The 144,179-nt window shown below is 39.6% G+C and overlaps 1 protein-coding gene across 1 annotated transcript; it reads right to left on the bottom strand.

Moving 5' to 3' along the window:
• Positions 1–9,736: 9,736 nt before the first annotated feature.
• Positions 9,737–98,016, bottom strand: SPTLC3 (serine palmitoyltransferase long chain base subunit 3). The gene is made up of 13 exons (XM_085311078.1): positions 97,837–98,016; positions 95,743–95,811; positions 63,711–63,902; positions 62,010–62,164; positions 60,896–61,044; positions 52,643–52,767; positions 50,443–50,536; positions 38,973–39,078; positions 31,351–31,570; positions 28,312–28,438; positions 13,707–13,842; positions 12,603–12,732; positions 9,737–10,265 (listed from the first exon to the last, which is right to left on the bottom strand). The coding sequence occupies exons 1-13, from the start codon at positions 97,945–97,947 to the stop codon at positions 10,152–10,154; spliced, it is 1,728 nt and encodes a 575-aa protein (XP_085167204.1). The 5' UTR covers positions 97,948–98,016; the 3' UTR covers positions 9,737–10,151.
• Positions 98,017–144,179: the final 46,163 nt, after the last annotated feature.

Consider the following 144,179-nt stretch of genomic DNA (forward strand, 5'->3'; position numbering starts at 1 on the left):
TCATGCGAAGAAAGTGACTAACTCTGCACACATGCACATGGGCAAATACATCAATTTCTGCCTGCAGCTTGTGTCTCGGGCCGCAGCAAACAAGCACTGCAATTTATACCAGACACTGGAGAATATGAATATTTTCTTTACTACTCAGCTCTAGGAAAGGATAATTAATCTAAGCAAAACCAGATGAAAATCTGAGAATATTTTACAATCCCCTTTCATTAAAAAAATCTCCATTAGCCTTAGAACAATGGGGCCAAATTTACACTTGGGGTAACATCACTGACATCAGTAAAATACAAGAATTAATTTGGCCCATGGGATCTACTTGAAGATATAACATACTGTCACAAAGACGACAGCCAGATTCTGTGGAGAAAATCTTTCTATATCGACTGATTTGGCTTTGATCAGACAGCACAGCTGTACAAGCAGTTATTCAGTGGRCTGGATCTTCAAGTGAAACTCTGCTTACATCTCTACTATAAAGCTCATTTATAACTACCTGAGAATCTGGCCAAGTGCCCTTTCCAGACCAAATAGGAGATCACAGTGTAAATGTTATTCAGCCTCAACATGATGCTTATGTGACATTTAGACAAACAAAGAGAAAGATACTGGGAGGTAGAATTTAAAAGGAACCAGGTAGCCAAAAAYCTAAATGAAATGGTGATATCCATTGCTAATCCTCTATTATCCTGTCTCCTCTTCCCACCAAGCAGTCTCCTGAACCATATTAAGCTGCRGGGAGAATCAAGAAGAAAAGCAGAAGGCTTCTCTGCTGTTTCAGTCGTCATTTATTTATTTTTAAACAGAAAATTCTTGTGTGTTTTAGTGACGACATTTTAATGAATCCATCAATCACTGCGAACTCCAAACTAGAATCCTACATAAGAGAGGCCTATTTGCAGTACGTGACCTAAGCCCATACCTAATGAAATTTGTTCTCAGGGCACAATGCAAGTCTTTCATTGCTGTCTCCGTGGAATCGTAGATGATTAAGCTGGACAGGGCCTCATGGATCCTCAAATCCAATCCTCTGCACCTAGCATCAGTTTATCCCTGCGTTGTTCCCCCGGGTGTGTTATCTAATCCTTTGCTGACTGATCGYGACCCACCTTACAACTTCTCTTCCACTGGTGAGTTTTTCATTGTGTGTTGCCTATGCAAGCTCTTGATCACCTTTACCGGTCTTCAGTTCCCCTGCAGCATCCTTTTTAGGGTGTTCGGATCCGTGCTGTCTCCTCTTCCCTTAACTATTTCAAGCCTTTTAAACATTGCCTTCTGCTGTTTTTGCTTCCTCTGTCKTTTGCTCTGTACTTGTCAGTGCTGCATGCTGTATTTGAAGGGTGGCACAGCCAACGCCACATTGCCCCTCTGCCACCAAGTATGGCTCCTCAGGGCATGTGCCATAGGCTGCTCCCGGACTTTTTTTGGCTGCTGCCATACACGATCAATTCCCCAGCCTCGCTAGGTCAGAACTCARTTCCTTGCTTCCCTTTTCGTGGCTAACAGACCTGTTACTATTTGCTTTYGTTACCTTTGCACCATTTCTCTCAGGCTGATATTTGGCAATTCTACTTTATCCTTTTGCTTTCTGACCGCTATAGCTTTGCTTTCTCTGCTGATCCTTCAGGCTCTGTGCTTGCTTCGTTTACCCTTGTTGAGAGGACTACTTAGTCAGGTCAGGAACATTTTCCTTACCAATTCCTCCTCMGGACTCTCGCCAGCTATACCACTGAGATGTGAATCCCAAAAAGGATTTTTAAAAACAAAATTTKACCTAAGAGAAGATCCAAATTGACTCCATGTCCACAGCTTCTGAGCTCTCACTCTTCATTATTTGGGCTAGTGGTGATTCAAACCAATGTAGATGACTCTACCAATGCAGGCACTCAGAGTGCTGCAGTCGTGGACAAACCCATGGACTAAAGCCCCTGCCGGCTTCAGAAGCATCAGAGAAAGCAGTTGCTGTTCCCATGTGGTTGTCAGCATCAGCCCTGTCCTGAAAGTTGCCAGATCCTGAACTCTGCTTCTGCCTTTAAGCTACTAGTTATCCACAGAGGGACTTTTATCTGTGCTCTTGGTTCAAAGTGAACCAATGTAATGAAGACTTACCACAGAAACTACTTAAATCAACCCGTGTCCACAGCCTTACGTGGTCCCTTGACCAGACTCGAATGGGAAAACTATTACAAACAGCAGGTGTTCGGTGAGGAAGCTGCAACAGTTTCTGAAGAAGCTGGGTGATCCAGAACCAAGTGATTTCTCTCCAAACCTTCCTACTTCCTTTTTTTTTTTTTATTTTTTTTACCACTTGGTAAAGTGTTTTCAGTGTTTGAATCAGAATTTTGAATCTTAAATGGCTCCCTGATCTTCAAAGAACCGACAGAGACCATAACATTTGCACTTTATACGATACATCAGATCAAACCCTGGATCAGCCCGTGGCTGACCTGCTGTGTTCACCACAGACCACATTAGTCCGCTCAACAGCCCCACATCCAACCACCTTTTGCACTTAGSCTGAGAAGCCCATCTCCTCCCACAGCCATGCCAAATTTCATCATTTTCTGGCCCTCCCTATAGGGAAGTTCACTCTCCCCTGCACTGCGGAGTCCAGCAGTGGCCCATCTCTGCTGCCTGAGCTGGAGGAATGGAAACCCTAGGACCTCTCCTGCTGCCAGTTCGCAGCTGTTTGTGGCTTGGTCTCTCCTTGTGGCTGGCATGGCAATGCTGGTCCCAGCAAGTTCTGCCTCCGCTTGTCACAGCTGGGCACTGGAGTTTGTCTGCYGGTCAGCTGTGGCAACCCATGGACATGCACAGTAAACCTGTAATTACAGAGTGAATGGCAATTTCAGACCTTTTAAAACAAAACATCTTATTGTATTGGGRCTAAAACAGAATCAGCACTTTCACTGTGTCTTTACTCTTTGGAACTCCACTGTCCCTTCTTACATTCATTAATCTAGATTTTTCTCATCTGTTAAAACCCAGCGTGAAAATCAGACAATGCACTTTTGCCCATTTCTCTCTATTTTACACTTGAAAACTCATTTTGCTCACTCATGCCAATTTTGATCCTATTTGTCTCCTAGTGGTCAGAAATGTCCAAGTCTCCTTCACAGAGCTAGTTCCAAGGAARTCTATTGCTTTTCATGATTTTATCATTTTCCATTGGGACTGGAAGAATTCATTGGAAAAGCTACCTGACCATCCAYATCTTAAAGCATTTTCCTCTCTCTTTTGGAGTTGTCCTTGACCTGTTTCCACAGTATCATTTATTCTGAGTGACAGACGATCATTGTTACCATCAGCTTTTTTTATTTTCTTTGCTGTCAGTTTGTATCTAACATGCCTAGTGATGGAATACAATCACCTCTCCGCTTTCTCCTCCACACTGTTCCTCCCTCGTTCTAAACGACCCAGGGTTTTATCCCTGGTCACAGAGACCCATGTTGTACTGGTGCCATGGGACCTCATGGTCTATCGTGCTTGGCTCAAAATCGGTCTTTCTCTTTCTATTTTTTAATTTTTCTTTTTTCCCATCCTTCACCTGTGTGGAGCCTCATCCTGGCTGTCTCCACAGTCTTGTCCTTTTGCCTTTGGGAGATAGTTTCCCTTCCTTTCTCTTTTTGCCACTGAAGTGTTTTCCTTCTCCAGGGAAATGAATTTGTTGCTCAGCTTCATCTTTCCTGCACTAGTAAACTTCATCCTGCCTCTTGCACTTGGTTAGTGTTGTTCCATGGATTATCATTTTCATCTTTGTATCCTCCAGGCCTTCTTTTACAGAAGGTGATGTGCTCTACAGCTATTTCTTCAATCTCCTGGGGACATTCCTCAATTATGTCCTCAAATTCCTATCTAAATTTCAGGTTACCTCCATCTGCCTCTTTAGTGCATGCATTCCTTCCTCCATGACCATGATCAAATTTCTTTTCATACACATGTAGTTTCCCTCATATGCCATACTGCACTGATGTGTGACTGGGAGCTTCTGCAACCACCAGGATCTGTAGTGAACTCTTTGCTCTTTAGACCATTTTAAAAGCTTCTTCAAAAGAGTCTAACAGAGTTAGGTACCAAAATTCCACGGATATTTACCTGGTGCTAGGTGCACAGATTTCAAACACATAGTAGAGAAACAGGAGACTACCACAAGCTGTTAAGCAATATATATCCTTGCAAACATCATCTGTTGTGGCTGGACACGTTATTGAAATCCTGGATAGTCATTTGCAAAAAAGCTGACATGCAAGGTTTGGATTTAATCTTCACATTTTCACTCAAACTGTGGCATTGTTTGAACACAACAGTTTTGAGATCCTGGCAAAAGAGTAAAACCATCCAAGCTGTTCCACTCTGTTTTGAATTATCTCTCTTCTTATTTATTTATTTTTAGCTTTGAAGTCTGTGTATTTTAAAAATCAATGAACATCCCATTAACAAGCAGACACTAATTACATTTTAACAAACTGGAAAAGCTTGGCTACAAACCTTTGAAAAGATAAATTCAGATTTTAAAAAGCTTCCTAATCCAACTGGCATAACTGTAGTAAGACATTGACAAAGCCTGTGCAGCATGGAAACCTTAAAAGAATCTGTTTTCCAGAAAGTTTTCTATAAACTAAAATTAGTCCTCATCATTGTACTGTCTAGTACATTAAGTGTAGTAAACAGGGTACTCATAACTTCTACAGGATTAATGGAGAAATTCTGAAATGTAGAAATGAAAAGATTGCTCACATGATAGCAACAACAATTAGTGCTTCTATCGCTCTTCTCATCAGTTCAGCTTAGTGTTTAACAAATTAATAAATTAATCAGGATCACCATTACAGCTTTTACAGAGGARAAAAAGTGAGGCCAAGAACGCCAATGTGTTTCATCTACAATTACTGCGAAGGGCAGAGACAGAAGGGAACTGAGTCTCTTGCATCCAGTGCAAACCTTGGTCCATAGGTTACGCTGGGCTGCTGAGAAAAGGAACTTTTTGGATATGGTTATTGGAGTGGGCACCAGGAATCAGAGAGTTCAGATCAGGATGTTCTGCCAAAACTGGAAAATGCCAAAAGTGTGAACAGATGGTCTGGGAGCTATGAGGAATATCATGCCTGCTCTGGCTGGGAGTAGCTGCATCCTTGGTGTTAGACATTTTTGAAAAGCAGTCCCACATGAAAGTATGATCCCCARCAACATGCAAAATAGTTTCTGCACAGCACAGAGAGCCAAGTCATCACGAGGTTTGTGTGGTAAGAAGAGAYGCACAGGATACTTGAGTCAGAGCAAGCTCCAGAAAGCACGTGGGGAACCTCTGCCTTTGAAACATCCCCACTGATTTTGTCACTTTTGTGCTATTTCAGAATAGCTGCTGGAGAGGTCAACAGAGAAGGAACCCTCTCCAGACAACAGGCTGCCTGCAGCACAGCAAATGCCCATCTCCACCAGGAAACGTTTACTCGCTGCAGTCCCTGCTGGACCCCAATAGGCTTGCTTGCCAACATTAAGATGGGCTCTGAACTGGAAAGACAGGCCTGCTGCTCGCCGTGCTAGGAGGTGAAATGGAGCTAGAGCAGACAAGGGCCACAGATGTGATGACACTTAATCCTTTGCCATGGCATGAGATATCAGTTCTGTGCTCTGCAAAGGACGGGAGAACATATGTATCTCGGCCCGCAACAAGAGACTAGAGTTAGCTTATGTTCACGTGAACTTCTCTGAGACATAATTTCAAGGTGGTTGACAGAAAAGCAGGCTTCACCCATCAGATCACCACTTCTCACTGTTACACACATTTAATTTCCTTTGTCTGTTACTGTATGTAATTGATTTACTTGTTAGAATCAATTTTCTAGCCTTCCTGCAACATCTTGCTTTCACAGCTGCATCTTCTGGTTGAACYGGTTTGCCAGAAAGAAATTCTTCTGCTGCAGCATCCTACAGGCAAYGCCTTTCTGCATCTGCAAAGAGGGCAGGCTGTCCTACCTGTACTGGATCCATATTGCAGTAGTGCCCTGCAGAGCAGCACAGGCTCTAATGAGTTTGAGGTCTCTGCACTTGCTGGAAGTGTGAACTTACGGGGCAGAAGGCGGTAAGAMAACAAGGTGGTAGCCCACTAATGGACAGAGTAGGATTCTCCTTGTCCTGTGTCTGGCCTGCRGTAAGCATGAGCTGCTCTGGGTGTGTGAGTAAATTAGGGAAACACCTAGATACCTTATTTCGCAAATGTAAAAGTGATTTTTTTTCTCCTGAAAAAGCATCTGGAGGCTCAAATGTTCAGATGCCAGTATTGGAATGACAGTTTGAGCTGGTGTTGGGATTTCTTTAAAATTTGCTCATAATCTGTATTTTAATTTGAAGAATAATTAAGCAATGCACAAATAAAAAGCAGAACATATACTAGAAAATCTCTATTGGATTTCTAAGCAGACTAGAAAGTGCAAAGTTACTTTAACAAATCAACAAGGAGTAGATTGTTTTTCCCTTGTTTCAGCAGGACTGCAAAACACATGATACACCTTCTCCTAAACACTTTTAGGGGGTTAGTAGAAAATCCCARTCCTACCTTAATCTTTAAATCCACTCCTGTATCTTGGTCCTCCTGTGATGRGGAGCAGCTGTGAAATAATCTGGAGACATCAACATTCAAATCCCTCTGAAATAGATGCAGTCAGCTCACCCCACACTCTGACTCTCATAGTTGCACCAGTTTTAAACCAATGGTATTGACTTCAAAGCAAGATTTAACTTGATCTACACTTGTATGAGTGATGGATGAAACCCACTCTTGGTTCAACAGCTTGGACAGTTCAGATGTGGTTCAGCACAGAAACTTAGCACCATCAATAAGAAACTTTTATTTGAAAAGGAAAGATTAAAGTCTGCAGAAGCTGATGAGGATACCAGGAAAAGCAGGCACAGTGAGTCAATGCCTAGAAAGCCAAATGATACTCACACTTCAGATCCTCAGAGTCTGCAGCTGCCAGTGCACTGCACCCGTAGACCCAGAGGACAGAAAATAACAGAATAGAAGGAATGATGCAAAAAGGCAGGAGAAGTGGATGAGGGAAACACCTTGGCGAGTAAGATAAGCACAGGAAACGAAGGCTCTCTAARAGATGAGGTGGGATAAAGGCACAAGAAAGGGCAAACAGTTTAGTTACTCTGTCAAACAGACCTCTGGAGTCTTCTCAGGGCATGAAGGTCAATCTAGATTCTGCCAGGATAGCAGAGTGTTGGAATTACAGCCTACCAGCAAAAAGTTAGTGTACCCATACTTACATCTCCACTGGATTACCAATGTAACATCTCAAGCAATTTTTATTTAKGGAAGGCAGTTCCTCTTCAAAATCACATAAACCAATTACAGAGAACTACGTGTCCAAAGAATACAAATGCCTGAGGATGGAGTATGTTCTATGAAATATGCAGTCCTTAGGTTAAATATGCTAATTCCCTAATACATATTCTGTCATTTTTTCCCCTAAAATGAACTCTCCAAAATCCATTTAACTCTTAGATGTATTTACATTGATATAAAGCTGGAAGAACTCCACTGAAATTAGGGAAGAGGAAAAGCCAGTGCCAGATCATAATTAAACTCCATGGGGAAAATCCAGGAGTCTGTAGTTCCTGGGAGTTTTACCATTACATCACTGGAGCAAGGATTTCTCCCCAAATGTTCTCCAAGCCCATAGATATTCCCCAAGCCTATATTCTCTCTAATGTGTAAGGGATGGAAGAAATCAGAAGAGAGCATATAATAAATCAACTGACAGTCTCTGAAAAATAGCTGTCCTGTCTCCTTAATACGAGAGAGAGTAATGTTCTGAGGGCAGGAGGAATTTGGCTTTAGACAGACAGAAAACATTCCCCTATAGGGGGAGAAAAAGCGATCGTTCTGCAGCTTAATCAATCTCAGGCCTCTCTCCGAGGGAAACAGCGCGTTGCCTGCAACAGCATGTGCAATAATGTTTGCTGAAATACAAACTATGGCCATATACCCCGCGATGGAAGGTCAGAAGTCAGCTAAGGATCTGGCCACAGATGTTCGGCAACAGAGATCAAAACGCAATACATCAAATTCAGTACTTGAATTCCTCGAGGAACAGGTTGTAGAAGCTTCTCAGTCCTTCTCCTCGGCAGTCAGTGCGCTCACCGTTCACGTAACAAAGCTGTACATCACAGATTGCCGGGCAAYTCAAACACAAAGTTCACATTTCCTATTTTCTCCCTTTCCTGTGCCGGAGAATAGTATTTTAATATTTATATAGTGAGTTTGCTCTAACACACTAACACAGCTCCCTCGAACCTCTGCAATGTTTTCCAAGTCTGTCTACCAAAGTGAAGAATCATATGACACCATTTAGTCCTCCTCCAGCCCCCCAGCTCTTGATATATGTTTCCTAAAGCCGACATCTGATATTATGGAATTTTTTGCAATCAATTCTTAAAGTTATAGCACCACTAGATTTTTATTAACTTGCACAACAACAACAACAAAAATCCAACAAAAAAAATGGGCCCTCATAACCAATCAGCCTTGTTACATCCTGAAAGCTGCTTTAACAAGCAGGGAGTAATATAGTGTAATTGGTATGCCACAATTTAATTGTTCTGTTCTTAAATCTAATATTGCAGCTGTGGGTTAGGTTTACACCACAGCTTTAAAGAGAACATGAAAGTGTGGTACATCTGTGCAACAGAAAGCTAAACATCTCTCATCTGATGTGTTTACAATGACATTTGATAGCGTGGAATGGTTTGGAGTTCATTCTTAAAGCTGCAGAACAGCCTTTAAACACTGCAAAAAAAAAGGGGGAAAACCCTCCAGTCTTCTCCTGACGACGCAGTCCACAGAAGCCTGACGACAACGCCGTGGCAGGCGTTGCAGGGAAGCTGCAGGCTGCGACATCTCTTTCAAGTGTCTTTGTGCATTTGTCATTTGAACAGTGAAAAAGGGGACAAGGACACCTCCCCCCTCAGGCGACACAGTCAATTATTTGGAAAATGAACCACTTTAAGAAGTCTGCAAGGAGACAAGTAACACAATCCTGACGCGCACAAAGCGAGCAGGCGTATTTTGAGGAATTTTRTGAAATGGACAACCTTAGTTTGGAGATGGCAGAGTTTTCAATTCAACAGGTGGCAGAACTGCTTATGGTATCGTGAACTTTACATTCTGTATAACTAACAGCTTCAGCATTATGTACTTGTTAGCGAATTTATTAAGCCCATAAGTAGTTCAAGGAACTTAGAAATGGGCCCATAAATGTCATCTGCAGTTTGTGAACTGCAAGTATCTGACTGTTTTGATCAAGGTTTTTAYGGGAAAGTTAAATGGTTATTAAAATTATTTACTACTGCTACATGAAAAGGGAGCAARCTTGCTGAAGAACTTGCACTGTGATAAGATGCGGAAGGCTGTAAGTCAAATGCGCTAGCAGAAAAGCATTTCCAAGCATTTATTTCCAAGCCCAAATCTGTGCATTGTGAAGCTTATTTTGTATTTAAGTGGCTGAGAAAGGGTCTGTGGAAGGGAGCAAGCATTTTCCCTTTCCTATAATCTTCTGTTAGAAATATTTAATCTGAGGAGGCTACAACTTTTCTTGTTCTCAGCATTAGTCACCTTCTAACTTTTTCTGTCCTCGGAGAAACGCATGATAAGGCAATTAAGGAGGTCACTTACTGCTCTTTCCGCTGTAGCAATCCACACTGGTGTCTTGGTTATGCTCTTCAATAGACCAAAGTCTTTAACTGACAAAATTTAGTAATACTAGCATACTACACTGGAATCCATTCAGCTTTTAAACTTTTTTATTTCAGTCACCATTAAGACTACCTGAAGCCTCTTCATAAAAAGGGGCCATAACATAAGCTGTACGTTAGCAACTCCACCAATGGGATGCTTTCTTTCTGCATTAAAAATACCACAAGAAGGATCGATCTCCTGGGGAGGCAAATCTGTATCAATATTTCAGTCTGTTGAATACAGAAATCTGATACAATAAAATGCAACAACAAAGCTTCCCCTCCTTTCAATTAACTGTGAACCAAAAACTGTCCTTAGAAGGGAAGAAATGCATTCGTATTGTTTAGTTTTTGAGTTTTTCCCCTTTCATAGCATCGTAATATTCTCTTCATGGGTGGAAAACTTAATCTTCAAGTTCAAACCTGGTTTCTTCATACAGTTCAGAATGAGCTGACTTGGAATACCGGGAATACTTCAGATATAGAAAATCACCCAATTCATCCAGAGCATTCAAAACCTGTAAGAACATTATGCTGTATCAATTATCTTGGAAAAGAATTGAACTTCCTTACAGCAGAACARTAAGATCATAAAAGTATCAGTTAAGGAAAGTGCAAGTTTTGCTTTCATTCTCCTGTAGCGAGAATGTCAATGCAGTCACAGATGTACAAGAGCATGCACGARAACAGAATTTACCCCTTCAGTATATTATGGTTTATTAGTTAGTTCATTAATTGAACACAGATGAAAAAGACAGATCTTTTCCTAGAAGCACAGGGAGATAACACTCCAAATAAAGTGTTATCTTTATTTGTAAAAAAGTSATATGTAAGGCAATATTTCAACATTTCCCTACAGATCCCAAAGACTGGGACTGTCGCTGCATTTTCTTAGATGYAACTCAGCCCGCAGTGTTGACCAGAGTTATCATAAATACTTGGAATAGGTTCAGTTATTTTTTACTTCATTCCATTCTCTGCTTGAATTAATGTCACASACATAATTAATGTTGTATTAACACTGTACTGCAGTTTGCTGAACTGTGCCCTTKACTCTCAGTAGATTCAAAAAGTAGCCAGGAAACTCTGTACTACAGAGAAGTAGCTCAATGTCTTGCAGCATTTGATCCACATTTAAGAGCAGCTAACCTTTTGGTACCAAAGAATAGTATAGCAATTTTGATTTTKAGCTTGTTTCTGTTTAGCCACTGAAATAAGCTTACGAACAAAAAACTACAGTATTTTAGTAATGATCTATGCAGAGAGATAGCTTCAAGGTCATTAAAGAAATTATTTTTGGGAGCTCGCCCATCCCATGGATCTTTCCTTCTCTTAGTTCCAGGCCAGAATTCAAAATGAATTTTGCTGAACGGAAAAACTTTCATGGTACTTGTTACCTGTTGTTACACTGGATTTAGGCGTATTCACAAAGTGTTTGCCCTACAAATCTTTCCATCTGCTTGTAATTAAACTCTGGGCATTTCCACTCCCCCATATTGTACGGACATTTAAAGAGAATGCTACAAACACTGTGGCAACGATCTCAATTTCAAAGCAAAAATAAAGTGTGTTCAAAAACGATGGGCCAGAGAGCGTATCAGACCTCCACTGGTACCGGGAAGCAGCATGTGCAGGCACCAGGAAGTGCACTTGCAGTGATGGCTCAAAAAATGTAATGGGCATGATGCTACATTTTGGGGGGAAGAAGAGGAAGCAAAGCAAAGTAGCAAGCTTAAGCGATTAATCTTCAGATCAACTTCATTGCCTGTTATTGGTTACATAATCCAAAGTCCATATAATGAAACAGCAAAAGATGACAAYGACACGTGGCTACGCGCTGCTCTGTGCCATTTTATCTGTGTGMTAGCACGCCCTGCTAGTGACTGCTGTGTCTTTAAGAGCAGCAGGAATTTTATACTGCACATGTGCAAGGCAGATTTTTCAATGTTGTTTGAGAGTGCTGCAGACTGGCACGAGAGCTGGTCAGCCAGGCAGGGCTCTGGCCTCTGTCTACGTATGAATATCAGGATTCAAGTGCAGAGCCAAGGACCCTCTGCAAGCACACGTGCATCTTCTATTCAAATACCTCTTGCGTTCACAAGTTTTCTGCTCTGAGTACCATACTTGTGCAAAGAGAAGAAAAAAAAAAGYCTTAAGTTTACTGTTACGTCTCAGTGTTGCCTGCCTCTAAGTTGGCATACTTTGAAAATGAAAGAGCATATATCAAACCAGGCCAAAACCAGCTTTGGCAAGAGAGGGAGATGGAAAACTTCAAATAGTTTATTTTAAACATATTTATGATTATGTTGAAACGGAAGTTTATGATCTCAACAAACTCTTAATAGTGTCAGGGAAAGATACTGAGCTTAGGCTAGACAGCACCAATTAACCCTCATAAGATTCAAACTGTTCCAAATACTGTTTGCAATTTCCACCTGCATCCTCAAGGCTGCCCATATACTACTTCTGCAATTCAGCCAACACRTGGAAATACGTAATGAAAGTAAGGGTATGGGAAACCTGATTTGCAAGTATTTCCATAACATTTCACATTTCCTACTCTGATAGTTTTGACCTAATAGTTAACTTTTGTACTGCTGTGCTCTTCATGTGGGTCTTTATCACTATCAGATTTGGTCACTATTAAAGAGAGAAGTACATAGCAAGTCAAGTCTCCCATCATTTATTTTTAAAAATAAAATATRTAAGTCTAAATGCCTTTAAAGAACAAGTGACAAGGCCAGAAAAACAAATGTAAAAATGAATTATTGAGTTTCAAAGTAATAGACACACTGCTTCTCCCAACCCCCCTTTGCATCTGAAGCTAATTTCAGCAGGACATCTGCTGTACTTACTGTGTCTAACATCTCCCGTGTATGTGCAGCTGACACACAAAACCGAGCCCTGCATTCTGTGATAGAAGTAGCTGGAAATCCAACCACAACCACCCCGATATTTTTTTCTAACATGAGTCTTGAAAAAACCCTAGGGGGAGAAGAAGAAATAAAAAAGTAAAAGTAAATTATCTCCAATAAGCTGACCACAAAGAGAAAACATTCAAGKATAATAAAACAATGGGTAAAACCCTCTCTTCAGTTGAAGTGGATGGTAATATTCCCATTGACTTCAGTAACAGCCAGAGTTTTACCAGCAGGACTGAGATTCTTTGCTGCTTAACAGCTCATGACGCAAAGAGGGTGTCAAATACTAGTGYGATGGTAGAGAGAGGCGGCATCATCATAAAATTGGATTGATTTGTTTATGTCAATCAAAGGGCAAATCAAAGTGTGAGGGTGTTCACAGTCCCTAAAAGCTGACGAAGTCAGGCCCCTGSAAGGTGTGTGAGCTGCGTTCCTTCATATCAACAAGAATCAAACAGTCCGTGTGCCGGGCTTCTTGTTCCCACAACTGCTCCGGCAGTTTGGGAACCTAGAGCAGCTCTCCAGCCTAAGTTACACGCAGAGGTTCCCTACAGTTTGACCCTCTTGTTATGCTGCTACTGACTTCTGATCCGCATGTCCAATTCAATACGCAAGTGCTGCTTGATAGGAACTAAATGGTAAAACAATTTTTCTGTGCAAAGACAGTTCGAATATTGGATGGGGGGAAAGAAAATACATCYAAAACCATTCATACATCAAGGGCAATACATCCTTTTTAACCATTAAAAGAAAATAAAAGCAAATCCACAATGCTATCAAGAGTGTTATTCCAGACCAAGTTAAAAACGTTATGCATATCTGGAAAATTACTTAAATTCTGAATACTGGAGCAGCTCAAAACTAAATCCAGGGCTCAATTTAAGATAAAATATATTTAAATGATGCAGTCACCTAACAGAGCAAGTTTCTCTTGTGAAGCATCTACCAAACATAATTACATTTTTCATGGTTTATACCAAATAACTCATACTATTTGAATGGTGTTTATTTTTCCAACAGGTTTTTTTCAGTACTTACCCCATCTTACCAGGCATGAAAAGGAGCAAGGGGACAACAGGAGAATCATAATTGCCATAAATGATGAAGCCCAGTTCATGCAGTCTTCGCCTGAAGTATCTTGTGTTTTTCCCTAGCTGGTGTACTCGTTGGAGCCCTAGAATAAGTCAGTTGAGAGAACAGTCAGTGCAAAGTTCATAACCAGAGTCCAGTAAAAGGGACTAGAAGTAGGGCTGTCCATAACAGTTCTGAAAAGTTTGGATGAGAGGTGTATGTTGCTATTCGATTCAGAAGAAAAAACATGGAACGACGTAAATGCAATTATGTTGATCAGCTCTGTGGATATAGATTGGTGACCAGTTCCCTTTACTGTATGCATGGAATAAAGTCTACTGAATGACAGGTGCCCACAGAGAAGAAGTTGTGTGTCTCTGTGGGTACACGACATTCAACAGAGTATGTTCCTTTCTGACATAATCCACTATAAAGGGAAAAAACTTACATCCACAGAAAGAAATCTCGATGCAAATACCATTATATCCATTTTTTTTCTGATTAATAATGCTCCACAGTGCTCCTCTTAGGTTTCAGCTAGTTCTGTGTGCATTCATGGGTTATTTTTTGGCTCTGTGGCTGCAATGAAGCTTAAGGTAGAAAATGCTGCATTTTGGGCCAGCCCCAAATGATGCTTTTGTTGCAATTTTTCAGATAAAGAAGCATATAATAAACTTTGCTCATATATTAAGTTTGATGATCTGTATTTCGTTGCAAATAATAAGCATAACTCCAGTTATTCTAATACGCACACTTAATATCCTAATCCCTTCTTGAATTTCCCTAAGTTTTTGTTCTGAATGACTTCCCCTGGTAAGGTCAAGGTCTGTTCCCTCCTCGTCKTCTTCTGCGAAGTAAACGAGCCATGCTCAAAGTGGGCATGTGCCAATCCAATGGTATGCTTCCTCTTTCTTCTGCATGCTGTGGAAGAATCCACCTACTCCAAGCATCCGTTCTAYACATTTTGCCATTTGCTTGAGATAACTCACGCACTCACATTCATAGGACTCCCTTCAGGTACATGCAGTCWTTGACAAAGTAGGTAAATTGTGGAATTACGTACCATTGTTACYGTACATGTTGCTACAGCAAGGAGAGTCCCTAGCTGATGAGAAGCTTTAGCTCTGGGGCAAGAAGCCTGATTTTTAAGGGTGTCCAGCTGATCCAAGAGAAGCTGTTTTAACTTATGTATTGCCTAATCTTTGATACCTCATTGAACCACCGTGTTTACACTTGTCGTGCAGCATGGACTGCAGGCTGCTGTCGACACGACACAGACTTGCCCTCGTTCCTGAGGATCTGAACCATCGCTGTGACATGATTATCTCAAGTGCACAGCAGTGGGGTGATCTGCAGTGGCTGGGCAGGCAGAGGCAGCATGCTCCTTCCCTGTGATGTGCTTCCAGGTGTGTGCTCCAACCCAAACTTCCTCCTTGTCACAATCCTACCTTTCATTGTATGAAAGTCACCAGGAACACCTTGTTGTTTGCCTTAGCAACTGCCTACCAAATGATGATTACTTACACGGTCCCCATTCATTCCTCATTTCCAGAAGGTGCATTCAAGTCTCCGTTTTTCTTACAGCTGATGCCCTGATAGTCCAGTAGCTACAAGGATGGAAAACTTCCTTCTCAGCCCTTATTGTTTAATTAACCTAACCACCCTCTCCATCCACCAATCTTTGGTGTCTACTGTTTCTTAAAAGGTAGCATCAGTGTAGTCCCCTCTGCACGGACCCCAGCTCACAGAACAGCAGATGGCATTATTCTGCAGTCTCTGAGTGAAATTATACTGTTAGAAAAAAGATAGGAAAGAGCGAAAAAGAGTATTATAAAGATGACTTGAAAAAGAAACACATTGTMCTTTGGTCCTTATTGCATAATCATGCATTAGAAAGACATCTGAGAGATTTTTGGTTTCTAAGGTACGTTTTTACACTTGTTTGTTTATGTATTTTTAAACAGAGCAYCAAGCTTTACCTTTCTAATTTAAGCAGCTGGCACAATGGTAGGCTGGAAAACTGAGAATGAAAAATAGGGAGAACAAGGGAATTTACTCAGACACAAAGCTGAGATGTATCTTAATATTTAAGAGTTTTTTTGTAAGTCTTTGAGAGGACTCAGAATCAAAAAATTAGCTACTTAGTTTCTCTTTTCTCTGTCCTCTTATTTTGTTGTTATTACCTCAGTATCATGGCCTGACAAAACKCAGTCATTTTGGATTTCAGACACAAGTTCTTTTCCCTGCATCGTCCCTAGTATCGCAGACCTCGTTCAGTCACTAATTCGCTGACGTGCCCCCAAGCAATACTGACTGAAGGGCTGAAAATAATTATTTTTAATGAATAAAAAAAGACAAAAGCACTAGAGAAAAAGGTGCTTGGAAAGTCAGCTCAGCCCTTCGTTTCGCAGTGTCTCTAAGCGGGTGATTTCCAGCAAGTGCGGTTGCTTCCCTAACTGTTGGCAGTACGGCTGCGCTCGCACGCGGAACGGAAGAGCCSCGCTCCTCCTTACTTCACCTCCGTCTGTACGTAGGGGCGAGCGTATGTCCTCACCCTAGCCGTAAWTGTCATATTTCATGAGCTGGTCAATATATGTACCACACCAGCACTGCAAGGTGCTGACCGGACTGGTGCCACCTCCCACCTCATACCCCCACTGCCTCCCCAACACCAGTACAGATGTTCGTACAATCATGCAACGAATCSAGCCAATTCCTTGATCCGCCTGAAGACTGGCCTGGCCGGAAAGAAAACCACTGAAACAGCATTAGTCAGGTCAGTTCTCTTAATCTAACCACCAGGCAGCTGCACAAATGCTAGTGTCTGCACAGCAGAGCTGGCGAGCACACATGGCAAGAGTGGAGCTCGGTGGGACACATCGCTCATCTACACACTTACGAAATGAAGCATTTTCCTCCGGTTCATCAGCCCATGCTTTCAATATCACTTAGATTATGTCATCGGACATGAGTACTGAGGCCTCYCAGTACAACTCATTTCCTCTTTTTTTCTTTATAGTTGCCTTTGTACATGTGTATCTTGTTTTCACTCTTAATTTGCCTTTTCATTTTACTTTTCATCCGGTTCATTCACTACTTTCTTTTGTGACCATGCTCTGACTAGATGCCTGCCCSCTGATTTCCCGTCTTCCTCCTTGTGACCACAACAGCCAGTTCAGCACTTCCAGCTGTCACATACTACCTTTGGCAGACCTGTCTTCAGACCACAATCTGCTGCAGCACTGGCTGTTCTTCCTGCTCCCTCTTGGCTAAGGTGGGAATCACCACACCTACATAACCCTCTTTTCCACTGATCATTGCTGAGCACATGTAGGTTTAAAGAAGACCTGCTGCTTCATCCGTTGTGTATCTTCTCCAGACACGGTTCTGTCAATGTTCTGGCTGGGAAATTTACAGGGAAACTGCGACTTGCTTCACAGTGATCAGTGTTTTGCTGAACAAATTAAAAGTTCTCATAAAACCAGTGCATTTGTAACTTTATGCACAAAACTGCCCACACAAACAACCTGTTMGTTACAGTTTCAGTCATTCAGTTTAAAAAATTCAGTGGAAGAGATCTGCYGGGTTAGAAAAGGCCACAAATAGTTTAACCATCTCTCTAAAGCTGCTAAAACAAAAACAGCTGTGCCAGAGCAAGGAAAACAAATGAAACACAAAAGCATCCTACTACAAAGCTTTCCAGTCACTAATAAAAACAATAGTCTGTGGTATTTCCAAAAATATTTTTGGTGTAGTAGATCTCAAAGAACCAGGAGGAAATATTGAGGAGGAGGAGAAATGGGGGCAGGGGAGATGGCAAGGAAAGGAGATTAGAGTAGAACTGCAGAGTAACATGTCTGAAATATAAGAGAAATTTTCCCCCGCTAGAGTTTGTAAAGATGTTACTTGCACTGCTGAATGCCCAAATTAAAAGGAAGGAAGGTGTGTTTGGGGGGGGGGGGTGACCTGAAATAGGGGCTCAAAACCACTGCTGCTTCTTGCTATTTTAGCAGCCCTGAACTAGYTTCCAAACTCTCAGTCTACAGCATTTGAAACTACTAGACTTTCAATTAGGGAAAGTTTTCATAAATGCAGATGTTCTTGGCGGATGCAGTTTAATACTTGCTGCTTTCTCCTTTCTATTCAGCTGTTTACCACAAAGCTGGAAACAAACTGTCAGCCATTCAAAATTCCAGGCCCTCCAGTATTTATCAAACCATATGTGCTGGGCCTAGACTTGATCATTTTGTGTCTACTTCTTATTTTAGGTGCTGGAAATGTAGACTGCAAAGCAAGAGAGGGAACCCAGCAAAGGAACCGCTGTAGCTCAAAGAGGAGTTTTGGGCAACCTCTCAACTCTAGCAGAGTTGAACACCTCCTTCCTGCTCCAGTGCTCCCCTACTAAATCTATATCCTCAATGACTCCGYGATGGGACAGATCCCCTTCAAGGGCACCCATGGAATTCATTTCCAGAAAGCTAGTGCTGATGCAAAAGTCACTTCAATGTTTTAGCAACATCCCAAAATAGTAAYGTCATTTGCAGGGGTACGTTAAAGAGGCAAACGAAAGATCAGAGCATTCACATATATCTGGAGGGAAAAAAAGCACATTAGGAGATGATTGCTACACACGCTGTATTTGTGAGTGAGTAGCTGAGAGGTACCTGCTTCTTTACCAAGTGTCAACTCTTTCCTTTCTGATGCTAAGCTTTGTGGTCAAAGAACACATCACATGCATCATATACACACAGCCATCTTATATGCTGTCCTGATAAGAGTAATAAAGACCTTAACGTTTGTAACTGTGTTTCAATGCTCTTTTTCTTTCATTTATGTGACCCTCCAAAGTCAGATAAGGAGGCAAATCTGAGCAAAATGTTTATTTTGGTCTTACTGGCCCAATTCTTCCCCAACCCTGCAGATTAGATCAGCATAAGAGTTACAGAATTCAGTTCAGAATCAGATCTGAGTCCAAATTTCACCAGGGTATGTTTAACCAAAGATGTTGCATTTAACAAGCATTTTCTTTAATTCTTGCGGCTATGCTCTTGCATCCCTTAGTCCTGACAACCTCCTCCTCTTTTGAATGAAGATCTGCAGACTCAGGCCTAGCAGCTAAAATGTCATAGTTGCATCTTTTTGAATACAAGTGCTACCTCTGCAGCACTAATTACAGTATCAGGGCTTTAGAYAGTAAAAATATCTGTTCAAAAATTCTTAGCTATGGAAAATTCTCGAGGAATTATGGTCTTCACCATCTATGCAAATAGCATATAGCACAGCGTGCAGGTTATGCCAGATAGTTACATTCCATAAAACACAAGTGAGCCACAACGCAACATATGTTCAAAGAAAATCAGGACTGGGAGAAYTGACCTCTAGCTAGCTAATTAAAAGGAAGCCGACTTCTGCTCCAGAGTTTGCAGCTAAGGTTGAACATGTCATTATGAAGAGCTCTACATCTTTTTATTAGCTGAATACAAAGGGAAGGAAAAGAAAGGAAGCTGAAGGATAAAGCATTCTTAAATTTCACAAGTTATCTTCACAGAGCTTGGAACATACAGTGATACCTAACCAGTTTACTGCGATTTTACTGAAATAGAGGGTTAACTACTTGTGTTGTCCAATGAAAACTGGTATTTATTGCAATCTACCTACTGCAGACAAATTTCGAGTTTACATTTGCTACACTGCTTTAAAATATTTATTTTATTGCAAAGTTCTAAAGTTCTGGTAATTCTGGGAAAAGTGCTGATTTTATTTTTACTTGACACGCACTACTGCATATTGCCAGTTTTAGCTCATTAACTTCTGCAGGCTTTTAAGAGGCTTCATGGCTCACAATCAGTGTGGTTTAGTCTAAGAACAAAACACAGTGAAGGCAAGAGAGAAAGAAATGATAAAAGATAGATAGTGTGCCTCACAGTTTGTTAGAAACAGCAGGCTCTTGGGAGCAGCGCGGCTACGACKAAGAGACTCAGCGGTGCTTTGCCACGTGCGGGGCCGGGAGCGCCACGTGGTCCCAGGAGCAGAGCAGCAGCCAGGCTGCTCCCGCTCGCCCGCGAGCTGCGGGACCCGCCTGCCCCCTAACCATACCCCTCCCTGGCAGGGGAGAGCCCCACGACAGGGCAGGCAGGGAAAGGAAAAAAGCACCGCCGCAATGCCACGGCTACAAACCTGCTTTTGCTGAGGATTTGGGGAGCTGCTCTGGAGCTCCGCAGAGGAACACGTTGTGGCTGCGAGCCTGAAGGCTGATCTCTAGCAGGCGTTGACTGGCACGGCTCCACGCACTTCAGCAGAGCTCTGCTGCTCATGCCAGCGGAGGGCCTTACACGGGTAGCCAAAGAGGTAGTAAAACCATCAACTCTGTGCAACAAAAGCTTATCTTCCTCTTCCAGAGACGTCTGCTTTTCACTCCTGAAAGCTTTAATAAGCAGAGAAGCTGGCTGCGTTCAATTATTGCACAAACACTTTACCTTTGAACTCTTCCTGGAGGCTTCCAACCTTGGAAATTCTGACTCAGTATATTGAAAACAGGAATAAGCAACCTGTAGCCTTTCATATCAAGATCTCAGGTGTATTTTAATTGCTGGAGAGCTATTTTTCCTGAACCTCTTCCAGAGATGATAATCCTACATGTACTTTCCTTTGGCACACAGTGGACTTTTCAGGACACAAATCCACCTGCTTTAATCTTCTCCAGCTGGTGTTTCATTGGGCCTTTTTAGATAATTAGTTWCACAATCAAACTTTCACATACCCGTGTCAGTGCCTTTCTTCAGTCTGTGTTCCTTGGATGCAGAACTCTGCTCCCTGCTCTCCCTTACTAACAACTAGATAGTAAAAAGCAAACTTCACAGGCTGAAAAAAAATTTGGAAAACAACAGCTCTTCCCCACTAAACTGTTGCAGATGGACAGATTTTCTTTTTTTTTCCTCTGGTTCCATTATAAGAGTAACACACATGTACCTCCATGTGCATTAAATCACAAATAGAATGCTATAAAACTGGGGTGCCTAAAGGAAATATGTTCTCAGATAAAAAATCTTCATAAAACCCAACTTTGCTATAAATTGGGGAGAAGTGAAGACATTTTCTTCTGCAATCTAATGCCAATTATAAACCTAGTAATTTCAGCTTAATTCAACTGCTAAATAAGCCCTTAAGGACTAATTTAGTCAGTTCATTTTTTAACTGTGAACTGCTGCAAAACACTTTCCAGAGCTGACTACAGGAAGAAAAGTGGCAATTTCAGCTGAAGTAGAGAGGGCAGAAATTRTACAGCTAGTGTCTTTTTTACTTTATGTCTCAAATGAGCCAAATATACCTACTCAGTCCCTTACCTATGCTCAAATACATAACGTTGCATTCAGTGTCCTGCACAAACGCAGGGACAGGGCAGCCAGCCTTGGCTGAGCCTTATTTGCTCCCAGCACAGGTGATTAATCACAAAGCACGTCAGTCCCTCTGCTGAAAGCTGGCCAGCACGCAACACGCTCCATCTGTATCACATTAGGTGTTTCTGCAATGCCAGTGATCTAAACGCAGTTAGAAAAGGCAGTTTTCTCCTTTGTGCTCCTCAGGCTGATAACAGTCCTGGATTCCTTGCACAGTGGCAGCAGCATCTGGAGCTGAGAAGAGATCCTCAAGCTCTGCTATCTCGGCGGTGAAGATATCTTTTAAAGATGACAACTGCGCCGTGGAGCTGCGCGTTACTGCCTCTAGGGAAAGCRTGTCTTCTTTTCGGGGAGATGGGCTTCTCCCCACCGAGCAGCCCGCACGCCAGGACGYGTGGAGAAGCTCACAGTCTGGTCACATCCCTCCTCTCCCTGCGCTTAGTGCTTATCTGAAAACACTGGGAGACCTATCCGTGGGTAGGGTCTGCTAAGGGACTCTGCATGTTAACTTTGATTACGGAAAAACTGACTTCAAACAAGGCAGAATTTGGCCAATGCTGAGAGCTCATGCAAATCCCGCCGAAAAAATTATTCCTCCAATGCCCCTGCTTGCAAGGATTGAGAGCCTCTATGTATACAATCCGGCTTCCTCCAGAAGGCAGATCGCATGGCAGGTATCTCCACTGGAATAGGATGTCTCCCTCATTTTCAGTGAGGATGGCAGAATTTAGCTCTGTTTCATTATCCACTGCTGGGGGAACATCTGTGACGCCAGGCTCTGGCAGATTGCGATAAAGATAGCGTAGCACCAGCACCTTCACCTCCACTATCACAGCGACTTGGAGCCCTAGTCGTAGAGTCAATGCGAGGCAAACAGGGAATAAATTCACTTAAGACCTTTAAATGGARGCATATATCTAGTGGGAATATTAACTTACTTAAAATTAAGCCAGYGCTCAAGCATTCTGCTTGATGAGGGCCCGAGAGAAGCAATCATCTCAGAATGAAGCAACAGGAAGAGAATTTGAGAGGGAATAGCGAAAAGACGTACTGACTGTCTTCGCAAGCTGTTTTGAGCAAGTTCAAGGGGTCTATCACTACGTAGCTTGCAGTATTAAAGCTTAAAGGTTCAGAATTAAAGTAGCATGATCAGTCCAGGCTGGCACAGATTTCTGTTGTTGCAAAAGGGATTGCTCCCCTGGCTGCTCAAGTCCTGGTACTGGGATTCACGCAGCCATATGGTAAACTGGCTGTGGGAACCAGTTTGGCCATAAGCTAACCATTTTTGGAGGGGTTTGGTTATTTTTCAGTTATATCAGTTCCCTGTTTCAGTTCATTGCATGGCTGCACAGACACTAATGTTGGCATGAGGGAAGGGGGCAGGAATACGGGTGGAAATCGGGGAACAGGGCAGGGTGGAAAGGCCAAAAGGAGGGCAAGACTGCCCTTCTCAGCAGCAGTGCTGATTTATGCCAGATAACTATGAGCCTTAACTACTGTCTTCATAGCCGCAGAAGACCCTGACTGCCAAAGGTAAAAATTTCAAAAGACTGCAGGTTCTGCAGAGCATTGATAGCAGTAGAAAATGGAAATTRAGCACTTTAAGAAGCTTTTCCTACAATTATATCAAAATCTAAGRCAGATGGAAATGCTTCAAAAAGGAACCTTTTAAAAATAGGTTCTTTTTAAAGCCAAGGCCAAACAGAGAACACAGCATCCTGAAACTCCTTGTAATCTGAATGTGCTCAAATGCAAGAACTCAAAATCTGCTAAAAGGAAAATGAAAACCAGTAGTAGCAAAATGATACACCAATCAGCACAAGTGACAAAATACATATATATTTTGCAGAAATATTTTCTATCTAAACAACCTGAGGAATTATCTTTAACACCTTTTGTCATTCTGAGGTGAGTGAGAACAGTAGATGCCTCAGAATACATTTTTTAATTTTTCAGTGTCCCTTAAAAAGCATATGAAAAATGCCTATTGCTATTGGTGAATTATTGTTTGCCATGCATTAAATAGAAAAAATGATGGCTTTGGAAATGCTCTCATTTGATTTTTACATCACTATAATTTATTCTTAGTCATCAAGAAAATTACTTTAGATTTTCTAGCAGTTTTAACTTTGTCTGCCCACTGGTTCTATTCTTTTCCTATCAAATGTAAATGTAAAAATATACTTTTGGTATTCTCAGGAAGAAGGGAAAAGAAAAGGTCCAAGGTCACAGCTGGAGGGGCTGTGTTAGTGCTTTGCATGTAAGTAAGCATACATGAAAATCTGCACAGGGTCCAAGTGCTTCAAGGCAACTACAATGTCATCATATGGATAAAACTGCTAAAGGCAGCTGCTAAGTTTCCTGAGGTATCTCCAGCGGCGTAATGAGAACCTACAAGGAGAATGTGTAAAGAATATCTATATAATGAATTATAAAGAGTAAATACCATGTGAACTTCTGCTTCCCATATTTCATAATGAAAGAAGAGAGAGATATTTAAGATGAAAAGGCCACAAAGGTGTAAGATGGCTAAAATGATTTTTTGTAGACTAAATGAACTGAACTGTGGAACTCACTGCCTTATGGCATTACTAAAGGAAATATAGCTACCAAAATCCATACATTTGTGAAGAATTCAATTATACAAGCTATGGTAATCATCTATAAAATTATGTTACCAAGAATAAAAATTACTCTAGCTGTCTTTCCCAGACAGAAATAACTATACCTGTTAATTTGGACAGTATTAATGCCTGGTACTCCTTCAACATTTCTTGTGCTTCATTTTCTCAACTCACAGCAGAAAACATGGCAAAAGAAGGAATTTGTGATAAGTGACTATGGGCTCTGCAGTACCATCACAATCTATTTACTGAACTTAAGATAACCAAATTGCAGGAGATATAGATCATTCCATTAAGATGTTAAGGTTTCATGCATTTCATGAATATTGATGTGGGACCTACTGACACATTTATAGACTTTTCTTTGGAAAACACCACACCTTCTCTTTATCATTTTACTTTTATCGGTGCAAGGTTTTATAAATAAGAGCCTCTCCAGCCAAATTGGAGTCTCCTGCTGCAAAGGAAGGTAAGCAGRCATTTTGCTAGTGCACTTTCACAGCTGTTTGCTGACCAGAGAAGAATAAGGAAACCAGAGCCGCTAACAGGACTGGTTTGACGGGCTGCGTGTCTGCCGCAGTTGCTTTTACACCTATGTGTCCTCTCTTCCCCGTGCCAGGCCCTGTTTGCCCCGAGCCTCTCCAGCCTGTTTTCTCAGCATCTTATTTTGGCCCTAACGTCCACCCTCACCACCCGTTTGCTAGCTGGTCCGTGTTGCGTCTCCTTTACTTGCCAGCATCTCTTCTCCCTTGGTGCTTCCACGCTCATCTCCCCGCGGGCCAGCCCGCGCAGCAAGGAGGCAGGTCCCGGGGCGCAGAGCTCTCCCCGGCGGGGCTGTGCTCCTCAGGCGCGCCGGCCCCGAGCTCCAAGAGGCTCTTCCGCTCTGTGGATCTGGCCTCGTGCAGCTGTCGTGCATGGGACAGTACGCGCTCAGATCGGGTCACGTCCTGAGAGTGCTAAAAACTCGTCACTGCTCATTCCAAGTAGAGATTTCTGAGAGGCTCACAGGACGCGGGTGGTATTTCATAGACATGGCACAAATGATAACCTTGGCTATCAGAATTCAAATCATCATCTCAAAGCCTGGAGAAATTGAAGCTTTTCAGGGAAGAGGACTTCTTTTCCTAGGCTGTCAAAATTCCATATGCACACCTATGAGTTTAAGGAAAGACTGAACCTTTTCTGTTAATATGAATAATATAGAGTCTGAACCAGACACCTGTTATTTTCAGCCAAACAGTTTAGGTTTGGTAGAGTTATCTTTAAAATGTTAGCAAGTTGAGCATAGATAGCACTACCTATTCCTTCCTTCTAATTACACTGTACCCTCTATGCACATATACACCCATTCATGTCCAGTCATACATCCAATAAACTGATCCTGCCTTGGAAATGCAAGCTCTGATTCCTTTTCCAACCAGGCATAATCTTGCTAACTGGAGATAAATGAAGAAAAAAATARGAGATCAACCATTCTGATACACGTCAGAGCAAACACAAACAGTATCTTCGCATTTCTAGCCTCTGATGTCCACTATGTAATTCGCCTGCCCTACTCTTTTAAGAGCTCAGCTCTTAACAGATCAATGGCGAACAACTACCAGCAAATGGAAGGGAATGTAAAAGCATGATATCTGGGGAAATATAAGAGAAGACTGTGTAAAGTGCTAGAAAATATAGTTTTCAGAGCAGCAATTAAATGACCAAATCAATTCGCCTTCCCTTGGCTTTCTATGAATCTGTCTAGGAGTCAGTCATGAAGCTCAGACGTAAGAATAAGACAGGATAGCACATCTGTTGTCCCATTGTCTCACAGTTTTCAAGAAGCACCCTGTAGTTAGCTTGGAACTTTTTACCAAACTGGAATTTTRATACTTGCATCTTTTGTAAGGACCCCTTCCCTACAGGAATGCGCTCTAGAGGACAAGCCATCGTCCATTAATGGAAATCTCCTTAAAAAGGATTCCCCCAGTCATTCAGTGGGAAGGGAAGGCCATCTGAACCAACTGCAAAATAAACTCCCTTTAATGATCCAACAGGTTTCCAGGAAAAAAAATAAAGAAAAGATCACATTTTCAGAGGGTCCATTATCACTCTGTGGTAATATAGTAACAATAAACTCTGATTCACTTGCAACCTCTCTGCTAGGTGTCACTGCCACACATGTCACTACCTCACAGGGACAGCTCACATGCAGGATTCACCATTTTCAGTGAAAACAAAGCAAAAGAACTCAGCCAAGATTGCTGTTGTCCTTGGAAATAAAACCATCTAAGAAGAGATAGGGCTCTCTTCCCTTCTGTTCCTCTCCTTGCTGAGCCACCACCTTCCTYGCTCTGATGCCAAAGTAGCATTGTAGCATGTTCTAGCATAACATTTTTTCCTGTGTGTTATTTTTTGTAGTCTACAAGACAGTCTAATGAAGGAAGGCCCACATGAAAGAAAAACCAATAGACTAAAATAATGAGTTTGGCTCAGAAATATTTTTACACATCATAGCCAGTTTGCTAGCCTTTGTGCAATACTCAGAGTTGTGCTATATGATTTATTAATTTGTTTTTCTATTTGTTTGTATTTCATGTTACATAAAAATTTTAAAGACCTTGCAGAACAGTAATTTACTTCCTAAAACATTTTCAGGAGACTTAATAAACACTCAGTTTGTGCAGAAACACAGTGTCATTAAGCTAACTACTTCTGAAAGAGAAAATGCTGCAATCTCTTAGCCCTGAAACAGGCAGGCACGCACACCTTAAAAAACTGCACCTTGAACCAAGYCTGCTGCTAGCCTGCACTGAGCTGCACGCAGAATTACGCTAGCCAAAGGTCATTTGTAAGGGGCTTTGAAGGTTTGGAAATGCATACGTAATATTTTTCTGTGAGACCCTGAATACGTAACTCTGGGGAAGGCTCGGTGTAAGGTCGCCCTCTGATGGCAAATATTTCCTATAACTAGCTCAGAGAAGAGCACTGCAGGACAGGCTGCGCACACATTGCTGAGACAGAAGCAACATGTCAGAGCGGGTCTCTCATATCAAACAAGCTGTAGATATCAGCAAATGCAAATTTGACCTTTCAGATTTCAGAGTGTAGCAACAGTTCCAACTTAAAATCTCTGCCAAAATGACAAAAGCATCATTTTCTTGTTGACTACATATTGCACTGGAGTTTTGCAGCACTTTGTTATTACATTGAGCAGAGTTTGGCACTGGGACTAGATTCTCCATCCCTCCTTTCATACGCTGGGGTCTTGTAAAGTCTGCCTCACTGAGGGGCTGTGAGATACGTCTCAATACTCTCGTGTCTATCAAGGTTTGAAACAACCCCCGGGGCCTCTGAAACAGAGTAGTGCAGCGCACTGCGGTATGATCTTACCCCTTCTCATGCCCTTTCTCTTTTCCATTCCTGCCTTGCTCCCACTCAGATCTGTCAGGGATGGACAACACAGAATTAACGCTATTCGCCCTCCAGCAGGCAGGAGAAGGGAGTACAGCACAGCACTGCTGAATCAGCAGAAAAGAGACCGCAATTCCGAGCAGAACCCGCATCTTCCACTACCTGTGGCACAGACSGTGACGCTGTCCTCAAGCATTCCCCAAACAACCTACACACGTTCAAAAACCATCAGATTTTATCTCTGAGTCAGGATTTAAGCCCTCAGACAACGAACACATCTCAGTATCACACAGAAATACTAGCAGACAGATAAATCTCACAGTTGTTTTCGTTGCTTGCTGCGTACAGAGCATGTTACACAGAGGACTGAACTGTAGCTGCACCTGTAACTTCAGGGAAGACATATAAATAAATCTATTTTTTCATAAAAGATATCAAATACTGAATTGTTTGAGGACAAAATGTATTTCAAAATTAGCTTTCATGACACTGCAATTAATAATTGAGGCGGGAATTACTACAATCATTTCATATCATCATTTAACATTCAATAGCTGTGTTGAAAATCTGAGCTGTGCTTGAGATGCTTGCCAGATTGAAGGCTTACACTTAAAAGAAGTTAAACTTGTCATTACATTCATTGCACAAGCACCTCTGAGAAGCTATTTTTTGACAGAATTYAGTCCATTAATGAAGGCATAAGGGATTTCCTCCCGAACTCATCTGACAAAGTCAAACAGTCTACTCAAGGGACAATTTGTACTTTTCCTATTTGTTGTGCTGTGGGTCGGCGACTACAGCAGGCAACTTGGAGCAAAACTTTCAGAGTACTTCCATCTCCGCTGCTACACTGTGTCTTTAGGATCATCATCTAATCACTTTGCCTGCGTTCCCCCACCTGCAAAACAACCACAGCGACATCCCTGTCCTGCAGAAGACTTGCAAGAATCGTTGTTCAGTAAGGGCTAAACAATGTCTGAATGCTGTGGAAACAGGTGGATAACGGTAAAGGAAGGAGTTGGCTAAGGAAACTAAGGCTAAGGAAAAAGAAGTAGAGTTGATAGCACTCAGACATACAATGATCTGGATATTAGCTCTACTGGGTAGGTGCTGWGGTTATAAACAGAGCATACGCAGTCAGTGAGCGTGGCTTACCTTGCGTTGTCCCGTCTAGTCCCATGAGACACTTTATCACCCTGATGATTTGCTCTGCTACAGGTGGACACATGGATGTGGCRTACGCAGCACTGTGAGAATGAGTTCGTAAAAAGTCCACAAGGTCCTTACAAAAGCAAAAACAAAGTATGAGTGAGCTTTGATGTGGTCAGAAGGCAGATCTCTCTTTTAACTACTGCTGGAGTGAGAACATGCAAAAGGAAAAAGATGTTTCACCATTTATTGGTTTACTTTCTTGGTTACTACTGTTAATACATGGCTTGAAGAAACATCAGGCAGGCGTAAATACTTACAAGATAAGTGGGGCAATTACAGCTGAAACAAAGCTCTCAAACAGAGTATTTGCTTACATGATAAGACTTACTACAAAGGATCCAAAATCATTTAAAGACCAATAAACAGCTGCATTTAAATTACTTCTTAGTTCCTCTTTTAGTGGGAATGAAACGTATGCACTAAAACAGTACAGTTTCTCTGGCAGAAGACTGTACTTCAGGAAAAGCAACCTGATTGATAGCTATCTTTGGATATTAGCCAAATCTGACTATTAGCTTCTTAAAACTGTAGCTTCCCCTCAGAGGACAGTCATGTTAGAGTTAGTAGAGATACTTGAACAATTCCTTGTATAACTAAGAGCAAAATTCATAGAATCATAGAATCAGTAAGGATGGAATGGACCTCTGGAGATCATCTAGTCCAACCTCCCTGCTCAGCAGGGTCACCTASAGCATGTTAGACAGGGTTGCAACCAGGCAGGCCTTGAAGATCTCCAGAGAAGGAGACTCCACAACCTCTCTGGGCAACCTGTGCCAGTGCTCCGTCACTCTCACAGGGAAGAAATTCCCCCTCACGGTCAGGCAGAACTTCCTGTGCTTCAGTTTCTGCCCATTGCCTCTTGTCCTGTCACATGGGGCAAATGAAAAGAGTTTGTCCCCATCCCCTTGACACCCTCCCTTCAGGGACTCATACAGGTTGGTAAGATCCCCCCTCAGTCTTCTCTTCCCCAGGCTGAAGAGGCCCAGCTCTCGCAGCCGTTCCTCGTAGGGCAGATGCTCCAGCCCTCTGATCATCTTTGTAGCCCTATGCTGGACTCTCTCCAGTAGCTCCAGGTCTCTCTTGTCCTGGGGAGCCCAGAACTGGACACAGTACTTGAGATGAGGCCTCCCCAGGGCTGAGCAGAGGGGCAGGATCACCTCCCTCCACCTGCTGGCAACAGTCTTTCCAATGCAGCCCAGGAGACCACTGGCCTTCCTGACCACAAGGGCACATTGCTTGCTCATGGTCAATTTGTCATCCACCAGCACTCCCAGGTCCTTCTCTGCAGAGCTGCCCTCTAGAAGGTCGGCCCCCAGCTAGTACTGGTGCCTAGGGTTATTTTTCCCTAAGTGCAGGACTCTGYGCTTACCCTAACAAAAGCACTGCTGTACTGTAGGCATATCCAAAGTACTWGTTACTTTTCTCAACCCAATGATACTGTAGGAAATTAGAGATTGATTGAGTCTGTCAGTGTTATGAGAGGTTATACCTCCTAATGCAAAATGTCAGTGAATAAAAGCTACCACACTAAAAGTTGAATGCAAGTTAAAGTAATAAGGCCTGCTTGAAAATTGCCTTTGATAAAAAATATCRCTAGAAGAAAAACAAAGACATTGGCAAAAATTATTGCCAAAAGAAGCTGTATAAGTTTATGCTGTAATTCCAAAGCTAAGGATAAAGAATTATGAAACCCTATATAGCCTATGCACTGTTATGATGCAATTGTAATTCTTAGGGTTTAACCAAATAGCCCAGAAGGTTTCTGTGCTCTTACTGACACAGAATAAATGGTTCTACGGTGAGCTTTTGGTTGCATCAACTAATGTAGGTGTATTAAATGTGTTGAGTGAGCTGTCAGTAAGGGTAGAAAGCCTGATGAATAGCTTTGTGATATTCGCACGTACAGAAAGGGTGACCCACTTTCATTTATGAAAATTTCCAGAATTAGATGAAGAGTCACTTTAGATACCTTTACAGGTCTAGACTTCCCATAATTTCTAGCTCCACTACCCATGTTGTCCTCTGGTAAAAGTTAAACTTTCAGATAWAGATTTAGAAAGTAAAGGAAACAAAGAAAATTGATTCTTGATGCATTATGGCAGTTTGTTTTGAGATCTCCAGAGCGAAAAAATGAAAAGACACTCAGTGAGAAAGATAAACTTCGTACTTTCTTATATCCCTCTTATTCTACTCAAGTGCTAACTCATTAATGTTATCCTAGCAATATCCATATGGGCTAGCTAAACAGGCTTCCTACTTATTTAAGAAACTACTTAAAAAAGAAATACATTTGGTAGGGTATGAATTGGGTAATTCATCACAGTTACTTGATATTTCTGTCAAACAACAAAAACTATGACATTTCACAATGGTGCTGATTATTCTTTCTCTTTTCCTATACACTCAGTTAAATCAAGCTCAGCTCCACTTTTTGTTGACATCTACGGTTGACAAGCAGTCACTTTCCTAATGCATGCAGAGCAATTGAGGACACGGATTTTGCTGTTGCAAAAGGCCCTCAGTAAATCCTCTTTCTCCATCTTCTTAAAAAATGCAACTATGACAATTCACAACTGTTTAGGCATTTTATTATCAGTGGATGAAACTGTGGCTTAAACCTCTCCATATTGCTCCACTCACTGTTTACAAATGTGAAATAAAGTAACAAGTAATTTGCATGCAAATTAATGTAGCGAAGTATATTTAGCCAACCACAAAGTGGCTAAACATTTCCAGGACAAACAACAGTCATCAGGGTGGCACAGAWATATCCAACCCAAGCAAATTACATAATACAAACATGAGACAAAAATAAGAAATTCAGACTGTTTTATGTGCATTTGGGATCCAGACAAAAATGGTACTGTATTTAGAATAGTTCTCCTATGAAGCAATCTATAAAAAGAGATCAAAATATCTCACAGAAGATGAGAAGGTACTTTTTCTCCCTTTGACGTTAAAATGTTTGAGTTTGCCTTTTACCTTTTTGCCAGCTATGTACCCTCCAGCTGCACCGAAGCTCTTTGTGAATGTTCCCATTAACACATCGACATCATCAGGATTCATCCCAAAGTACTCCACAACTCCCCTGCCTGTTGCTCCCACTGCACCAATGCTGTGAGCTTCATCCAAGTAGAGGTAGGCTTTGTATTTCTTTTTCAAGGAGATGATCTCAGGCAGGCGCACGATGGAGCCTTCCATGCTGGGAGCAAAAAGAGCCGTGGTCAAAAACAAGCAGTTCAAACAAAAATTGCAAACCCTTCCCTTCACAAGCAAATAAAAACCAGTGAAATAGTCTTAGAAGCTGAACAGTCAAAGGGTCTTTGAACATTCATGAATTTTCAACAACCCCAAAAAGACAAGAAATGTACCAAGCAAGGGGGTGACCAGATTACCCAGACTAGCATATCCCAATTTGCTATAAAACAAATATTGTAATGAATTACAAAGAGCTGCTATAATTTACAGCCTGGGCTCCTTGCTTATCTCGTGCACGCAACCACAACAATATTTGGGGTAACAACTCTAGAGCAAATTACCCTGGTGTARAAGCATTGTAGTACAACACATGTAGGAGGTAGGTCATGATGAAATGCACAGAAGGTGCCATAACGTAAAGTAGCACCAGTCCTCAGTGTGGACAAAATCAGTGATGTGAAAAGGCGTAGTCTCGCTCGTTGTTGCTCTCTTTACTCACTTTTCAGGAAACGCAGTCTGCTACTTAGCGCACCAAAGTAAAAAAAAGTCTCCATTTTTTTTCTTTTTATCTTAGAGTCACACAAGAGAAAGAAATATTCTGAATTTATATTAAAGGTGTATTGAGATTCCTAGAAATAAGACAAGATGATAAACCTTTTATATTATTGGTGATCACTTCAGTGAGTTAGGTGGCACAGAGGACCTGTTTAGCACAATGAAAGCCTTGGAGACAAATAAGAAATGTACTCTAATTCCATTTAGATCATAACATTAAGTATCAATAGTATTGCTGTGAAGACTATCATGTCTTGAAAATCTTTGTGAAATGACTAAGGCTATACTTGGATATGCTCTGATGCACTTAGCATTCATTTCATAATGAGTTAAACATATTATTTTCMACTAGTTGTAGTGAGCAGGTCTTTAAATGCTAAACACTTCCTATCAAACACAAAGTGAGCTTGCTCTGTGCCAGGAAAGCCAAGGTTTTGTGGCTTAGGTCTGAAGCGAAGGTGTAGCCAATTGCAAATGCTACAGGAGTTTCAGGTAAACAAAAATGTCAAGTCTGTTCCCCAATGGCATATACAGAAGAACAGTGCAATCAGTATGGTACCCTGGCAACATTTAGGCTCTGGACCAGTGGCTTTCAGAGACGGTGTGCTACGCACTGTAGCTGCACTGTGCAGCTGATATTTGGTTTACAAAAAAAGTAGGAGGTGCTTTTGCCACTTGGGAAATTTCTGACAATTTTAGTCCTCATTCATCCTTTGGCCTCCTGGGCAAGCTTGGAAACAAGTGGAAATTCCGTGAAAGGTATTTGCTACCTGTCCACGGGCAAGTCTCCACGGTTTTGAAGCAGCAACAGGGGGATCTGCCTGTGCTGTTTGTACTGGGAAGGCCAGCAGGCCTGGCTGCACGTGCCTGGAGGCACGTTTTTGGCTGTCAGGTGAATCTGGTTACACCAGCCAGTTGAAGGGAGCATACGCCGGCACCAGAGCCGCTCGCAGCGAAGTCCCCTGCCTCAGCTGAAGTTGCTGCCGAGGTGGGCTTGTGCTGTAAGCCCCCGAGGAGGGCCGGGCTCTGCCTCCTCCAGCTCCCTCTGCACTGGGGACAGACCCCTGCATCAGGCAAGGGCATTCAGCAGCTGGGGAGAAGCAACCAGAACCGCTGCAGCTGTTTTCTTAAGGAACACAAAGGCAGAGCCTGTAGCCCTCACGTAACCCAGAGTTCAAGCATTCGTCAGTGAAAAATCATACGAAGCCACYGGGTGTGCTCTGGCCTGCAGGATCCTGCACGCTTTGGAGGGCAGCTTTAGGCTGCGTCTGACCAGCTGGCAGGTCAGCAAGGAGAGGTCAGTGAGCAGGAGCTGAGCGTGGTGTCAAGGAGCACCTCCGCAGCTGACAGTAGCTCTGCCTGCGAGCAGGCGTCCCACTGTACAATTTCCAGCAATGCTGGGGCAGATCAGCCAGGCAGAGGAGGAGAATAATAGTTTTTCTGCGTTTATATGGACATCATTAAGTTCAATGGCTTATGGAGACAAGCAGGAGACACAGTATTTATCTTCAGGAAGATGAGTGAAAATTGCAAATAGAGCTTGATTTCCTATGTGTGTGTGGAATGGAAGTTAAGTCATTGCTGAATCCCAGAATACATAGAGTTGCTACAGGACTACTATGAAGTTAAAATATGAAGAAGATTTAATGAAAACCTCTTCTTACTCCTAAGGGCAGGAGATTTCTTCCTGAACTCTAAGCTGTTCGGTGAAATAAGGCACGTGCATTCAATTTCAATGTTGATTTAGTGCTCTTGAAAGATGCTGCTCAAAACAAGTCTTACAATCATAGACAGCGATCCTAACACGACTGTGAAGTGTCCGTGAAATGGATGTCGTGCTGCTGGTTTAGTGTTACACTTCGTGCTGCCACCTGAGGCAGAGCACAGTGCCGTTTCTGTGCCTCATCTCTTTTTAGTCTCTCTTCTGACCCTGGAAGAGGGTTGGTGACACAAACACCTCCCTGTCTAGAGTCACTCCAAAACAAAGCTCACTTCACATATTGCCTGGGAKAGCCCAAATGAAAAGTTTGCTGAATCCTTCAGTAAATATTGATATGGACTGAGTTTAAACCAGAGAACTAGAAATGAACTCTAATCTCTCTGCCTCGGTCTGGTTGTGTCACCCTTTAGTGACAACAATAAAGCTACTGCTCTGTTTCCCAAGCTGCTCAAGCACATAGAGCATGTCCAAAGAGCTGGATGCAGACGAACTTAAGCTGGCTTTGCCCAGGCCAGACATTCTTGTTACATGTTATTATATCCTGTCTCTTAGCAGAAGTTAYTAGTTTGGTTGTAGGCACGTGAAGCTTCTAGGTCACAGCTGACCCTCATCTACCTTGTGCAGAGGGCTGACAGAAGAGCTCGTATCAGTCAGCACTCAGTTTAATCCRCTCTCTGATGTGGGCAGATACACTCAGTATTTTGAGGTCTGGTTCAATTCCTGCAAAACTGCTGMGACTCTTCCCAATATAGATGATGAATTCTGGAGCCAGGTGCTGTAGACAGCAGACTACACTTGTGCTGGTCACCTTGCTTCAAACACAGACTTGGTCTTGACAGGATACTGACAGTGTTCATCCAGTTTATTTTGAAATTTTGCAAGAAAGCAGTTTTCCACAACCTACTATGGTACCACATAATATTTCCCACAATTTCAATCTTTGTTCTTTCAGGAGAACTAATTTACTAATATTCAAACTATTGCCTTCCTCACAATTGCATCACTCAGCTTCTAAATATGCCCTAGAGTACCACAATCCTTTCAACATTTGAAAATCTATCTATCTGTTCTCCTTTCAGGCTACTTTGTACTTAGGAAAATACCTTCCCTCCCTCCTGACCTCTTGCTACACAAATATACACATTATATTTTAATATTTACTTTGGGTATTATTTTCTTACACAAACCTTGCACATTCACACAATGCTTTCYATTTTGTGGTATAGAGCAATAGTTTTAAAAAATCCTCCAACCTTGCCTTAAATAAAACTCCATACATTGAAATGGTAGAAGTGTTAATCTTTCATGCTGGCCCCTGGCCAAAGACATTAAATATTGTCCARTTCTTTTTCTGAAGTCCAGGCACCTAACCGCAGGAAATAAAAAATAGCCACAATAAATTTCCTATGATACTGGCACTGAATCCCGAGGAACTTCTAGTGTACACAAAAAGCCACTGGACAATATCCAACTGATCAAAGAGCTATTTTCTGAGTTGGAAGGAAATATACCCAAATCGAATTAAAAGCAGGGAAAAGTCGGATTAAAAAAATACATGTTTTGATCAGTTTCTGCTTCCTTTTAACTCCTGCCCTGGGCCTTGGCCTATCTGACTCCTGGTAAAAATGTGTGCAAGAAGCAGAAATCCACCAGTAASCACGTAGGAGCACACTAACTGATTGATTCTGAACTGGAAATGGTAGAAGCCAAAGAAAACATTAGCTAGAACTTAAATAACAGAAATATGATTTAGCAAGTCAGTTTAATTTGTGCCCTGGACACTGCCAAAACTTGTTCATGCTTTTTGTACTGAAGACTGATGGCTGGATGGCCTCTCTTAGTTTGGAATGAATATGAAATATATTTGCTTCTAGGCTAGTTCAAGTTGAGAGCCAGCTTTCAATAATGGTTACATTTACTTCTAATTTTTTCTTTTTCAGATGTTAGATACATTAAAAAGCAAACAAACATACAGTTCTTGCTAGGTTGGGCCCTTCCCAAGGCAAGAGGCCAATTCTGTCTTCAGTTATAACCAAGTGAGATCTGTGGCTTATGTTTTTAAAACACAAGTCTGATTTTTTGAAACACTTGTGTTGACTAATAATGGCCCTTTTCAAGTTTTGCTGGCTGGTAAGTCCAGGCTTATGTGCAGTGTAAGCACTGTAACATACCTCTAATGGAAAGAATAGGCAAAATACTTTCCGAACCATCAACCTTACCATGCTAAGACTATGTTGTTGCATACAATCTTTTTCTTTTCTTCTTTATTTTTCCAAAAAGAAAAGCTTAGCATGTCTTTTGCATCCCTGGTAAAAAAGTATTTCTGAAAAAAATTTGCCAAGCTAAACTTACAAATCAGGACATTTTAACTTGGAGAGTGGCTTTGACCAAGTTATTTAAATTCTATATTAGCTGACCCCAAAGCATAATGTTTCCCTAAGTCCTTAAAAAAAAGCATTAAATGTTGTAAGAAGAAGACATTAACAGCAATCTATCTGCTCTTAAACCTTCTAGATGAATGTTAATTTAGCATCCAGCAAATCTTCAAAAGAATGAACATTAGCCAATATGGGTGTTGGAAAATCTTAGTCGATTTCAAAATTCACGGGCCAAGAAAGGAAAACATTAGGATAAGAGGAAAGAACACACACACRCGCAGGAAAGTAAGAGTATTTCTAAGAAGATTTCTAATATGGCTTCTGCAGTTTTTCTTTTGCATATGAAACATTATTAGGTACTTATCAAAGTACCCAGTCTGTGAATCTGTTCCCAGGAGCGGTGACTGGCTGTGAGCACAGATCAGTTCTGTGCACCTCAGGCTGGTGGTGTCGGCGGAGCTGCAACCCATGGGGTGTGGTAGTGTTCTCCCTCAAGTCAGGGCAGACTTGCTTTGCAATCAAACCACAATCTTCAATTTCTGATCTGCCTAGGCTATGAAAGCAATCAACGAACCAACCAACCTAGCTACTGCTACGGCTCGTCTCCAGTGAGATACTATTGCAGAGCTGAGCTTTGCTTTTCTTCTACTTCGGGCCTTTCACAAGCACAGACACTCAGGATATTAGTGGTCTTAATCTTATTCATCTCTTATTGGGTGAGAATGATATGAATGAGGTGGAAGCAAAGAAATTCAGTACCTGGTTTCCTGCCTCTTTGATGTTTCCTAGTAATCAACAAGAGGTGATATACTAAGGCTGAGGTTTTTTAGGAAATATAATTAATTTGTTAAATCCCATTGGAAAGCACTGACTTATGGCACTTTTGGTACCATTAATAATTCTTATCAGAAATAAAAAAATCCTTTTACTGAGGTCCTCTGAGGTTTGGCATGTTTTTAATTTTCATTCCAACAGAAGGACCTGCGATTGTAACTTTTGAGAACAAAGTCTTCCTTGCAAACCAAATGCAAACCAAAAGGAAAACAACCCTCCTTGCCATTTATACATCTGTAGATAAAGTTGCAAATGTCACAACCATCTGGCAATAGGTTTGTCTCACTGCTTCATCTGATCTATGCCTCTGTCACCAGTTTCCCTCCTCTCTTTCTAGTGGTCAATATCCAGACCAAAGTATTTAAAACTGAACAAAGCAGCCACAGCATTTTCTACATGCCATGTGACCGACAGAAGTATTTGTCAATAAATGTTGGCGGTCCACTTCATTTCTACGTGATCAAAGTCCTTAAATCTGAGTTTTCTTTTAGTTGTGCCAAACTATGTTTATTTGCAGGGCTTTTTTTCCCTGTTTACTCTGGTTGAAAGGAGAAGTTCAAACTTTGGGTCTGCTGCAGAACTGTTTCACCTCTGAGTGACAGGTGGTTAGATAAGGACTGATTTGTCCTCTTTGCACCAGATGGCAAACATTAGTAAAAAGAGAGTACTAATGACCATGAAGTTGTGACAACATGAGATTGTGAAAGATTAATTGTGAAAAAAGCTRATCAGCTCAACTGCACTAGCAATCCTCAGGAAAATGGCGTAAAATACTGCCTGCATTTCAGCAACCCATGAAATCATGCCTGTGTGTAGCGTTTAATACTACTTTCATACACCACACCACATTCTGTGAAGGAGTGGTTCCTTTCTGTCTGGTGCAAGTGTTACTACTGCTAAACTTACCCTTCTCCCACTCCCCCTCTCCTCGTCACTCCATTGTAGCCTTGCCTAGGTCTGTACAATAGTTCCTCCTACTTTCTGGTTYTCTGCTTCTTCAGTCCTTGCTTCCCCTTCATAATCACTAACCTCCCCTGCTCCATGAGCTCCTAGGATTAACTCCTTGCCACCTACTCCGGTTCCCTGTGGCTCCCCACTCATGCCATGTGCCAGCCCCACAGCTGCCCCAACAGCAACCTGTGCCCTACTTGAGCAGTTGCCAGGACACAACCTGCTTGGGGCTTCTGCTTTGCCACTAAGCTCTAGTGATGGCCTGTCCCTCTGGTTGGACGTAGGATGTCCTGCTCTAGTGAACTGGAGTCAGATTATTAGAATACTTTGTAATTACATTATATTATTAGTATCAATAATATTTGACAGATCCTTGAAGATGTCTGTCATTTACATTCCTCTAGGGATGGGGGCTACAAAAATAGCTGTTAGACAGTGAGGCCATTAGATCCAGTACTAATTATTGGAAAGATTCTGGTGTCACTTGGTCTGAGTTTAGCTTGAGTTTTTAGTTTCCACCAACTGGGTAAGAATTGGACCTGCAGAACTTACCTGTTAGGAACAGCATAGCTGTCTTTTGATCTACCAGCGCATAACTGACTTCTCAACGTATTCACTTTGTGAAACTCCTCAATCCTTCTTGCTCCACAAATTTCATCACATCTCTGGCGACATACATGAGCTGATGATCTGTCTTGCTTTCATAGTACATTCCCCATTCCAAAGGAAAGTGATTAGCTAATGAACATTCAGAACAACAAACAGGATCTAACTGGAGCAAGTTATGCCAGCGCTCAGACTGACCTAATGAAAATCAGTGTATTTACAAGATCACTCAGGATGCTCTTTTACCTCTATTGTCATTATGATTTCCAATTGATTCTTAAGTTATTGATAGCTTCATTCAGTACATCATTCTGTCCTCAGAAATGATAAAGAGTACTCACATTTCTAAAGCACAAACATACCTGTAAATGCCCTCCACAAGGATGATAATTTTTCTCCAAGCTCTGTGGCTTCGAGGTTGCCCATATATTATTGCATCCTTCAGTAGACTCTCAAGACTCTGTATGTCTTTATGTAAAAATAAGGAAAAGGRGAAAGTAAAAGATTAACATGAAGACTTTCCCAAGGAACTTTCAATTTTCTTTTGGGTGCTATTTTTCTGTATACAGAAAAAGACAAGATTAAAAAAATATATCACAAAGACAAACTTTTTTAGCAGGTGAGACCCAACAACCGATTCAATTTACTTGAATGCAATCTAATGACAAGAAGAGTTAAAAAAAATAGCTTTCAGTTATGCACCTTATCCAGGAAAGAAAGTTTGATTTCTAGAAATTCTTGGCTTACATTTTTATTTAAAGGCAAAATGGAATTCCTTCTATTAACAATAAAGGTTAACTATCAGCTGTATGATACGCACAGTGTCTCAAGGCTTTTGGAACAGTGAGCTTTTAATCACTTTTCAGCTCATGAATAAAATGGACTGTTTCAGTAAAGGTTTGGATTAGGATGCAGAAGCATGTCTGGATAGCAGTAAGAGAAATCTTGTCCTTCTCAAGAAGGAAAGAGAGTGAAAGAACACTAATGAGACAGGGAGACACAGGTGAGYACAAGTACATGCAATGGATACCCTAATTCAATGCCAAAATGCTTGGCACTGGCATGACTTCAATATAAGGAGGCCTAGAGCAATGTTAGAGATGCAGATGCTTTCTCAAGAGCCGTGTGTGGATAATCTCATAAGACACTTCAAGGAAAGCCACTGATTTCTGAAAAATATGAAAGAAGGGAAAAAGCCCCAGAGAAATATAGAAATAAGGGTCATCTCAAAATGCAACTCTCACGGTGGAGTTGAAATCTAACCAGTGTGAATGTGAATGAACACTTTCCAAAATGAACTATTCTGGTACTTCTCAGGAATCTGAACAGACATTTCAAAATGTTTTTAAAGGAAGTCTTACAGAGACTACCAATACTCCCAGTATTATTAGAGATCAGATTTAATTGTGGGCTGGGAAAAATTAGTGGCATTTTTTCATTATATAACCCCACCTTTTCAGCAAGGCATCTTAATGCAGTTATTGTACCCTTCCAAAATAGTACAATGCTTGTCTTTAAACAGAACTCTTCCAATTGAAGAAAATATATCTTACCTGTATTAATGTTGACCTATACTTCACCTGGTTCCACCTGACTGGAATCAGGCCATTTGCACCTTAACTGTCCACCATGCATAACCTGTGACCTCACTTCTCACTACTGGCATTTACTAATCTCATGAAAGATAAATTTCTCAGAAACGCCTATGCCATTCTGTGCCTTACAGTGTAATCTCCTGACCTAGTAAAACCCCACCATAACTTACAAAACACAACATATGCACTGTAAGTTGCAGCTTAATTCAACTGCGCAATCATTGGTGCAGCTGGATGTGGTCAGAGATAGAAATATTATGAATAATGCGATGCACACAGCACATCTTCCACTAGATGGCAATCAAAGAAATAAAAGTTTCCCAGTGCTTTAAAAGGAATTTATACATCAGCTGACAGTTTGCAGCACTTGCATGTGGAGCTGCTTCCCTTTCGTTTCCCATAGATAATACTCAGAAATTATTTACAGTTCTGAGAATTAAAGGACTCCATAAGATGACAGAAATCTCACGTGTTACAAAAACGAGGGAAGATTTTCAGTCATTCAAATGGAATTTAGGCTTTCTCTTTTCTCCACTGAATTCAACTGAGTCGTGGTCACCTATATCCTGTTGGGACTTTTGAAACTCTCCTCTGAAGCACATAGGGTCTTTCGAGTCAGTGCTCTGCCCAAACATCAGTGCAGATTGATGCCAGACTTCAGGAAAGTCAGTTTGCCCAAACCTCAGAGCTGACATCACAGCTTGAACATTCAATTGTTCTAACATATATCCACATGGAAAGAAAGGAAGGAAAGAGGGGAGGACAAAGAGGAGGATGAGACATATGTAACTTTGTTTTAAAGAACTAATTTGGAAAATATGTGAATGTGAGTGAATAGCTCCTATGTTCAAACTAGTGTGGAATGAGAGATTGCAGATATGGTTTTATATATTTATTTATATTTATAAAATACATAATAAATAAATAATAATAAATTAATAATATAAAAAAAATATATATATTTTAAAAAATATATATATAAATAAAAGATTACGTAAAAAAAAAAAAAAAAAATTTTTTTTAAAAATATTAATAAAATTTTAAAAAAATTAATAATATAAAAAAAATATATATATTTTAAAAAATATATATATAAATAAAAGATTACGTTTTTGAGGCATGGACATGCCCGACTTTACACATCATGTAGTCCTGCTGGAGTTCTGGCTAAGTACATGTGTTTGCAGGACCAGGGCTATATCACTTTGCTTTTGGTATCTCATTCTGAAAAATATGTATATCTGTCCCTTTCTTAATCGCTTAACAGCCAACACATACTTTGTTAAGGTGCAGAGAAATTTTACTGCCCCTTTTACTCTGTGCTTGTAGTGTCTCATTTGGAAAGGGGAAATTGGAAGGTGAAGAAAACCTATTACCTTTAATCTTCTTAAAGAAGACTTCTCCTGTTACTCAAGCAAAATAAAGATGCTCTCTATATGCATATACTTGGACTTCCCAAACAACAGGCTATATTGAGTGCTAAGAAATAAAGAAAACAGTACATCCCAGCTGACTTTCTAATATCAAATTTTTTGCCTATTAAATGTAGTTAGCCTGTAAAATACTGTGGCAGGGATGGGTTGCACAAGACCACCTTGAATAACCAGTTATGGAGAAAACAACTGTGCTCTCTCGTTCGACCACGCACAGCCTGGGATCCTCAGCAGTACAGGCGAACAACCATTCACCGGGCCCAGGAGGTGGCTGGGATTTCATGTGGTTAATTAGTCAAAGCACAACCAGATCTAACTTTGCCGGAGTTTCCACCTGCTACCTGTGGCATATTGTCTACATATGAAGGATGAGGTTTCTCAAGCAGGAACTGTGGTTTGCTTAGGTTTTCTTTTTTTTTTTTTTAGATTTCAATACAGCGAGGATATGCTGTTGGTTTTTGAGGCGAGCCTGGACCGGGACAGGCGGCAGSGCGTTGTGCTGCCTCCAGCGCAAGCGAAGCCCCGGCGCCGGCCGGTGCCTCCACCAGCAGGCTCCGTGCCTCCYCCGGGACACACCGTCTCCACCCCTCATCCGCTCACCCCTACACTGCAGTGCTGCCCATGTCATCGCCGCTCCTCTGCGCGGGCTGAAAACCTCCCGCCTGATGTCAGCTGAATCCTTTGTAATTAAAATAAAAAGGCCCTGCTATCCTTAGCGTGTTTTCCCTTCCTTCCCCTGGCGTTTGCCACTCCCGCTTTCAGTTTTGGCCACTTCGCACTCTCATGCGAGCTCACACGCAGTCTGTGGCTATTTTTAAACACATCTGGAAAATCCTGCCCTACTTCCTCCATCTTTTCCTGGCATTTCAAGAACTGGGTCACTACAGTCATTTTGTAGTATTAGWCTGGCAAGCGAATGTCTGACAACCACTACGTCTCCCTAATTAGCTCTGACTACAGCAAAGGGAAAGGGGAGAAATGTTGGACCTCCCTGTGGGCCTGCTGTCTGCCTCTTCTCAGCCTCTCGTGCACGAGCTCCCGCACGCTGCCGCGCATCTTCTGCGGTGTCCAGCCCCTGCTCTCTCACTGTACCTTTCCCAGGCTCTGTCCTTGCTGGGGTGACTTGAGTGCCCCCCTTCCACGCCGTCCTCCTTCCTTGCAGATCGCTAAAAGAGAAACCACCGCGAGGCTTTTTTGTTGGACTAGAMAGTACCTACAGGATTTTAAATAGTAGCTTTCATTCTAGCCTTTGAAAAGTCCCTGACTGATGGCGCAGCTCTGAGCAGCAAGAGTCGCTTCTCTGAAATCGCGGCGTTGATCATCTGTCTCTGGAACGGGGCAGGGGATGCCTTCTGCAGCCGCAGTAACAGGCTCAGGCTCCCCCCTCTGCCCGCCGGTAAATACTGAGCTCTGTGAAAGTTCCCTCAACTCAGGACATCCTCCTACTCACAATTAGCAAGTCAAACATAGCTTTTTCAAATCGGAGAGGGCAAATGCAGACGCAGCACGCTAGGAGCAGGATATACCAGTCTTCTCTCTGCAGCAGCGTCTGTATGCGTCACAGGGAAATACGTGCCAAATTGGATGAGACTGTGGTCCATCTATCTGGTGCAATGACCTTGTCTCCAATAGTGGCCAGAGGCTTCAAAGAAGAAAAAACCTTAGTGGGTAACGTGCCTTTCATCRTGCTCTATAATAGCTAGAACAGTGCCCTCTCTTCTTAAATTCAAGGGCCACTTAAGCCTCTGAGGGGGGAAAAACAAACAAACAAACAAAAAGAACAACCTTGTACTAAGTTACTGCAAAAGCTCATTTGCAACCAAAGAAAAGAAAWGTTTGGCTAATCTTTAGTCATTCCTTTACTCATTTTGTTTTTTCCCCATTTTATCTGTTTGCTTGCTTATAGCCATGCAACTGTAGTTTTCCACTTCTTTTCTTTCTTTTCTTTCCTTTTCTTTTTTTTCTCCTGGAATATATATTTGCACTGAAACCTGCTGGCCTTCTCCTGGCCTAAATTTTCTTTCGGAGTTAACTACAACAGATCCAGATAGCTGTGTTTTCTCTTTCTATATGTGTGTCCTCATGGCACATGCATATGAACTCCAAAGCAATAATTTGACTGAGCAGACTGAGAAATGCCAGAGTTTGATTAACATAAATTCCCATCGGTTGTCCATGCAGGAGACTACATTTTGTTGGGCTCCTGAACAGCTCACACCTGTCTGACACAGATCTGTCATCAACCACCTGATTTGTGAGACCCCACAAAAACCCCTTACTATCTTCGCAACACTCTGACAAGGAGGAGGTAGGAATGTGCTGCTCTGACCCCYGTTTTTTAGATGTGGTTTCAAGCTCCAGATTAGAGACCAAATTTCCATCTAACCTAGGTGCTTGGTTGTGCTTCGCAATTGACTGCCTTCTTCATACTGTCATCTCCTCTGAGTGTATGTTGAAATGCCCTTGCAATGAAGAGAACTGTTTTTTTTTTTTTTTTTTTTTTAACCACACAGCCTGATTTCTGTCAATGGCCATGACATTCTCACAGACCGCTTATGAAATTACAAATCTAAACCTGAAAATGTGACTACCGTTTACTTGTTTGATGTTATGTGGGAAAAATGCAGTAGAACTAGGACGAATAAACAGATCTCAAGCCTTGACAGCATCCTCTTATACAGACTAAWATGAACAGCATTCACCTGGATGTAGTTAATCAGAAGCACATCCATCTGTCCACAGGCTCTCACCCAACACTAGTACAATACCCAGAACAGCTGTGCCAGAAAATCCTTGATAAAATCACAGGCTGATTAATGGATAGCTATTTGGTTTTACTTTTCATGTTTTATTAGAAGCGTAAAGGGATTTTGGCTAATATTTAACCAAGAAGAAGGTCAGAGGTTCTGAAAAAGTGCTTTAAAATATGTGACATTAGTAAAAGATTGTCTTAAACATAAAACAGGATGGGTGATAAGTCAGTCTCTTCCTGGGCTACAATATTCATTGTTTAAATTACCACTGCTGCAGGAAATGAAGGCACTGGAGAGTGTATCCCCAATGCATCTGAAAGGGTCAAGACCCCTTGTGGGTCACCTGAAGAGGGTGGGATGCTCTCTGGAGCCCAAACCTGGTCAGGGTAACACCTGACCGCCGGCACAACCTAGCAAAGGCCGTGCAGCTATTGCCACTGTGGTGGAGAGAAGTTTTAGCCTCCCTTCCCCTTGCTACCCCACGCCAACTGTTGGGCCGTGCTGCTAGCACCGTCACATTTCAAGCGCAGAGGTGCAGCTCCTTCCTCGCTTCCTAGAAAATCAGTGCACAGGAAACGGCAAAGGGAACGGTGCCCACACCAGGGGAGAAGACAGGCAGATGCTTTAAGGGCAAGTCAGAACTGCTCTAGCCCACTAAAAACAGTAGCGCACAAATTTAGGACTGATTCATATTTTCACCAAAGAATTTTACTCATGTCCACACTCATGTTTTGAAAACAGACCTGGGTCAATCTACTACTGGAGGAACCACAATCTATAATCTCTGTTTATGAACCTGACAAATTCCATCTTAAATCTAGCCAGATTTAAAGCTCCTACTGCTGAATTAAGAAATCTTGCAGATTGTTCTGAAGCAGAGAATTATTTCAGCCTCCAAGGAGCAGGCAGAAGGGCTCAGCAGCAGAACGCTCAGTGATGGTAAGAAATAAAAGAAAAAAGAAACTGGATGCAAGAGTGCTTATTTTTAAACCATGAGGTTCCTAGTCACTTGGTGGGTGACTGCAAGAGCTTCTCTGGACCGCAGCTCATTTCACAGGCAGCAACCTAAATGACATTCAGTGAGACCAAAAAAGGCTTGATGATGCATAGGAGGAAGATTTTAGCAGACCACGTTTCAGTTCTTACAGCGCAAACGTCAGGGAGATGGCGTAGGGCAGATTTCAGTCATTACAATAACTATCTTCAGGAAACAGAAAAGCTGTGATTCACAAATTGGCCTTGCTTGGCTACTTGGCTTTTCCTGAAAGCTGTGCCACCAGCTGTCAGGTTAAACTGGGCTGGGTATGTCTACGGGTGCCTCAGTTAGACACCATGTGTATTCTTGGAGAGGTACATTTCATTTCACCTGCAGTGAAAGACGCTGGTGCAAATCAGGACTGACGCCATGAGCTGGCAACCTACAGATTTTAATTGTGATGCCTTTCAGAAAAGAAATTGCATTTAAATGGATGCACAAGATAACATCCACAGAACAGAGTGAGGGTCATGGGAACAGAAAGTGTCCCTTGGAGGTTGCACACCCGGCGGCCGACTGCAGCTGCCCCGGCAGGGTGAAGACTACTAAGGGGAGCCCACAGGAAGCGAATGCTCCATTCTGTAGCTTTTTGTTACAGAACTGAACGGGAGGATTTTCCTAAATTTCTATCACATGGGTAACCTGTGGGTGTACTTGGGTGCTTCTCTCAACCCCAACCTGTAAATTCCAGTCTCCTGTTTACGAGGAAAGGTCTGTTCACTGGCAGTCAGGTACATKCCTATGTGCAAATAAAAATGCACTCGCAGGTCTACTGCTTGTTTTTGCTTTATCRTTCACCTTACGGCTTGAAAACCTTTTCATGCAACTTGTGTTTCTCARAAAGGAGAAACATCCAAATGTCTGTTATTTTACTTGGGAGAAGCATAGATGTCTAACAATTCTGTCAATTTTAGGAAAACTATTCAGATATTTCTGTGAAAACAATATAACAACTAGGACAGCCACCCATTTATTAAAAATAGATTCCATTAACTTTTGTAAGAATAAGAATATTATATATCACTAAGGTGATTCATAATAGGGATTATTTACTAATGAAATAGTTATAATTATTTACTTTTGCGTAATGACAAATAGATCCAATATTACAGATTATATGCTTTGAAATAAAATAAAAAATTTTTACTTTCTTATAAAATGTAGTTACAGAAGGCTGGATACACAGCAGTAATAATTTTAAAATGGTAATTTTTCCTCTCTTGTTTTAWGATAAAATTTTCACATAAAAGTTTCCCTGTAATTTTTTATGAAAATTATTTTTCCATTTGAGGGGAATAAAAAGGGAGGCAAGAGAGATTACAATGTCCAGCTTCTTAGAAAATGAGGCTAAACCTCCTTTCCTAGGAAGTCTAAACACCCTGTGCATGTTTTCTGAATAATATTCAAGAAGTAGCTGGTTCAGAAATTATCCCATTGCTTCACTGAATCGTTACATAATTATTCTGCTCATTTTGATAACCATTTATAGCGACTGCAACAAACATTAGTCACATCTCAGCCTTCTCTCAGTGTACCTTCTATACATACACAACCAAGGAAGTCAGAGCCAAACTAAATACATTCTAGGCAGTTTTATCAAGGGTATTACACTGCATGTCTAAAGAGGATGATGTAAGCAACAAGGAGCATGGAACAAATCTGCTTTCTCAAACTGTGCTGTGATAGCAAAAAAGGTAACTCTAAAGTCTGCTGGCCAATTTGAATTTATTTTTTGAGAATACGACACAGACAGCATGCCTGAGTCACTAGTGGCAGTAATGCCTGGCATCTCTTCTACCGTGTTTTGTACAGGGCAACGCTGAGCTAAAAAGTATGTAAATAACCTAGCCTAGCTCCAAAGGAGCTGAGCCAACTCATGTCAGCAAACAGTTCGGCTCATACTTACATACAAGAATGAAATACGTATTAMGCCCTGATCTGGCTGAGAACAGGACTTGGTTTCACTCTTTGTTTCCTTTCTTTGCACCTTTCTGGAGAACCATTCCAACCCCTCATCAGAAGGCCCTAACCAAACCTTTGACCAACACAGCCCGACGTTCTGGGCACGTGTGTGCGCCTGTACGCATGTTATGTCTCCACACATTAGCAAGGAGGATAATCTGGTAGCAACACAGCTCCCGTCTAGCAAAGCAAACAAACATCTGCCTAACTGGAAAGAGAAAAATCCTCTTAACACAAGTTAATAGCTTAGGTTGTGTGTCCTCAATTTCTTGCTATACAGACTTGTATTACACTACTCTCAGACAGATCCATAGCGAAGAATGCTGCCTACTTTGTTTTAGGTGAAATAGGATGCATCCCACAAAGGCAGTGGTGCTGCATGACCATAGCCACTGCTGTCCTTTCCTAAAACACAACCTATTTTCTCTAATGCAGACAGCACATAAATTTATTTCTATACCCGTGATTTTAAGAGCTTCAGAACAACATTTGCTCTTTGCTGGCAGCAGGTGACAACTGAACCTGAAATGAATTGTATAACTTGGCTATGCTTGCAGATGTGAACTAGGCCTATCTGAAGGACTTTCTGGTTGTCTTCTACAAGTGCTGTATAGTGTGGCACTTTGAGGTCTGCTTCAAGTAAGCCAAGGCCATGGTTTGTAGTGCCTCTCGTGGTACACTGCAGGGGGTCATGAGCTTCAGTGAAGTGACAGTCCATTCATTATGAATGGTCAATGAAGAACATATGAAAAACCTTACTGGTCAGACCAAGGTCCACGAGGTCCATACAGAGACAGTATTCTGTCTCTAACGGTAGCAATAGGAGGTTTATTTAGTACAATATTTTGCCTCGCTACTTCTGTTCCTCTCAAACTCCACAATTATCCTCAAGTCTCATTCTAGGGATGCTAGAAGGCACATCCCTGATCATTTCTTTCATGAACTTGTCACCCATGAATTTATTTGATCTCTTTTGAACCTACTTGTCTGACTCCACAACCTTCTGTAGCAGCAACTTTCAGAAGTTCACTACCTGCTCTGTGAAAAAATACTTTTTTTTTTTTAAATCTGTTTAAAATGACCTTCGACAGGTTTCTACTACTTGTCATTAGACAAGGATATTGCAGTGATGTGTAACTTACGGGTGTGAGTAAAGAAATAGTTGTAAGTAAGAAGTTCCTAGCCATGGAACTACCGTACAGAGAGGCTCACAGTGGGCTGAGAGAAAGAACAAGAATGTGYGAAGCTTCTTTGTATGAAGTACTCTGTAAGTGCAACTCAGGTTATGGCTCAAGGTCTACAACACTGTGATGACAAAAGCTAACACTCAGATTCCATACAATATTTCCATAAATTTCCACAGTTTCATTGTGAAAATTAGTTAAGGTAATGTCTTAGAAATGGCAGACAAGACTGACTTTGGCAAATCAGATCTTTAATCTAGAAAACAGTGAGTTTTTCTAAAGCAACCTTGATAGGCTTCCACTAATGTTTGCTGAGGTGCTTAAAGGGATTGTCTAAGTTTTCCAATGCTAGACTGTTGCTTGCTGGACTAGATCACTACTGTTTTTAGAGTCACACAATATTTACACAGACCATCAATTTTCATTTATCATTTGCCTAAGCAGAGGCTGATTAGGTATCAGCTTCTTGGGAACGGAAGGAAATGTTGGCAAGTGGTTAGAGATTGCATTCTTCAAAATGAGGATAACAGCCCAAAGCGATGTCTTCACTGCTTCTCTAGGAGTTGAGAGTGACACATTCCTCAAACTGGAATGGTCTTTGAAACACTGCAGGAAACAGCGCTAGATGAGCGGAGAGGCTGAGAACATTTGGATTTTGGTAGTGAAAGGTCGTCCTGTAGGGTGTGATGCAAACCYAAGTCTGAGTGGGATAAGGCACTGAACAATTTAAGGAAGAGCTGAGAGAACACTACCATGCCCAGCATATCTAGGCCGTGAAAACGGACCAAGTTTGCATATGTTATGGACCAATCTACGAATAATTACTTTAGTAAAAATGTTYTGGTTCAGATGATCTTTAATTCTTGAGTGATCTTCAGAAATTGTTTCTTGTCTAAATTATGAATAGATATTAATTATAATAACATTTTCTATTACAATCCTAGTGTGTCTTTCATTCTAAGGGATCCTTAGGCCTTTTATAACACATACATAATACATTTTTGCTCACCTCAGGGCTAAGCACAACGCTTAATAGAGAGTAGGGATTGTATTAGCTATTAACAAAGGCAATCAGACCTCTTTTCTCACTCCTTACCAGTTATTCAGCTTCTGAATCTCTGCTGCAATCACTGCCTGGTGACAGTAGTGGGGATGGAAAGGGCAAGTRCAAAGGAGAATAAAGGCAAACAAGCTCTCATCATCAAATCTAGTCATAACGTCTCTGATTGCGACCACAGCAACAACTAAATAAAAGTTAAAAAGCATGAACATTTAAGGGATAATTATGTAAGTACAAAGTTAAAGTGTAGTATTAATATGATTTCTATACTAAAATCATACTTTGAAGAATATTTGGGATGATGCTGTTGTTRTAACTATCTGCCTGTTTGGTACAACCCCTAGGAATTTCAGGGTAGCAATTTCAAAGGGATGCCATGGGTGGAACTRTGTTCACACTGAACCTGCTAGAAACAGAGGCAGGAAACGTGGAGCATTTCTGAGAAATCACTTTGTGTATGTTATCGTAAGTATGTTTGTATGTGTTTTGGTTATAGCGACAAGAACAACAAAACCTTTTTGGCAGCACACAGTCATTCAGCACRTCAAAAAGACAGCAACAAGGCAAAGACTCCAGGTTTTGAAAACTAAGGTCCAMGCTGGTGACCCAGATCATGCACAAGAGTAGTTATAGTCTTACATAGCTTTTTTTTCCCCTTAGAAATCACTCATAATATGAACAGTTAATCCTTCTGCCTAGATAAAAGCATTATTGGGGAACTGACTGCAAAGCATGCATAGCAAAGAAGCACTCTTGCCTTGGGGGTGCAAACATCTCTGTCACTGAATATTTCCAACTTCAGTACTCACTGTTGTGCTTGAAGATTCTAATAGTAGCACCTGAAAGCCTCGCACCAAGAACGAGAGAAGTGTGGTTCAGCTCATCACTCAAAATGAGGCAGCCCTGTGGAGAAGGAGTACAGTGAGCATCTGCATGAACCGTGAGGCTGTCCAGAAGTCTGCATGTGCATGAGCACAGACATTGGCGTCTGTGACACRGCGTCGCTCCAATTAAGCGGTAAGTTTTAAAGGTGAATTAGAATTTCTGTCACCTCTCTGGGGATGYCAGGACTCTACTGCGAGGGCAGACAAACTGTGGTGTTGGATTTCCAGAAACTCGTAGAAGGTGTGAAGGGATCAAAYATTTCCTGTAACTAGGAAGTAATGAATAACCCTAGTGGAGACTGATCACTTTTTAGTAAAATCAAATGATATCAGTTCCTCTGTTACCTGTCTACAGTCTCTTTGTGTTGCAGGTGAAATGCAGCTTTATCAACCACAGCTCTAAGTGTAAAGACTGTGTGACAGTAATGTAGGTAGAATGTAATGTAAGTAGTTATACTTAGGCTGGGCTGGTATCTGCACTTCGGGTTGCAGAAATAAGAACAGGACAAAGAGATGTCACATATATCCCACTTCCATTAAGGTCTTAGTGGAGCCTAGGAGCCAGGTAAAATCTTTTTCTGATATAAGCACACACAATTTACCCGTAGTAACTTTTTCAATGATTAGCTCAGTTGAAAACTCATTTTCTTTCTAAAATCTAAAAAATACAGGATAAATAACTTTGCATGTTATATTAACAGAAGTCAGGATTCATGGTCAAAATTCAAGCTGGAACCTTAATTTAGCTCTGCTTCCTATTGTAGACTTTATGCTGTAGTGTTTTGTTACCCTGTTAGAGGGTAATATAACATTAGGTGAATATTTATTTTGGAAATACAGATTACACTAAGGTTGTGAGACACTTGACCCAATTCTGCCTAGAGATAAGTMTGCAGAATCCAAAGAGTTATCTATGTGTATCTGGACAAGAAAACATAGTTACTATATTTARTTGTAAAGGTAAATTCAGAGATAAATCTCCCTAACTTAGGACAATTGCATAATATCATACTAAAAATCCTCATCCTTTATCTGTGCCACTTGTTAAACACTTATCTCTAACTATTCCAACAATAACAAAGACATGAACCTCCACATGAGGCTGTCTATGTGAGGGACTTTTTTTCATGTCCRCTGCTTCACAAATTTTCCTCTATTAGTTCTTTGTACCTGTTCCCTCTGAAATTACTGTACAACTTCTCCAGTACCATYGCAGGCTGAAGTTTGTGTCCCGGGCAGCCTGAGCATTTTCCCCCAACCCTTGTATACATGTATTTGAGAAATCTCGTGTGGATCTTGCTGCATCCTTCTTCAGTAGTGAATGAAGAAGTGACTTCACCTCTAGCCAAGCGAGTTAAAAGAAGTCTTGATCATACACCACACAGTGAACTCATTCCATCTCTGCCAAGAGTGAAATACTGTTTCGCATTTGCACTGACTAAAGAGGAGTCATCAAATTTCCTGGGTAACAGCAAAGTATATCAGCTCATTATGTCAGGAACTGGGATGAACAGGATAATGGATTTTTATGCCTTTGCATTAAGTACTTCAAATTAGAGATGAGGTTCTTTCAGCACCAAGTAAAAGCCCACTTTCTGTCACACGGCCTCAACTTTGGTCTTGCATTTGCAAGAYGAGCCAGCTTTCAAGGCTAGCCAGAGTTCCATACATCAGGAATGATACCACTGTTGTTTCTCTTTTCTGAAAGTGTTATAAATATATCCTARGCTACTCTTTCATCACAAGCACCCAGGCAATTATTCATGTTCAATATCAGTGCAAATAGGCAGCCCCAAATACTTCATGCTACAACATCTGTGACATAGGAGGCAACATTTGTTCACTCTTTAGGGAGAAGTAACTTGGTTAAGAGAAGCTACATAACCATATCACTGATCCTTAAATAGATGCCAGATATGCGGTGTAGCAATATCCAGAGATAGAAAATGATAAAAAAAGTATAGCCAGGGCCATGAAGTGATCAGCCTTATCACTCAGGGGTTCCTGAGCTTTATGCCTAGATCAAGCCTTTCCATTTAATTTGTGGACAGACTACTGCAACAGTCGTTAAAACAATTAAAAAAAAAMCCCAGTTGTTCTGTGTGTTCCTTAAGGAAGTACTCACCTTCCCAGCAAGGGCTGGAATATTCATAGAGTTAGTTGCAAAGCCCATGCCAAACACCATGGCATCTTCCACACCAAGGAACCTGGCCACAAGTTTCTCCAGTTCTACATGCTTGTCCAGAGTGCCTGCAGAAATAAGCACAAGCAATCTTAAATCTCATTAGGCTGTGAAAGTTATCAATTCTAAAAAAAGAAAACATACAGAAGAACAAGTCAGAAGCAGGCCATTAAAATTAGATGGATTTTTTTTTTAGATCTGATGAAGGTTTTGATCTTGTGTGTGAGAAAACCTAGAAAATGGAAGAATGCAAACCAGTTACAATCAATGATAACAAATACTGCTGTTGTTAAGGTAGCAAAGCAGTTTCTGTGACAGTTTCTGTTTCATATGACAGCAATTTTTGATTTAGCTTATCTTAAAGATTCATTTTTGTTTGTTTGTCTTTCCTAAAATGGAAAATATACCTTCTTTTATAGGAAATTTGGGACAAACACCTTAGAAATTCTTGAGTTCTCTCTGGATAAGAGAGAAAGTGGAAAACAACAATAAAACTTCCCATTTTTCCTAGGGTGCTTCTGTCTGTATGTGTACAACATACATATGCTTTTATATAGATAGACAAACAGAAGTTTTCTCCTTTCTGCTTGGGAAGTCAAAAGCTATGCTGCTCCTAATACGTGATGATAACTCTCTCTCCTCTTTTTAGTAGTCAAACATAAATGCTAAGACAACACTAGAGAGATTTCTTTGTTGCATCTCACTTATYTAGTAATAAAACCTGCAGGCTCCAAACCAATAAGGTGCTCCAGTTGTCCAAAACCAATACTATCTTTCACCAGCAGCTAATAACCAAAATACAAAAGGGAAAAGAAAAGAGTGGTGTTAAGAGGATGAAATAACAAATAACTTTGAACCGTAATGAATCATCTCAGCTTGCCAGCTGTCCAGTCTCTGGCTGCCTGGCTGTGCACTGGAGGTACTAAAGCAGAAGGAACTCTTACAGGAGGATCTGTGGGGGAAAAGAGTGGCTTGCGGATTCTGACAGAGCATTTCCCCTAGGAGCAAAGCTGTGAGCAGGAAACAGAAGAAAAATTCAGATAGTGAACATCTCACCTCACTTCTGAGGCAGGAGTTAACGTCACAATAAAACAGGCAAAGTGAACTAGTGAAGGGCATTATGATTGATGGGAACGAGAAATTTGTTTTTTTTTTTTTTTTTTTTTTTTTGTGGTGGACAAAGGGCAGAAGAATGGAAGGGAAGCAGAAGCTTGGCTAGGGTGTCTTGACAAGAGTGATGAGTCAGGAAGGTGATCTTAGCTTCCTTATGGAGTGAGGCTCATTAAAAGCAAATCCAAATCAAAATGGCAATAGTATSATTTGAGCTAACAGATTAATTCAGTAATTCAATAATTGCAGTATGGTGGCATTTTTGTTACTTTTTCTCATTAAACACACAAAGTAGTTTGCAAGAATAGCATTCACTTGGAAATAGAACAGAATAATATCACTCAGGCAGGCAACTCTCCAATAGACAGGAAGAAAAGGAGCAAGTGTCACCTGGCTACTAGAAAAATCTGGATTATATCAACACTGGAGAACAGTGATGCAGTGATTTTTTTCCTGAGCTGTAGACCTGAGTTGACTCCTGCAGAGTTTCATGAGTGTCTCTACACTGCCTACATATATCCTGAATTCTGCAGCTCTGCATATCGCATTAGATACAACAAGCACACTGAGTTGGGTTGTCTCTGGCTCTATGCTTCTGCTAAGAGAATCTCCTGATACRTTAGGTAACATGATGTGGAAAAATTTCAGTGTCTCTGCAGAACCTCTGGTAGGACGTGAGCTGACTCTGCATGAAGCTCTTTAAGGATGGCTACTCTTCGCGCTTGCAGGTCCAGAGACATACAGGGATTTTTGTTAGCTCTGCACACAGCCAGCTCAGATCCTCAGCTTTTAATAGCCAAGCTCCATGAAATACAGAAATATATGGAGTTTCAGAAGTGAGCTGCTCATTGGAGAGATCACAGTTATAAGTGTATGAGGCTCTATGTCTTGGCTTGTGAGCACAGTCAGTCTCAAGGTATCTTTATGGTTAGCTCTATATTTTTGCATTTTTGGCCTGGTTAGTCTTCAGCCTGGTTACAGCACTCATGGATAACTGAGGAGTTCCAGCATGGTCAACTGCCCTAGTGTTCCTTACAGATTTGTTTTGTCACTTCAGTGCTMTGAACACACAAACAGATGATGAAGTCTGAAATGGAAACATGAAGCTGGCCACACTATGGTTAGGAGTATGAATTAGGAGTAGGCTGGGTATGGGAAAGAGAGAGGAACAAGCAGGGTGTGCTTTGAAAGGCAGGCATTTTAAATCATGAGAAAATTGTCCCTGACACTTCCAGGGGTAACTGACACTACTGGGGTGGACTTAAACTGCTTTTTGGCATTGCATCATATATTTTCTGTTTTTAAAAATCCGGAGATAGTGACTTGCTACAGATTTTTCTATTCAAGCACCTATTGTCTTAGATGAARCAGAAAGGAATGTCACACTTTCAACCTGATTTTATTGATTTTGTGATGGTGAAGGATTAAACATTATGAAAGTGACTTATTCCTATTTATCATCTACTAATCCTAACAGTGAATATAGATATTATTGTATATCACTATTGCCTACAAATCCTGGACTCAAGATCAAAATCAACGGGGGGCTGAGTTTGCAAAACCAAAACCTGAATGACAAGGATTTGCAAAATCAGCGTTAGCTTTGAATTACTCTAATTATAATGGCACCATTGTAGGTGGTAGGTGAGGTATTGCAGGAGTAACACGATACACACCAGTTATTAGGCTAGTGATCAGTGGGAGGCAAGTGACAGCCATATACACTGGGAAAAGTAGAGCTGATGGAGCATACAAGCTTTCATTTCCCCAGGTTTAAAGTAAAAGGGATATTTAGTTAATAAGCTATGCAATTATTTAACCCATATTGGAAGATTTTTCCAGTCTTGGCAGCTCCTTAGTCACCATATAAACTACTAATTATATCACTTTCCACTGGGGGAAACAAGGAGAAGGATATGATCTGGATGAATGAGGTTCATCCACTAGGCTTTCCAGGTGGCTGCAGACACAACCCCAACAAGTACAAAGAGCACTGCCAGACTGATGTGAATCTGCTCCAGAGGAACTTCCACATGCAACAGCTGCAACAGCTCAAGCCACATACAGAAGGCAGTAATCACCCTATTTTCATTAAACATAYGCCCAGCAGTGCTAACTCATTTTATTCTGACCCTGAAGATGTTCTGTGTTTTGATGGACTCAGAGCAGCATCACAATTTGGTAAATACAAAAGCAATACGCTAAGTATATTTTTATTAACAAACAGATATACTGTATACACAGACACACTGTATGCATAGATTACAGACATTAGATTTTTCCTCATAATCTGATTCTTATATTTACTCCAGGTTGGTCTGACCTGAGAAGTTGGTATACAACTAAAACACAGTTAAATAATGTATGCCACCTTACTACAAAAAATTTGAGAGGAAGTCACCTGCACCTGTAAGAGACCAAATAGAAAAGTCATTCCCTCCCTGTCGAACAGTTACATGCAATAGAAGACAGCAGGTGTAGCAGCTGTTGTTATTTTGTTTCAAGATTGTATAGGTGTCATGGAAAGTAAAATCAAAGATCTTTATCAAAAGTGGGGACTTTCACAATGTTAGCCTCCTCCACAGTTTCCCATCCTTTGAAAAGCAAATCCCCTTCTTTTCAGAATCTGGTGACCCAGTTCCCTCGCTGAGCTTGTCTTTGCGCTCTCGGGACAGGTGACGTGAAGCACATTTACTATGGCAGGCTGTCTGCTCTAGGCTTGGAGATCACTGTCAGTCTACTAGACACAAATCTTGGAAATTCACTTCCTACGAAACAAACAGTTTATTATTTAGCTTTGACACTTAATTTCAGCTCAGACAAGAAGGTTTATGCCACTGGTTAGTCTGCTCAACATAGTTCCAGGACAGTCTTTCAGGTTTTTATTTGCTAATGGTATGCAGTGGCTAAACATCTAACATGGGAAGCACTATCTTTTAATATCATTTTTGTTTGTAATTTTAAAACCCAAGAAAGGTGGAAAAATACCTGTTTACTTCAAGCTAAACAAAAGCTGGATTAGTAAACTAATGCAAGCAACAAGCSTTTGAGTGAGAAAGTACTCACTTTAAGGATTCCCATAAAAGTCATTTCTCCATACAAAGAGCAGCTGTGATTCTTATGGATTAATGTGAAAAAGAACCATTACTCTATGAAAATGATGATTTGTCAGAGGTATCTCGAGCTGAGTAGTGAACAAAACAACACAACACCTAAGCTTCCCGGCCACGTCTGAAACAAGGTCATAAACTGAGGCCATCACCTGATAAGATGTTTGTCAGAAATGAACAAGTAACATTACTGGAGCACAAACACACTTTTACAAACGCAAGATTAAATGGGTTACTGTTAGGAGGAAGAAATAGGACACGCAGAAAGTGTATTATTTATTTACACTCTGCTAGAAGAGTGGATGATCCAGACAGTATCACTGTCCCACAGAGACCAGCACAGGAGCGAATACTAAACTTGCAGTGTGATGCATGCTGATGAGAGAGTGGGAGGGAAGCACAAGGTAACACTATGTAGTTGTCTCTTTTTAGTCTGTATGTCTRTAAAACAGTCCCCAAAGAAGTGGGTTCTGAGGAAGCATTTGAAAGAAGAGAAATGTTGACATTTTCTTAATATTGATGTTGGATGGTGGTTTTCATACCACAAAGGTACTGCAGGTGTCATAGATACAGTAACCTACTTGTATCATTAACTGAATCTCAGAAAAGAGTAGATTCATTTTAACAAAACTGAAGTTTTGAAGTTTCCTTCTTCCAGTCTTCTTTGCTTCTTTTCCTTTACAAAAATACACAGTTAAAATCTACAGTCCAGCCTCTTCAGTGCCAGAGACGGGATGGCAGCGTCTTAAGTTTCCAAAGATCTGCAGGTACATTGATAACTATATACTGTAGATGTTTTAGTTTTTAAACAGATYTCACAATCCTTCGTTACTCCTAATGCCTTCAGTTCCACCTGTCAGGAGTTAGACTCTCCAGAGCTTAATCATGCTTTGCAGAGCATACTTTTGCAATGCTGAAATACCAGAGACAAACCTGACACTTTGATCAAGAACTGGATCATTTATGAATAAAAGGGTAGGCAAAAAGAAAAAAAAAATGTTAGTGGGTGATGACAGCAAAGGAAAATCCTTCTAATTGACTGTTTTCTAGTTTAAGCTCTACCCTATAAGAAACTAGCCARTCTTATGAAACATGTAGGTACTAATTCTCATTTATGCAGCTATATTGTTCTCTAAGCTCGTACTTGCAAACTAAATTATGGGAACTTTAGTTCCTTGCCACTGCCTGATAACCAAGGAATGAACCATTTATTTCTGTGTTTGTACAGTACTGTGTACAAATTGGGCTCTGGTCCTCATTAAAGCTTTCAAGAGGTATAAAAATAAAACMAGCCAAACAACCATTTTTACCTTCCTGAATCTGCTGATAGAAATTCATATTAGGCCTTAAAACTCAATGGAAGGAAGCAAAAGGGATGGAACTGCTTCTGCAATTTAAATGTTGGCATAGGTTTTCAGATTCGCTTTTTGGAAATCAGATAACCAAATATCAAAATCCTCAAGCAAACAAAAAAGTATACAACTGAGTGCAAGGCAGGCATTAAAGTGTAAATTCTAAGCATTAAAATGTAAACTCCTAACCATGCCCTCTAAAATGAATCACCTTGCAAGTGTTCTGTGCAGGCTCCGTCTTGTCTTTTGGTCGAAGGCATAATCAGAGAAGAAGGATTTCAAAAAGGCAGGAATCCTGCTTGGCTGCTTACATAGCATTTGCTCCTGCTGCTCACATATATCGTCTCCCTAAGGAATACCGGTGACAAACAGAGCACTGGAATGAGCAGCTGCTCACACGACACTGCCACCCTTGCCCTGGCACTAAGCCTAGTAGGGTGTAGGGCATGATAATCTGTTTTATTTCAAAATGTTTAAAATTCCTGATTTTATTATGATCTGCAGTCAGCTTTATTTCAAAAAGGAGCACCTCTTTCTGCCACGCATCTGTATTTCCAAAATGTGCAAGCAAACAAACATCATATTGTAAGACTGGTAAGCTAATGCTTAAGTTAGAAAAATCTAAGCAGGTTCATCTATTTGAGACACATGGAAGTCAACTGCAATATACACCTTGTATAAAAAGAAGTGACATTTTAGTAATTTATGTCCTTGATCCTGCAAGGACTTACACACTATCCTTCTTTWCTCGTAGCATATTCTAGCATTGTGAATAGTCTGAATGAAGTTAAAGAGACTCTTTGTTGTGAATGCAGTTAAGTACAAACATAAATCTTTGAATAATCTGTCCTAAACTGTCAGTGAAGATAACTTCAAGAGTATTACACTGGAGCTCAGGTAAAGAAAAAATCCTAGAAATCTCTACAACATGGCTCATGTAACAGACTAGATGGAGGTAACTACTTAGATTTTCTAATACTTGAAGAATCAATCTTTTCATAGGGTTTTCTTGATAATAGGACAGAGTCATACAAGTCTTCAAAAAAAAAAGTCACAAGCAAAAGATAAAGAAAGAGGAACATGGCAAATTTCTGAAGTACTGGAAACAACCATTCTCAGACAAAACACAATTTAAGAGAAAAAGACCCAGAGAAGAGAAATACTCCTTGAATATCTTAGATCACTAGTAATGGTGACTAATTTCAATCATGCAATTCAGGTGAAACAATATATTGCAATCAGATAGATCACTTACAACAGGAAAGTAGGATCGATCTACGAGCCCTCTCTGAGGGTTTGCATTACTTTTCATATCTGGACATGCCACTTAAAATAACCATCCCTAATAAAATATGGTATTTTTTCCATGAGATCCCTGGAGGAARAAGTTTGGTTTGAGAGAAACAAAATGTTAATTTTCAGCTTGCTGGATAAAAGGCATAACTGGACACAAATACCRTCTTTTCATTTGAGTTTCATGTTATTCAGGTTCATAATAAAAATTCCTGAAGATTATCCCTCCTCTGGCAGTTTGGGAAGGAGAGTGCTTTAGGACAGCAATGTGCTTGAGTTACTGATATATCCCAAATAGTCAAAAGAGCCTGATCATCAAAAAGAGCAGCAAATTAAAGGGTACTAGAGACTACTAGAAACCTCAACAAACCAAGCCCTGTGGGAAGAAAGACCTCTGAATCTCTCACTGCTCATCTTGCAGGATCAGGAATGAAGTAGTAATGAATGTGGTCTCTAAGAAAWGTAATCCTTCCAATGCTTCAAGACATATTCAGTATCATCCATTTAGTTACATCTGGAAAAATCGAGTCTGTAAGTCTCCATTACAGACTACATACAAACAGCCAGAAAAATTTTAAAGAAAAGGAATGGAATAGTGACTAAATTTTCCATTTTGCTTAAGCTATTGCTAAAAGGAAAGTTGAAGGAAAAACACAGCTATTTTGGCAGTAAAGCACACAAATCATACGTTGAAGGGTTTGTTTCTGAGTATCTATTGATATTTTATAGTAAACAAAAATCGCCTTCCATATGAATGTTCGAGCAGAGCTGTTGAAAGTGAATATGCCACTGACAAAACAGGTGAAAAATAATTAACCAGAAAAGTCATAGGCTTCTACCAAAAAAAAAAAAAAAAAAAAAGTTGAAACACTTCCCAAGGCGAGGAAAAAGACATCTGCATTTCTATGCTTGGAAGTTTCTTTCACCAAAATACAAAATGACTTTATGACTTTACTATTAGCAATGCATGGTTATATTCAGATTCAATATTGGTTCAGTAAAATACTTTATATAGAAGCATAAGACTGAAGATAATACTGTATGCAGCCTACACACCTAAGCAGCAATCAATTCATATATTAACCAAAAAGTCAGCCATAGCCTTCTCTTCCTTATAGGCATGTTGGAAATTTCTGTCTTGTGCATACGCATGTTTTATAAAACACCACAACATAATATTAGAACATCAGATTAAAAAAAAAAAAGAAATTTGTAAAACTTAATTTTACTAATCAGTACTCTGTAAGTATCCAGTTCTTTCAAAATATCTATATGAAAAAGCATTTAGTAACAGAAACTTTGCTGACCATCTAGCTGTTTACTCTACTTACCCATTTCTTGTCTGGTACTGCAGATTCCTGTTCCGTATTTTTGTAACTCTTTGGCCACAGTTTTCAGTGCATTAGCATCCGTTTCTGCAAAGCCGAGGTAGTTATAAGAACCCATATTGATTACATTCTGGATAGTTCTTCCTGTAAACCTATAATTAAAGCAAATTTTAAGGAATGATTCAACTCTCCTTCCCAACCCAAACAAAATCAAAAGAAAAAATAAATAAAAATTTGCCCATAAATTTTGTTCCACTTTCTGATTCCTCTTTGGGAATTTACAATCCCCATACTTTAATATTCTGAAAGTTTTTTCCAATGGCTTTCTATTTTTCTGACTAAATACTGCATCCTGCTCAGAATGTTTTCCAGATTCCAGGTTGTAGATGGCAGTATTGGGTGAAATGGTGCCTTTATGGATTTTTTTTTTTTTTAACAACATCATGGACTTCTTATAAGGAGCTTACAAGGAACTTTTTATAAGGAACTTATTCAGGTTACTTGTCAACAACTTCCACAAGTCATCAATGTGCCAGAGTTGTCACAGAAGAAAAATATTAAATATTAGGAAAATGGGGTGGGAAACATTATGGTACGTTCAGAGTGAGCTAATCCCCGCTGTTAACAWAGCCAACCCACACTGTTTGTGCTGAATTGCCTTATTTATTTCGCTCAGTAACAGYGGGAATGCACAGAAATCCTCAGGTTGTAAACTGCTCAAAACTCAGCTCAAAGGCTCACTGCGTAAACTACAAGCCATGCTTACACAATGCAAGAAATTATGACTTAAATCTTGACACAAGGTYACAACAGTTAGTTGTAATATTCTAACTAGAGGTCTGTTATTATAAATGAAGCACAAATATTCTTACTTGTACTGACACAGCYGATTAAAGCCCATTTGTGGCAGAGTTTGGTCCCTTCCGTAGTGCATTGCCAACCAATATTCAGAAGAATGGGAACAGATTGTCAACGTTATACTGATTTCAGCAAAAACACGTAGATGTTTGGGTGGAGGGGCTCTTCAGCAGGGGCTAAACTAAGTTTTCTGCGCATTCCAAATGTACAAGAAGTTATTTTTATGAAGCTGACACCTGCAGACAGTAAGCAGACTCACCTAAACGTCCAGTTGTAATCATCTGTAACACGTTCCATGAGGTCAAACAGAGGCCCCGGGACACTGCAAATTGGACGATTCCAGTTATCACGTATTCTCATATAGAGGTTTCTGGTGTAAAAGTTCTCAAAATCTTGATAAAGTGGCACAAAATCCTGGTTTGAAAACATGCATAGGGTTATGTTGCTGGGAAAATGTCTGTTTACGTACCCAAATTATTGCCATTMAAAAGAAAAAACTTATTCATTAGTAAACAGAAGGTTATAACAGCTGCATGTTCCTATGCCATGTACAACTCTGATCAAATCTCTAGTTTAATTTCCTCAAAAATACTCTTCTTCTTTTTTTATGGTCAAGAAGTTGGCCTAATTTTGCAACACAGTATTTGGAAAACTAGAAATGGAAGAAGTCACGATGCTTCCACTTGGAGAAACTGAATGTTTCAAATAGAGTGTTTTGCTATGTGTGAGCTGATTGCAAAACTGGAAAAACAACTCATTATAACTCATTAAACATTGGATTCATTATATTCAAGCTAAACCAGAGTAATTGGTCTGGGCATTTTTGCCCTTGACCAGATGTGCAAACAGCCAGTTGACACATAAATACCCTTTGAAAGCAGAGTTTGGTTGACAATTAGACAGTTTGGTTGGCAATCTGAATCTATGAATTTTACTTGGAAATTAAATTAAAAGAATAGAAYCAAAATAAAGAAAAAGAAACCAAAATAAAATAAAATATATCCCTATTAGTCATTGGATACAATAAGCTGATAAAACAACATAGCATGCATTTACATATGGGAGAAAGGAGAATTAATTGAGCATGTAATGCACGCGGGGTGGTAACAAGATTTAACCGACATGTCTGCAGTTACAGTAGTTCACAAATTGCCACATCATGAAGTGAACTCAAAAGGTTATTCCATGAGAATATGGATAAAGCCTTTGCACCATGATACTTCATCAGGCAGTGCATGCATTTTTGAAAAGCCAAAGCAGAAAAAACTATTTTGAGAATTTTAATTGTAAGAGGAATATTCTTCCTCCATYATGCCAAGTTTTATTGTAAATGATAGCTCAAACTGTAGAGAAGAAAAAGGAGCAACAAAAAATCTAAATAAAGTTGGAATGCAATTAAACTTGCTGAGGTGCAAGTTTCAGTTAAGACTATGYGGGATGGATGCTAAAAGTTTTAGGTGTAGACTCACAAGAATTCAGGCTACATTAGGTTTTTGCATAGACAACGATTCYTGAGTTCTCTGTGACCAGTAGTCCAGCAAATGCAAGTCAACAAATACAAAAACATTAGCTCTGCCTATGGCTACAAAGGAAAAGGTAAGACAGCAAGTTGGGACAGAGAAAGTTCAGGGTTTAAGAGCTTTGTAGGGTGCTATATTTAACACCAAGGAGTTTCAGAGCTTTCTTTTTCTGTGAAGTGACATAAGACACAGATTTGACTCTGCTGGGAGTATTCTGACACTCATGAATGAGTCTCAGGCATGCTGACTGTGAAAATTATGATTTTTTATATATATACATGTTTATATATTTAAACTATACTGCAGTGTATGACTCCTTTCATCCCTGTGAAATAGTCTTYTCTAGGATGAGAGCCGTCTGCCTTTGCTAACTTATTATATGTAGCTTGCAAGCAGGGAAAAGCTCAGCTGTAGATGCATAACATCTTTTTCATACATACTTTTTGTTGTTCTCTCTCTGTAGCAACATCACGTTTTTCTAATCCCCAGGATCTCATAAAATCTCGCAGGTAGCCAAACACTGTTCCTACTCCATAACCCAGGAAAGTAAAAACAGCAACATACATTGGTGTCTGTTCAAAGTGCTCAATGAATGGTTTTTTGTAGAGACTTCCATTTGATACTCCATTCTTCTGAAAATACAGAAGAGAAACTTCTGATTAATACATTTCATCTCGTCAAAGCTCATACCAAAACCTTAGACCTTGAGGCAAATATTTTCCTCTAATATGCCACAGATTAGGAGAGGCATTTACATCTCACAGTATATCAGCTGAAGCAACCTATCCTTGAAAAGGAAGGCCTCTGAAACTGCAGATGCTACCGACCACTACAGATGTCTTCATTTTCTCTCCTCTCTCCACCAATATCCTCAATTGCAGATGTCTTCAACACCACTCCCTCATCTATTTTGAAACATTTGATACTTATGAAAGACTGGCAACTTATTATTGTGTAATTGGATAATTATTTCACAGGTAATTAAATGGAAACCGCAATACTCCATTCTTGCAAGACAGAGGTATAAAAAGGGAAGGGTGGCATTGAAAACTCATGTACACCGGGCCTGACTCTGCTTCTAAAAGTCTTGTGTAATGCACTGCAGCAGCTAGCTATCCACAGCAAACCCTGCCTAAAATAGGGCATCTTTAACATGATGTTCTCTAGATCTCAGGAAGAATCCAAAACAGCGTTGATCCCAGCCTTCTATTTCTCTTGCAATTTCACAAACATTTTTAATTATATTTTCAACTTCCACACTTCTAAGAGTGCTTAAAAAAAAAAAAAAAAGAGAAACACACACACACATACACACACCCCTTGTTTGCTGAGATTAAGAGCTATTTACAACAGGGCAACTAAAAAKTTACAACTATATGTGGAAAAGTATTTTGTCTTGAAAATATTCCAAAACTTCACCAGTTTTCAAACTAAAGAAAGTCTTTCAATTGGAAGCTTCTCAGATGAGTGTGTACTCTGTAGGCTTACAGGATATTCTTTGAAGGGGAACACCCTTATTTCTGCAAAATATGACAGTATTTAGTGTTACTTTCCATTAATGTCCTAACTAATTGAAAAATCAAAAAATCTAATCCAGAAAATAGTGCTCTCTGCAAAAAAAATAAGACAGACATATTTTTTGAGCATGTTATAAAGTATGTCTACCCATTTATGAAGAAACACCATTACTACATTGCTGCCTATATGATGTATGAGCTAAAAAGCCTTATTATCAATTTATTCAACGTAGCAAGCTGAAATAGAATGATCATATTAAGAACAAGTGTAATTCCCTGGAACTGTCAAACCTATGTATAATATTACTGATCTCCATATTGCATTAAGCTGCCTTTATTCTGAGAAGAGTTTGATTTTGATTTTAATCTGCTGTCTAATTCTAGATTCACAATTTTTTGAGGGACGGGGAGTGCTGCTCCTAAGAGTTTAAGGATCTTGAAGGAAACCCAGAAAGGAAAAAAATAAGGAGGTGAACAGAAATACATTTAGACTCTGGAATGAAACAGAGACCTGCAAGAAAGAAAGAAYGCAGAGCTGGTTCTCACTGTGTGAGGATGGACCTTCGAAGCAATTTTACACATGCACTCCTACCTAAAAGTTAATTGGTCTTTTAGGTCAAACTATTCATCATGAAAAAAATTTTATGAGAATGGGTCAAACACATAGTCACGTCATAATTCAGGTGAGCTGCAACAGCTTTTTGTACATGACAAGATAATTTAAGTATTTCATCAGAGATTAAGCTAAGTCACATCACCTTACATTTGTCATGGGCTAAGAGTGTATTTATGGCCAGCTATAGCAATTCAGTTGGCACAACAGTCTGTCAAATCCTGAGGAGATGATAATGAGCCTGAGCCCAGAAAATTACCAGGATGATTCTGTTTATYAATTTTATTTAGAAACATTTTGCTGTTATATATTTTATTTGTCRAGAAACAGGGAAGCTTTGGCTTGTATCAGACTCATCTGTTGCAGAAGTGGAACCCTTTTGTTTGGGCTTTGTTCTGGGCTCAGCTGCTGCTGTTTTATGCAGCCAGTATGATATGTACACTGAASCATGTAAGCAGTTACCCACTATTCTTAAAACAAACGGCTAGCAGAAAGCAGCATCAGTAACAGTAAAAGTACTAAGACACAGTYAGACTCTGATCTACATATCTATTGATAAGTTCTACAACAGCGCCATAAAAGCACAGATTGTCACTAGCTGATGTCAAAGTGCCATCTTCTAAAATGGTGATGGTCTATGAATGGTGAAATCCAAGCATCAGTGAGAAAAGGCAGAGTGAACAAATCTGCCTCTCCACCCCTCGGGGTSATACCTTCTCTAAAAACCAAGGTGAGGAGAACAAAGGGCATTTAATCCAACCCTACCATCGCAAAAGCGTAGAGAAAGGGTCACAGGACTGGAATAACCAAAGCAAGTGGACTTGCCACTAATGTGGATGCTCTTGCACAAAACTTTAGATTCAAGCATCAAAGCAAAAGGGACCGAACATTGTGACGAATTTCAACAATATCTGCTGGTCAAAAAGGTCAGTGGCAGGATGGTGAACTGCCATTTTATATTTAGCTACTGRTGGATTTTTATGTGTTATCACAAAGTTTTATTTGAAAAGAAAGAGCTGAAATTGGACACTGCACATTTAATCACCTAGACGGTGAAGATGGATATAATCAGGCTCTTCAGGCTAGYACCAGAACCAAATACAGCAGATCTCTTACAGATATCTTTGATTCAGAGATCACATTGGGTACTCTTCTGAATTTTGCACTCACAAGTATACAATTATCTGTAAGAACATCTGTAGTGGACAGTATCTTTTCTAGACCCACACATCTAMTATGGCAAATCTCAGTAGCAGATGCTCAGGCAAAGATTATAAAAGCAGATATACACAACGATACCCCAGTAGAGCCCCCCCAACTTTCAGCAATTTGCAGCTTAGAGACTTCATGAGCCATTTAATATTATAAACTGATAACTAATTTTTAATTTGGATGCTTTAAGACACATGAATATCACAGAAATTAACTTTGAATTGTTGCGATTGATTTCTTATGAAACTATCTGATAATTTAATTTGACAATTTATGACCATTGTTCCCTGTTCAGCTTTTCTGTTCAGCCAATTACGCTGCATATAATTTTCTGTACTTGAATGACTTTGCCTTAAACTCATTTCTTCCCATGCTGAAGTCTTAATGTATTTAGTTTTAGTCACTCTAATAGTTTTACACAAGAAAAAAAAAATCTAGATTTTAATGCTCACCCTTCTCTTCACTTTGTCTAGTTYTGTCATACCTTTTCAAGCTGCAGATTAGGGAAATTAGAACTGCACATAATAKTTGAGGGCACTGCGTGGATTTATGTACCTGAAAATTAAATTTTGGGTAGTTTCCTGTTGCTTTTGTAAAGATTGCAAACATTCAATCTGTCTTTTTGCCATGAGGTTCATAGTTTCAGAAATATCCCTAATGATCATGAGAGATAGTTAATTTAGAGCACAGCACTATGTGTGCTCTTGAGATCATTTTCTCCAAAATGATCTTTACTCTTTATTTTCTGGCATGCAAATTTGTCTACCATTTTATCATGTACCTTGTACAGTACCATGAGAACCTTTTGCAGGTCTTGGCATCCAGAGTTAATTTTCCCCTACCACAAAGAATTTGCATTGTCAACTCATATTATCACCTATATCTCCTGACTCCTTCTTTTTTCTAGCCCTTTGGTGAATATGAGCGCGGGTCCAATTAGCCATCCTTGGGACACTCCATTTCCTGCATCTTCCCAGTCATCTTTTCAAAAAACGTATCTTTCTTTTCACCTTCCATTTCTCTAGTGAATAGTAAACTTAAGCTGGGGCTGATCTGAGTTACTCAGCAACTTTATACTTAGATTCCTTTAAAAATCTTGAGTAAATATCCTTTGGTCTTGTGAAACGCGTATCCACATTTTATTGGCTTGTTTTAAGACTTCTGCAGGCATTTCAATTCAAAGTAGTTTCTCACTAGTCAGCCACAGAGCTAGGATAATTTCCAGTCATCRATGCGAGGAATACCAACAAAAGGAGAGAGTAAGGACACCCAAGCAAAGAAGCTATAGTTGAAATTTGAAATACCACTGAGTTCAACAAATTTAGAATTTCTTAACTTCACAGGAACCAAGAGCACAGTCAGGATTTTAATGTGCAACTTCCTCGTGTTCAGCTTACGCTTAGCCTRTTAGACCGTGTTGTCTTACCCTCCCTTGTGACCGAAGGCCACACTGGCAGCTGCAAATTGGTCTCTAAAAGGCACGCACAGCAACAGAATTCACGAGCAAAATTGATGCCAATGAAGTTAACAGGAGTGATGCAAATGCAGTCAGTGCAGCCAGCTTTAAAACCAGTGCCTCTTACAGCCCCGTACTTAATTGTTACTGAAGGATTTTGAAACAAGACGTATTTTTTTCCTAATGAAGGATCTCATTGTAACCTCTCGAGTTTTTARAACGTAAAAATTAACAATAACAACAAATCTAATAGGAGTATTAAAATGGGCATCAGTATAAACATTAAACATAATGGACACAGAAAAACTTTGATTAAAGTAGCTCCCTCCAAAAATAAAATAAACGGATCTCAAAGTCTGTTAAGTATATTCCTGGCAACAGCTTTAAAAGGAGGAAGCTCAAAAACACAACATTTTCATCAGCAAAGAAAAATAACATATACCTATAAAATAATATGAATAATACTTAAATAATACTAAACTGAATGACATTAAGAAAGGTGTTAAAATTGTAGTCACTTGTTTCTTGCTCACTTTGGTATTCTCTGAAATCTCTCTGTTCACATATTTGCTCACATTACCCTTAAAGTGAGGAGAGGACTTTTCATCAAATTAAGGTCCTGCAACCTACCTGGAATAGTGCTAGTTGGCATGAGTCAAAAATAAATCAAGAGGAAAGCTATCAATTACATGGCATAGAGATGATATGACATTACTAAGCCTGTGTTTTGGCCCAGAGTAGTTCACTGATGTAGAAGTCATTGCTTATGCTGGCATAAATTAGGAGTAAACCACATCAGAAGAATTGTGCCTGTGAAACTGAGACCTGAAAACTTAAGTTTTCACACAAGTCTGCTTTGCAGATAGTATGTACGCTCTAGAGAAATCCAGAAATCATACTATTCTTTTGGAAATCTCTGTTTAATTAATCATTTTGTGAACTATGGCCACTTCCAATACAGCAGCAGTAGGTGCAGACAGCTAAAACCATGAAGTAAAACTATTGAAAGAAAAATACAGTCTTTGTTTTAAAATGTAACTTCTCTACAAGGATCCAGAAACAGATAAAACTTTCTTTTACTCTCCTTCCATTTAAAGAAGAATGTTTCATCTGTCTCTGGATCAGATTTTTCACGTTGTTGCATAAAACCTACGAAAAAGTAATGCAAGCTGACTGATTCACATGCAGCTTCCAAGACAGACGTGAATATGGAGAGATAGGTGTTGAAAACTGTGAACCAAATGATAGCCATATTTGCTCAATATCTGTGAGATTTCAGAAGGCGATTTAAATCTTAAAAGCAGGTTAGGGCAGTGCAGTGCTGCTGCCAAAAACTGTTGGGAGCACAGACTGATGATAATCACGGATGCAACCAAGAGTATCTGATTGCTTGCAGATGGCTTGCTAACCAAGACACAGTGTCTTGCTTCTAAACAGATATTTCCTCCCTAATACTGGAAGAAAAACTACCAGGGAGTGATCCTAAATGTAGGTAATGTTAGGTACCCCAGGATGTATGAGACAGCCACATCTCGATGGCAGGTAGGACACAGGACCTGCAGAGATTTGTGCCCCTCTGAAGCAGAGGCTGAAGACAAGATACTCCCAGGTCCCATTTTAGACACGAGAAAGGTAGGCTACGGCTGAATCCCGGCCTCAGCTCGCTAGTGCACAGCCAGAACCTGCCGTGGCTGGTGCGCAACTCCGCTGTCTGTGGGACATCGCCACCAGGAGGGCTGAGTTTCGAAGAATGAAACTCCCAGGTTCTACACAAGCTTGCCGTGCTCACTGCCCTAATTAATGCTTTCTCCCCAAACATCATTCCTAGGCATCAAGGGGGACTTGGAATCTTAAATGTTTGAACACAGTCCCCCCGGGAAGAGAAAGGAAAACTGAAATAATGACAATCGAAGTTTCCTATAATGAATATACGATTGACACAGATTGAGATTACCTCACAAACCTCCTCAGTTACAGGCAGTAATATCCTTCACTGTGAGTACGTGGTGTCTTCTCCGTCATGACACATTACAAGCTCAAATCTCTAGAGGAGAAACCAAGGATGACTACGGGGCAAATCATAGCTTACTGAGCTAAACAGACAAGCCTTAAATTAAAAATTCAAAAAACGGATGCATCTAGAAGATGCTAAAATTAAGAGCCCTTTGCGCTGCGACCAAGCYGCAAGAAAGTACAATTCGCACAAGAAAGTGTGATCCACACACTACACAAACAGTAAAGATCAACCAACCCCAAAAGCTCTATTTCTTGTTACTGTGTATCTGCAGACTCATTAAGTGATTATTAACTCCTGCTGAAATTTTAGGAAATATATACACCTGATAATGAAGCAATCTATAAAGACTATAATTTCCAAGACTGTCCAGAAGGTTTAGGGACACTTATGACATCTCCAGAATAACTTAGGTACTTAGGAGTCCATGTACTATTGACTTACTGGAGTTATAGAATCTAACAGTTCAGGTACCCCGAATTCAAAGTTTGCCCCAGTAAATAATATTAACTGCTGTTTTTCCTGCACTGTTACTTTATGTTTCTCTGAAGACTGTGTCTCTTCACTGTGCTTTTCACAGTCATCAGAAAATGGCTTTTGTTAATCAACTGTTATCTAAACACAACAAAACTTTCAGGCTCACTGTACCAATTMACGACCGCATACCACAGGCACTGGCAAAGGCATGAATCTTCACTTTCCATACTTCCCACCACTTTTTCAGTCAAGCACAAGTGACACATTAACATATCCACCTCATAATACACTATTTTAGCATCAGATAATCAAGTCCTGCAATACCAGCTATGATACTAATAMTACGAAAATTCAGATGTGAATGATAAGCACATTAAAAATATCCTGTCAAATATAAAACATTGTTACATATTTAGGGGGGRAAAAAAAGAACTAACTAGAATGTTTTTCCGAGTAAATAATTCACTGCGAAGAGTACTTGTTCCAGGTGCAACACAGATAGTTTTATAATTCCCTGTCTCTCAGGTTTACAGCATATACTAATTTGAACAGTAACCTACATGAAGAATACAGGTTATTTAACATCAGAAGAAAATCTCTGAGTATATTAATATTAAATTTGTGAATTGAGACCTTTCTCAAAATAAATTGGAATTTTACCATTAATGTCACTAGTGACTGTCCTTAAAATACAAGGAGATTAGATAGGAATTACTATTAATGCTGGATGTTACGCAGCAGCATGTCAGAAACAGATCCATTCCGCAAGACATCGAATAAAAAAAAAAAAACACAAAATGGTATTTCTGAGCACAGCACTGGATGTTGGAATGATGCAGAAGGAAGTTGGTAAGTCGAGAGACAGCATTGGAAAAAGGCTTCACCTAAAACAGAGATGAACTTGGAAGGTGGGAGTATCATTGTCTTAATTTTGCATGTTTTTAACCTGATAAAGATATTCAAGACACCTCTCATCCTAGTATGTCAGGATATGAATTTCTAGCCCTGCRCACTACAGCCAACATGTGTTTCAGCATCAGTGAATGGTTATTTGCAGCCAATAAGAAAACTGTCTACTACATGCAATTTTCCCCAAATCTATAGATCTGCACATACTTTATTCTGATACGAACTTTGTCCAGTAAGCAGAACTGCACTTTGCAGAATGGTCACAYTACAACGCTTTTCCAAAGTAAAGCCACATGCATCTCTTCACACCATAGAAACAGATATGTGCACACAAACTTAGGACAAATGAGAAAGATTCTCTTTGGAGAGCTTTTATGTCAGTAGCAAACCGTAAAAYGCAATGTGATGATCAGGAGAGGATCAGGATATGAATCTGAGGAAACACTGCTTTGAGTTATTGTTTCTATGGCAATTTCTGAAACCTACAACAAATACTATACAATGCCAACTAAAACGTTTGTGTCAAACATTACATAAGGGAAAAAAAAACAGTAAACACTTTTGATGGCTTTACTTCTGTACCTCACAGCAACAGCAAGAGACAGTAAAAAGAAAGGCCAATACGTACAAGGACAGACACARCCATTACTGTGTCTGTCGTGACTCTCAGGGAATTCAGAGTGGACTCGGCTCAACGTAACTGGGAAGCACGAGGGCACAGACAGAACTTAATAACTTTAAGAGATAAAACAATTAAGCTCACTACCCAGAGAGATGCTTATAAACACCAGAAGTATTTCCTAACCTTACAGCAATTACAGAGTAGAAAGCCTGGTGTGTTGAATCAGACACAAGAGCTGAGCAAGACGCCCAGGTTACAGCAATCCTGGCGCAGTTCACAGCGTCGAGTTGCAGCAAGTGTTTGCTGTTATTTCCAAAGCTCACAGTGACCTACRAGGTTCACGCTGCCTGGACACATCGGAATCTCTCCCGATCGTTCATACCCATGGCTTGGGCTTTAAGAATAAAAAAAAAGAAGGATGAAGCTGTATCACTTCAAAGGTTTTCAGTTTCTGTGCATCACTGACAGTGATCTACTAAGAGACAAAATTTCTGCCAGAAGTGATTTAGTGTTTAAGAATACATTCTACAGATCTTATACACGTATGTACGTACATAGATAGATAGATACTTATATATATTTTATGAGAAATTGATATTTGTCAGTATGAAGGCTGCAGCTGATCGGAAACACACTTGTGATTAAATAACCAGAGCATTAGTAATTAGGGCCAGTGGGGACTCTGAGCTAAAAATCTATGTGATGCAACCCGCCAATTCAGTTTCCCACAAACAGACTTTGCAAGGAACACCAAAACACCCTTTAACTAGCATCAAATTATTCTCCCCACGAAGGTGAACAGACAGCTCTTATACACCAGACTTGCACAGTTGAAACACTGTTGGACCCCAGTGTTTTTCCCATTATATGGCGTAATGACTTGTTACGGGGCCAGGATTCAGCACAGGTGGCAAATGGAACCAGTTAAATAATAATAATTCCCTGTCAGAACGGATGCATCTCTGGACTTCTCTAGATCATGCCAAACATGTCACAAACCTCAGTCTTCACAAGTTAAAACTTTAGGAACAGTCTCAGTCCGTCGTTATTTCCCAAGAGATGACAGCACCAGTTTTGATGATGACTTCCGGAATGCATAATACACCAGATCTTTGTTAAAGGATCACAAATGGAATTTACAGCAGTAACATTCCTTATCTCAAAGCTGCACAGCATTAGAATAGTTTGCACATYATTCTAATTATTCTGAGAATTATGCACAGGTTAAACAAAACAGCATGCTCTCCAAGACATTTCTGTTATTGCAAGGAGTTTCATGTCATATTTCAAAAAGGTGCCAAAAATCATGYGAGAAATCATGCCAAAAATGTGCGAGAAAATCATTGCCAATTTAGTTAACATAACCAGAGTCATAGTTGGCCAGACTTTAGCATTTATCCCATCTTTTCCAAGGAAATTATCAGCTTTTAAATGATATTTAAATACAGATCTTATGGCATTCTATGAATGGAGAGGAAAGAGAAACAGTAAATTGGTAACTTTCTGATCATGTATTTCATAATGGGGAAAAGCAGAATTTCTCAAGAACAGCTGGGAAAGAGGTAATCAAAGTGATTTATATAGCGTCTGTGTTACTAATTTCACAGGTGGGGAAATTAAAAAACCAGTAGGAAGATGACCATCTGGGTAGACAAGGTCCTTCTCTGAACGGAAATAGTGCTTACAGCATCAAATAAGAGCCCAAGGGGGGAAAAGGTTCAGAATGAWGTGGTTTATTAGAAAGGACATAAGGGTTTTTTTTTTAGGACAGAGGAATTTGAGGAAGACAAAAGTGACAACCATTTTACAAATTTGGCTCTTCAGTATGAACTAGCCTCACAACACATCACAATGAGAATAAAGTTGAGATAATGAATAGCTTGAAACCTTAAAATACAGGAGGAGTTTTCTTAAGCAACAAGACAGAAATTCACTTAAACAACGGTTAGGCAACTTGGCAATGGTGCCCATGGCATAATTAAACTGGGATGGATCACGCCAAAGCCAGCACCTGAACTGGCATACATGGCTGAATTGGTGCACAATTTAACTCAGCAAAATGACACAGACTGCAGACAATCTAGCCTCAGATGACATAGTGAGACCCTCTGAAAAAGCTTACAAAATAACCTGGATTCATGGGCTAGTAATATTTTGCTGAAGGTTTGGTATTTTCTTCCTTTTGAAATTCCTGTTTTCTTTTGTTTTTTAAAATAGTATATGCTGTAACGACTTTCAGACTTGTTGTATTCTATATAGATGCTTCATCTGCAACAAAGTTTTTTGGAAATGAGTTCCACAGTTTTACTCTTCAAGCGGTAGCCTATTTACCTCTTTGTATACTTTCAAACTTTGGCTTATTTACCTCTTTGTACACTTTTAACATAACCCTAAGTTCCAAACTTTTTAAGTACTCATCATTACAGAATTTCCTTCTGCATATCCTGTCATTGCCTCTTGACTTCTACTCTGTCTTTGTAGATAGAGAGTGACTAAATACAGATATAGATAGCTCTTAGATACAGATATGGATAACTCTCTGATATAAAGTTGTGACTAGAATCAATCACAATGCTTCAGGCCAGGTTATAATACCGAGTTAAACAAACTGTCATCTGTTAGGCACCCTGACATTGTGTTTTTTCTCCTGACTCATATGCAATGTGTAGAGGATACAGACCAATTCTGTTTAGTCAAGAATTAAGTAAACTACAAAGAACTCCAATGAAATTTGGTCAACGTTATAAGAGGTGAATTACCATTGAAATTCACTGCTAACAAACTCAAGATGGTACACTTTAGGAAAAAAAATCTGACCATAGTATATAATACTGGTTCCCAACTTAACTGATTTTATTTTTAATTTTTTTAAGAGGTTGCAAGGAAAAAACATCAAGTATTGTTGTAAAAAGCTTGCATGAGAACATGAGTTAAAGTATAACAATGATCTAGAAAGTAATCAAATGCTTTAGTGTTATTGCATAAAGAATTGAATTGAAACCATAGGCAATATAAAGAAAAATGCTATCAGTATGGGARGGTTAAAGCACACATGATTTCTTCATATGTTTCTCTGAAGACTACAGTAAGAAATCCCATCAGAAATAGGATTATTGGCTGGCTAAAATCYGCGTATGATACAGAATAACAAATCATGTACTACAAAAATGGAAGTAACATACATTTCTGTATAATTAGAATAAATGTGTACTTACCAGAGATGCCAACCTTCTAATGGGAGATGAATTTTCACATAATAAAACACAACAGGGGAAAGGACTGTTTGTTTATTTTAGTACTGGCTRTATTTAAATCCATCAGATCACAGCACACAAGAATAGTGAGAAGACACATCCCACAGCAAATTCTGGACTTAGCTTCTCTTGAGGTACAAAAATGTTTTTAACTTATTGAAAAGAAGAGTGAGGCAGCTAAATATTTCCAGAAGACCAAATAACTTAAAAGAAACATATGAACAATAACAGAAAAATGATACAAGATAATCACGACACCATAAAGACTCAAAGAGAGAAACCTGACTCAGGACTCTGTAGAATCTTTACATCCATTTGAAGCACAAAAGCAGTCTAGTATTTCTTTTAAGCTTGTGCCCTAATGAAGAAAACTGTATATTTTAACAATTGTCAGTCAATCAGCTTCTTTAGATATWTTTTTTTCTAAAGCTGTATGGAGTAACATCCTCTTCCATTTTTGTTTGTCTGATTGTTTGGAAAATATCAAGAAAAGGTGATATAAATCTCTTACGACTAAGTAATGCCTACCTCTATACCTATAAGGGACTCGCACAAGGACTCCTCCAGGACACCAGGGGTGGTACAATAGTTCCACAAGAAGTACTCCTTTTTCCACTCATTTCAACTTCCATCATTTACAATSAGAGATGACGATCTAGGCCTTGATGACTTTTTAATGTATATTTAATTATAATGATGTTCACTAACCATTATTAAACTGGTTAATTCAATCTTAGAGCTCAAAACAAAATAATTGTATTCTCTTTCTACCTCAATTACTTGAAAATTAATAAAAAAATGTTACATGATCATTTTTGGTACATTACACATTAAAATACTCCTAATAAGCTTTTCCAGTAATTGTGTAAGTCATGACACTGAGTATCAGAAAGGTTTGCATTCTGTCATCTAAACCTCCCATAATTATTACACTTGAGGAAATTACCCTTAAATAACAGCTCTTCTCATGGTTTTTAGCAGTCTGGGTATAGGCAATCCTCATCCCAACATGTGGCACTGATTTTCATCCATACATCCACATCTACTTAGAGCCAAAACGTCTGGGAACTATGGTTCTTGGTTGAATAGACAAGAATTTGGAAAATGAAGCCCATAAGAAATTCAAGAGGCAGAAACCAGGTGCAAGCATAGTGAGGAAAAGAGGTGACTGAAGCATGTTTTGTTTGGCTCAGCCAAAACATCTTTTCAGAAAACACAGTAAGAAGCAAAAAGTCATCTGAATTTGCTTTTGAATTTGAGTAGGAAAACAATGGCTTATGCCCTCACGTTCCCCTTCTGCTTGCAAGTACATCTCTAATAACTTCTGAACTCATTGACCAGTTTCAACTGAAACTGCTGGAAGAACAGAATTCTTTAAGATACAAACTTCCTGAAAGCCCCATGAAAATCTGACCTCAATAGTGGAAATAAATCCAAATCCATGCATACACTGAAGGAGACAGCAGAAACTTGGCTCRTTATCCATTCTAGGAGTAAAATACAGTAGTGCACATGTAATGACTCACCAGTCAGCGCCTACACAGCTCCAAACAAGGCACAACACAAACTTTCTATGTAGGCTGGAGACAGAAAGAGAGGTGGTAGGGAAGCTGCAATGTATTGGGGTGGTAGAAGAGCCAAGCACAAAATAAGATGAAATCAGGCTTTATTAGTCCCACAACTCATGAAAACAAGCAGTTATGGACATTTCCCAAGCCATTTTCTGTCCTACTTTCAATATTATTTCTTCCCCTGTTGCTGTGGGACAAATTTAAAAACAATACTCAAAACATTACTGAATCTTGGAATTAGTTTAAGTAGACATTAGTGTCTCTTAACTCAAAGTTTTCATCATACTGATCATAAAATGCTAGAAATTAAGAGACTTAGGAAAGGCAGGAAATGGAACAGCAGGAAAACAGATTTCAGGAGAGCACAGTTGTATTCAGAAGGGTACCTTCAGAAGGCAGGGAACTCTTTAGAAAGCAATATTAAAGTAAAATGTAGTTAGAAACCCAGCCATCTTTTCAGAAAACAGTGTCAAGGGCAAAAGGTCAAACCACTCCAGTGCTACTAAACTAAGCAGAGTGCAGGTCTCAGCTGAAGTACTCCATCCAGCTTTGAGCAATGCTTTTTGAGAAGGAAGACATGAACCAACTGGAGACAGCTGGGAAGAGAACCACTAAGACTGGTCAAGGAAGTTATAAGGAAATAATGAAAGAATTCAAATTGTTTCATCTAAAGAGAAGAGAAAATCCTAAGGAGTGACAGGAAAAGAGTCTTCAAAARTGTAAAAGGTAACTACAAGAGGAAGGGAATAAACAGCAACCTGGACAGGAAGCAACATGCTTAAGTCACAGCAAAGGAGATCTAAACCAGACATGAGAAAGAACCTTCTATGCATATGAGTGGTTAAACATTAAGCTAGATCAATGGAAATGTTTGTGTAGAACATAAACGAGCCCCTGACAGGAACATACAATGTATAGTCGGGACTAATATTGTCTGGGAGGAGAAATCAGAAAGCAGTGCTGTCAGTTTCCTAACAAAATCCTAAAACAGAGCTGAGGGCGTAACAGGCTCCAAAATAGCCTTTAAGATACTCTAGTGTAAAATCAGCCCTGAATAAAACTTAAGCTGTTGTTTTTTATGGAAATGGACCTGATGACGTCTCAAAATACCTTTAAGCCTTGTTACTTATTTTTCCTTTTTATCTTAGGCTTAGACACCTCATCATAACATGAAATGTGGAACAGAAAAGCCRCAAGGTGCTGAAAATAGCTAATACACATTTTCCATAGATAGCAATGCAAGCAGATACAGATTTCCTCCGATCCATGGATTCCAGAAGAAGGAAGYGGGCATATAGAGCTTCGGCTTAAAGCTAAACTAAAATCAACATGACTAACTCTTGTCAACCGTACACATTTAGAGGACTTAATCTGTTGACCACTCTTTACAAAYCATTGAACAAAATTCTGGCTAACAAAAGGGTGGCACTTCTGTTTACCCATCTATACCTATGCTCCTAAATTTGGGAAGCATTGAGATAGATGATAATAGTTTTCCTTCTGCCTCACTTTATACAGCTACACAGAGCAAAGACTAGGCAGGACCACATGGCAGGGATGTGCTGAAGTTCTGATCCAGCGTACACATTCCTGAGCTACCTGACACATTTTGTTCAAATCAGGAAYGACAGAACACATCTATAAACCAATCATATTTCTCAAATATGATTATTGGTAACAAAACCCAGAATGAAGCTTGCTCTCTTGGAGAAACGCGATTTCCATTTCCATTAAAATGTAAACATTTTAAAGTACCAGGAAAACAAATAATCTCATATTTTTGGAAGAAAAGTAGTTGTTTCAATGTGTACATGATAATTAAAACACAGGTTGAAATAAAACTTCACACAGAAGATGAAAAACCTTTCTTTGAAGGTGATTTTGGRAAGGTAGAAGGTGAACATTATTTGCAGAAATCCATACATTTAAATGAGGAGTTAAAAAGTTATTGTGTTTTGATGCAGCATTCAAAAAATAATTCTTTTTTCTTCAATTCAATGATTTTTTTTCCTTGAGTTAAAAGGTTAGATTTCTAAAAATGTCCACCTTCAAAGAAATTACTACTACCACTGCAGCTTATGAGTAAATGAAGTCAACTTTGTAACAAATAACGCCTTTCCTCCCAACTGTATTATATAAACAAGCAAACTAGTTTATAAGAAAGCTGTCATGATTCTGCCTAAATCAGTAATAAATCCCATAAAAGGTTGATTTCCAGAACATCTCATGTTTCACATCTACCCTTCCATAGCTGCAAAAAAATCAAAACAGTTAGAAACACAAGMATATGATTATGGTCATGCTCTTCTGTAGTGCTGCTATGAACTTATTTGTGCAATGAGGCAAATAACTAACAATGAAAGATGCAAGTGTCTCTCTCAACTGCGATAGGGAAGGATSTCAAATTTGTTCCAAGAACTTTAGTTCATCCAGTAATTGCCGAGAGAGAGTGAACTACTCATTTATGTTGCACCATCCAAAAATATCATTACTGCTAAGGAAAAACCACATGTGAAAAGTAACATCATGTTACCGCTACATCCTATGGTACAAATCAATTGACACAGAACCAACAAACCTCAGTTACAGTGGGAAAAATAGTTGGCGTATGTCTCACACGCCTACTCTCTCACRAAATCTGTCTAAGGAGCCACTCAAATAGCTAAATATATAGATATATCAGACTTCATAGTTAATTCTGAAATGATACTGGGGAACTCTGACAATCTTTTTGCCTTTACATTCTTTCCTGTTCCATARCRAAAGATCTGCCTCTGCTCATTCTCMTTTGKAATCTTAACTATCTTAAACTGAATTAATGTTTTTGTGTGCCCATCTAGATATCTCCCTTATGGAYTAACGGAATGACTCCACCTTGAGTAACAGATCTGCCAATACAAACTCTAGAATGATGAAGGGGACATGTAGAATAAGCACCATAACTCAAGAATATATATATAGCAAATCCCTTTTGGGGACCAAATTCATACCAGATGTTATAGTTATCTATGTTTCTTTTCTTTTCTTCTCTCTTTTTTTTTTTTTTCATTCAGTAAGTATACTTCATAACTACTTGGATTGAAGCTAACATCACACAGAGTAACAGCTGCTGGAGGATTGCAAATACAATAAAAGACTGTTTGCAATGCCTATGTCTTCATTTATTTTTGCAACATTCTGCTCATGAGAAGGGAGGTGGAACATCTTGGAACAAAGATCAGTTAGAGCTGCCCCAACAGCAGGGACTTACAAAGCAGAATCCGGTGCAACAGTGGGAGGATACAGTCAGGGCATTGCGAACTCCAGAAAGAGCCCGGCTCAGGAAGACACAATTGCCAGTTGCGGAGACTTAGCTATATTACTAGCTTGAGCTGCCTTTAAAAAATAATTGTTTGAATTATAGGAGAGCTTGATGTTTCCAACTACATCTCTGTACTCATAGCTTTAAACGGCAGTGCTTCCACACCGGATTGGCAGGAGGACGCACATGCCTCTTCTGCTGCCAAGCCACACCCCTTATCTTGCATTAAGTCAGTCCAGGTGGCAGGTGATTTCTGCAATGCTTRAAGGCAAAATCTTGCCTTTTTGACATGCAGGGGTTTCTGGCTCATCGTTTGCACAGGAGCTGGCAAGCCTGCCAACTCCTCCCTGATACCRAGCTTTGTGAAAACAAGACACCTCAGAGGTAACCTTGTCTCTGTGAGAGGTGGTGGCTCTGTAGCCAGATTACGATGGTCTGACTCCGGCTTGGGTCTTGCCTACATCCACACAGAAGGAGATGGTAGTTCTTACCCCCTATCCAGGGCTGTGGGCTAATCCTCCAAGTGCATCAGGGGTCCTAGCTTGAAATAAACTAAAAGAGGAATAAATGAGACACTGCGGTTTTCCTGTTTGGATGAAAGGAGGGTTAAGACAGTTCAGAAAATCCAAGTAAAAGCTCGGTACTGCCACGTCCATTGGCGCTGCAGGGTGGGACACGCTATAGAAATGTACAGTGAAAGGCACTGGCTTTCCTGAGGGACTCTGAATGATATAGACCAAGAGTTATGCCTATTTTATAAGCATGYAGGGAGTTTATATGGCTTCATGTCAAATACACTAGAACAAAGCACTTATAAATTCTGTGTTCATGTAATTTACTTATGAGTTTGCTTTAACAAACACCTGGCTGCTTCATTCGCACAGAATCACAATAACTCAATGTGGGTGAACTACAGCACAGATCAGCAGCTCTTTTGGAAAGGAAAATACCCCAAATAGTGAAAGAGTTTCCAAATTGGGATCCTACCATAGACACATTGCCATAAAGGTAGGTTAAACTCTACCACTGTATACCAAAAAAATGCCAGCAAACTAATATGATTGGGTCCTACAGCACGCCWGAAGAACTAAAAACACAACTGTCAAACAATGCAGTGGTAGATATACAGAAAGGTAAAGAAATAAAAGTGTRATTAGGTTTAAGGCTCAAATTATCACATACATCTGCATTGGAATGGAAGTGTCAAATATTTAAAGCACCTTCACTAAGGTGCCTCACACTGTGTGGAGCATTGACATTAAACCAGAATGTAACCTTTGGGAGGGTGAATCCATGCCATAAATGGAGTATATTTGTAAAGGGCATTCCTGAGCTGCCAGGCAAAAKGATCAACAGGCCACAGAATTTCAGAATTTTTCATTTTCAGTGGGAGTCATTCCAAAAATCTAGTCATTCAATTTGTAAAGCAGAACTGAATTTTTCTGAAAATACCATCTATGTCCCACAGTCTCTGCAGTGAAGGAGAGTTACGTTTTAGCAATRTTTTCCTGTGCTATAATACTAAAGCCTACACTAAACCTCAGTGAACAATATGGAAGGATTGTATTGCTAGATAAAAAAACTGCAACTCTATCATCATTCCCTAAAATTCCTCTCCATTCCCTCTACTCTCACCATTCTGTGTGTCCATCAGATAGGCTTCTGGTATTTTAAGAGAGATCCTGGACATGTAACCAAATTTCCCCAGAAATACTAGAGGCCAGTTTTGGGTTTGGAAAGGAAAGAAAATCGTAAAGTTAAAGTATATTTATGAAGATTGTATGCAAAGTATAGAGGAAGAGAACAGAGTGAAGGTGTTGCAGCAGTTATCAAAGGTTATCCTAGAACTCTCCTAGTGGGAGCATGGCAAAAAGCTAGCGGTGGCAGCCGTGGCGAGCACGGCTGCTTTTCTATTTACGCATGTTCTGATAAAAACGTTCAGTCAGCACTAAGGTATTTCACTTCAGAGTATTACATGTTAGTCAACACGCATGCTGGCTTACACATGATTCAGGTTTCCGTGGCCATTCCCCAGCCAGTCCTGTTCAGTCTTTACAAACGAAGAAATGAAGAAGTCGCCTCCTCCCTCTGAGACTGCAGCTGCTCGCTGCCCTACGTCTTCCCCCCTTGCGCCGTTCCTCCCCCCTCGGTTCCTTGCCTTCCTCCTGGCTGGCATCACCTGCCACAGTCTCAGCCCATCCACGCTTCACCTCCTCTTGCGGCTTTCCCTCTCTCGCCTCCGGCTGCCCCAGCACCCCCAGCGAGCCCAGCACTCCACGGACCTACTTTCTCACAGCGCGTTTTGCTCCCTCGGGCAGCTCCACCTCGCTCTGCCCCAGCGCCGTCTCTCTGCTCAGGGCTGCTCACTCCTTAGGACCGAGCGATCCAGACTCTCYGGTTCAACCACTGCTTTATCTCACCTCCTGCGTTTTCGCCCTCACTGGCCAATGTCAGCTGTGAGAGCGCTCTGTCGCTTCTCTTGACCGATACAGATTTTGCTTCCTTGACTTGAAAGGAGAAACAGAGGTTCATGTACACGCTCATCTGATTCCGTGCACACGATGCTGCCACTTGAATAACTAGAAATTGTACCAAAGAGATACGCCTTTCTTCAGAAGTACTTTTTTTTCTCATAACAGAYGTGAAAATGGTACCTAAACTGAACTATTTACTTACAAATGTAACCTGCCTAACATATACACCTTTCTTTCTAGCTGATGAGTAATTTGAATATACTATCTAACTAACCAATAGTAAAGAAGTTACATATTATGCAGCTTCAGAATTAACTTTCCTTTTCCAAAAGTACTCGATATTCGTATGTGTTGAGGACCTATTTCTGGCAGTTCTAGGGAAATGCTTCCCTTCTAATAGCATGCACATGTGTGGGTTTATTTATTTATTTGAGATTTAATTGTCATTTCAAAACAGAATATTTCAAAGCCCTGGCAATGTTCTTACCTACTCTGTTGTTAAAGGTTTAACTTAGAGCTCTGTTAAATCTTATGTAGTGAATGACCAAAAAACCACAAACAGTGGTTTGAAGAACTTAAGTTTTGCAATGATATACCAGAGCACGTGAGATAAAGTACAGGTGTGACTGCTTGTTTAATCCATGGATTAAGTGAAGCTAATAAAGGAACAAGAATCCAGCAGCTGTTTCAAATCACAGAAAACAATTCTTTGTCCAATAGCATAGACAGTAATACTAGTTCATTTGCTTCTACTACAAGTTTCTAGAAATTGTATCAGAGGATTTATCATCAGGCTTTGTAACTCTGGCTGTCACAGTGATCTGATATGAAAATATGCTTCCTATTCCAAGAAGATATGATTATCTACACACGATTGATGCCCATCTCATATCTCTACTGAAAACTGCATTTCAAATCCTATGCAAGTCTTGCAGAAAAGTCTTGTAGTTATTTGACTACACAGGTAATCAGGCATGTAGCATCATCAAGAATGCAACACAGACTGCAATACTGACTAAAATAGGCTTGAAATGTTAGCCTTAAGGCACGAAGCTGCATGAGCTGGAAGAAAGGAAAAGTAGTAATAAACAGTGAAATCTGCAAACAAATAATTGTCAGTCAACAATGTGAGTTATTTACTGACAAGTGTCACGGTGTTAAGACATTTTTATTAGCTTCCCTGACACCTCCCACCAATAACAGAACACCCAAAGAATCCACAAACCCTCTTCTTCTAGTCTTTTAGACTATGCTTTTGAGGGCAGAGGCCTTGCCTGKAAATCTGTGCAAAGCACTTCAACAGGTTCTCAGCACTGCAGGTTACTCTACGGTATTCCTGAAAACAAAAATCTTCTAATTGTGATCCCTTATATCTCAAGGAAGAAGTAGTCAAAGCTCTCTAAAATCGATAATCATTGAGCCTAGTCATTACTCTGCAACCCAAGCCTACAAAAATTACCTGTTGCAGGCTAAAAGGCATGCACCCGTTCCATTTCTGTCCTTGTGCTGGTACTCCTAACTAGAATGCCATGCCTGCATAGCTGGGATACTCGACCATGAGGTGAACTGAAATCAGGCAGCCTTTGTGAAATGGGTAAACACCAGCCAGATGACAACAACGATGTTGATTTAGCTGGCCTTTGGACCAGAGTCCGCTAGATATGAAGAAGTGATGTACGGGATTAGAACTGAACTACTGCAAAATGTTAATTGATAATTATAATTTTAGAACACGAAGCTTAAACTCAAGTTTCAGCTGTAGAGGAGAAATATCCCGTGAGAACCAAAGAGAAATGAGACCAAAAGCACAAGATACACTTTTCTATCCTTGCTTATCAGCAGTAATTAGAGCAGGAGACAGGTCACCTGCATTATACTCTACTGATGACAAACTACTGACATTTGGCAAAAGGTGGAAAGATTTTGATGAAAACCCCTATGAATTAAGGTTTATTAGATACTCAGACTTATTAGATACTACTGCTATGCATGTCAAGTATTTTACAAAAAAAGAACAGAAAATGAACTCTTTATCTCAGGAAGCCTACAGCCTAAATAAATTCCACAGAAACCAGTGATAAAATGTACATGAGGGAAAGATGTGTTAGAATGGAAGTAAACAGAGCTCTAGGAACTCTGGAAATAATAAATTCTGGATTCCCATGTGTGTATAATGTTGACTGACTTTCACACCAAAGTGCTGCAGTGACTGCAATTTTCTTCTTGATAAAACCTCCCTTCTATTACAGATTCTGCAGTGCACACGAGGAGTGATTTCACATTACAGCTTCTCTTTCGACAGGGAGTGTGCTGGGATTTTCTCCTGTGCTTGGCTGCCCACTTTAAGGAAAGTGTCTGATATACCTTTATCTAATCTTACTGAAATTGGCTGACAGGTTCAGAAGGAGTAGATAGACAGATAGTATTACTAAATATGTCTTGTTTCTACAGGAAACTAGGCCAGATAACAAGATAGCATTATGAAACTGTGTAGTTTTCCTTTTCATAAAATGCCCAAACACACACATTTTTGACACCTATAAAATGATCAGCAGGGAACAAAAATGAGGATGCCTACCTGATGTTTTAAGAATCTGAATAACTTGTCATTTAATTGATTTTTTTTCTGTAAATATTAAGAATCCTATACCAAAGATCACAGGATTACAACAATCTTTTTCTCATCGAGTATATASAAGAGAGAGAGAAAAAAAAGGCAATCTCTAGTGATAACACTAATGACAAAATCAAACAAAAGAATACRTTCGCATAAAAGCACATAATTCTCAGCCAGTCTGCAAAATAAGTTCCGAAAAGGTCTCCAGTTATACTAAGCCACAGATAAACAAAACTACTAACAGTACCTTTGTYTACAAGTTTTAAAATATTTTTTAAGTATTTATTAGTAAAGTTGTATTTATACCTTATGATTTTGCTCGATTTAAACATGTTATGCTGAAAGCATAGAGAAGTTCATGCCTACCTTTTCAAAAGTATCAGTTAGTTTGGGGCGGGGAGGAGAATCAAGTGACAGAGCTCCATTTTTGATCTGTCGTGCTTGGTAATGCTTTGACTGTTTTGTTAGTTACTAACAACAGAAGTGTTTTGGTGACACGCATGCTTGTATCACTTCCAGAGATGGATCTCTGATGCAAAAAAAAAAAAAAAAAAAAAAAGCACCGATTCCCTCCTCAGCTGAAAGAGATGATGGTCAGGGCTTCTTTTATACAAAATAAGGTATGGAAAAGAGACTTCTGTCAGAACAGAAGTCTAGGAAGAGTTGAGACACTGAGGAAGTGCAAAGGGAAGCTTGCTGGAAATGGACAGCTGAACCTGTGTGCTTGGGAAGACGTTGTACGAGGAGGGAGATGGAAGGAATTTGTAAGCATCACTTTACATTGAAAACTGCTGCTGTAACTAGAAGCCYCCTGCTAGGTTTCCACACTGAGCAGTGTTACTCAAAGGCCAGAGATTTGGGATTTGCCTGCTCACCTATCCCTTCCTTAGGATTAGACATACAAGAAAAGTACATACTCCTTTCAGCCCTTCTTGATCCTGTATATCTCAAGTTAAAGAGAGTCAYCATTTGCAGAATTTTATTTCTCTGTCACTGGTCAACAAGATGTGAGGAGGCCAATTAATTTCTATCTGCTAGTTAGTGCTACTCTGTAATGGWCTTGTTTTCAGAGAAGCCACATACATACAGCTGCCACTGAATTCAATTAATTCACTTAAAAAAAAAATCAGGCTACAGAATAGCTGAAGAACACAGTTTGGATTTGATAGATTTTGGATCTGGTTCTTCTGCATGCAGTAGAGCTGTTGTTGCTTCCYGCTTTATGTTACAAGACAATTCATAGCTCCTATTATCCCATCCCTTGCTCTTACAAAGTCTATCTAGAGGTGCAAACACTGAGAAGTAAACTGCATCCTTTTCACRGATGCTGTAAATTACACCTCTTTTGGTACAAAACGTTTAACCTAAGATGAAACTGAATTTTATCACAGCTACTCATGAGTTTCTGAAACACAGGGCTCCTGTCTCAAGACATGAGCTAGCTCATAATTACTTTGCAAACTCTTACTAGTGCACAAAGCTTAACCAACATTTCATACTATTWCACACAAAGTTATCAGTTCCATTAATACATATTTTATTCTTCTCTGAAAGAGAGATTACAGAATTGATAAACTTTCTATTCCATGAAAACATGTAGATTTTAAGATCAAACAGTTAGGCACAGTTTTTATCAACAGCACGATTGTCTCAGAATGAAACAGGTGAGCAAAAAGGATAACACTTATCTTTAAAAGTGTAGGCTTTGGCAAACACTCATTTTTGTTTTKAAATCTTTACTTATTCCTGCTTGATTATTAATATGCATTATATTTTAGAAACAAAGGTCTGAGTTCAACTTGAAGAGACACTGTTAAGAAACTTACTAAAAGCCAGAACTGACTAACAGGGAAACTCCACTCATGTGGCATTCTCTCTACATTATTTTATAAAATAATTTTACATTTCTCAACCTGCACATTTACATTTCTCAACCTGACTGTACACACAAAGCAGAATCTACTTTGTAAGACCCATTATATATTCACTGAGAAGCACCAATGCAATATGTAAAGGTTTATAAAAATAAAACTGTTAGTTCTTATATAATCGTAAGCAAGTGAAAATAAATTGAAGATGATTACCAGCAGGTGAGGGGCTATTACGATTAAAGAAGAGAAAAAGGGGTGGAAGATGGATAAAAACACAGTTTGAAGAGACTTATTTCCTTTACGATTAAAATACTCCCCYGTCCCCCTCATAAAAATAAACCCAAACCAAACAACAATGTTTGCCCCTTGGGGATTAACACTCCCTAATACTTGCCAGAACCTCCCAAGCAATCTTACCACCCACATATGCAAGCAGAAATGTTGCTTTTATAACAGTTATGCAAGAAAAAAATTTGATGACAACACAGGAGAGCAATGCCTTATATAAAGAATAGACAGATATACAGACATACAGTTTTGTGCCAGAGGAAAAAAAAAAAAGAAAAGAAAGTGTCCCTTTGAGCATGCCTAATGCCAAAAGACAGAAAGTTCGAAAGCTGAAATTAGATGAACTTACTTGCATACCATCTTAAAAAGCTGAGAAAGTTCACTGATTTTTAAATTCTTTCTTGGACCATGAAATGCTGAGTAAGGCTCAGCTTAGCTTAACTGTAACAAAAAATACCTTAAGCAAAATTTTGAGTTGAGCCTGTGAATCATTTTCTAGTTTAGTGCTGATATCTGTGTAGTACTTGAAGTTTTAACAGAGAGACGGACCAGCTGGTGGTCTGAGAAGATGTGCCTGATCAAGTCATGGGGTTGAGATTCTTTCATGGAGCAGCTGACAACAAGGTACAATCTGACAAACACTCACTCAATTTCATTTATCTCTGAAGTTAGTCTCCAGGGTCCCTGTCTAAATCACTACAGTTATGGACATATGGCAGCACGCTACAGAGGACTCTGCAGTCCATGCCATGATCTGTACAGGCAGATGATGGAAGTATCTGTATTCTGCCCCTTATAAGCAACAGGCTGAGCGAACTCTACAGACACCCCCAACAACTGTGTGTTTGACTTCTCGATTCCAGTAACTTTCAAAAAGTGTAAYGTACTGGGGCCACAGAGAGAGAAATGTTCATTTCAGAAGACAATGATGTTTTCTGCAGGCACAAGGAGCAAACTAGAAATTGAATACAGGGACAGATCAAGGCACTCTCTTGCAGAACAAMCTCATGAAGCCCAAGAACACAGAAATGGCTGCTACACCTCAATGTGTAGGCTGACAATTTTGCAACTGCAAGATCAGCCAGGCTGAAGTTTCAGATAGCTACATGTGAGTCACAGAGAAGGATGTRTGGCAGCTCTTCAGACCACATGAATCATCAGGAGTGGCAGGAAAGCAGAAACTCAAATGGAAGTTCCTGGAGGAAGCACCCTGCAGCATGATGTCAGCTGTAATRGCTGTGAGTTCCAGTTCCTCACCACAATTTTGTCTTTCCACATTACCAAGTGAATAAGCCTTCACTTCTTGGTAGGCTGAGGAGAAAAATAGGTTTTGTGGAAGACGGTAAATGATGGAGCACATGCCAAAGCCTGTGCTTGGCCAAATGAACAAAGGCAACTATACAGCTGCATAACTTAGAGATGATCAGAAGAATACTGCTGTCTTACATCTACACTGGATGCTCTCCCAAGAACCCAAAACACCTTGAGTTTCAGAGATTAGCTCCAGCAGGAGCAACTTCAGTCTCAGACTGCACCTAACATGGATATTGGCCACTTTCAAACTGGCATTGTTACAAAGAGACAAATGAGGTCTTTGTCTGAGCAAGGGATGGAGAGAATCACTTGGCCAGAACACATTAAGCATTACCTTGAGCTGAAGACATGGGTGCGCATAGATGGCATCTGCTCTGGGAATTCGGCTCTTCACCTCCTGKGTCACTACTAAAAGACATCTTGCTAAATACTCTAGGTACCTGGTAGGATTAATATATCCTAAAGTAGAAAAATCTTCTGCTTCTTTTGGGTCTGGCATACCACACTTGTGGTTTCTGTTCCCTACTCTGCTCTTTAAATCACAATATTTGTCCTCCCAACTCAACATCTGGCCCACAACAACAACTCTCTTACAGAATGGCCTCACAAGAACTTCTAAAATTGCTTTCTGTAGAAAAATTAAATGCCAGAAATAGGAGAAATTCTCTGGGTGAGCCACTGGTCATTTCCTCTTTTGCTGTGTCATGCCACAACCTTAGCTACAGTAAAATAAGTTAACTTTCTTTAAAAATACATTAAAAATTAATAATCCATGAAAGAGTTCATACTTCTGTTGACAGCAGAAATGCACTTTCACACTATAAGAAACTAAAGGCTCTGTATGGTTTTCCAATATCCTATAAAACAGAATTTGAATCACCACTGCACTCTTGCAAACTGCAGGCTGTGAGAGGCAGCATGGTGTTAACCATTTTTCTGGTAAAGTCTGGTTTATAGAGATGYAGACAGTCCCTAAACAACCATTATCTTATAATTTTTCATGAACTTGCTTCTGCAATGGAATGCAGCCACCTTAAAAACAAACAAACAAAAACAAACAAACAAAAATGTTACCTTGCCACCTAAGGCAAAATTTAGGTGGCTAAAAAGGTATGGGTGGCTAARTTGCTTTCAAAGGTGGATTAGTTCTCATGCTGAAGATACTTTATATGTTGGATAAACAGGAAGGCAACGGGACCAGCCACTTCATGGCTTCTTTCACTAATTATTTCTACTGCACAATAAGCGCAGTACAGCACAAAAGTGGCTGTGAAAAACTTCATCTTTTACTCAAGGTGCAAATACAGTCCAGATCCAGGAATTCAACACATACAGGCTGTGAAAAGAGCTCCAGAAGAATATATCAATTTGCAGACAAWACTTAAGAACGTCCTTAAAAAACCATCTGGGAGATAGCACTAATATTTTATAATACTTAATATTATATATTTTTTTTATTTTATAGAGTATGAAGGTAATCAGGCACATAGGCACTCTCCAGAGAAGCACATGCTACTGTTTATAATACTGTTCTCCTGTTTATAACACTAACAAAACATAACGCAGAATCATGGAAGCTCTCACTAGCCCTTCACTTTAGACACAGACATAGTAAAGGTTGTAAATGCTTCCACAGATTTAACCCTTCTGATTGACATAATCCAGACCAACTATCTGCCTCAGGCTGATATTTTTAAAGTTTGGTTAAATAAATGAGGATAGGAAAAAACTCACATTTTTGTTTTCCCTAGACTAAAAAAATATACATAGTGTTTTTCCTGAGCAAGTTCAATGCATTTASTCTTTGGAGGAAAGGCTTGCAATTCTGTAGAAAGGATGAGTTCTTTTACTGTTCTTTTGAAGGCATTATCAAAGCTGAGCAAGACTTCAGYCTCTGAAAAACCTCCATTTGACAGAAGCTTGCTAAAAGATGGAGATTGAAAGTCCACTGGCATTGTGGATGAGACTGGAAAAACTAAATGAGATTTCCTCTCTGATTTTTGTGCTGGCAGCTCCTCTGATATTGGACACTGAATGATGATCTTCCATGCTGTGCCCATGCAGCATCAGAAGTCTGAATGGCATGTATAGCTTATATGCATAACTATCTTACCAGGTAATTACCTGAAGTTTGGTATCAATTCTGTTCATTTTCAGAGTCATTGCAACTAATTCTTACCAGAGAAATGCTACCTTTTTATGTTAAAGRATCACAGACTCGCTTAGGCTGGAAGGGTCTTTGAAGGGTCTCTAGTCCAACTCCCTTCCCAAAGGCAGGTCAACACTGAATTCACAGCAGGGTGGTCAGGGTTTGGCTCAGTTGGATACTGAAAACCTCCAAGAATGGAGGTGCCATAGCCTGAGTAAGCTGTCTTAGTGCTCAATTATCCGTATCTTCAAAATTTTTTTCCCTCATATACGAAACCTTTCTTGCCTTGTTTTACGATCACTGTCCCTCATTCTTTGGCTATGCACTTCAGTAAAAAGCCTTGCTTACTGAAGGTATTGGGTGGCGGCTGTTAGGTCYCTCTGAAACAGTCTCTTCTCCAACAGAACAAACTTAGATCCTCCAGCCTCTGCTCACATGGCAAGTGTTCCAGCCCCCTGACCATCCTAGGGGCTCTCCACTGGATTCACTTGTTTATTGACATCTTGCATGAGGGCCCCAAAACCTTATACGATATTCAAGCTGTCRTCTAAGTGCCAAGTAAAGAGAGATCACTATACTGGCTATGGTCCTGTTAACAGTGCCCAGGATGCTGCTAGCTGTCATCACGGCCAAGCTGCACTACAGGTTCACGTTAAGCTGATTCTCCTCCAGGACCCCCAGGGCCTTTTCAGTAAAGCTGCTTCACAGACAGTCAATCCCCAGGCTGCACCAAAGCAGGGGTTAGTCTGTTCCAGATGCATGACTCTGCATTCATACTTGTTGAATTGCATGATGATCTTGTTGACCTGTTCCCCCAGATTGCCTAGATCTCCCCTGAATGGTGCACTTGTCCTCAAGCAAATTGACTATCCCTCCAGTTTGGTGATGTTTGCACACTTGGTGAAGGTGCATTCTGTTTCTTCCTCTGGGTTATTGACAGATATTAAGCAGGATACATCCCAGTATAGACCCCCAAGTAACTCAGCTTGTAACTAGCTTTCAGGCAAAGTGTGAACCATTAACCATTACTCTGATGATCCAGCCAGTTATTAACCCATAGAGTAGTCCATCCATCTAGACTGTAATGTCACAACTAGCACACAAGGTTTGTATTGCTGAAATGGAGGTGGATGACACCCCCCATTCACAGATCTGGTCACTTCCTCATAAAAGAAAATCAGTCAGTCAAACGTGATTTACTTTCGGTAAATCCATGCTTGCTATTTCTATCACCTTTTTATGTTCCCTAAAACAATTTTTGCTAGAAATGATCCACCTTCTGAAGACAGRTGCAACATTTGCCTTTCTTCAGTCATCAAGGACTTTTCTTGATATCCTGTCAGAGATGATAGAGAATGACATCACTACGRTATCAGCCAGCTCTCTCAGCACCCTTGGATGCATTTCTTCTGGTCCCATATATTTTTATGGCTTAAGATTACTCAAGAGACCCCTAACTCAACCTCCTTCCACTACTGGAAGCTTCTATGCTCCTTGAATCTGATGTGGGTTCTGAACCCACAAAGGCTTGGGAGATCTTGCAGGTCTAGGGCAAAGAAGGCATCAGGTACCTCAGCCTTGCCTATGCCCACTGTCACTAATTCACCCAGTCCATTCAGCAATGGGCCCCATTTTCCTTGTTTATTCATTTACTACTAATGTAGCACTAAAAGCTCTTTTTGTTGCCTTTGAGGTCCCTTTTAAGCATCAGATATAGGTAAGTTTCAGTTTTCCTAGCACTAACCCTCATGCCTATACAATGTTTCCAAATTCGTGTTTCTATCTCTTGTATACTGCCTTTGTGCACTGGAAGTCAATCATGAGTTCCCTGGTTAGCTAAGCCAGTTTCCTGATATGTTTRCTCATTTTAATGAGTAGGGAGATGGTGTACGGTTTAGCTTAAAGGACCTTGTCCTTAAAGATCCGACATCCTTATTGAGCTCCTTTGCCCCACTGACTATCATTTGCTTTCTTCTTGTTTCTTAGGCCTTACAAGCCAAAACAAATCATAACACGCTCTCTTTGTGAGGGCCAAAACTTCCAAAAAATAAATTATCTGAATTTAGAGATTTCCAGGTGTTACCAGTGACTGTAGTTCTACTGGAAACTTTCTTATTATGCTATATGAAAGATCTCTAGCCTTGTATGCAAAGTCTCATGCAACACACTTAAAGCATTGCTACAAGAGTCCTTGACTGTTTGGTGTCCCTACAACATCTGCTGCATCTCCGTTTGCTGAAGCAAGTCTTTGATTTCCTGATTCCAATGCATCGAATTCGGCACACAGCAGGATAGATGACGGGAAGAAGGGTGTGAATCTGAARCCTGTGATTAGTAACTGAGAACGCTGGTGCAAGGCAATGAATTTCTGAGGCTCGAAACCAAAGAGCACGCTGGAACTGAGTAGGAGGAGGTCATGCCTGTGGTGCAGCTGAGGTGAAAGTATTGGTAATTGGTAGAGAAATCAGACTGGGTGTCAGACTCAATATCCTTCAGCTGTCACTACAGCTGTGAAACCCGTAGAGAGCACAGGGGTTGCGCTTTCCACTAACACGTGCACAATGGAACGGGTTCAGGCTGGGGCTAATAAAGGCCTTTTTCACTTTGTTTTTACCCACAGCAATGTACAAAAATGAAGAAATTTCAGAAGAAATGATTCTGTTAGTAGATCGTTAACACTGCAGAGTTGAGGCTGCAAACATTTGGAAAAGCTGTGGTCTATCAGCCTTAACCCCCCCGCCCCCTCTTTTCTCTTCTCCTATCAATATTCCTTACACTATTCTTCTAATTGCAGGTTTTAGCTTGCTTTTCTATACAGGACTACTAGTGTTTATCTTGAGTTTACATCCAAAATGCCCCAGTTACACAACTACTGCAAAAGTGCATAAAGTAAATACTATATTTGAGAGAACAGAACACAAAGCAACCACAGAGTGCATTTACCACATATAGGGGAATTATTCCCATGAGAACAGTTAAATGACATTTTCCTCTTATAACTCTTATTAAAAAAAAAATCTAAATAATGTTTTCTTTAAAWCTTCCTTTGGGGAGTGACACTGTAGTGCAGAAAGGAAAGAAGGGAAGAAGTGGAGCCGTAAGCATGGAAAGGACCGAGTCTGGCTGCTGGAGGACTGAATCAATAGTAGACTGTTACCGTTTGGAGGACCAGACGTCACAGGACAGGGTGTAAACATAATCAGCTTCTGAATTTTAGAGCCCCAAATGTCAGAAGGCTCTGACATCTTCTGGCTACCAAAGTAAGGGCGGTAGGGAAGAGGTTACTGTACTTGATATTATGCTGCTGGGCTCTACATGGTTCCAATTCACATCTTTTCTGCTTTCAAAAAGGAGCTCAAAAGCTCTGGAAGAGTCTTTAGTGTATTYCCTGCAAGCTTCTTCCAGGCTACTGCCATTCTCAGTGTAGAACAGAAAAAAAAAGAAAGAAAAAAAGATTTAGGATCAGTTTTATACTATCCTTTTTGAAGATGAAAAGAATTAGGCTCTGTAAGGCACCCAAGGAAATGATTTATCAAAGAAATAAAACTGCTGTGTAGGTATTGTAGGAAAAAAGTTCCCTTTGGACAAATATGTCTATAGTTTTAATGTACAATATCTCCTGCAAATGACACCCAATAAACAAAAAATAGTTAAAAATAATAATAAAAGAGAGTCACAACCTCCTTCTGGCTACTTCAATTAGATAATTAAATAGATTAACTACTGAACTGTGCTTTGGATAAGGACAATGTCAGGCTACAGACCTGGAAGAATATAAAACATCTGTCTGTGTTACGAACACATGAGAGGGAACTGATGGTCCACGATCCACCTTCCAAAGTCTGGGTCTCGCTATGCTCCACCTTCCAAGGAGGGGGATGTGGTCAGGCCTGCTGTTCGCTRTTACATGGAAGTCTGTATTACCAACTATGACCGAGTGAGTCAGACTTAAAATCACAGAAGCTATTCAAACAACAGTCCCATGCCATCAAAGCAGCGTGGCTTCTCCCAAAGCAACAGCATCTCTTCTGACAGAATGCTCTTCTGCTTCTTTATCACTCACGCTTTTCTGCTTCTTTATCATCCAGCTACCTCTTCTCCTGCCCTCCTCTCCTGTAAGTAGTATGCCACAGATTGCTAGAAGTAGGGAGAGCCTCCCTTCTCCCTTGCATTTGATCATCCCTAATTACACTCCSCAATCCATTAAACAAAATCCTTTGTTCCGAGATTTTGCTGTATCAGAATAGTTTCTCTCTTTCTGCCACGCACATACATGTACAAATGTTCCTACACAATTARGATGCAAAATACGTTGTTCCTGAGCAAGTTTCCAAAGCCAGTGCTTCATGCAGGCTCCCTAGAAAAGAGATTTATGGAGCTAATTTCTGCAAAGCCTGATGTTCCAGTCAGTCAATTGTGTGTAGTAACTATTGCTACATATTCCTGGCTTAGGAGCCTTCACTGTGCCATGCCCTCACTGCAGCCTCTGCACCATCAGTTGCCTCTCTCACCAGGACACCTCCCTCTCCAGCCTTCCCCGCCAGGTAACAGAGCTGTAATTAAGCCTAAGACTTCCAGAACTGCCGCAGGTCTCAAGYGCTAGAGCCAGTATCACCAGCCGTGTCCCCTGAGCATCCTGGCATGATGATTCTTATCCTACGTAAGGTGTTTAAGAATGAGTTAATTTACTTAATAGGCAGCGAAGTATCTGTATGCGTGCATGTTTGTGTGTGGCTGGGTGCAAGGGAAAACTGCRGGAAGGTGGAGAAAGAACAGAAGAGGGAAAGGGAGGATGACTGGAATCACGACAAACCTGGCTCTGGCTCCCGCACAGGCTTCCTTGTGCACCCAGCTGCCATTTTTCCTGCGCTTCAGATCCCAGCTGTAAAACGGGGAGAACACCTCAGTGAGGCGCTGTGAATATAAACCCCCGGGAATACTGTGTGATGTTCCACCTGTGCAGCAACAAGCCATGCAAACAGACCGGGTACGAAGGAACAGTGCCTATTTCTGTAAAACAGGATGGAGCCAAGRCACGAACAGGGCGAGGCGGACGGGGTGGGGAAACAGACCAGACAGGAACGGGTAGATTCCTACTGGGAATGAGATTCCTGCTTCGTACAGGACTCCCGTCTGTTATTGTTTCCTTCTTTCCCAATCTGCATTTGAAGCAGGAGAGAGGGGAAATGGTCTGTGATTCCGAACGCAGCACCAGCGCAGACTTACCAAACCCGCCTTTGATAAGCCTGCTGAACACGGCTGAAACATCACTTCCTCGGCTGGGAGCGGTATTTACCAGYCATTTCACCGCTTCCCTCCCATGGCACACGGCAGGGTAAAACCTCTTCTCCTCCAACCATATGGTACTCATAATTTGCTAATCTAGCAGGTGCATCTATTAGTATATTTCCTTCATGTTTTCCCCCTGCTTTTAGTCTAGGYTTTACTTCCTTTTTCCTCACACTCAGGAATATTTTTCTTTGGATTTCCTACTTAATAGAAAAGACTTGTCCAGAAAAGCAAACTAATCCATTCTTGGAGTTTGCTGCTTTCAAAACATATTTGTAACATCTTAACAATGTCTGAATGGCAAGGCTTTCTCCTTGAAATTTGCTACTCATACTGAAAGTGTATGTTTCAGGCATCATAGTGGCCATGACTGCAACAWATAAAATTATGGGGAGATAGACGTAGTAAATAAAAAGATGTTAGATTAGAATTCCTAGGAGCAAATCCCAAGAAAGGCCTTTTCCATCATTGCACAAGCTTTCTTGCTTTCCTCATCCTACAAAAGCCAGTGATCAGGAAACACCCAAAGGGAGACACCTAAAGCCAGACAATCATTAACTTCACTCTAGATGTGCCTTCATTAGAGTGCTAGGTGCATGAGATCCCCATTTGAAAAAGAGACAAGATAGCAGTTTGTTTGTAAAACCGGGGAGCCTAGCCACACTCWTTGTCTAAAGCTTTTGGCAGGGACAGGACAGAGATGCTAAGGTGTCTAGTGACCACTTAGGCTCAACAGCCAAGCTCCCCATTCTCCTTGCCTTCACACTGGGCTTTAAAGCCAGTCTTCTGCTACTCACACCAAGAYCTTCCACTAATAGACATACCAGAATTCATAATTAGGACACTTTAATGTGGACAGTACGTTCCCAACTGGAACAGGTATTGCAGGCAGTCTAAATTTAAAATCTGAGTTCTTTTGTCAAAAGAATACCTTTGGTTTTGTGGTTCATTTTTGAGGTGCTACATGCCAACTATTCCACAGAACGTTCACATAAAGTGTTGGTTTCAAAGAGAAGAGCTTGAAAAAAACAGTAAGTGAGCTGACTCAGATTTTAAGCACTACAGATGCTGACAGTGTAGAGAATAAGTTGCTAAGACTGGTGAGCAGGCATCAGTAAAGTAGGTATTAAGCCAACCTTTCAGTAAGGTAAACATTAGGAAAGGACAGCTTCTCCTGCCTGTGTTTTTTTGGTCATACTCGTACATCAGTAAGTCATACTTTAAAAACCACTCAACACACACTTTAAGTTGATAAAACAGCTTTCCACTAGAGATTCACACATTGCAGAATCAACTCCACTATTGGTTAGGCTTTAAAAGGAAACTACTGCCTTGCAGAGTGCACGTGCTTGTTGYGTTTGATATGAACTAGAGGCTAGTTAGTTCACAAAACCGCCAATACATTGCTCAAGCACCCACAGCTCTCTCTGGAGTTCAGGATGATAGAAACAGTGCAGAATCAGGTTCCCAAGATGATCAAACTTAACATATAAGGCAACACTGTACCACCTGTTTTATGAACACTAAGACCTCCATAAAGTTAGTTTAGTAAGTCATGTTGTAACTGCCTAATTGATTTCAATATAGAGGCAAATTAGGGTAAACAATTAAATCTTACCTTAATTCCGTTCGTAATTCCATTTTTGTTAGAGATTCCACTTTTTAGGAGATTATTCTGTTTCTGATGATGATGTAGATGTCCATTGCAGACAGCGCTGGGATTAGCCATCTGTTTAAATTAGTCRGATTCTCCGTTCTTAAGGGTGTCTCAGATCTTTCTACTGTAAAAAAAGACAGTGGGATGAGCAGATAAAGTTCTGAGTTAAGGCCTGAAAGGTATCCAACTGGTCTGTCAGGATTTTCCAGGATGAGATGAGGAACTATCTTTTGCAATATCTTAGAAACTTAAAACTGTTTCTTTCATACACCTTCAGCTCCAGCAAGCTAGAATACTAAATACATAGCAGGAGGGTATGCTTAAAACCTCTGAAAAATACTGCTCATTGCTGACTGACTGACACTGCTTTTATGAGTCAACAAGACTCCTGCAGCTATCAAGAAGTGGGTGGATTCAGAGGCGGAGACACTTAAAGATATATTACCTCCCAAATATCACCCAGTGAGAAACACCGCATTTTTCTCCTGATTTCACTCATTGTAGAGCTATGTTACTCTATTGACAGTGCAAGAATAAAATGTTTTGAAAATTTGAACAGAGTAATCTTTAAATCTATGTGATTCATCTTGCTAAGAATATAYAGGCTTAAGAAAAGGTATTTTGCTGGGTAGAATAGAATATATTTTTTTCTTTTTTAAATCTCTTCTTATTTATGTAGCATGACAGACACAACATTAATCGTGCAAGTAAATGGAAAAGCTTTTAGAATTGAAATGAATTCTTCATCTAGAACTAGAAACAATTTGTTTGGTCCCATCCTACAGATTCACGCACAAGTGTTTACTAGAGTGAACTGTCCTTTTAAACTCAGTTTGACTAGTAAAAAGATAAGAGTGTGCTATTATAATTAATGGGAAATGAACTTTTATAAAGCTGGTTAGGGCTATAAGTTCTCAATCAAATAAGAAACTACTAAGCAGGACTACATATGTGCTTGCTTGTAAGACGCGTTCATTGTCTGTGGAAATACTCACATATATTGTCTTTGCTGGAACAAGTTCTTGTGTTTTAGACTTTAGTGGCAAGCTATAAAAGTGTATGTTGTTTTCTCTCTGGCAACATGTGACTGAATCCCTTCCTCCTCAAATAATTAAAATTTGTGTGGGGATAGATTAAAAGAAAGCTGCGTTATAATAGARATAGAAAGCTGCAACATAAAATATCTATACATCTTAGAAAAGAGTAAGGATGAAAAGCTGGGTAAATAAAAAATTTTGGAGTATTTTAATTAGAAAAAATAACTGTCATCTTGACAATGAAATGTAGTGATATACAAAAAATGTAGCTTACTGCTGCGCTGAGGAATACAAGAAATTAAATATTAAATGAACCTCTATGAAAACATAAATGGAAACACATTTTATCAGTTTTGAAAGCTTATCTTAGCCATGTAACAAATTGCTAAAGTGGATTCCCTCCTCTGAAGTGAGTTGCAAAGTGAGGTATCTCCAAGTCTGTTGGAAAACTTCTGTTCCCTACYTAAAGGAGACCTAACTGTGTTTGAAGAATATACAGGTATTTCTTCTGTTCCTTGCATCACTTCATTTCATACTCCTGTGGTCTGCAGGGACTTCCACTAGGAGTCAARTTTTGTRAAAAAGAAAAAAAAAATCTCAGGTCTTTGATAAACTATATCAGCACAACTGAAAAACAAAGAAAAAAAAAGCCCATTTCTAGCTAAGTTTGATTTTGATATYTTTGGAAAGCCCTTTACTTACATCTTTATATTAGTAAGGTAGCAATAGTTTTGGTCAAGAAAATGTCTCCATAGCTCACTAAAAATGACATAGAAACAGTAAAATTCCAATTATTTTGCTTCATAATTACACTAGCTTCAGAATCAGAACTCACCTTCCCTAAATTTTGTCTCTCAGGCAAGATTTTTTTTTTCTCTCTCTCTCTTTTAAATAAATCACAGACTTTTGTAGACTTCATTAAGGCATATTTAAGAATAATTCAGATATAGATTAATTGTGAATATGTATTGATAAGATCAACTATTGGTCACAAAAATGAGCTAGGAGTTCATATTTGCAAAGAAAAGACAGAAGTAAGGACAACTTAGAAGCAGGTAGAACGAATTTTCAGTAATACTTTCCTGCACATACATCACCTTGCACATACTATGCCCTGAGAAATGGAGCAAAGTGATGTAGGAGAGATCTCCCTCTTCCTGCACCAGGCAGCCTGCTCTCCAGAAGAAGTATTTTCAGCATTCTTCACTTTGGAATTATTTCCTAGATTTTCAGAGCAAATCAAATGCCTGCAAAACACATCTTGTGCTCTGCCAGTTACTGATCATCTTGGCCCTGTTGTGATAAAGTTCAGAAAACTTACCGGAGTAACTTTCTTCCTCTTAGCAGCTTCCAGGGACTTGCTAACACCTCTGCCAGGTACACTTGCTAACAGACTGAGCACCTTSCAAGGCACAAAGTGGTAAGCCAGGCGTGACTTATTCTTTTTTTCATTCAGGCTGATAGGGGAGGAGAGTCTCTGATTAGATAAGAGTTCAGGTGATACAAATGCTCTCTCTAGTCCTGGGCTGTAAGTCATATTCATTATTCATTTGAAGCCTCCTARAATATCAGTGACTTTTAAGGAATAAAAGTGTGAAGTGAATGTACTATAGTAACTTCAGTTTTCAGTGTCTTTAGCATATTTAAGGTCACAAACAAGCAGCACCAATAAAACACCTGTGAATTCAAAAAAATTACATCAGCAGTTTTAAAAGCCTCAGAGGAAGGCTGCCCTTTTTTATTTCTTTTAACCATGCCCTAAAATCCAGGGCTCACTAGGGAATGAGTCAAATTCCTGCCTTGAGTCCATTCAGAGCAAATGATTTGCAGAAGTAGAGACTGGCCAAATAAACACAGATGAACTGTAAAAGGATGTGGTATTTCTCCCAGAGAAGGAAATGTTGAATTGTGCCCTTTAAAACTCCTTCTTASTCAAAGCCATCTGTCATTCAGTTTTCTATATCCATATCTATTATGATAACTATGAGCTGCATCCAAATCAATCAATTGTTAAAAAACATGAGAAACTACACTGCCCGGATGCTAGAGGGAAGACCCAATAATTATGCCCTACGGGACACCAAAACTACTAACAGAAATGCCCTTTCTTTTGTTCCTACTCTAGAAAAAGTGAGGAAAGGTTCACTATGCTGACTGCACAAGTAGCGTGCGTATTTACCTGCAATATAGAATAATACAACGAGGAAACCCAGTTCTGCAAAGAYATGCACATCCTTCACTCTAGTAACCTGGGTACTGGTCGGAAGTAGCAAAATCTGCCTTCATATATTGGCAAGAAGATGGTGAACTTCCAAGACTGTTAGCAGACCACACATTATGTTCTGCATAGATGTTAGTAAAGTTTGTAAGATGTGGCCACAATCATTACAAATCTCTAGGAAAGCCACCAGTGAATTGCCAGAGTCTAGGTTGTATTCCTTGCCTTTTCACTATCATGTCATGCCATTGGCTGCTGGCTGATCCACCTCTTAAAATGAAGATAAAAGTATTTATATCCTGTTGTAAAGTGCTCTAAGATAAATTGCTGAAGAGTGTGATACAAAAATGACAAAAATGAAGTAAAATAGATATAGTTAATTAACAGAGGCTGAACAACAAAGCAAACAGAAAAAGGAAGGGTAGGGATTTGTCTAAGCAGTCTCTTAGTTTTTAAATAACTTTTCTGTCATGCATTTTCACTGTTACACAGTTTGTGTAAAAAAAAAAAGGCTAAAAAGGCTGACCCACTGCTGACAAAAAAACATTCAACCTTCTATTAGGCTTTTGGATCAGTCAGACCATTGACTCTCAYGAGAGTGGCCCAAGGATTCCCATTTATAATAGCGCTACTGGATTACCTACAAAGAAAAAGGTACGTGTTGCAAGAAAGCATGAGAACTGATCTCCAGAATACTTAAGCGTCATAATCCAGAAGGATTTCCACAGGATTCCTGCTCATCCCAGCGAACAGTTAGTGATAGTATAGTTGTGAAATCGTCTTGCAATCCACTTGAAAGGTCTTGATAACCTGAGTTCATGACAGATGCAAATTTATATGCCACAAGAAACAATAAAGATCTACATGGAGGCACGCATTAACTTTATACTTATTTTCTCTGGACAGATACCAATGTCAAATAAGGGCTGGAAGAACCGAGGAATAAAGCTCAAATTGTTGCTTAATTGTCATTGTTACTTAAATGTCATGGTTTTAACAATATTTAAATTAGCTGCAGAACCTGCCCTAGTGGTGAAATACATAGCTAAGAAACCTTCATCTCCCTGCCCTGATAACTTCTCTTGCAACAGAAGCCCACATTGTTAGTTCTATGTATTACTGAGCAGCTTTTTCTCTGATTAGGCTCCCAGTATGTTACCTGTAGACACATGGATATCAGAGACAATTCCTGCCTCAGATACTGCAGTGATTCATCACAAAACAACCAGCAAGTCTGAAATGAAATAAACGAACAAATAGGGAGACACCATGCCAATAAAGCAACATAATTAATAGCGACTAGCAGGTTATCAGATGGCCAGTCATCTTTGGCATCTTTCCAGATTCAGCAGACACATTATCAGCACTCTACCACTCATCTCAGCTGCCTGCTAGTTTTAGACTACACTTAAATGTTTGAATGGAAGAACCTTGAATTCATGTTTGCTGCTTTAAGTCCTGTCTAGCAAATGCATCTATGAGGACGGTAAGTGTGTGACCCTAGCTTACCTAAGGCTAGAACACCTGGGCAAAAAAAAGACTGCACACAATTGTTGATGGATCCCCCGTTGCCTTTGCACAACTGAAGGGTATACAAAATGGTTTGTTACTTGCCAGGAAGTGTCATCTGGCTAGAGCATCTCAGAACAAAGACCACGGTACAGGTGGATGCACCCAACCAGCACTGCAACTGCAACAGGCAGGGCTCTGCTACGGCAACACTCCCACCTGGCCTTTCCTAACCTGGATGCTGAGTGCCTGCAGGCTGTGCTGAATCAGCTGCAGGACTGTCCTCTTCCAGAGCCCTGCAGAGCCGATACAGCTCCACCAGTCTTCAAGGAATCTTCTCCCAAAATGTCTTTGAGCGGGCAGGGACATGTTCTCTCCACACAGTTTTGAAGAAAGAGCAAATGGCAGCTGGAAAAATTAGGCAGGGGGTAAGAGGAGGTTGGAGTACAATGGAGCAGCTGAGCAGGAGGCTGGCAAGTGGYTGAGTAGGGAGATGGAAGTAATCCCTCTGTTTTGCCCCCTGCAACTCAGCCAACTTCCTTTTATGCCCTGTTTTCTCCCATCTTCTGGTTCAGGAAAGCCTGCCATACTCATTTGCATCATCCTCTCATTTTTAGAGCCATGAGACTGGCACTTCTGCCTTTTCTCATCTCCACAGTCGAGGAGCTGGAGGGGACAGAAGGGTAGACACAGGCTCCCCAGGGGTGAGGTGGAATGACAGCATCCTACTTTAARTTACATTGGACACTGGTGGCTAGGAAGATCAACCAGAGGGAAAATCTGTGGGGCTTACRGTCCTACTGGGTTGTATGAAAATCCAGAAGTAAAATTGTGAGATCAGCAGAACAGGAAGATCCTGCAAACATAGTAGTCCTTTATTGCTTAAAAGATATTTTCCATGAATTCACTGCCAAATGCTTACACACTGGCACAAAGAGCACAGCCAGAGGTGTGGCCAGGATACAGGAAGCCACATCCAGCTGTGAAAGCTGGGCTAGAACTGGGTTGCAGTCAGGAATTGAAGTCAAGCTAAGCCAAGCTCAGAATCACAGAATAGTTGAGATTATAAAGGACTTCTGGAGATGATCTCCTCAGGAATGTGAGGAGATGAAGGCTGCTCCAGACTTGTCCAAAAGACCAGTGAAAGTGTGACTAAGGGCTGGGAAACCCAAGAAGCAAAGGCTTACCAGAGTGCTAAGCAAGAATTTTGTCAGAGACTAAGGCAAATATCAGGAAATCAAGGAGTCTGTAGTGGAGGAAGACACCAGGGGAATTAATGCACCGCGAGTCTGGGCCCCACAGCCAGAAACCAAGGGTCAGGTGGGCAGGCGAGGGAAAGGCAAGATCTCAGGGCTGCAGCTGCTGCTGATTTAGCCTCTCCCCAGGATGAGGGGACAGCAGGAACCTTGGCACTTTGTAGGGACGAGGCTGAGCTGGGCGCGGGTGCCGGCTGCAGTGCAGCCAGGCACAGARGGCCTGTCAGGGCCTGACACGGATGGCACAGTACAGTCTTCTGTCAGACACAACTGTCTAGCAGACACAGGTTTGACATGTACAGTCACTCTTYTGTTTGTGATAATAAGCCTCTCTGGGGGGAGAAAGAATACCAGTTTAGAGCATGTATGTGTTTTTTTTTTCCTGCCAGCATGTACAAATGACTACTTTGTGCTAGGATGTAACTTCTTTCTTTCCTACTGATGTGTATCTTTTTTATCTGAGCTTTTTTCAAGTGCAAAACAAATCCAGACAACTCCTTCAGCACTGCTCCTGTTCTAAGAGACGTCAAGGTTGCCATTCTGCTGGCAGAGGTCCTTCCCTCCTCAGACTGCAGCTAAACCTGAATGCTCCTGCTCAGTACCTGCCTGTAAGGCAGATGGAGGCCCCTCTAAGGGTTGATAGRTAGAGAAGCATTGCTAATGCTTCACAGCAGGAAATGTGATTCTGGGTTTCTGAAGGGTGTTGGTTTTCCCTAAAAGACRTTTTTAGCAAGTTCACTATGGCCTGCTGGGATGTAGAAACTTCTTAAGGATCACAGATAAAGGTACAAATAAAGCAAGCATATTACAAATCGCTTAAGGACGTAACACAGGGATCCTCACGTTTGAAGGGTTTACAAAAGACTAAGAATTGAACTCAGTTCACTATGGAAAGCTGCAGTACTCAATGCAACTGGCGTTTTCAGTTCCAGAAGACTAGGCTGAAAAGGAAAAGAGTTTAAATGATTTTTTTCCAAATGGCTATTGCATATTTGCAGTTATTTCATACAGCAATAGTCCAGAAGGATTTGCTGACTTTCGTCAAAGAGGTGGACCATTATTAATCTGGCTTTCAGGCTCATCCATCAAGGAGTGGCATAATACCCTAATTCTGTGGGAAGTAACAGGCATGCAGGTGCATGGAGAGAGCTCTTCCACAGAGAAAAATGGAGATTCTGCATTTCTTTGAGTAGTCAACATTTTCTTTCTCTTCCCTCTCTCATCTGATCCTATCTCTCTAAAAATCATAAAAAAACTCCCCAAACCCCAGCTCTGGGCAGCCCACAACACTTGTCACCTTTGCTATTTGACACACCTTGGTAATACTCTCCAGCTCACTTTGATGGATGTCTCAAGGAAAGCTCTTGGGAAACAACATGAAGCAGGCAGAGACTTGATCATTTACATGGTCTATCTGAGTTTCATCTGTATTGCTTTATCATCACAGTGTACTGTTTTTCTCTTCCCTTCCTTTTATCAGATTTTTGCGGATAGGCCCTCTGTAAAGCATAAAGATCTTTTGACCTTCACCTATCCTGCTTACCTACAAGATCTTCCATGGGCTCTAAAAACAGCTACAGAAAATGTTGTGAATTCTTGTTGGATGGAGCTAATAAAAATGAGGAAGAAATTTCCAGATATGATTACAAGCTGGCAGAAATGTAGTAATACATACAAATATTTATTGGGAATAAGATGTTTTCTTTGACGTGAGTAAAATAACTGAACTGGTTAGTGCTTGAAATCTACTATACACAAGCTCAAATCAAAACACTCCCTGAAAAGAAGGGGAGAACGAGCTGCCTGTATAAACACCTGTTAGACCACCCATAGTGGCAGTTTCATAAGCTTTCAAAAATATTCATTCAAGCCCACAACTCCTATGAAAACAGAGATGAATTCAGCTTAACAGCTTGATTACACTATGTTCATGAAGTGATCAGAAAACGTTTTAAAACAAAATGGCTTCTTATCTGAGAGACCATTGGCTTAAGGGACTGAAAGTGGGGCCACTCAAACAAAATTTTTCATAAAACTGTTTCTGAGAGGATGAATTACATTTAATTGACATAAGATTACACACCTCAAGTCAATCAAAGAGCTACTAGTAATTTAAAGGAAGCTATATTTTTAGTAATAGTGCACRTTGAGAAGAAAGGAGGGCAAGTTTCCTCACACCTACATGAAAGCAGGTTTCAAAGGGAAGCTCAAAAATTGCTGACTAATCAGACACTCTATTTTTGCTGTTTACACACCCCTGACTGAGAACACATTCTGAACTTGACTTCCCACTAACCCCGTATCTCTTACCTCAGATTTGTTGTAGGCTCTTCATACCAAGGCTCTCATTCTACATATTGAACGTTACAGAACTCCAATCACGGCTAGTGCCTCCAAGTGCTTGTATAACCCTGGTAATAAATTACCATGCATTGAAAAAACAGAGTAAGCTACAGCAGGGAATTTTGCCTTTGATATCACTCCAGTCAGAGCTACATTAGTTGCGTGCACTAGTGGGGTTAATTCAAAGCAGACAGCACCTCATGCATTGCCAGATCATCACTGATAACTCAAGTACCTTCAACTGTAATAGACACATCTAAATGCCCAGACATAACATGGTAAGCCTAGCATTTGTCATTTTAATGTTGCATTCTGTAAACCACTCTGTGGATGTATTTAGTGTTAATATTTCAATACTACAGGGAAGTGTACTGAAACCTTAACATATATTTATTTAAGGCAAAGCAGTGTTTACAAGGAGATGCATGAACTAAGTCAGTCCTACTGTTTTCCTACCTTGGGTTATGAGGACACAGTTATATGTCAGAACGCCAGATTATCAGATTACTGGATTGCAAGATCTTTGCTTTGGGATCTTGTTTCTGTCATTTTTGCTTTTACAATTAYAATGTGTAACTGTGCTGTTAAAAAGAGAAATTCAGCATCTTGTACTCTCTGACGTAATTCCTTCCTTGGCTAAGGTTAAAGTCTCATTCTACTCTTGCACTATTATTTCTGTAAGTCAATACATGTCAGTGGAGTAACAGCGGTTTAAACAAATTGCTAGTGGTGGCAGACACCTCCAAATTCTAATTTTTTTTAATTACAACTTTTGCCAAGATTCTGTCAGCAAGTAACCTAAGTTTTATTGGGCTTTTGAAAACCACTTTAGATTATTAAATCCATAGATCGTTTATTAYAGGCTAGTAAAAGATGATGGAATGACATGCTATAACTAGGCCTAAGCCTCATATATCAGCATGTGTACATCATTTTGAATGTCATTCTTGAAATAAGGAAACCTCACATTTCAACATTTTAATTTATATTCTAGAGTCATTAATGATGAAATCTACTGTTCAGCCTGGGGTTTAGACAAAATTAATAAGTTGCTCCTCATTTTTGTGTTTATAATCAGAAGTACAGACCTTAAATACCCTAAGTCTGCACTAGTCACATATATAAATAAAGGAGACTAAGTTTTGAGTAGAAAAAAAAAGACAGTGGGCCTTCAGATAGCCAAGTTTCTTCTAGTCACACAGAATTCTTACAGGGGTATTATGTCATGAAGGAAAGGCATTATATTTCAGGATAAATTGGTTAGCATGATTAGTTTGGGGGGTTGTCTTGAAATGTGATATTTGTAGATATTTTTGAAGGTGAATTGATCTTGTAGGACTGTGTCTATTTAGATAATTCATATCTAGGAAAAACTTAATGAAAGGCCTTCTTAGGGAAAGRTCTTCCCACCACTACCATAATTTCCGTAATCCCTTTTGGTTTATAGTGTCAATAAACTGAAAATTAAAATATAATATCTTTAATATACTCTAAAAAGTTCAAATATAGCCACTGATTTGGGATATTTCCCTTGACAAATCAGGCCTCTAAATCCTTATATCTTTCCCTTTTCGAAAATTTTACCACAAGAATTTAGTATAAAAAGCACATGTACTCTGTATAAACAGTCTGAAATTATCATAGCCTGATCTACTGGAAATTCAGTTGCAGTTGAGCTTTCCTCTGAAAAATACCTGCATAACTTTGTCATTATTGGTAGTCATCCAGATTACAAAAGTGTTTGATCATTGGTTTGCAGGATTTATTGGMTACAGTCAACATCAAGTATTGAAATATCATAAAATAAGTTTAAAATAATAATGATTTTTTGATCTTTTCTGAAATTTTCAGATGCATTTGGGTCATACTGTAGTAATCCAAAACCATGAGGGCTAAATCTTCTGTTGCTACTGAACGCTGGGATTCTCCTAACATTTCTTATTTACAGAAAGTTAAGTTATAACAACCCCATATCACCACAGTTACCAACACAGGGGCTGTTGCAATAGTCTTAAAACATTACTGTAGAGTTTGCAGGTGAGAGTGAATTTTTCTGACTTTTTAAGTGTCAAAGAATTCTGCTAACCCTTGAAAGTTAGAAAGAAAGTTACCAGAAAGTAACTGGTATAAACATTTTTCTAAGATCCTTTCAGAGGCACTTATGGAAGTTGACTCAGGTAATAAAAGGAAATACAGAACAAGCTACTCTACATGTGGGAAAAAAGGACCAGAAATTACCTTGCTGGGTAAAAGGTTGACCATTCCTGTTTTGGGGACTATTCGTGTACTTAACTGCAGGCATACTAAGTGGTGCTTAAGTTAGGAGTCTAGTATTCCTATAAAGATAATGACAAGAGGTAGAGTCCTCAGAAGCACAAGAATTAGAAGTTTACCTTTTTCCATTCGCTAYGCAAGGGGTCTCCTGGCAGATGAACTCAAAACCAATAGTGCAGTCGGGTGTAAAACAGGTAAACAGTTTATCCACTTGTAATGGGGGCAATCTAGAGCTTATCCACATCTCACTTTCTAGCCTGGAAAAACAAATGGTTAATTTTATTGACTTTTTATTTAMAAAGCAAGTGATTTTACTTTTTWAAAATTTATTATTTTAAAGTACATCATTGTGAAAAACATCCTGTTTGCTAAGGCATAGAAGCAGCTTCATAGAGTCGAATGTGTGCATATATATATACATATATATACATGTATACACATATAAATACATATGTGCATATATATACATATATCTACATGTATACACATATACACACACCCATGTACATATATCTACATGTATACACATATACACACCCCCGTGTGTGTGTATATGTATATGTATATATATATCCACACACATATACATACATACATACACACACGCACACATTACTACCTTGATTCCTGAAGTCCTTTTACCTGAACTTGTCCTCCGAGTATATCCAGATTGCAATCAGCTGTGAGTGCTTGCTCATAACATTTGGAATCTATTGTGATTTTTGACTTATTGTACACCATTTGGTTAGGAATTTATACCCAGCTCCAAGACTTTTTRTGGCACCTGACACTAACTTCCTTGCAAGGATTAAGATTCTTAATAATTTGTGTGGCTGATACAGTTCTGCCTCTATCTCATGGTACAGAAAGAAAGAATATCTGACTGGAATCTCATTTATTTTCCGACAAAACCAACAGTAATAAGAAAAACAGACCTAGACAAAAAGAATATAGTACAGTTGTTAAGAACCTGCTGCAAAAAATATGATATTAAGCACAAGGAGACCTAGTATACTCTTCATTTCTAGCTTCTTTCACTTACAAATACTATGCCAGTAATTCATTCTTATATAATATTTGACTCTAAAGTATAGGTCAAATGGATTAAAGGACTTTGCAAGCACAGTATGGAGACAATACCTCTGACCTGGGCCCTTTCTCTACTGACTTTTTCAACCGGTGATAGGATCCAGAGCTGTATAACTTCTATAGTTCTGCAAGGCAAATTCTAGTCTCCCTTTCCAAGACCTCCCACCAGTCAGGCTAKTTTGTTTGCTGGTCCTCATAGTGTAGAATGAGCCAACATGGTACTGTCATTAYTTCCAGTCTTCGACGTGATGCATGGAGCAGGGACAGCTCTGTGCCATCTGTTCCTTCTCTGTCATCACCACRTCAATACAGACAAGTCATACCTAGCTACGTACATCTGCAACATTAAAATGGCTGATACCTGACTGGAAAGACAAACCTCAATATTAGTAAAAATCTGAAGCAAAAGACACAGGTTTAACCTATGTTTAATGATGAAATTTCAGTCTCTGTACAGGAAATTAAGAAGTGATTTCACACAAAGCTTAAAGGTTATTGCTCATTATTCATGTAATGTAATTGTTCAGTGCTTCTGGAAGAATGAGTTTTACACTCGCTCAGAGGAGGACTAGTAATGGTAACTAGTTTAAAAAAAGAAATAAAAGCTTTGGGAAATACTTGAACTATATCTTTTTTAACTAAAAACAAATGGCTACATTTTGCAATTCTTACTCATTCGATGAAGTGCTTCATGCGAGTAGACCCAGTGAAGTCAATGGAACCACTCACCCAAGTAGTAGTTATACGCCAGTACCTTTTTATTAGTGTTACTAAACTTAGTGACAGGATACAGTAGATTATTTGCCTTCCCCATTGCCAGTGAATAAATCATGGCAAGAAGTGACACAGGATTAGATTACTGTGTGAAAGGTGACTCCATACATGGGTTAACTTTAGTCTCAWTTCTGGCTGCCATTGCCTATAGTTTTGCTATTCCTTATTTCAGTTCCATCCATCCCATCCCTCAGAGAAATACAAGTTAGGAAAGACAAAACTCTGTGTTTATTAACAGCTATCACATTAAAGAGATGCTTTATGTGAACTAAGAATTTTTTATTYAGCAGCCTCATGATACTTTACTGCTGTTGACATTAGCTATTTTTATCTTGCGCTGTCAAACAGGTGAAAGAAACCAAGTTATTGGTCAATTCACCTAGCTCCTGTAAATTTTCAAAAGGATTTTTCCAGGTCCAAATTTTTCTCTTTTCATTTTGGCAAAATTTCTTTTGACATTTGTGAGAGTTTTACCCATCGATGGCTTCGCTGTTTTAATCAGACTTAGTTGCAATTCTTCCTTCTTGTCACATCCCTCTGAAGTCAACCGAATTCTAAACAGATAGAGTGGTCAGACTGGAGGCTGAGAGACAATTTAAAAGTTCTTCCTTGAAATTGGTCCCAAATGCAGCTTGGCCAACACTGCAATATTACTGGAAGGATTTTTAAAATCCATAGGTCTGAGACATACGGTTTCAGAAGTCTGTTTAAGCCTTACATACAATTGCATTATATCATTGTGTCAATGAAAGAAAATGTTATTTTTCTGCACCTGAGGTTATTTGTATTTGAGATTTAGTGTACAAGCCTGAAACTTCCTGCATTTGTTATAGAAGTTCCTAAGAACTTAATTAATAACTTAATTACAGAAGCACTGATGTGTTTCAGAAAACAGGACTCTGAGAATCGTCTCACAGCTAGTACCTAAACCAGAGAGAATAAAATCATTTGAAGGATTCCTAAAGCAGCAAGTTTCAGTCATGATATTAGTTTCATTCATGAGATTGTTCGTTAAATGCACTCATATCCTTACAGGATGCCAACTTGGTCGGCTTCTTTCATCTGTCATACAAAAGCACTGAAAAATGMAAGCTTCTTTCCTACGGGGTTCATTCAGTCTGATACTTCGGGTAACCTCTGACTGTACTATATCGCAAGGTACATTGACAGATCTCAGAAAAGAACTGAAACCAAAGATTGCTTTTTCCAGCCTCTGTGGTTCTCCTGTTCATAGTTCCCTTTTGAAAAAAACCTTCATGTCAGAGCAAGCAGCTTGGCGTTTGTMCTGCAATGCGCTGCGACAGTTCGTATTATATCAGTGGAGAAAGGCTAGACTAATGGGGCCTTAATGTACTTTTAACCAGGCCTCATCCCACTCTCCAGCTACAGTCATTCATCCCTCAGCCTGGGAGGTAGCTGTTCCAGCTAGCTTTRGTAGCTTTCTGCTTGGAATGGATTTTCAAGCATCCTTTTCTATACATGAGATTGTAACACAGAATAGGGGACCCGGTGCTGGTTTTTTAATGCTGCTAAAATTTCAAGCTATTAAGTAATCAGTCACAACTTGCTCTGAGACTAGTGTATGTATGTCCTTCAGTCCCCGTGTTTTTAGTATAGCTAACATATCTAAAACAGTCTTTTAGCTTAAATGGCTCTTCTCCTTACCTGTTGTTCCCTGCGCTGGCAAAGAGCAGCTGATGTCGTAGACTTAATGCAGCATTAATGCAGTTTCTTTGCRTATCATTCCCTTCTCTTCCTTTCCTTTGCTAGAGGGAAACATGCTAAAACCAGAACAGATGTGACTCAAGACTTCTCACTAGGATGGGCAAAACTGAACACTTGGCAGAGAAAAAGAGGGCTGAGGGTGGGGGGACAGACTTCTGTTGAAAGGAGTTTGAAAGAGGAAAGGGTGAAACAGGGATGGAGAACCGGTGGGAGAAGTTCTGGGGAAAAAGATTTAGTATCCCGGTTTTGTGAAACAGGAGGAGTAAGTCTTACGCCTCTGATTCCCACAGCAACTGCCATGCTCCAGACCCCAAATTTTCCCTTGTCATCTCTAGCTGCCAGTTTGGCTTCCAAAATTTCTAGCCCCTGTAAGGGAGATGGCTGAGCCACAGCCATTCTGCTGCCCTAGCTGCCTGCGACCTTAGACAACTGCCTCTTTCACTGCTGTAAGGCARTCCTTAACTAGATTTGGCAGAAATACATGCTTTTGGAGGCCACTTTCTACCATCCTATGAACTGACCCATTTACATCAATAGTAGAATATGARCTATTACACATCATGTAAGAATTTCGGAATACTAATACTGTTTTTAAACATTTTAAATCAGAGCAAGGATGACATCCTTTATTAATAGATTTCCGAGGCCAGGAGAGATACTAAACTTCAATCATTAGGTTCAAAATTAATATGATTTTGCTCAATCAGCTTGGTGCTCTCCTAGTGCACAACCTGGTGCTCTCAGTGTTTTTTGGGGTTTGACTAGAGGATCTCTGAAAAGCTATCAGATTTAACTAGGATATATGACAATGGAAAATGTAAGATTTAGCAAGTAGTTCAAGATTACCCAAGTTCATATTTTATTGTTTAAGACAATGACATATACATGTACAAATCAGTAATCCCATGTAAAAACAAAATCTAGAGGGGAAAAAAAGTCCTTTTACAATGCTGCAGGGAGTCACAGTTCCATCCTAGGTAGATGCGTATGCCTCTACAAAAGACTAGACAGAAGGTTTAGAGTCAACAAACTCAGATTTACGATTTTAAAGACTCGGACCAGAATCTAACTGGATCTTTTGTAAGGGTGCTTGTACTTTAACTAGCTTAATCACCATGTTACCGAAACTTGACAAGTACATCCATCGTGACCTCAAGCATGAAAAGTTTCAGGACAACCTTGCCTAAGCATGGAGTTGAAGGCAATATTTTTATTTCAGGAAGCAGCATAATCAGAGGTAAATCCCAGATTTCACGTAGTATAAAACAGCAAGAAACTCACCCACGTATTTCCTCTGATATATATATACACTCACTCAGAATTGTCAAGAGACTCTGCAGGAACTCAACTATTATTCACTATCATAACCTTTTGATAACACAAAYCAGCTTTTGCATTAAGTCTTTTTATCAAACCACAGTCTGTCCCAGAATACCAGACAAATCTCTTATTCCAAACTAGCCATCCTACAGTCAAATATATACCTACCTTTCTTACTTTGAGTATTTCCATTCAAATTGATAGAACTGCTTCGAGCATAAAGGTAAGACTAAGAAAAAATAGCTGTTTCCAAGATGTGGTAAGCTTTTCCAACACAGTGTAGCTTTATAGACACGGCCAGTTCAACTGATATCAATATAGTTGCACATGTGATGACAAGTTTGCTGGGCTGYAATGGAGAGATAAGGGCAGAGAAGGTAAAAGAGATGGATAACAGAAGGAGAAGTTACTCACCCTTCCTGTGCCACTTTGCTAGGCTCCTGGATCAGTGCTAGGGAAGAAATATTTGTGAGATCTTGCCTTGTTTTCTACACTAGTACAAACATAACCTATCTGCAATAGTTGTAATGAACATGTTATACAGGCAGATCTGGTGAATGGGAATAGATAACACAGTGTAGTTGGTATTTATATGCTATGGGGAAGAGTGTTGGATGAAATGGACCTATCTGAATCTCAAGGGCCTAAAGAGAATGAAATAGTGACTCTCCCTAACCCCACAGATGAAGTAGGTCAAGCAAAGAAATAGACCAGTTATGTGAATATAAAGCTAAAAATATCCCCTTAGTAAACTTTAAGTCCCATCTTAAAAATATAACTCTTTTTTGCTTGTACCTTGAGTGCTGTAAGATCATTTCAGACTGAACTTTTTCAATGGTTAAAAACTTTTATCTAATTTTCAGCCTACTTGTGTTCAGGGCCAGCTTAAGCCCATTGCTTCTTGAGCTGCCTTTGATCTTTGTTTAAATTATTCTTTTCACACACTTCAGTTTTCCTTACCGATGTACTTACAGACAGTAATCAYAAGCCTTCTCATTCATTATTTTTTAGAGCCAGTCTCTCCTAATAAGACAGAAGCTTGGTCCTTAGATYAGTTTTATTGCTCTTTTCAGCACTTGCTTGAGGTACAATTTATCTTCCTTTTATGTAAGTATTTGAACTGTATCACTGTATCCCAGATAAAGGCCAAAGCCTTACACAATTTCTAACCAAAATAGGTTTCGGATTGTATTCTGGGCCTGCATTTGCTTTTGTTTAGTGCTGTATCAAACACTCCTGTTCATCTTACGATCAGCTACTATATCCTTCTCTTGCTCGCTAGCTTCCAACTGCTGAACTTCTGTGCTACAGCAGACTGAATTTTATATTGTTTTCTTAATCTCAAATACAAGGCCTTCACTTTGTACTGCTAACTTTCACCTTATTCATTTATTTCTTCAACGCTTTCTGAGTAAAAGGGAGGATTTGCGAGTCACCTAAAACACTTTGGATATTGATCATGAATCCTAAAACCTTGTCTGTCAGCAGATGTTATTAAAACACTCCTAATACTTCATGTGCTAACTGCATGATGAAATATTTTAACATGACTTGACCTGAGACCAAGCCTGTAGGAGTTTTACCAGTCACATCCAATTTTCTGATTGCTCTGGTAGAGAAATGTTACATCTTCTCCTATTTCAAATCATGATTACTAAATCAAGCTATAGGCTGCATTCTAATAAGTCTTCCTTCCAGCTTTGTCATGACCTTGCTATAACCTAAGTGTGTGCCTCTGCCCCTGATCATTGCCTTCAGTAAAGTTAAAGCTGTTTTTCTATCTTGTAATGGCACGAGATGGCTAATTATTACGGAGTTCACACCAGCGAAAAATAAAGCCTTTTGGATTATTCTGACAGAAGTCAGAATACTGCCTTGTTTAGTCTTTGTTCAGACCTCAGATATGATAACATTTGACCCTGATGGATAATTTGTTTTATCAGACACTGAAATTTCCTAAATAATTCCACAGCATAGTGAAGGTTTCCTAGACAGTTGAAAGCTGGTACTCTTCAGTATCCTCTATTTACTGGACTCACATCTAAGGTAGATCTCATGAGAGGATTCTCTTCCYGTACTCAGTATTGCCAATTGTCACAATTTTATTGATAATCTCATAGTTTAGCTTTCTGCTTCCCCCCCGAGTCCCCCTGCTTTATGACAGCCGAGGAACGCTCGAGTCAGCAGGGTGTTTTTGTATTTTCATGCATTCCTCTAAAAGCACAAAGGCAACAGCATGTTCTCTTAATGAAAGCTGAGATTTTCAGATGATAAATGRCTGTGGGAACTAAGCTTCAAGATAAACCAATACTGTGGGATCCATATTGAACCTGCAGCCTTGGTAGCCGTGGATAAGCAACATTTTGCAATAGTTCCAATGCTCTAAGAAATGAGTTTCAGTATATTTTCTACAATAAGACTAAGTTAATAAATTGCATTCTTCAATTTTCTTTTTACAGGTTTTGTTGTTGACAAAATGCAGTTCACATTACTATTTTTGCTGTTGAGGGAACTAAAATCATATTTCAGAGAATTTTTCTATGTTTCAGTATTTATTTGGGTCAAAACCCAAAATTTTTCTAAACAAACACTTCAAACCTATTGTAGTTAGCATTTTTGTTCATCTTTTTAATTTGGCTCTAGAGAGAGGCGATCCTATAATTGACAGTCCATTCTACTAGTGCAGACACGTGGGAGATAAGTTAAAATTCCTTCTCTACCAGATTCACAGCAAAGTCTCACAGTTCATCTGCAGCAGGGACTTAAACCACTAGGCTCATTGTCTTTCATTCACTCTCCCACTCTTTAATCAAATAAAATTATATTCATGTTACTCTAAGGATAAATTTTACAGTAAAACAGATACAAAAGGATATAGAATTAAACACTGGCTTGTTAAAATAAGATCTGAACTTCCCAAGTCCTCTGGTCCTCAGTTTCGTTGTACTTCACCCTTTTTAATAGCATGGGGCATATTTGTTGAAATAAACATAGTGTAACGTAAAATCAGTTACAAACCCACAGGCTTCAAAACCTCACTCTCTTTAACAAGTGATTACAAATATATAGTTATATTTAGATAAATTATATCGTAACTAATGTAATGCWTTATAAAATAATTAAAGATGATTTAGATTTTTAGAGGGCTCTTCACTGCAGTTTATCAATATGGAGCTCAAATAAGCCACTGAAATAGCATATTGCAAAGTGTAGCCTCTTTACTGTAGCTGTCCTGATGCTCATTCTTAGGAGCTTAACAGGCTTCGTAAGCACTAGGAAGAATGCCAAATAGATCTCAATGAAGACCACAGGCATTAACTGAAATCTGGAAAGGCACTTGGATGCAGGTATTTTACCCATTCCAGGCCTTTGGCAATTGCTGAATTATGCTCCCAGAACTACAACAAACCTGAAGTAGAAGTTTTTCTGACATTCTGCACAGCATCAAGATATTAGCACAAGTATTTGTTTTCTGTTTGTTAGCTTTTCACAGTATCCAAGAATCTTCTTTTACAGTAMGATGTCACAGACATGCAGACTGAGTTGCATCTGTATCAAACAACTATTATAAAACTGCAGGAATAAAATGCATTAAAAATGCTCGGATGAGTGATCCTGTACTGACCTCCAATGGCTGTGAATGCGTGTAATACACAGTCCTGTCGTCCTGCGGTTCCTTAGGAGCTCTAGTGCTCTRACTGAAATAACGTTCTCATGACAAAAAAATTGCTCTTTCAGGATCAAAACTAAATGGTTAATAAGGAGGTGTTGGGACTATTTTTGTTTTTCAATGTCATTTTCTTTTGAAGGCAGGGTGAAAATGTGTGCAAGCTGAGAAAGTTATTGCCAATGAAAATTCTGTGCTTCTAACTTTCAGCCATTCAAAGAGTTTCCAAGCCCTCACCAGAAAGATTAAAACAGATGCCCAATTTACTCTTTTTGTAAACATTTTTTTCTGATCACAAGGTGGAAATTTATCTGAAATACGAAAAGAAACSCTGTCAGAGTTGTTACGGCTGCTGTGTTCACAATACAGCACCTAAAAGACCTGCTTACTAGTGTTTCTCAGGTTAGAGGAGTACATGAACTTCTATCATTTTCATTACAGTATAAACCGATTTRCAATTGCAATCTTTGCAATTAGGAAACCTTGGCTGAAAAAAGAAAAAGGAAAAAAAAAAAAAAGAAAAGAAAAGCTTTCAGTCTGGCAAGATTTTCTTCTAAGGGTTTGTCCCTTAGGCACCAAATGATAAGAATTTCTAGACTTTGAGTCTCTCAAGTGGAAATCTTACTCTTTAATAAGAAAATACCAACATCTAGTGAAGAGCACCTAATGAATACCCAAAACTGATATGGGACTTTGAAAATGAAAGAAGCAAGTCCGTAGGCTCCTCCCATGCTGCTGCAAGAAGCTGGCAAACCGAAGATCTCTTGAGTAACTGCAAAGACTGCAGAAAAGAAACCACTTTCATYTTAAGTCAGTCCCAAAGAATCCTATCTTACAATAGTTAAATGAGAGAAATGGAACACAGGACATACCACTAAAATTTAATCTCCTGTGCCTTTTTCAGCAATACATCTCCAAATTTTCAAGACAACCAACTAGTGAWGTTTTTTTCTTGGCTTGCAGAAGAAAGATGTGGCAGAGAAAAACATATARGGCATTGCCAAGTATAGCTTAATTTATCCACATGCTATTTGKCTGTCTTTACAGAAGTCTTGCGCACTATATAGTAATGACTGACAGGAAAAGTTATTTCACAGAATCAGACTGGAGCATTCTGGGATTTRCTGTCTGGTCACCAGCCTATTTATCATGGTTCCTCTCTGAAAAATTGCTGTATGAATGTGTTATCTGCTCCCTCTGCATGTGCAGTCACATTTGTTGACTTCGGTGACACAAGGTATCATTTAAAAAGTGCAGCTTTACTCTCCGTGCTAGACTTGAACGGCTGAGAACTGATGAGCTCTGTGCCCTCCCAATTCACGGTATCGGAGAGCGAGACAGAGCTGAGGAAACAACAGCCCCCCCATTAGAGCGGCAGAAGGGGAGGCTTGATGATGGTCTTACAACAGAAGCACCTGGCACATTGTACTTTCTGATCATGTCTACACGAGCTGCCTTGAACGGRCGGAGAGGTCCCGAAGGTGAAATAGAGAGAGCTCATCCGGCCTCCTGTCCTGAAGTATTCATGGTGCTGTCAAGACGTACAGATCTTTGTGGAGCATTTGGCRGCGTCATGCTCACAAAATCACCAGCACTGACAGCCTCGAATATTGACACGAGACCGGTGTCACTTGTGTGCTCCATCTCAACTCCATATTCAATATTCTGGCAATAAAACTCCCTAACAGATACTGCTTCTGTTTTCATTTTCTTTAAAAATGATACAAGGAGCAGCATTTAGCTGAAACAAATCTCTGCAAAAACTAACCTAGTTTGCAGRTGTGACTTCAACTAGCAGCAGAAGATGCAATGGACAACGAGAGCCATCCATCCCTCAATAAAATCAAAGCTCAGCATTTGTATTCTCAGAGAAAATTAGCAAATCTGAAAAGCAGTCACATGCTGTGTACCACAGATACCTGTTTGATCTCTAAAAAGGAGAAGCAATATACATAGGAATCATATTTACAAAAATACTTTTCTGAACCTTCACGTGATAGTGTTTGTAGAGATCTCAGTCCTAAGGCATTGCAGCCAAGTAACAGTTTATAATAAACTCCACTAAATGAATCAATCATCTGGTATAGTTGGGATTTGGTGCAGAAACTAGGAACCACCACATTTTAATGTTGAGTTAAACGCAGATGTTTGGCACATACTTTCTTCTGCCAGTTGGGCTTTTATAAAACATAGCACCAGGAATACCTAAAATTGAAAGAGAAGGAAACAAACTTTTTAGCCTCTATCAAACTCCTCCTTTTAAGTATATACACTGGTTTGAAAACTCTTTGGTCTTAAAGCCACTAAATTCCATAAAAAGATTCCCATTTGTTTTGGTGGGTCCTGAATCAGGCCCCTAGAACTCCAAAACACAGAGGGAAACATAAAACCAGTTGCAGAATTTCAATCTTGTTGGATGCTCTAATTTTTCACAATTTCATTTTGTCCCAAATTTGGAGAAGAAATTGAAATCTTGAAATACTAAACAGAATGGTAATTCTAAAATGCTTTTGATAATTTGATATTAAACCTGAAAATATAGCATAATATGCTGTCAAAGTAAAGTAAAGGAAAATGAAATGAAAAATTCTGAACAAAACCAGAAAATGCAAACAAACCAATTAATTCATTTTAAAAACAYTTACAAGTGCATCTGTCAGCAGCGAATTTGAGACGGAAATAGTCCTGTAAAAAATTATAGTTTTCATGAAACTACATTTTTCCAAAGGAAAACTTACAGACAGCAGTCTTGGCATAGCAACCTTGACACCCTTGGCATTGCCAGAATCCTTTCTTGAACTACCCAGGTTCAGTTCCTTGCAGGAGAAGGACAAAGTGTTTGAAGCTAGCCGCTTTTTGTTGATAACGCAAGGCCTTTCACTGACTGTTCCAGCTTGTCGTGTAAATTAGAAGAGCCCCAGCACYGCACAATCTGGCTGCAGATGAGGACAGGGACTTTAAAGGCTGAACTTTCCAGACAGGATCTGTGCTCTTGCTAAGCACAGCTGTCTGGAASCTGATATAGTATAAAGCACTTTTCCTCAAAAGCACCTCAAGCCTAAAGTAATTGAGAAAAAACTCCCAGCAAAGTCCATGCTCCCTCCCTGCACCTATTTCCACATTCCTCAAGGCTTCTKTATGCCGCCAGTTGAATTGGGCTTTGGCAAAGCTGAGAACCTTGCTTGTCCGATCTTTCTATGGAAGACTTTGGTAGCACCAGAAAATACAGGTGTTTGTGAGCTTTAAATACAGGCAGATGTGATTCTATGTAAGAAGACAGTGTAACAGTCAGGAATGAATAGGAACCTACACATTGCTTAGATTTSTTGAGGGTAATACATGTAATAAATTGAGTGAGAAAATGCAGCTGGCTTAGCACAAYGCTGCAAGTGTTCATTACAGGTGAAGAAGTGTAACATTATGAGTGACTCAAGTCACAATTCCTTTTGCCAGAAAACTACTGAAAAGCAGCGCCTGGGTGCCGCTTGCAGATCTGCTAACGTGGACAGCAAACATTGCTACCTTTGAACTGTAGCTGGCTCTCACATAGATAYGTTTTGACATCCAAAACCATACCCACTTCATTTCTTATTTTAAGAATAATGGCACGTTCCAGTGGCCTGGGAATGTAATGGGTAGCATACATAGGCTCGCTGTTAATTTTTAAATATCTGTGYGTATCCACACACCCTGAAACACATATCTGTCCTGTCTTTTAATTTCAGGTAGACTTGAATTGTGCCAGTTGGATGGTGGATTCATGCTAAGTGTCATTTGTTAAGACTAAAAATTCAAGCATATGTCTTCAGTTACTGAAGTATTCATAATACTGAGAATGATTTATACAATTTAAAAAAATTAATAAAAGTCTTGAGTCAACTTATTGCCCATTTGAGTATTTTCTACAGCAGTGTCGCAAATGTATTACAGAATGTACAATTCATGTTCATTTTCTGAGGTAATCACACAACTAACAGAGAAGCTGGCCAATTTCTCAAAAAATTGATTACATTTGCAAGCATTATGCTAAAACCAGTTTCCACTCATTTGAATTCTGTTTTTTAAATTGCCCTTTTTAGTACAGATTAATACTACTGCAAGASTGAATCAAATCTATAGCTAAAATCTTTTTGAAAGAAGATCATAAATTTTGTTTTTACCATTAAATGGAGGCAGTAAAACTAACTTTACACTTAATAGAAGACTTATAGATTGGTGAGGCAGTAAGCTTTTCCAGCCTGTATTGGAAAGGATCTGACACTTACCAACTTCCTTACCTTCTTGTCTAGGAGACAGAGATAGACCTTGCTGGCAGTAAGTTTTCCAGAACTAGATGACAGTTCAGTTGAGAATCCTCGGGCAGCTTGTTGGCCTCAAAATTATGGTCATCCTTTGTACAACTAAAATTTGAGACAATATGTTAGTAAATTCTTTATAATACTATTGCTTTCTTATTATCAGGACACTCGATTCAGCTTAACTGGAATGTGAATTGTAGAGAGAGGTTTCAAAAGACAAATAATAGAGGAATGGATACATAAACTTTTAGGAAAATGAGTGAACTTTTTATGAACTTTTAGGAAAATGGATGTAAGAGATGTTTCCAAGTTAGGGAAGCATAGTACACCAAGTCATATCAACTAGTGTTAGTAACTAAAATATCCCAGTACGACTTCCTCAATAGGATAGCTGGGGAGTTATGAGTGCTTAGGGGAATGGAAGAGGAATTAGATAGTATTCGTGGTCGTACAATATTGTACAGACCTTTTGCCTTTACATAGTGAAACAGAGAAGCTGAGTGGCACAGGAATGGGGTAAGGTGGAGCTTGATCTGTTATTAATTCATCTTTGACACAGAATAGAAACAATTAAACTAGAATAATGGGAAAATAAGCTCTATTAAGTACAGGACAGTCAGAAAATCTCTTGTCTGGCTTCAGGTTGCCACTCTTATGGAAGGACAAACTGCAGAGACAGCAAATACTCTTCCTATGTTAATTACATCTGCTTCACTGGAGAGCAAATGTCAGTGATGTAGGTGATCCACAGCTGGATGAGCACTTCAGAAGTAGCTAAGTCTGAGCAGGTACATCTGGTGAGGAGAACAGCAGAATGCCATGTTGAATGCCATCAAAATGAAATACACAGTTGGGTAATGTACCAGGAGAAGGAGGAAGATTGCCTATGGGAAAAGATAAATTACTTCCAAGATAAGCATTGTATCACCAACACTGTGATTTTCATACTTGCATAAGGCAAGAATGCTGCAATAAAAACAGTTTCTTAATTGCTCAAGACTCRGTGAGTTTTCACTGGTGTAAATAGCACACACATGGTCATCTGAGTGCCAAGCTACTTTATTTTTATTGAGAGAGAAATTCAGCTGAGTCAACCTCTGACAGACACATAGCACTGATCTTACAAACTAGAGTGTCTCACCTTCACTGTGTTTTACCTTAGGAAAGTTAAGGCATATTAGTTACCAATGGTTTGAGGAAAAACAACAAAAACCAAAACAACCCCAACTCTTTCAGCAGCGGTGAAGGCAAATAGTTGGTTTAACTGATTACATGATAAGAAGCAAGGCTGTGCCTAGATAAGAACACAGCATGGACCTTACACAGCTAGTCAGAGGCAAGCACCTGAGGTGTCATGTTCCCCTTACGTATTTGCAGTGGCATAATCCGCATCTGTTACCTTGCTCTAAAGAACTCATCTGTCTTGAGCAATGAAGGCAAAACCTTTCTCTGTTTGGGATTTGGGGTCAAAGGCAAAGCTTAGAGAAGGTGATTAACAGAACCAAATGTATTAGGAATTGCTGRGAGACTTTTCTGTTCTATTAACAAATGGGTTTGTTCTTAAACACAAGAGAGCAGATAGGATCTTGCTTAACCTTTGGTAGCAGTGCTGATCTGAATCCCTCACCTGAGGTGGAGATTAAAAGGGAGCTGCTGACTGCTAACCTTCTCTTCTCTCCATACTTAAAGTTTGATACAACCCTTTGCCTGTATTTTGTTTTGTACTGAAATATCGCCTTGCTCCTAGAGTTAGTTTCCAAGGGGTTTTCTTTTGTTTTCAGTACACATATTGTAGCTATTACCCTTATTTTGTAGAAGCAGTTTTACCCTTCCCTTGCCTTTAACACAAACTGATACAGCGGTTTCTGTTTACATTCCTGCTCCAGATAACTCTGAGAATGAAGTAATTTATGTAGGACACAACCTGTACCTTCCATCAAGGTTAGGGATCAGTCTCTCCTCTCCAGGAGCTTCTGGAAGTGAATATCCCCAAACAGCAGCAGTCAGCAATTTCAAAACAAAGTCATTTAAATTAAAGGGGAAAAAAAAATCCAGGCTTTATAAATTAAAATGGAGGCAGAGTCATGAAATTTATGTTAAATGTAACATAAAATCAGAATTGGACTAGATCTTTTCCATTACAATTTGTTGACTAAGCAAGAATAAAACCTTACATAGAAGAAAGGCCAGTTTCTCCTAAAAAGCAGCACACAATCTGCCAGGTCTCCCCCACCGAAGCTTTATAACCTTTTGCTTTGTCCTCTTAGGGGCTCTGTATTCAGGTAGGGAGACTCTTCACTGGGAAGTGGCATGTGATGATTACTGCTGTTTTAATAGGTGTATATACTAAATTTGGAATGCCTTTCCAACTGAAATACTGAGTTTGGGCTGAGCCTGAGATTTACCTCCCATATACATTGTGGGCATTTCTGATGTATCRAGGGCATGTAATCTTACTACAAAGCAAGTCTGATCCTCCGCTAGGGGCTACAGAATCTATAATTAATTAATTTTGCTCATGTCCTTTCAAAACTCTCAGAATGTTACAATCTGAATGGCAAATATTCAGCTGACAGTAAGGTTCGCTGCGATGTTGGTAAGCTGGCATACCCCAGCTGGTCCCCCTGTTCTTACAGCTGTATCAATTCAGTATCAACTCAACCTTCTTTTAGAACATAACATTAATCTGCCAATGAACATAAATAGAATAAACGTGTCACAAGCTACATGCAGAAACTGTCACAGCGTAAACCAGATAACTCAGAGGAAGAAAACAAAACCATGAATTCATAGCGTGAGACTTARTCACAGAATGCAGCGGTCAAAATCCTCAGTGTTTACAAACAGTCTGAATGTCTCCACCAAAGCAATCATATATGTCAAACACTCACAACAGACATTTTGATGCAAAAATGGCAAACAAATCATTAGTGCAGATCAACCAGTGTAGTTCACTGTCTCATTATTTAGTGTAATCAGTTATCAGATACCTTTTTTCCCCTTCATTTCTTCTTTTTTTAAAATGATTCAGACCCCTTTTCCCCTCTCCCCTTTACCTTTTACAACCACTGGCTGTTATCCATTCATGCAATTTCACTGACTTGTGAAAAAAACATGTGACAGAACTTAAAACCAGAGACAGAAACAAAATTAGTTTACAGCTACTTTAAATTACATTAGAATTAACAACTGACCTTTTGCTTCTCTCTAACTTTTAATTGAAATACAATCTCCTTGTATCCACAGGGACATTTAGTGTGGGATTTTCAACACCGGCTCAATTCTTTTCAGCTTGAAGTCAGTGTAATTGGCTGCAGCAGAGACAAAAAACGCAACCCAGGCAACTCTTGAAAATTACACTCTCTGTGCCAAATATAAAAACACTGGCAATATTTCCACTGAATTCGCTGTGGTTTTGGGCTTGGTTCTGAGAACTGACATGGGGCTGTGATGGCTGGTGACAGCAGAAATATGGGAGAGGCTCACAAAATCCCCCCGCCTGAACACTCAGTGCCGTGACATAATACTAAGAGTTCTTCTTCTTTCTGTGATTACCACCTGGAAGAGATATTATGTGCCCAAACATTATGCTGAAGGCTGTGGTAAGAGCCCTCTCTTAGCCAGTATATCCAATATTTTGTCCCTCTCTCTGTTGGACTACTGAAAGAATGAGCAGCCACTAAAAAGATGTGGACACAGAGCAGAATGGAGTTGGGAGCTAAGCCCATCTAAGTGGCTTCAGATCTGAAAGGTACAAAACCAGCTGAAAATAGAAGTTTAGCACAATATCTCAGATTCTCAGCATAAGYGGAAAGATGTGCAACTAGGCTAATTCATCGAACTGTAAATCTGGATCAGCAGACCCAAGGCAATCAAAGACCTGATTACTGACTGTATCACTTAATAATCAATACAAAAGAAAGGGGTTTTAGTAAAAGCTCCTTATAAACAAAATATAAGGATCCAAGATGTCTAATTCAAATCTTACACTAAACGTAGCTTTCTGAAGGGAAATATCATTGTGATCTTCACTAGTATGTTCTTCACAATATAGTCCTGAAAGCGTCATAGGTGTCCTGGGACAAGCCAGTCTTTTATTCTGCACTGAAAAGCATGTTGAGATCAGCTGCGAGTTTGCTCTCCTCAAGTAGTGGATCAGTCTCGAATCTATCATTTTTGGAYGACAGCTAGCCACATGATACCGCAGTGTGGAATCGTTCCTTGTGAAAAAGGTGCAGAAAACCTCTGTATAGCCAATAACATGCTGATGACAATGTCTTGCCTGCATCCCAGGTGTCCAAAGTACTCCTTCAACCCATTTTCATGTGTATGCATTTCCTTTTAGTGAACTTACACTCAGYCCGAATTTAGACTGTCCACAAACACCATCTGCCCTTGCAAGAAGCAATGTACTTGTTCCTTTCTGGGCTACTGGTAGCCCACATCAGGATCAAGCATGTTGCTGCACAATCCAATAGATGGCTGTCTTGCATTTCTTTCTATTAAGAAGCACATTTGCTATAGAGAAACAACTGTCACTGTTCTCTGGAATGCACTTCCCATCATGGGTTTATAAAATGTAGCAAAAACAAGGAATAAAAAATCCCCTCAATCCTACCATYTTGTATAAAGAGGACTTTTTAACTATGATATGACTGCTGCCCAGTTTAAATATGATGGAACTGTTGCACTAAACATTCATTTTCTCAGTAGACCTCATCAACTACTATGTCAGTGTTTTTTAATAGTTTATTTTAAACTTTTCACTCTGAGTTCAGTAGAATTAAAACAATAAATGCAGATAGATACAATAATCACCCAGTACACCTTGATAAAAGCTCTGGTCTGCATTCCTTAGGAAGTCAACAAAATGATTGAACATTTCCAACTGGCCTTCAGAATCTGTAAGTCAACAGTTACCTATAGATTCTRAACAGACTCTGTTAAATGCCAAAAAAATAGTGAATAACTTTGTGATAAGCACTGTTGGCTCATTCAGTTATTAGTTATAGCTTATTATTATTAACTGCACATGCGTATTTGCATGACAAATCATTTATTCTTGAAGATGTTTATGAATCCTAAACATTTCATAAATAGTCAGTGAATAACTTCTGTGCTAAAAAATAGCGTTGCAAGTCATTATGGGTTACATGATTTAGGTTATTTTCTCATTTTAACAGACTAAATCATCTCACTGTAATGTAGATACAGAAGGTTTGATTAAGCAGAGAAATTAAATGCCTGAAAAATACCAGATCTTTAAAGAAGTAGTAGCAGAGAATATTTCACAAAAAGCTTTACAAAGAAATTTTTAGGTGCTAGATGAATTTTTGAGCAATTAATGTATTCAAAGAAAATCTGGTCAGTTCAGGAATGTGAGAAAAAGGAAAAAAAAGATTAATCAGTTCAATAGTTCATTGAGGATAATTTGAACACTTCCAGTCTATAACAGACTTAAATATTTAAAATTAATCACCAGTGTTGGAGTTAAATTCCTCCTATTCTTTACAATTTAAAATAAATTAAATAGTATTCTGGAAAACTTCATTGTTGTGCAGACATCATAAATGCAACTTCAGAGTACTTAGTTCAGGTTAGTGGACAGAAGAGTTTCATCATTTACAGATATTTGTATACCAATTTTAATTCAGTTTTGGCTGTATTCACACTTTGTAATTGGCATGTCTGCAGAAAATGTGAGTTTTAGGCATACATTAGCAAATAATTCTGTAGAGGTCACTTGAAAACATATTAACATTTCTTCTTCGTCAACTACTGACCACAGAGAGCTTTGTGGAAGAACCCTCCCTGCCTCATTCCAAATACTTCGACCAAAAGCAAAAGTAGTTTGGATCTGAAACACAGTCTCTTCATGGAATTTGCACTTCTCTATGTACTGGAGCCAGAAAATAGCTTGCTTTTTCCTCTTATGAAATCAATGCAATGCAATAAGAAATTAAGAGGTGAACTCAGGGACAAGAGTAAGACCATATGACACTATCGTAGCATTCTGTCATTAAAATGCAAATAGTTTCAGCTAGAATATTTGGCCAAAGCTTAAAAAGCAGAGATTTTAATTCCACTTTCAATTATTCATGACTTTGTACACAAACCTCTTGCTGATAAAGTAAACTGTCTAGGTTAAAACACAGTTTATTTTTAAAAATATTTCTGACAGAAAAGGATAGAACCAATCCACATAAATATAGTTTCAAATTCATTATTTTATGATAAAAACTAGAATCCTGAATCAAATTTTTATGGCACAGACAGTAAGAGAACAAAAATATTAATAGATATGTGAAAACTTAGCCCCATGTGCAATAACCACAGTTAATCAAAATTTGTTTGCATGGAAGTTCTAACTGGAGAGATGCGAAGGACTGGGGAAAAGCTTTCAAGCTGCATTTATAAACCCAGCCAGAAAAAATTCCATAACAGTGCTTATTTTCAATTCCATTTAAAGGACTTATGCAATATGTTTTGATGAACAATAGGATATTAAAATTTAAGGGGCGAGTGTTAATTGTAACTTTCTCGTACAGGTTATTTATTCGCTAGCTTAAATGCTGTTTAAGTTAGATTCTCAGAGTCCCAGTTTTTAACTTGTAGAGTGATAAAATTTTATGATGCATTCAGAGAATGTTTCCTTCAGCTCAAAGACCCAGGTCAGTCTTCAAATTTTTTGATTTACAGAAGAGGCACTCTGCACAATTAGACCTGTATTAGAGCTATGCATAAGCTAAGATCGAATTCTTGAGCTTTGTCACACAAAAATAGATGGAAAAATTGCAGATCATGCACTTCAAGAGGGACTGTGGTTTTAAATGCTGTACGAATTTAATAGAGTGCAGAATCTTGTTTTCGTATTGACAACGCTGCAGTTACACCTGTACTGCAGCACATAGGAAAAAACCTTCTAGGTCCAGTTCCACGATGTATTCTGGTCTTGGTATAAATTGGATTCGGGATAAGCAATTGGACTCTCTTGCCAGGAGTGCCAAAAAGGCTTGTGGTGCRGATGTTACGTACAACAACGACCCACGCAGCACTGCCAGCGGGATGCCATTCAGGGGCAACTTATAGGTGAGCAGCAAGCATGCAGATGGGCATTGCAGCTTAGAGTCACTCAGAAACCAGAAAACGAATTAGTGCAGATGYAGCTCTGCTCCTGGGAGTCCCAGCAAGAAAAGCAGCTATTACACTACYTTCAAGACAGTGTATAAGTCATTTTATCAGAATCACAGAATAATTGGGATTGGGACCACTCATGATCATCTAGTCCAACCACTTTTCCCTCTTGTCTGGTCAGCTCTACTAGACAGCACAAAAAGCAGCAGAAAGACACCTTCTAATTTACCATCCTTTTTATAGAAAGTCTTTTTATAAAAAAGTCATAAAGGCACCATTTGCTTTAGAGGGTTCAGATGGTCACTGACACCTCTGTGGAGAGGATGAAAAGCTGGAACTGTTCACTAAGAACTTAGAGCCTTCAGAGGAAGTTAAAAGCATCCAAGTTCAGGTGATTTTCACGTTCATAGAGAGCTTGTCTATGTCCTTCAAAGAGATCARTTGAAGTTTACTAAATAGTCAGACCACATCAGGTTCAGGATATCTCTTGATATGAAAACAATTGGTGTCTATGACAGTTTTTAGGGGCACTCTCATATATACTAGTTCTCTTCTTACTCTCACCTAGGCAGCTGCTACTGGACATTCCTTCACTGGTCATCTCATAACCCCAGTTCAAGCCTGTGGAGAGGAGGCTTCCTCCGCAGAGGGCCCAAAAGRTATCAGTTCTTCTTTTTGCCTTTACCTTCTCTCGATAGGACATCTTCTTGACAAGCGAAACCTGAAGATAAGGCCCAGTGGCTGAGGCTAGAAGCAAAGACAAGAAGAGGCAAGTGATCAACTTATCTTTGCCTGGAATCTTTCACCAAAGCCCAAGCTTCCCGAGTTGCTAAAGACCATAAGGGAGATGATGAAGAGCCCAGACCTCAGCAGCCACCAGGATAGTCAGCCGTGCCAGTGRAAGCCTGCTGCCTGCAGTACATTTGCATGTTCCCCCAAAACAGGCAGAGAATGAGGGATGCACCAGTGATTGCAGCCATGATGCTCCTGAGGTCCCCTTGTCCAATGCATCCTGGTGCTTCACCCTGAACAACATTTGGAAACAGGATAGTGGGTAATGGATCCCTGGGCTAAACTAGTCTAGCTATTTTTATTAGCTTGTGTTCCTCTCAGTAGAACTGATATTTCTCCTGAAAGAGGACAGAAGACAGGCTTGCCTTTTCTCTGACATTTATGTATATTTTCTGAAACCATACACTGCACAGTAAGTTTTTTATCTGCAAAAATCAACAGCCAAAAATTGAGTGTGACACTAAAAAAAAAAAAAAAAAAAAGGCACCAATGGCAAAGTTTTTACTGGAAAAAATATCCTGTCCACATTTTCATGATAGCAGAACATATCAGAAAACCATATACTTGTGAAGTGAAACAATCACTGGTAAATTGTTTCTATTTCAAGATTTGCCACAGATTTTTTGTAGTCTAAAGGGAAATTTTATGGCTTGCGTAAGACCCTGCACAGTAGGGACTCTCAAAGCAGATACTAACATAATATTCATGGACAACAAATGTCTTTTCAGACTTTCAGAAATATTAAAAACCCACATGCCCATGATCTTCTATGTAGCAGGCTTCTTTCTATGGTTTATGATCATTTGGCTGCTTTTTTACAGGGTTTTTTACATTTTTTTTTTCCCCAGCATCCCAAGATGAGATCACAGAGACTCATCTCCATGTCTGGCTTATACAGTAAYGTATAGTCAGTCTCTCATCACAAGCAGCCTATCACCCACCTACAGAAGAATGATCATAGTTGGGCCTCCTTGATATACTCYATGGTTACCTTGGCAGCATCAAGATGAAACTTAAAATCCTAGCAATAGAAAATAACTTCCAGCATTGGCTGTGGAGAAGGATATTCTAAAAGTCTTTCCTGATGTTGTACTGAAGAAGGAAGAACACTGTGGAGAGGGGCACTGTGGAGTGTTGTCAGGATCCATATCTTTTACAGCCAATAAGAGGAATCAATATGTATACTTATTCATTACAGTTTTGGTGGTTGATGTTAATAACTCCTTCCAAGTGGACTGTATTTCACACTTACAGCTAATGTATTCATAATGGCTCTATCAAACTCTCCTTTCTGAAAGTTATYGTTACTTTACTTAGCTTTCACGTTAGTTTGACTAAGCCTGCGATTTTTCCCTGCAGTTTCTACCTCTTCTTTTACCCAATTCCTTCCTACTTCAGAATGTGTTTCTGAACTGAAACGTCCTGCTGGTTCCTGTGTGTGAGCAGACAAGGTCTGTATTTCTATATATGGACAAAACATCTGATCCATAGCAAATTCTTCAAGAGAGTGCTTCTTGTTCTCTCAAATTCTTGAGTTTTTGCAGTCACTAACAGTCTTGTCAAGGCATTAGATTTCCTCCTAGGAAAAAAAATATTGATATTCTCTGCAGTTTTGGGCATTGGGGATAGCATGTAGATTCTGTTCCTTAGCCAAATTCACCCTGCCTGACCTCCTTGTGGAAACAGAAAAAGATCAGAACGCAGGACCCTCAGCTGACCACTTTCATTGAAGTTGATTTAAAAAGAACAAGAAAGGCAACTGTTGTTTGCCTATATTTCTATAGACTTACCTCTCTGCTCATTGTAAGAGCAGTTAATGGTTGTTAATATTGCGTTGCTATGGTCATATTTTTCTCTACTTTTACTTTCACTTTTTCTTGGCTGTTTCAGACTAACCAGCAAACCACAGGAATCCCAGTCTTGTATACAAAGTCATCTTGCAAGACTCTTATGGTGCCCCCATCCAAGTAGGTTTTCAGCAGCACCTAACTGGGTGAAGACAACATACGTTGTTTCAGAAATCAAATAGCGTAGGGAATCTGTGTGAAAGAGATGTCTTCTAGTGACTGTTACAGGAAAMAAATGGTTAAGCTCTCTTTCTTTTAAGGTACAGGAAGATCACRCAAATCCAAACCCATTTAGCCTAACTTCACAATATCTTTACTCTTCATTGAGCAGTGGAAGCATTTGGTCTCYTCATGCTTTTCTGGAGGGGACACGATTTACTCCAGAGGAACCACTAAACAATAGGAGTAACAACAGTAAATACAGGTAGAGCATAGTATCCTATTTTCTAATTGAAAAACATTCATAAAAATACCTTTAAGCAAGTCATACCTTATATAATGTTGCTGACAAAACATTAACTTTCACACACTGAGAGGAAGAAAGGGAGAAGAATGGTATGGAAGTAAAGGAAAAAAATCCATACCAAACAAATATAAAGTTCTACTATTGTCTTGAGGCAGCAATCATTGTAATCATTTCATCCCTCCTTTGCTTTAGTATTTTTTTTGTCTTATTTGACTAACGTGCACTTACTAACCCTCCAAATTCGAATGGCACATAGAAAGAGCTTGGGGGCTGCCCCTTTTTGTGAGAGCTGTCTYGTAAAAGGGAAGGTGAACAGAACATTAAAACCCCACTAGGGGGTCTTTTGTTTTAAGCTATGAAAAGTAAAAAACTGGCTGTGATTGTAGGAGGTATATACTTCATTGCTATGACAGAWTCATTAGAAACGTTAATTATTCCCAGCCTTCTAATAGAGCATGCATGTATGCAGCTGATCAAATGGGAGACTGCTCTCTTATCATTCAGTTCACTTCTGCATACATTGGTCGAGTTCTAAAAATATTCTCTCATGTAAGCCATGTTCTCTCATGGATTTTATTCCTGCAGACTTAGCATCTCCTTATTCCCAGGCCTGCTGTGATCTTATCAAGCTTAAACTGGTTCATCTGAAAAAGAAACAATCTTCAAACTAGTTTCAGGGACTGGGATAGTTTGAGGTTTATGAATGCTGCTGCTATTAGACTAGACTATAAAAAACATCACAAACATAAGTAGGAATGGTAGTGCACTCTGTTATCAAAAATCACTTGGATCTTCCCTACTTAAGACTATGTCTTGCTGCTCAGGTCAGATTGTGGACAACAATTAAAAAAATATATAAATAAAAATAAATAAATAAATGAATGAATACATAGAATAGCAACTGCCTGTCTTTTTTTTTCCTTAAACAAAAAACAAACAAACAAACAAACAAAAAAACCTTCTCTTTTTCCATTGTGCCACTTCCTGGAAAAATTAGCCTTATTAGTTCACTAACTGACTCAAGATACTGACAAGAAAACACACATCCTAAATCTGTGAGATGTTGGTTCATATTTAGCCTAGAATGGTAAGAGTCAAAGTTACCTTCATAGAATCACTGTCCACATTAAATGAATTTGCTGAGATCAAAAGAGTTTCCAGGAGGCAGGAATCCCAAGCAAATAGCTCTTCATTACAACTGGTACCCTTTAATCTCTTTTAGAAGAGAGCTGATAGAGATTAAATCTAGAGATAAGCCTAGTCTGAAGCTGAGATGCACCACTGAAGAAGCTTATTCGCTACATCAATAGAAAACTAACAGTTTCCTGGCTTCTCATGGTTGTGAGTGCAGTCTGCTTCTTCTGAAGTCAGCGATAAAGCACCTACTTACTGACTGCAGCAGGGGCAGACCTAACTGCGCAACAGCAGTGCTCTTTAGTAAATCCCACTCACACTTAATAAATAACAAAGGATAGTTTTATGGCTCAGAACTGAACAGGGACTCAGAAGATCTAGAATCATCTCCTGGCACTGCCTTAAAGTTCCCACGTGACCAAAAATGTCATTCAGTCCCTCTGTTTCAGAGTTGCCATATCAAAAATACAGCAAAGCAGCCTTCTAATCCTTGACTTTTTGTCACAGTCTAAACTGGGACAAGGAAGATTTATCCACAACTCTTCCACCTTTTCCAACACTGTACTTGCAGGAGCACACTGCAACCATGAAGTGCTCTTCTATGTATTGAATGCTGTGGACACAAGGCTAAGACAAACAAGATCAATACCAAATGAAGCTGGGCTAATGCTAACAGGGTAGGTATCAGAAATACTGCTCTGGAAGCCACCTCATTCTGTACAGTAGCACAGRGGCTGCCAAATTAAGCATCTGTGAAGCAGAATCAGACGAACTGTGACAGCAAAAAAACTTTGAACATGTTCATGTACTTTTCCAAGAAGCCAACTCCGGTATCACCACTCAATTCTGCAGCACTGATGTATCTGACATCATTCATCTCTCTCTCTGAGTACAAATGTCTTACAAGTCAATTCTGTGGTTAATACAAGCTGACAAAAGGCAGTTTATATGCTGTGCAATAATATCCATTGCTACTCACTCAAAGAGAAGGTACTTGGAGGACRGCCTGTCCCCATATGACACAACCACTACTTTGCAAAACAGAACAGAGGACTTGCAAGAGCAACCTTGTTTCTCACTTTAAGTTCTTCAGCTACGGTGTTAACTTCCATCTTTACTTGTGACACATCTRAAGATTAATTGGTATCTCAGTCTGCAGTGGTCTGGCTAATTTAAACATAAACACACCCTGCAAAGGGCAGTGGACTGGAAGGAGACGAAAGGGAAAATGTTTGGCTTTGAAAGAATTGCAGCCTGCTAGACACTTTGCAGAAACTGAACACAACACAGATAAAACTAAAGAGCAGATCTATTAAAAATAAATTAATGTCATCTGCAAATAAAATTAAACCTAAGCTAATCACTCTAATAGCAGGGTCTCTGGTGAGCATTAAGGCTTAATTTTTTCTTATATTTGATGAAGGCATCTATTAATTAAAAATATTTATACAAGGTAGAGGCTTGACATTAATACTCTGTGCATGTGTTCTTAAGGGACCTACTTCTATTAATAACCTATTTTGAAAGATGCCTCTACTCTTTACAATGAAGGCAAGACTATTTCAATAAGTCTTATTTACAGACTGAGCTTTCTAAATATTGTTTAGGGCTAGAATTGGATGGAGTGGGCTGATTTTCTACAGCTTGGTATAATACACTTTCTTTCCCATTGTTTAGTTAGCTTGTACTGAAAATAAACCTTCATCTTATCCTCCCCTTCCCTTTTATTGTTAACCTTTTACTGAATTGTTGAACACTGAAGCTCAAAAGCAGATGATCTGATAAGCATGAATGTATTGTACAAATGAGGAGGAAAAAGATAAACACACTTTCAATAGGGGGCATGAAAATATTATCAGACTCTAAGGCAGAGACAAATCAAGACCATGTGTCATTAATGAGACTATTCAAAGTAATTTTGATGAAGTTATGATTCCATTGTCATTTAGTACYGAAAAGGAAATGCTCAGTGTTTGAAAGATGAATTGTTAATCATTATATAGCTCTCTGGGGTCCTAACTCATTCRGGAGGGTTCTTTTTTTCYATTTCTTTCATCTTTTTTTCTACTCWAGCACTGCTATGAGAATAGAGAGGATTAAAAGTTGTCCCCGATATATTTCATTCTAGGGTRGCTGTTTTTATCTTTCGGCATTTTTTACATTGAATTCTATAAGGCACCTGTTGGCTGCTAAGAATAARTCATCAGGAAGGTCACAAATGGTTTTGTATTGTATGCTTGTCTTTTTTAGTCTGTTGGGAGCTCACTATGTTGCTCCACAGGAATAAATGCTAGAAAGAAGGCCAACCATGCTGTTAAACATYATTTCACTCTGCGAATTGCATGCGAACTATGTGTAGTCTCCCCAAACAAAAGTTAATCTAAAAGTCCCATTGCTCATATTATCATAATCTAACTCACGCTAATGATGGCAGCRGTCTCAATTCACGATATCAGTTAAATAAGCTATCGATAAACTTATCCAYGATTGCTATTGCTATGTTGCACAGAAGGAAGCAGCACTTTGAAGGGACACTTGAGAGAAAGGAACAGGCATGCTGATGTATGGCTTTGAATTGWAAGCTCTGATAAAAAGGCCTGGCTATGCAGTCCATTATGCTTGATAAGTCAAGGATACGTGGCACAAAAGTAACAGTGATGAACGTGGTAAAGTCCTAAGAGTAGAACAGAGGGACAGCCTAGGGGAAGTGACTTTGGCTTAAGGATTTCTTCTGATTRTGCTTACTGCTATACTGCAGCACTGTGGCCTGCCACATGGAAACAACAGAATAAATGCTGTGAGGCCCCCTTGTTTATCCAGTTGCAATTCAGTYAAAGGAGGGGATAGAGCTGAAGTTAACTCTGGAGTCGAGAACTTTTTTTTAAGAAATAGGAACCAAATCAAACACATCTGGACATATAACCTACTACATCATGATTCCTGAGAATGTCCAGCTCCCCATGCCATGGCTAAACCACAGTTAGGCTAGTCTGCAAAAGCTGTTTCTCAGCATGAGCTGCCCAGATTTTATAACACGCTACAGCACTTGCCTATAAAATGGAACACAAACTTCATGCCCTCTTTGAGGTAGGGAGGGAGGGGGATGCAAACCCCCAAATCTAGGAGCTTTACTCWTCCTGCAATAGGCCCCCCAGATGCTCTGCACCCCTCCTCAAGAACCTGTACACCCCATGAAAGAAGAATTTGGCACCAATGAGGCTAGAAAGAGGGAGYGAGGGATACTGTGCACTAGTTCCTGCTCAAATACTTTTTAATGCATTTTGAGTGAATGGAGCAAAATAGAAGCATCCTTATCTAACGGAGTGCTCAGATATGGATAGTCCGGGAAGACATACTCCTTCTTCCTTTCTTCTTTATGACCACATGAGTCCTGAATTCTTTTTGCTGTTTTTAAAGAGATACATGATATGGATATGTTCACAACATTTTAGCCCTGTGACCAGCTATACCTCCTTTCAATTGGTAGAAGATACCTTTATAGCTAGCTCTATATTGTTTCCATCACACTGAGCGTTTGATTAAATATTTTTTTTCCTCATACTGTTTTTTTCACTTATCTCTGCAACTTGGAACTGCAGCCAACACCAAAGTCACAGCACAGTCAGAACGTTCCTTCTTACACAAAGTGAAAGCATTAACACTTGTGAGCAAAATCCATTCCATATTAAAGTTCATAGCAAAGCTTCCACTCAGCTTCAATGAAAGCAGGATTTCTCTCAGTTATTTCAATATACAAAGAGCCAAACATCAGAATTCACTCTAAGTTAATTTTACAGAACTTTAAGGAATGATACAAGTAATTGTAAAGGGTAAGGAAATAAAATCAGTTTCTCGCTTTCTCACTGAGAAAGAGGAACACACGGAGAGTTTGAATGCTGGGTCAAGCAGGTGGGTTTTCTTTTTCTTTTCTTTCTTTTCTTTTCTTTCTTTTCTTTTTTTTAAGCATAGAGGGAGTTTTCCATTCTACTTTACAGCTACTGTATGTTCTGGTAAGGTAGGAATATGTTATTTGCAGTTTCAAGAGATTATCCCATATAAACAAGAACTCCCAAACTTTCAGCATTYATCCGTGCTTAATATACAGCGTGAATTGGTCTATTCTCCAGACTTCTTTCAATAACAAATTCAGATGAACCCAGCAACTTGAGTANNNNCTATCTGCTTGTCTCCAAGTATTAGCAGACTGGCTTTTTCAGTTTCAATGATGTGTACCATGCTGCAGGTAACACAGTGCCAGCTCAGCAGCTCATGTAATTCATCATTTTTCTAACAAAGTCAGATCTATGCAAGTTTTCCCTCCAGGTAAGAATCTGCCCCATCATTTAGACTCAGCATTGCTTTGATAAACTTGTGATGTAAAGAGGATGGTGACATAACGAGCAGAAACTTCACTGTGAGGGCAGGAACAGAGACAACTGTAGTCTGTCAGCACAGGTGAAAGAAGGGGGGCTAAAGAACAGAGTAATAATGATAAGTAGCAGAATTTGATTTCATTAGCCAAAGAAGACTGAGGGGTTTTGCTGGCCATTTTACAATTCTCTCACTTGACTTGTTTACTAATGGGAATATTTGCCAAGGAACTTTGAAAAAATAGTGACATATGAACAATCTGTTGCGGCATATTGTAGTGGTGTTGTTTGTGCTGCTATAGTTACTAAGCTTTTAGCATTTTCATAATTTGTCTTGAAAAAGCTGGAACTTGGCATGAAGTTTTTGGGTGCTTCTATCTCCAAGTCAGATGGTTTTCATATTTCTTGTTACATATCTGTAGATTTTTTTCTATGTGAAGAAAAGCCTGAAGAGATGCTGTGTCAAGGAAGAGAAAAAAAAAAAGTATGCTCAGCTGAAGAAAGAAGCAGAAGGTGGAGGAAAAAAGCCAGATGCATTGCAAGATGAGCAGAGGAGAAACAGGTGCAAGCTCTTTTTCAAGGTGAGAAGAGTGTTTAAAAGACATAGGTCTTATGTAACTGCAAAATTCATCAGGCTTGTGAAAAAAAAGTCTTAGGATTTTTTACTTTCCTTTGGTTTCAGATCTTACAGTGAGGATTTACTTCAACGTTAGGCTTTTGTACAAGACATTAGTTTGACTCAAACCCCTGGGTTTCAGAGTGCTCACTCGGTGTATTCCATAAAGTCCACAAACTGAGGGAAGTACTCCTGGCAGCTGAAGTCTGTTTACATTACAGCTTGCAACACGGAGCACATCAGTGCAGTTGATTCAGTATTTGTGACATGAAGAAATTCTTTCAAACAYTCCTCTTCCAGAGGCTTCCTAGATTGCAAAGGTATTTTAACCATAGACCCAAAATGGATATGAGAAAGTGCTCCAGGGCAATGAGCTGTGCAAGCAAGATGAGAAGAAATGAACTGTGGCATCAAGAACAAAATAAAAAGACTGAATATAAGGTCCACGTACCTACCAAAAAACAACGGTCTCCTACTACTGTCTGAACAGGATGCCTTAGCTCTGCTGGCCTAAAATTGACTTGTAAGATACATTTCCACCATATGATAAGCCTAGATCAAAATCTCCTGTTCAAGTACTTGAACTACCATGTGGCTCTGCTGTGATGTGGCAGAGAACCCCATCAACACGGGCTGTATGAGCACAGCAGATGTCTCTTGAAAAGAAGTCTAGACAGGAACTGGAGATTCAGAAAGAGAGAAAAGGGGAACAAACTCTGAACAAAATTAAACAAATTTAGACCTGTATACACATCATGAGAAATAACCTATCAAGATGTACAGGAAGAGAATAATCTTTTAATAGATTATTTGAAATATATTTCCATATCTATACATAGGTAAGGCTGAGATATCTATGTATGTATTAGAAATGGTTATAAAGCAAAAGAACAGTGGTGAACCAGATCTCACTAAGAATGATTAGAAATAAAGTTCCCCTCTGAGAACATATACCTCCATAGTATATCTTGTAATTTACTCCTCAGAAGCTCATATCAGCCACTGTTTCATGCCATATACCTACTTATGGACCTCTAGCATTAGACTGCAACATAGAATCGGTAAGGCTGGAAGGGACCTCTGGAGATCATCTAATCCAACCCCCCTGCTCAAGCAGAGTCACCTAGAGCATGTTAGATAGGGTTGCAGCAACAAGAACCTTCCTTACTGAAGCCCAGGCTTGAACCAGGGACCTTTAAATCTTCAGTCTAACTCTCTCCCAGCTGAGCTACTTTGGCTTCAGCTTGAGTTGCATGTTCTCATGTTCTCTCCTGTCAGTCCCTGTCCTACTGTCTCCTACCATAAAACACAAATTGCTTGCAAAAATGATAATTGTCTTATTAGTTTTAAAGGTCAAATCAAATGATGTGGAAAATATGCAGTGGTGTGACATATAATTTACATAATTGCCACAAAAACACTGCGCTAGAACTATGTGAAAAATCATATTCACTCTTTGAGGAAGAGCAAATCAGCCAGATCTGCAGTGATTTTAAAGTGGGGCTGCACCACTAACATATAAGTAATGCCTGCAACGTGATGGTCCCCAGCACATTCAGTTCTCAACTTACTTTCCTCTTTCCCCAACCCCTCTTCCCCAAATATAAGAAAATAATGAAAAAGAGGAAAATGAGAGATATTTCCTATCAATCCTAGTTTTTAAAATGATTTGTTTYCCAGATCTGGAATATAATTTTCAAAGTCATTATATAATTGCAGCTACCCTTGAGTGAGGGGGCGGACACGACGATGACATTGCTATTGCTACGTGATCTCCCAGATGATGTCATACAACATGATATACYTGTATGAGGAGGAAAGAAACTCAGCTTGTAGCTTAACAGTGATTTCCTAATGGTCTTTCCAGAAAAGAGATGCTTGATAAATACAGCTTGAATTCATTAAAAACAAAACAAAAAAAGCAAACAAGACAAAACCTGAGATATTTAAAAGCAAAAGTTCTGATTTCTTTCAATATCCTGACACTGTTTGCTTAAACTGATTAACTTGATGGTGGCTTGGCTGATGATGTTAGAGGCTCTTTACACAGATATTACATAACTCCCAGGACTGATGCTAAATTTGACATCTGCTCATTTTTTCTTAAAGTTTAGGGTGCCTCCCTCTCCTCTGTCTGCCCAGCACACCAGTAATTACACAGAGCTTTCTGTTTGGTGCCTCTGACAGTTGACATAATTACGCTTATTTCTGACATGAAGACAGCAAATTGCTCGTGTTAGTCAATGAAGTGTTAACACTGATGGTTCAGTTGATTGCTGTAACTCAATTTATAAGATATAAGAACGCAGTGGGATATACTAAATTAATGTGTATTGTATTAATCACACTTTTACTTTTTTTCCCCCTCCCCCTAAACCCATCTTTCTTTGATCAGTTAAGGTTGATCTTACTTTAAAATAACTAAGCTGACAATAACCGTCTACATATTGGAAAACCAAAGTAGGATATTGATGAAAAGATGTTTTTTTTTCATTATGCCTCTGTTTTTCATTTATTACTCAGTTCCTATCATACCATATTTATCTAGTTAATAGAACTTAATTAGCAAAAGTGAGAGAGATTCCTGTATTTGATGTATCACAAATTAATAAAAATGTAATGAATGAACAAATGCAAATGGTCTTCTAGACCAAAAACTCTGTTGCTTCTGAACKGCAAAGCTCTGTTATGAAATTGAAGAGGTAGAATTCTTTTAGCTATCAACAGGGATTCATATAATTCACTGCATATATTAAAGGAATCCCCACAAGGTATCTATTCAAGGTCAGGTTATTTTACATTTCCATAATATTAAAAAGTGAAAAAGAAAAGTAATACAATGACAGACTGAAAGAGGGCATCAGGTAATTAGACAAGGAATGTTCATGATCTAGGCGCTCAGAAAGCTTAAAACTAATTTTAAAAGTGAGCAATCCTGCTCACTTTTTTTTAGATCAAATTAGCAACAGCCTCAGAAATGCAGCAGAGCTGAAATATGCTAATGTCACCATAAAGGTCACTTTGCACATGGTTATCAAAAGTGTAGACAGAAAAAATTCAGGCAATGTTGATCAATCACTAGAAAATCCTTATAATTCTTAAATGATGCCAGGAGTATACACATATAACTAACAACATGAGATTCTCCTTTTCTTTAAACCTTTACATATCTGCCTTTAAGTAAACCTTATTCATATCAGCCCATATTCAAAGTGATTAAAGCTATTTATTGCTTTATTCAAACACTTTTTTTTTTACTCCCTCTCTCTTCAGTCCCTGCTTTTTGTTTTTGCTGTATTCTTACTATATTTTGTCTCTGACAGCAGATTTGAAGGGTAAGAGCTATCATTTTTGATGTCTGTGCAATATCCAGCACAACCCGGCCTGTAGATGTTAGAATAATAACAATAAATCACAGTCTGAAGGGACAGCTCAGGTAAGGCAAACATCCTGATTCATGAAGCAGTTACCTCTCCACTGGTACCTGGGAATCTTCCAGCACTGACCACAGATAAACCATGATCCACTTTTGGAGGGCATACTCCAGGAATGATGGGCTAATCACTTCTCCCAGTGTGCTCRTCTCCCCACTTGCCTTAGCTGCCACTGCTCATGTTGATAGAGTACTTGTGTCATGCTGAAACTGTCCTACTGGGATRGTTTACTATCTGAACTGGGATGAGCTATTGTTATGCACAGGCTTGTCTGGAGTTAGATCCGTCCGWTTCCTTGAAACTGGAGAAAAGTATTTTTTTATAACAACTGTTATTAACCTTTTTTTAACAGTAGGTTTCTCACAGACAACGATGCCAGCTTACAGACTTCTCTCCAAAGATAGCGGGTGCAAATTAGTCACGCTTTTTTGAATGGCTCTGTTGTAATACCAAAGTGGCACAAAGTAGCCTTAGTATGAGTACTTATCACAGWATTCTTGTTTAATTGGGCCAATTATTATATTTGGTGCTGTTCATGGCAGGCAGCTTCCTTCTGGGTCTGCTAGCCCAGGAATAGGACGTGTGGGTGAGAGGCTTCCTTGTGGTGGGCCCTTGGGGACAGAGCTGCACTCAGGAATTGATGGGACTCTAATCCTGTAATGTTGCTGCCAGCTTTGAAAGGTGCCAACATATTAACGAGACAATCCTCGGTTACGTAGCATGATTTCTCCTGCTGTCCTGGGGCTTACAACGATTACTAGTGACTACTGAAGCCAGCTATAAGGGAGAACCTTTGGTTTCTACTGTAACAATGAAAACACACCTATTGTTTCTTATTCACACAGACTGGTTTCCTTCTCTATTGTAAACTAGTTATTATCCTAGACTGCAGAGTTTCAAGGGCAGATGAAGTCTGTGTGTTACATACCAAACCAGATGGCTCTAATCCTTGTTGAAGATTATTTAATACTACTGCAGTAGTAGAAAGAACCTGCACTTTTGGACAGCAGAAGAAGAGATTGAGAACTGCGAGCTCTTATTTTAGATTTGTGACTGTAACATAACACAGGTCTAGAGGACTACAGCAAAAAAGAATTAATGAAGGGTCAGTCTAGGAGTTCTCATTCACAGCCCCRTACTTCAGGTAGCTGTGCAAGCCAAGTGGAAAGCCTTATAAATCTCACTCTTACTGCCACTTCCTYCCTGTGTTTTGGAGAGGAATTATATAGAATGTTATAAAATGGGTAGAGAAGATGCACTTTAAATAAAAGCTGTTGCTTAAGACAGTTGGAAGTAGTTATGTGTGTACCAAATTTCAAGATCAGGCAAAACTTATTTTTCATTTGTAACTTGTTCAATATGGGAGAACACAAGTGATGTACTCTGTCTACCCATCATATAACAGCCCCAGGCTGGATTTAGACGAGTGAAAGAGACATTTCTGAGAAATGTCTGATGAGAAAATACCTTGAAAGAAGCAGACAGACCTATGTTACAAATGCAAAGATTACCTATGCACCAGATCATACACCATTACTTGCATCAGATCAGAACAAGATTTTACCCGAAAGGCTAGTACTGAACAAAATAATAATAGTTAAAAAAAAAAAAAAAAACACAAAACAAAACATAAAAAAAAAAAAAAAAAAAAAAAAAAAAAAAAAAAAAAAAAAAATAATGTTAAAAAAAAAAAAAAAAACCCACAAAACAAAACATGGACTTCCTTTACAACAGTTTGTTCAAAACCTAAGGATTAAGCTTCTACACTGAAATAAGTACCACGGTTGATCACAATTAATATTTGTATTGCTTTAGTAACAGATGAAAGCACAGGATTGGTATAAACCTGCCAATTTTGTGCTTCATAAAAACATATTAAAATATAATCTAGATGCATAATCTATATTTTTAAGGTATTTTAAAATTGTTTTCTTCACTGCTGTACTACCAGCTTTATGCATTACTCCTCTGTGTTACAAAGGCAACCAAAAAGGGAAATCGCTTCTCTCTCTCCAAGGCTGATGGCTTAGCRAACTGCAGTTCTGCTTGTCCCACTTGAAGTGGCCCACATCAAATTCTAAATTCTAAATCATCTAAATTCAGATCTTTTACCCCACTACCCAACCCAGCTCCACCTTTCTGAATGACTGCAGACAAATAAATTGGTTCCAACATGAAAAGAGCTATTTTGGGCTCCCCATCTGTAAGCTCTTATTTGGCATGACTGGGACATCGCAACCAGCTGTATTTGTAGGGGAGCCATTCCCACTCTGACACTGGGAAGTATGAGCTTACACTGGGATTTGAGGTTATGACATGCGAGGATTCCCTTTAAATAACTTTAGACTTGTCTTGAATAAGCAAAAAGAGTCTTCTGAGAAATATCACAGGYGAAAGCACACTGGAAGTGTATAAGTATCCCCAGTGGCTGTGATGTCACCACTAAAATGTCATAAAATGACCATTTAAGTGCTGAAATACTAAATTTAGGTTTCAGCAAGAATTGGATCCATAAARCCATTCATCCCTGTGAAAAGCAGCAACAAAGCACTCTTGAATCAGAGTTCCCRACTCAGCCATGCAAGTAAATCATCATTTGGAAGTGGTGAGTGTGATGCCGGTATCACTTGAACTGGTTTCAATGGTGCAACAGCACGGATTTTGACAGGGCTGTTTGTGACATCAGTCAGGCCAAGAAAACCGGAATTACAGATTATTCTCATGGCCGGTCYACCTGTGAATTATATAACCTGAGAACTGCACATGGCCCTTTCCCAGAAGACGAGCAAGACTTGGAACAGACCATGACAGACCGTTTTCCAGTGCAAGYAAAGCTGATGCATGGAGACCCAGCGCCCACCCCAAAACACACTTGATGGCAACTTTGCTTTCTCTTGAACAAACTGATGGCAGGTAGAAGGAAGAGTTTCAGATATGGCCTGATCCGTAGCTCATCACACRTTTCAACTGCTTGTCTAGAGGTGCCAAGGAAACAAGTCCT

The sequence above is a fragment of the Rhea americana genome, unplaced genomic scaffold (genome assembly GCF_003343005.1).
Source record: "Rhea americana isolate MKP2758 unplaced genomic scaffold, rheAme1 scaffold_109, whole genome shotgun sequence".
Lineage (NCBI taxonomy): Eukaryota > Metazoa > Chordata > Aves > Rheiformes > Rheidae > Rhea > Rhea americana.